This window comes from Aulostomus chinensis, chromosome 21, assembly GCF_037954235.1.
Source record: "Aulostomus chinensis isolate RoL2024-O1b breed Wild chromosome 21, RoL_Achi_v1.0, whole genome shotgun sequence".
NCBI lineage: Eukaryota > Metazoa > Chordata > Actinopteri > Syngnathiformes > Aulostomidae > Aulostomus > Aulostomus chinensis.
In genome coordinates this window covers 7,629,258-7,731,747 of record NC_141340.1, presented here as the reverse complement: position 1 = coordinate 7,731,747, position 102,490 = coordinate 7,629,258, and the positions used below count along the sequence as shown (strand labels likewise).

At 41.2% G+C, this 102,490-nt stretch overlaps 3 protein-coding genes and 2 long non-coding RNA genes across 9 annotated transcripts; 3 read left to right on the top strand and 2 right to left on the bottom strand.

The window, feature by feature from the left end:
• Window positions 1–23,538: 23,538 nt before the first annotated feature.
• On the top strand, window positions 23,539–35,264 carry insig1 (insulin induced gene 1). Its single transcript, XM_086191809.1, has 7 exons — window positions 23,539–23,635; window positions 24,600–24,932; window positions 25,058–25,402; window positions 26,685–26,809; window positions 26,978–27,144; window positions 27,545–27,644; window positions 32,656–35,264. The coding sequence occupies exons 3-7, from the start codon at window positions 25,072–25,074 to the stop codon at window positions 32,683–32,685; spliced, it is 753 nt and encodes a 250-aa protein (XP_086047935.1). The 5' UTR covers window positions 23,539–23,635; window positions 24,600–24,932; window positions 25,058–25,071; the 3' UTR covers window positions 32,686–35,264.
• A 3,839-nt stretch (window positions 35,265–39,103) lies between these two features.
• On the bottom strand, window positions 39,104–71,509 carry LOC147241531 (uncharacterized). Of its 4 annotated transcripts, none has more exons than XR_015110814.1 (5): window positions 71,080–71,509; window positions 70,471–70,553; window positions 68,420–68,489; window positions 53,677–54,303; window positions 39,104–42,109 (listed from the first exon to the last, which is right to left on the bottom strand). It is a non-coding gene; the product is annotated as an uncharacterized LOC147241531 (long non-coding RNA). The 4 variants fall into 4 exon arrangements; XR_015110815.1 differs by having other exon boundaries at window positions 54,099–54,303; XR_015110816.1 differs by lacking the exon at window positions 53,677–54,303.
• en2a (engrailed homeobox 2a) lies at window positions 45,639–50,461 on the top strand. The gene is made up of 2 exons (XM_086190782.1): window positions 45,639–46,496; window positions 47,986–50,461. Exons 1-2 carry the CDS (start codon window positions 46,007–46,009, stop codon window positions 48,300–48,302), a joined length of 807 nt encoding a protein of 268 aa, XP_086046908.1. The 5' UTR covers window positions 45,639–46,006; the 3' UTR covers window positions 48,303–50,461.
• Window positions 71,510–72,854: 1,345 nt separating the features above from the next.
• On the bottom strand, window positions 72,855–73,806 carry LOC147241530 (uncharacterized). Its single transcript, XR_015110865.1, has 3 exons — window positions 73,676–73,806; window positions 73,358–73,427; window positions 72,855–73,262 (listed from the first exon to the last, which is right to left on the bottom strand). It is a non-coding gene; the product is annotated as an uncharacterized LOC147241530 (long non-coding RNA).
• Window positions 73,807–75,781: 1,975 nt separating this feature from the next.
• Window positions 75,782–102,207, top strand: rbm33a (RNA binding motif protein 33a). Of its 2 annotated transcripts, none has more exons than XM_086191220.1 (19): window positions 75,782–75,986; window positions 79,164–79,242; window positions 79,864–79,912; window positions 80,314–80,387; window positions 80,471–80,789; window positions 85,277–85,432; window positions 85,760–85,928; window positions 86,034–86,233; window positions 88,376–88,697; window positions 90,018–90,079; window positions 92,952–93,081; window positions 93,494–93,855; window positions 94,449–94,715; window positions 94,818–95,123; window positions 95,537–96,301; window positions 97,964–98,140; window positions 98,843–99,025; window positions 99,382–99,470; window positions 99,599–102,207. In XM_086191220.1, the coding sequence occupies exons 1-19, from the start codon at window positions 75,968–75,970 to the stop codon at window positions 99,645–99,647; spliced, it is 3,777 nt and encodes a 1,258-aa protein (XP_086047346.1). In that variant the 5' UTR covers window positions 75,782–75,967; the 3' UTR covers window positions 99,648–102,207. The 2 variants fall into 2 exon arrangements, with proteins under 2 accessions (XP_086047346.1, XP_086047345.1); XM_086191219.1 differs by having other exon boundaries at window positions 93,494–93,867.
• The last annotated feature ends 283 nt before the right edge of the window (window positions 102,208–102,490 follow it).

The window sequence follows — 102,490 nt, the reverse complement described above, 5'->3', positions numbered from 1 at the left end:
ATGTCAAGACTGAGCTCAATCTATCCATCACTTTCTCCACATGAAAAAAAAAAAAAAAAGCCACTTCACTCACTCTCACTCCAAAGCCAAGGTGGCGAGACATCTGGGTGCCACATGATTGACGGGTCTCTCATCAGTAAAACCCCTACTGATGGTCCTGAATGTGGTGTCACGTCTGGTTATCAGTCATCCCTGTGACCCTGGTTGGCATCCCATGACTGCCTGAGTAAAATTCAACTCACTCGTGGGCATTCACAGCAGATTTTTGCTTCTACATCCGTCTACCCTAACATTCTTCATTCATGCTCCTTGTTGGCATTCACATCCATACGCAGTACAAATCTCAAAAAGCGTATCGACCTACCCAATGTCATTTCATCTTCCTCTTGAAGAATCTCTTGAAAACCCAACTCTACTAAGAACACCTCCTCTGCTAACCCGTCTAACTCAGTGTCTGATCTTCTCCCGCTTCACCTTACAGACTACATTCAGAACAAGGTGTTTACTCTAAGGTCTCCGACTGTATTGTAGCTTGAGTTTTGTTCTTCACTTCTAAATTGCTTTGGATAAAAATGCCTGAAAATATGGTAAATGTATCGCACTAAGTTAAAGATAATTGGTGACTGATGGGGCAACACAGTGGTGCAGTGGTCAGCACTGTCGCCTCACAGCAAGATGGTTCCAGGTTCTAGTCCCAGCTCCAGCACAGGATCTTTCTGTGTGGAGTCTGCATGTTCTCCCTGTTCCTGTGTGGGTTCTCTCTGGTACTCCAGCTTCCTCCACAGTCCAAAGACATCAAGAGGGGACGAGGCTGATTGATACTCTAAATTGACCGTAGGTGTGACTGTGATTGTGAATGGTTGTCTGTCTCTATGTGTTGGCCCTGTGATGGACTGGTGACCTGTCCTGGGTGAACCCCGCCTCTCGCCCGAAGGCTGCTGGAATAGGCTACCCCCCGCGACCCTTAACAGGATAAGCGGTAGAAAATGGATAGACAGATGGTGACTGACAGATGTTGACTCCAAGCATCACCAGGATGGACTCTGCATTACATTTGCTGAACCAAGGATTTTGTGTCTCTAACACAAACGCAAATTATGAAAACTGCGCAAAAATCATGATTGTATAAAGAGAACTGGAAACGGTGATGGAGGTGGGGCTCCATTCATTCTTATAAAAGTAGCTGAAAAGGTTCAGCTTCTGGGTATGAATGAAACATTATGCTCTGCTCTGGGCTGCACCGGGGAATTGAAAAAGCGCACTAAAGCCGGCCAAGCCCTCTAACTTCCAGTTTAACCCTCCGTTTACTTGAAATGATTAATCTTAGGGCTCTTTAGACTTTCCAAATGTCATGCGATCGAACTATGATAGCAAGAGTCGCTCTGCAGGGGTTATGAAGCTCATAAACCTTGAACTTGGGGGGGGGGGGGGTATTTCTGGGCCACAGTCCATCATGGACAATATGCATGAAATCTGTTGCAGGGGAAAGAAACGTGGTTGATTACCCTGCCTGATGATCAGAACAACTGCAAGAACTGTGTGACCCTGAGCTCCAGTGGCTTTCATGTGCCCACTCAAGATTTTATAGTGAAAATGCCCCCAGTTGTGTCCTCTAAGAAGGATTCTGAGTTGCCTTAGAAACCATGATGGCCCAACCTCTGCAGCTGGAACCACAGACTCATTTACAGCCCATATGTTAGCACTATAACAAGTCCCGGAGAAAGAGAAAAAAAAAAAACAGGTTTGTTTTGCATTCCTTTGTTGGAGTAAATTCATATCTATAAAGGCGCGTACGGAATATTGCAGAACAATAAGCAGAGCACATTTCTTCGTCGCCTTATTTCTTCATTTTCAGACACAGAAGACATTTCTTGTTTGGTATTTTCCCAGGATGAGTATTCAACCTTTAGTCCGGCTTGTTGCTATGGTATTTTGTTGAATGTTTAACTGGAGCCTTCTCTGTTATGCAAATTGCATCAACACAAATAAATCCCCATTTCAGACAAAAACTAAATATGATGCTTCGTTTGTCAAGCTACAGGCTTTCCTCATTAGATACTTCTGTCTCCAATTAAATCATTTACCAGTTTTGTCAGACCACGATATCCACAAGAAATCATCTCCATAAACTTGGTCATTGTCTTTAGTGTCTTGGACAAATTGCGCATCTTTGAAATGTCTGTTATCAGAATGACAAAACTGCAGAAGGAGGTTTTGCATAACATCAGTATCTAGTAAGAAGTACATTTTGAATTTGGATAATAGATAAAGAAAATGTTGCATCAGACGAAGAAGCATGACAAGCTTGGTTGACTGAAGATCAGATTTGTAACGAATCTCAAGATACTGTGCTTATTAGCAATCTTAGCATTTTATTGAATATTGGAAATTCTGTGCACACAAATAGTTTTTAATGCATCGATTTCTCAATATAACAAAATAAGCTAACAAATTATCCCAAGAAAAGGAGTTTTACATCTCATGTTCAATAGATAACTGAGTCATGATCTAGATAACAGCTTAAAGTAGCAATGAAATGACAGCCTTTTTAGATTTTTAGATTTTAATGCATTTCATAGGTTGTTTTTTTTTATATAAACTTGAATTGAGCCATTGTTACCGAATTGTTTCAAATACTTTTTCATTTAAATTGCTTTTATTTAAAAACTCCTCTTTTTTGCAGATGAACTCTTTGAATTAATAAGCCAGCCCCTGTGTCACAAAGATGATACGGACACATAAACATGCTCAGCAAAAGAAATTCAGTTTTTGACAGCTGGCTGCTGCCAAACTACAAGGCAGTTTGTATATAGCACCATTGCCTACCCTCGTCTTTTTATAGGCACAGCTGATCCATGCCAGCTCCACTGCACAAGGAGCCCTTCTCACTTAAAATGTCCTCTTGGGCGAGAACACTTCGCAACATGTTCCCAGCAAGCCAAGGAACTTCACTACCGCCTCAGTCACCGAGGAAAGATCAAATGAATGCAATTGTGTGTTATGGAATGGGAACCTTAACTCCGCCCCATCCGTTTGTCTAATTAGCTCCTAGCCTGTCTCATTTATTCTGTTGCATCTTAATTCTCCAGTTCAACTTCATTAGATCCTCACTCAAGTTTGTTCTCCCGACTTTTGCTAAAATTCCAGTAATGGAAAAGTAACCGAATGACACCCAAAGGAGCAATAAAGACATAAATATGATGATATTACAACAGTGTTGCATTTACACAGATTGCTAAACTTCCTGCAGTGTTAACTTAGTTATTGATTATTCAATTAGGTGGATGGCAATGTGCTGAGTGAGCAGATAACAGAGAAGTGAGTTGTCCTAATAGGTAGCTCACGGTAGAAGTGCTGCGTGGGTGTTCAGTGGAAATAGTCTCAAAATAGAGTAGGATGTGTTTCTAAAGGAGGGTGTTAAGGTGAAAATATTCAGGAGAGAATATGTGTTGGAAAACAAACATGTATGTGATGCTCCACTAACAAGTAGAAGGGCACTCTAGGATCTAGAAATCCACTGGGGTTTCTTTTCTCTCTGTTAAAAAGACTTTTTAATGGCCTCTTCCTTGGCCCATGCTATACCCCTCCAGCAAGTTTCCTGAAAATCAGCTTGGTAGTTTTGTACTTCATCCCGTGAAAACAGAGTAACTGACAGAATAGACCACCCAGGAAAGGGGAATAAAACGCTTTTCATCCCTATGTTTAAGGGATCTGCGCCAGAATTTATTGCCATCCTTCTTTGGCCCATGCTACATTTGGTATGCAAGGGAGCCAGTTTTGCCAAATCGCAGGATCACGCAAGAAACCACCTTGTCAGGCCTCAGGTTAAAACGATACAAGCATGGAGAGGCAACTGCTCATTCACAACAAGTTCAGGAAAGGTGAGCTGTTGCTTATAATGAGTGGGAATTAATTACTTTAAACCACTTTCAAGGGCACAAACTTAAGAGTGGTTTGGAAAGAGTATTTTCAATTGAGGTTTGTGTCCCCAGTGGGTAGAATGCTAATCAAAATGGTGTAAGTAAAAGAGAGAAGTAAAAGCATAGCTGCTAGTGTGAAGTAAAATGCCACTACTTCAGGCTACAGTCATTTAAGAGCAAACCATCACATGTCTGCCTTGGTAAAAGTTTCAGTAAACTTAGTAGCAGTAAGGGTCTTGGAAATGTCACCGATGGGCTCCAATAGAACACAAAAAACCTGAATAATAAACTGACATAGTTGATTACAACACAGCAGGTAAGAGTTACTGATGAGTGAGAACCTTCTCTAATGGAATACGTTAGCATTTTAGCATTGCTTCTAGCAGGCTGTCACTGGCTAACAATTTTTTAATTTCAAAGCTGTAAAGTATCAGACTGTTGCTAACAAGTACATAACTTTAACAGAGGCTGTTGTGGCCATCATAATACCCCCCCCCCCCCCCCCCCCAATAAAGTGCAAAACTAAATACGGTGGTGTTGAAACCATGTGTCTCTGGTGTGGTTGGTCATGTTAGCTCAGTTTCCATTAGCTTGGTACTTCTCATGTAAAATCAACAGTGAGGACATGATCTTCTCCAAAGCCGCGTCTTCATCACCATTCTGCTTGCATATCGTGTGCAGCAATGGATACTTTTTGAAACTAAGTTAAGAGAATATGGGATTGAGAGATATACTGCACCTACCAGCGTGCTTTATCACTACAGCTCAGTATCAGCCTCTGGTACTCATGAATGTTAGCGGACGTTAAATTTTCTGCAGCAAATCCACTCCCGTTCCAGGCACTTCACATAACTCATATACTGAGCCAACTTAAATGATGACAAATGAATGAACGCTCTGTGCAACATCACAACCTTAATGACCTTTAAAGCTTCTGCACATCCGCAGAATTTCCTGCTGTGAATTTTCATTTGGGAAGCCTATTTGATGGCAGTTTCCACTACTACTGACAGTGGTGAAAATATTCACTGAAGAAACCTCCCCCAGGGATTTCTTCCCTTCTTTAAATCAGCTTGTTAGCATGTGGAACGTTTGAAAGGAATTCTCAGATGTCTTTACTTCATATGTGGTCATTATAATGCAGCAATCCTCATGAGAACATTAAGAATATATCTTCCTATCGTGCTCCCTGCCTGTTTTATGTACCCCTGAGTTCGTCTAAAAGGCTTTCTCATGCAGCTGCCAGTCCCAAGCTACTCCCCGCAAAAATTTAAAGAACGCCTTGAGCCACTGGACAAGAAAACCCCAGCTGTGTAGCTTAATTGAGATTTACAATTTAATTTTAGAGATGTGGGTCCATGTGTTTGTGTCTCCAGGATGTGCAGCATTATCTGTCACAATCATGTCATGGTTACTCCCATCAATATTCATCAGTATTGATTTAGAGCTTTTGTTTATTTGAGCATAAATTTGATTCCCCGCTGAGTGCTCTTTATAAAAATATGATGAGAAGATACACAGACAGACGGAGACATTGTGGACAAGGTGAATTGGGGTGCCACTGACACTATTCTATTAAGGGCTGGCTCTGTCTCACTTCCTCACAGATAATGATTCCCACATTGCTGCTTTCTCTGTTGCCAGCAATCTTAATTAGTATCCTAGAGCTCTATGTTCTGGCCAATAAATTCCACTTAAATCCAGTACTCTATCTCATTTATTACAGTCTTTCATTTGAACATGATTCGACTGTGTTAGCCATGAGGACTGCGAAGGAGAACATTGTCAAAACAAATTGAATATATTATTCAGCCTCAAAAGGCCTTTTTGTCATTGTAAGCTCTGCAACGAGTCTTTGCGAATAAAAAAATGCAACAACAAAAAAAGAAATACAAAAAAAAAAAAAACACAGGACATTCGATGTCAAAGAATAAGTTGATAAAGACAAGAGAAGACTAGGTTGGGTCCCAAATCACATACTTTTACACAGAACACTTAACATGTTGGGTCCACAAGTGCACAAAGTGTATTAATTCATGCAAAAATGCACTGTACTCCTGGCATCCTCAAAACCACCAAAGAATGAAGTATGGAGCGATGGACATTATCCACCCTCAACCAATGCCCTATTGATGAGGTGGCAGAAGCTAGCTCACAGTCTTCTCATCTTCCTCAATGGCCGCAGTGGACAGTAGCGACTTAGCTACGGTAAATGTCTCTTTGTTGTCCAGATGTAAGTTAAACATGTTTTTGCTATGAGCACCCATGACCGTTGTCATACAGCCACCGTCAGTAATGTTTGTTGGGTCTGTAATGACTTTGTACGGTTAACGTGCCAGCTAGCATTGGCATCCGCTAGTTAGCAAACGTGCTTCTAGCTGCAGCGTAACATTTTAACTTAACTACAACATTTCAGCGATAGTCGACCAATGTCTGTTTGCAACACTGCTGGAAAAGAGATAAAAGAAAAAGGTGTGTGGAAAAAAAAATGTTGCCACATTTGGGAAGTGTAAAATAGTGTGGGGGTTTGGGACAGTGCTGCCCTGGACAAGATTTATGCACCACACATGAAGTCTACTGCATAGACATGTAATCTGTTTAATTATACAAACAGAAGTATATGCCCTGGGACATAGTCATAGTTTGATGATATCTAACACTGTAGTATTCAATATTTGTGGTGCAGGAAGAATTTCCTCTTGTCTCTGCAGGCATTCTCACCTCAGCTGGACATCTTAACATCTCATTGATTTGTTTTTTCTTTACTACTCTGGCTCCGTATCTCCGTTTTCATCTGCTTTTTGTTTCCAGTCACAGCAGACAAGTTTTCTAATAGACCACTTTACACAAACTGCCCAGAATCAAACAAAACAGACACAGTTTGTAACAAGCTGGTGAACATACTGGGGAAGGTTAAAACAAATATTTCCTTCGAGATGTGCTTCAGGCAAAAATAGAACAATGACGAAAGTGAATATTGGATTGTTAGCGCTTGGTCATGTTTCTTTGTCTGTTGAATGTGGAAATAGAGCTTTTTGCTGACTTGTTTTCTGGTCTGTAACAACATCTCCTGCACGTCTGTCCGTCCTGGGTGAGGGATCCCTACTCTGTTGCTCACCCTGAGGTTTCTCAGATTTTTCCCTGTTAAAAGGGTTTTCTATGGAGTTTTTCCTCAGTCGATGTGAGGGTCTAAGGGCAGAGGATGTTGTTATGATGCCATGTGAAGCCCTTTGAGACAAACTGTTTGTGAAAACGGGCTATACAAATAAAATTGCCTTGCCTTGCCTTGCCTTGCTCCCAATAATAACTTTATAAATTGACAATATTTTGAAAAGCTTTGATGCCCCAAAGCGATACAAATAAAATTGCCTTGCCTTGTTCCCAATAATAACTTTATAAATTGACAATATTTTGAAAAGCTTCGATGCCCCAAAGCGATACTGTGTTTGATGTACTCACAAATGTAAGGCTTGAGCTCCCAAAGATATCGTTCCTCAGCTGCATCACTTCTTTGTGACTCCAGAATGCAGAGAGAGTCGCATGGATTCAGTATTACATGAATTTAGCTTGGAAGCTAATGCTACAAGCAAGAGCAAAATTGTTCTCCATGTCCATTAACAATCTCGCTGGACATTGTTCAGAATAACCCATGTCTTCTTATTTCAGCAATGTGTTCAGTAATCCACAAACATTTTGATTTGAAAAAAAACAAACAAAAAATGACTTTTTTGTTTGCGTGCAAACGTGACTGAGCACAAGCAAGTTCGTTCAACTGAATGAGCTTCTGTGTTGCGCTAGGTGCCACCTTGGATTAGTGTCCACAAGTTATAATTGGTTTGTTTTTAGCTCATATCAAAGTATTTGTGAAATGTATTGAGCAATGCACTTGAGAGTTTGTAAGCAACTTCGCACTGTTAGCATAAACATTAGCCTCAAGCTAATATGTGGCTGTTTTTTTTTCTGCCCCAAATAAATGAGGCAGTTCTGAAAATGTCTTTATGAACTCATACATGTATTTTTGAGTATTTTAAAGGCAATATGTGGATGAGGAATTTCATTTTTTTTAATTTATGAAACCATATATTTTCAAGTAAATATTTAACCTCATATGCTTGCTACACTTTTGACACGGTTCACAGTCAGTCTTTAAACTAATATAATCTGTAAATACTTGTATTACAGAGAGTGGCAAAAAAGGACAAAAATGTATTTTAATTAATCACAGTGTGGCAAAGCCACAAAATATTTCTCTCTCTGACTTCTACCAGACTCCATATTGTACTTGAGGATTGCAAATTGTTTTTTTCCACCTCAATTAAAGTACCAAATGTTTCTGCATCCCCCATGGATAGCTAAATTGTAAAGTAGTTTCTCAAGTAATTGGAATGAGGAGTGAAATAGAGACTTTGCTGACAATGAAAATGAAATAAATTGATTACATGGATTGATGAAAGATTTGATTCTGTAAAGCACAGAAATAAATTTATTTTGAATAGTTGGAATATACTTCCTTTGCACAAAGTCAAAGGCACAAACCATGAGGAGGAAGAATTTCCCTTTCCTTTATCAATTATACATACAAAAAAGAATAAAAATGAATGTTTGATGACTCAATCTGAAATACTATCACGGTGCTCTTGTTAGCAACCGGCATTTTTTTTACCATTTCATATTGGAAACTGTTCAAAGGAAAAAGTAAAGTATTCATAGAACCTGTATGCTGTTGAAATTGTTTGCTCTACATATATAGTATCAAAAATAAATAGAGAAAAGATCGATTTTGTGCTTTCCACCTCAGTTCACACACAGGCAGCCTTTCAATGGGCCTGTCAGAAAAGGCTTTTTTGTTCTGTTGCAAGTGGTCTGTCGTGAACACAGGAATATATGAAAGGATGTAATTTGAAAGACCTGATATTTCTGAAGACCCAGACTGGTTAAAAATTCACAGACTCACCGTTAATTTCACAACTCACAGATCAGAAAGCACCAAAGATGATCTCTCGCCCTCATTTATTATGCCATTTTTTGCAGGTCTATGCACACGAACAAAAGTGTGTGTGTATGTGTGTGTGTGCAAAATTTGAATAAAAATCTATCCTGCTTTTATGAACATTTACGATTGAGAGACTGAAGATCCAAAGAGGTTCGCTCCAGAGCAAAGTCAATATCCATGTCAACTCTAATGAGGTCGTTTCACGTGATTAACTGCAGGACATTTATTGATCTTTACTAGAGGCTGTAAACACTAATAATACAGGTAAGAGTCATATCTATCATCAGGTGCTGGCTATTTGTATTCTGACCTATGATCGGCTCACAAATGCTTAATTTTATTGATGATACAATGTATACAAATTGCTGGCTTTACACTTTGTTTCAGAATGAGGTGAGCACTGACGTGTTTAGCATGCAGCATGGCTGTTTGTCTGCTTAAATTAAACACAGCTGGATTCACCACTGATCTTTGCAACTTACCGAAGAACCAGCGGTCCATGGACATTGGCATGTGGCCTGGAATCATGTTTCCTGACATTTGAGTATCTGATGTCAGTGCCAGGGAAATATACCAACCGAAGCCTGAACTTGAAATCATCCGTGTATGGCTGGCTAACGCTCAAAAATGATCCTTCGCTTAGCAAATACTCAGCCTCAATATCTTGAATTCACAGAGTCTCCACATAACTTCTTGATGGATCAAGAAAAAGCAAGCATGTTGCTGGAGGCTAATAGAGACAAAAACTAACACAAGCAGAACATAATTTTACATCTCTCAGATGCATCACCTGGTAGAATGGAAGTCTTCTTAAGTAAAAACTACTAACTGTTCTGGTTCTACATTCTATGGCGTGGGCACAGCGAAGTCACTAAGTTAACTGGATAGAACTACGCTGCTGGATAGATAATCTTCGGTCTCTATTGGTTTATATATAGGTCACCCATGTAGTGCAGCAGTTTGTTTCCCTGTGTTGTCTATCATTTAATCAGGTATAGACACAGTTTTCCAGTCTTATCCACTCTGAACCACTGTCCTATAAACGCTTGTTAGACATATGTAGGCTTCTTGAGGGCCAATGATTTCATTATTTTGACAGATAGATGAGGCAAACATATCTTCAGCCCTTCCCCAGCTTATAAATGGCTAAGCTGAAGAACCCAGACTCTTCAGAGTTGCAAGAACTGGACAGAAAGTGTTCAATATAACCTCTGTTATAACGCCCATTACAGCTATTTCACATGTCAGACGTTTTTTTAGTTTTTGCGGCTGTCAAGCTGCATGCTAACATGATCACTCATGTAACCACAGCGATTTAGTCCTGCCTCAGAACTGCCAAAATCTGTCAAACCTTATTCAGCACACATAGATAATGATGGTGGTACATTGAGGAGGATGAGCAGAAGGAAAGAGATGAGGGTGAGGGGGAAACATGCACCAAACAGAAGCTAACAATGCCCATAAAACTGTGGTGAAATAACTAACTGGTGTTTGCTATGTTCTTTGTACACTTTGTTTCACTTATAAACTGAGTCGTTGACACGGTCAGTGAGAGCTATTGAGGATGCTGGTCTTAATCAGGGGCAGCACAGAGGAGGGATAGGCTCCAGCCACCCCCCCCCCCCCCCCGCATGACATGCAGTTCCTAAAATGATTGTTATTTACATCCAAGTGTAATGCTACAGCTCTCTGTTTTCTTCACAAAACACACACACACACACTGAAAAGCAAAGACCTGTGCCTCCTCCACAACCACCCATCCATCCATTTTCTATCCTACTTTTCCGTTAGGGGTAACATTGGGGCTGCAGCCTATCCCAGTGGACGTTCGGCGAGAGGCAGGGTTCACCCTGGACGGGTCGCCAGTCCGTGGCAGGGCCCTCCTCCACATTTTTGGCTTTATTCCGATGCTTGTTCCCCAAACATCAACCATCCAAATGTTTCTTTGCCACTAAAAAGGACACAATTTGAAATTTTACTACTCAGTTCACTGCAAAGCCATTCCTGTTTTCTGATTTTAACAATGAATCTACTTTTACTCACAAGTTCTTAAATGGTTCAGTTGGAAAATCTTAAAAGTCTCAATGATGGTTTGCCAAAGAATATATTTTAACAGCTGTTGAATTTATTCTACATATATGTGGTGCAGTTAGGGTAGCACATCCTGCATTGCTGAGTGCCTCAGTCCCTTGTAAATGAAGCCATTGTTGTTTCATGTCGCATAAAATGGGGTTATCCCCCCCCCCCTCCAAAAAAAGCTATTTTTGGAAAGTTCAATGACCGAACATCTACCTACTAAAACGCAGCACCGATCACATGCTCCAACATGGATTAAATTTCCTGCGATAGATTTCTTTGTATGAAGTGAGAGTAGGTGGTTGGTTTTTTTTAACACTGGCATGCTGTGCCTGTTTGCTCTCCAACACAGTGATTGTAAAAAGAAAAGCCAACGAATAGATGGACTAAAATAGAGAGATTCCACAATGAATCAAAGGCACTGAGCTTGAGATAATCATAGAAAGGCACTCTATGGAGAGATCAAAAGTAGAAAAAGTACATTTCTGCACCTGCCAGTGCGTGTGTACGTGGTTTTTCACCAAGTGAAACAGGACTAATACCCCCCCCCCCCATCCTGAAGGGACCTTAACACAAACACTCCATGCACACATCAGAACTGAGTGATCACATCTCATTTCTTTTTTGTCATTACTTAGGGCGATGTTGTGAGGTGCCAAGGGCAACATATGGGAGTGAGAACTCTTTATTTGTTGAGGTGATGTGATGAAATGTGTCAAACAAGGAGTGTGAAGTCTTACATCTTGAACACACAATTACGCAAGAGCAAACAGCAGAATGGAAAATGACCTCTCGGGGGAACTCTGACATCTTCACCTGGTTTTGCTGTGTGGGATTCCCACGCACGAAAGCTAAATCTATGAAGCTCATTGCTTTTGTATGAGGGAATATTGACACATCTGAAAATTATTCTTTTCTTTTTTTTTTGCCTTTTCTGGTTTCAGCTCTATTGCTTTTGGACCCAGACCTTTGAATCTGCCAACAAAAAGTCAATTTCTCAGTTGAAAACAAATTTTTTCAAAGAGCTCTAAGGGGAGACTAACATTTGGCAAATCAGAGCAATGGCAAAATTCACACTATTCTTAGAACAGTATCAAACTGTATAGCATATCCCTGCTTTCATTGTTCTCCATTCTTTAAAAAAAAACACCAATTAACCCATTTTGTAAGTAAATGTCGACTTGGCAAATATGCTTGTCTCTGGTTATGTACGATTCAATACCTCATGGAAATCAGCTGGACTTGGAATGCAACTAGCTATAGCTGCTCGTCTCTCCCTCCAAAAAAAGATAAATCAAAAGTGAATTTTTCGCTCAAAGTTGAAAGCAGTTGGTTAATTTTACTTCATGTAGATATTGATTGCTTAGGTAGGTCAATTATTCACATCGGAATTTCCCGTCATTGTCAGTATATAAATAAAATAAACACTGAACACAAACGCTGGTCGTGTTGCTCATCGAAGGAGACGCTCAATAAAAAAGGATAGTTTTTTGTTCGATTTTAAAGAGAAGCCTTTTTGGAGAAAGTCCAAGATCAGCAGTGAAACTGTTCATGCTTTAGGATGGTACATAGATGCCGAATGCCATCTCACCAGACTTAGAAATAGCTCTAGGCACATGGGGGAGATCTGCAGGCATTGCAAATTGACAGCATCCCTGAAAAGTCCTGTGGAGCCGGACCAGCTTGTGCTTTCTGTAACAAGAGGAGGATTCTGAATTGTATTCTGAAAGCAGCGCTAGTGAAAGGTTTCAGAGGACAGGAGTTATGTGGTCTGTTTTGTTTGTTTGTTTGGTTATTTGTTTTTTTGTGCTGGTTAGAATTCAAGTGTCTGAGTTCTGAATAGTAAAGGAGTATCGCTGTTGTCCAGCCAGCTCATCACAAACCCGTGCATGAGTTTCTCTGAGTCAGAACAGGAGATGAAGCCTCTGATTTTGGATAGGTTTCTGAGTTGATAGGAGGGAACCGCTGGTGAAACTCTAGGAACAGAGTCGTTCATTCCTGGCTACTCCTGTGTTTTTAATCAAATCCCAATTTTTGTAACCTTCTATTCTAGGTACTCACGATGATCAGTCTTTTGCACCCACAGCCACAATCTCTGTTTTCCTCAGCTTCAGCTGTTTCAAAGTTTCCCATCTAACTTCGAAAGAGGAGTTTGTAAGTGGGAGGTCATCAGAGAATAATGAAGTAAGAAGCTGCATATCATCATCATCACCATATACTTGCTGATAATTTATCTATGGACAAGCATATATAAATCAAAGACAAGAGGACCCAGGATGAAGCCCTGTGGGACCCCACAGACCAATTAGTGTGTGTTGGACCGAAAGTCAGCTAGAGTCAGAGACTGTGATCATGCAGGTAAGACTGAAGGACAGACCCAGCCTGGCTTTCCAAAAGTCACATTCCTTAATGTTTTTTTCATCATATAATCAAATGTATTGAATTTTGGTAACTTTAGCAGCTTTATGTGCTTTACAAAGTGTGGCAACCAAAGGGTTTTTGAAACTGCACAACATGGAATTTTGCATAAAACCTATAACATTCAGAAAGCAACATATTCACAAGCACTAAATTCCGCAGTGTTAAAATTGCAGTGTTAAGGTTTGAGTAGGAATTCAGTCCCTTAGAAGATTCAAAGCTTTGGGTTCTAATTGGCTTCCTTAATGCATTCACTTTTTGAGCCAATGTGACACATCATGAAAAGGTAAACACAGGTATCATTCATAATATCAGCTATGGCTCTGATCCAATGAGACTGGCCAGGCCCTTGGTTCTATTCATGCTGGTTGACGCACTTTGCTACTCGTGCTGTCAACCAATGAACCAAAACTAACGGTGTAAATGACCTAATAAGGCAGCATCCATGGAAGCACCTGTGTGCGTGGATGATGCCTGTCTAAACTAAGGTCATTTGGATATTGTAACTGCACATTTAGGTTCTCCTTAACATACCTATCTCATGTCAGTCATCGCAGAAAAAAGCACCCGTGATAGCGTAACTAATGGCTTTGTACAGGGCTGCTATTGTACGCTGCCTCACTAGTCATGGCTTAATGAACCACCTAAATGGAACAGAGATTTTGTTAATGTTATTAGTTCCACCTGCACAGCCACTAAAACTGTTGGTTCGCGTGATCAGTTCAGCAAAAATCTGTCGAATGTTACAAGTAGGAAAGATTTCATCAAGTCAAAAATGAATTTTTCATGAGTATTTTTGACGATCTACATGCAAACGTTAAAGTAGACGCCAAGATAACCATCTGCACGTCAACACTGAACAGATTTCCTGTGCTGAGTACAAAACCTTGTCTCATTTCAATATAAATCACATATTCTCTGAAAAACAGAGCTATGAAATACAAGCATACGTTCACACAGGATATGTGTTTACATCCTGCTAGAGCTGACCTGCTCGGCACTGCATGATACTCCACTCTAACAGCACCAGGCTTGCTGCGAGGCAACTTAGTTGAAATGCGAAAAAGAAATGCATCACACCTAAGTATTATCGTCAAAAGTCTGACAGAAAAAAGGCTTCTTTTTTAATTAAACGGCACGTGCCAATTCCAGACAGATTTAATTTTTCTGTTTTCCAATGCTGTTTTGTTTTTGTTTTTTTAAGACTTTTAACTTCGAATCACTTGAAATTGATTAAAGGGAATAATCATCATTCTTAGTTTCAAATCTGTTAAAGCAGCATTATTCAAACTTTCATCTCAAGGATTTTGATGTTTCTATACGAGGCACTGATGATATTTTTGTGCTCATTTTTCTGTCTGTTTACTCGGTGACTAATGACAGACAGTGCACATGCATATACCGCCCCACTTGTACATCCAGATGCCTGAAATGGATGTGAAATGTTGCACAACTCAGTCTCTTTTTGACTTCAGGGCTTTACAACCTGAAAGAGATTCTCCTAGGATTGACTCACAAGTACTTGATGAAAGCTGTGCCCCTTTCAGAAACTCACTGCAGTGTGTCACTGTGTTGCTGAACTGACTTGTAAATGTGGTTTCAGATGAAACGCTCCCCCATTACTACCAAACGTGAAACTTTTTTTTGTCGCATGAAAATTAAGGTTATATTTAATGAAAAAAAGTGTAACATACCTATAATTTTTCACCAGTGATTCAAAATATCCATTTATGGTAAGAGGGATATTTTCCTACTCAATGTGGTGACGTCAAGCGTGCCCACTTGACAGTCAAAGTAGGGTTTTTGATATGTATATTCACTGAAATTATCATCCACTATCTCATGATTTCATTATGTGCAATTACATGACAAGAGAACTTTTGTAGTAATTGTCTGTAATTACTGGGTAGCCGGCACCCATTAGCATTTTGCTTGTTTCATGATTAAAAGTGCCCCGTAAACCTCAAACTAATAGATCTACGAGGAACAATTATCAATAAAGGGATGATAATGACAGACTAAGTAGAAAACAATTCGCCTGCCTCTGCAGCACAACAGCGCAATTATGAGGCCACGTAACTTCAAGAACAAAAAAGGACACTTCCTAATTCCCTAAAACAAAAACATGCAACTGAATATAAGCTTGGATTGTGAAGTTGACAGGCAAAATTTAACTCAAACAACAAGCCAAGGTGTAAGAGACGTCATTCACAGGTAATAAATACTCTGGAGCCAGCTTTTATTTGAAAAGAGACACTTTTCTGTGACCCCTTTAGCCACTGGACAATTTCTTATCCATAAATACATCTTTTGTCGGTTTGCCCTACAGGGATTGTTAAAATCAGCAGTGGCAGAAAACAACTTTTGGACAACGGTTGTCCTTTCGTGACTTTTATTTACAATGCATTTTAACATTCAATTAGATTACGTTTCTTTATAAGAATCTGCAGTGAGGTCCCAGCTGGCTCCCATTCAAATAAAATGACATTCAAATGCAAAGCAAAATAATAAATCTTATTTATAAATGTCAAATCAAAGGTAAAAGAGACATGCTATGTGCTCGGGTGCCATAGCAACAGTCATCTAATGTGGGAAAAAAAAGAAGAGGAAGTAGGTCACGTGACTTGGTTTTCTAATGGGACCCTTAAATAAAGTGGTGTAATCTTGCAGCTGTCTTAAATGGGTGTAGCAGTCAATAAGTTGTTTACATAAACACTGTAAAAATAAATGCAGAAAGGGTGGGAAACAGTTACAAGTCAAGATTGACTGTTATGTGTGCGCCATCTGCTGGTTGCTCTTATGCAAAGACACAACACTGCTGTTCTCAAATTTGACAATAGGAGGCAGACACTTCACTTTTACAAGCAAGGGGTCAAGTCAGAGCAGATTTTAATATTTCTGCATCAGATCCTGCTTGATAAAACCATTTCCATACATGAGCATATCCTACAGTTAACAGATAATGTGTGTGTGCTTCATGCATGTCACTGATAAAGTCACACGTGCTCCACCACAATCACGAGTCTGATTTATTAGAGATAAGGCTGCCACCTTCTGACCAAAAGTGACCCAGCAATAACTGCCACCCTTTACAACCACAATCACAACATCCAAGCGTAGATAACAAAATTGCTTACAATAGAAGGTGTAAAAAAAGTGCCTCTCACCCATAGTGGAATGCATTCATAATTAAGCAAATAAAATGCAATATGTTCAGATGAATGCGTGATAATCATGAATCATGAAGTAACTCTATTATGCAGCGTGTTTCTGCACTTAAGCAAATGATTGTGCATCTCAAAATACTATTGGAAAAATGTGTCCCTGTTTTATACATAAAACCATAAATTTGGATTCACACGAAAAGAATAGTTCTGCTGCAAAGCCTTTGTAGACTAAAGATCAAGCTTATAATGCAGTTGATCTGTGACAAGTCCAGCTCAGGCCAGCAAGGCCTATATTAGGACAGATGCACAGGACACACTGTTCAAGTCTTCAGGCTTTCACCATCGTCACATGATGCTATGATGTCACCATTTATGTGTGTAAACAATAAAAACACTGCTTTAGACTGGGAAACAGCAAGATGCTGCGTGCACTGAACTTCCTCATGAAAATAAATTGTATTATCAAAGAATGATTAGTAATAAATTAATAAATGTCCAGCTTGTTTGTCCTTCTTTAAATGGTGTTCAGGTGGTGATGAGGTGCTTTAACAATGGAAATATTAAAAAAAAAAAAAAAAAAACATGGCTCAGTTATGTCCCTCTCAAACGTGTACAGAGTACAGTATGTCACAGTTTGTCCGACGTCATCGGCTTTTCTATCAAAAACTGGGTCAAGTGGGAATTGGTTCAGAACAGTAAACAAGGAGGGTTCAACTTTTAACTTAAACAAACTTTTTTTTTCTCACAGTAATGCTCTTTGTCCACAGCACTTGATATGAGACCACGATGTTAAACATTAAGCTATAGCCAGTGAGGGCTGGAGGAGAGTTTACCTCAGGTAAAGGTGGTCCGATGTTCAGTAGGATAGTGTGATAGTCCAGTGACCTTCAAAGTAGCAATACCCTTAATCATAAAAGGGACAGATTACACAAGATGGCACAAAATAGGTACAACAGCATCTCAGCTGACTTCCCCTCAGATAAGCATATCATTTTGGCTTTCCAGCCCAAAACTTTTATTGTCTGTGAATCTTAAGCTAAAGAATCACTTATTTCTCTGAAGAAATGATACACTTAAGACAAATGAGAGTGCACACCTCCGCTAAGGCGACCTGAACCAAACCCAATGAAAAAAAACACTGCTACTTTATGTTTTGGTAAATGGATCTGTCCCGAAATGAACTAAAATTCCAATGCATGATAAAAGAAACATATTTTTAAAATGTGAAAAAAATAGATCAACTTAAACTCACACTGTGCCCTCTCTCTTTCTCTCTCTCTCACACAATCACACACACACTCACACACACACACACACACACACACACGCACGCACGCACACACACAGAGGAAGTACCTACTGAGAGAGCTGTGATTGGTTGAGATTGAAACCTGAGCAGACAGCCGGTGATCATCCAGGATGCTCATTGGCTGCTGGACATGTGCTGTTCATGGGCACTTCCAGTGCAGCTGACTTTGAATAGAGCTTTTGTGGAGGTGGGGGCATTATATCACAAACACCTGCACTACAGTCTGGTGCAGTTCAATACTGTAGCCCTGCAACCAAACAAAGAATACTGATTTGGGCCTATCTTGCAGTTGTTGTAGTTGTTATTGTTGTTGCGGTCTTAGGGAGTTGCATTTCTCAAGAGAGTTTGAAGTGATGTTGACTCAGAATGTATTATCTGTTTACCAGACCGCACAACAAGCGTAAAGTAATAAAAAGCCATCCTCACTGCAGACAGAACTTATCAGCTTGGTGCAATTTCCTTGAAAATGAGATAACAAAGTGTTTTCCCTTTAAGTGAAATATTAAAAGGTCAATAGCAGCAACAGGCTTTACAGCAAAAAGTTAAACACTGATAAATGCAGAGGAAGTTTATCATAAGAGACCCACAGTGAAGGCAATATGTTAACCTGAAGGAGTTGCTTGGTATTTCTTGACAGAAATAAGATCTGCTTCCTCCTGTCACACCACAGATGTGGGCGTTAATCGAGCTGTAGTTTATCTTGAATATACCACTAAAATTGAGACAAAATTGTTTTTCTTCAAGGCAAATCAACCAATATAATCTTGAACCAATATGGACTCTTTCACCCCCACCCCCCATATACTGAATTATAAGTATAATTTCTGTCAATAAGCTGACAATAGCCAAAGATTACTGCTCTGAGATCTTTTACGACTTCAATTTTTAATCCAGCTGACCACTGGGTTGAGTTTTATTCCATCTTTCAAAAAAGAAATTCTACAACAACAACAAAAAATCCTGCTCCCGTTCACACTGTGGAATGCCTCAGGGCTCAGTCCTCGGCCCTATGTTATTCTCCATTCTGTTACCTCTGGATCAAAAGTTCTCATAGTCTACATTTCTATGCAGAGGACTCCCAAATTTGTTTTATTTTTTCTAGTTTACAGGTCAAAATACAATCCTGTCTCACAGAGGTCAAAAACTGGCTCTTTCAAAACTTTCTAACAGTTAAACTCAGATAAACTGTGTTGGGTTCATTACTGAAAAAAGGTTCGACCAAATTGATATTGTGGTAATATTCCTTCCGAAATTAAGTACTTAATCCAGCACCATGAATAAGCAACAGGATAGCAATTCCAAGCCTGCTCTGTGACATGTCAAACTCAGTAATAAACTTAATTTGTACAAAAAAGAAGAGTGAAAGCGAGGCATGCCGTTTCCCTGTGCTTATGATAAGATAACCAGCTGCTGGCTCCTGCAACATGTTTAGCCTTTAGATATGAGCAATGACATTCTACTAATCCTCTAAATTTAAAAAAAAACAAAAAACCTTTTAAACAACCACATTGAATGCAGCTGAATTAATTTTATACAGAGAATTTCAAAGTTTGTCTCCTAACTCTGACTCTGTTTATCGTACCTTACTATCCAACATATTCTTTATGTTAAGACATAATACACTCAGAAAATAAGCATGTGCTGTACAAGAAAGGGGGTAGGATCTGGATATGAAGAAAAAGCGTGAGCTGCTCTGAAACGATTTTGGCGCTGAGCGCTAAAGAACAAAGGGGCTGGGAGATTGCATCCTGGTGCCACACCCTCGGGCTGTAGAGTTAGGGCCTTTATGGCACCCTTTGTTAAGCTGCTCTATGCCCCAGAATCCCTTTTCATCTTTCATGGTGCAGTGAAAGACAGAAAGTGTATCCAGGGTACCCAGAATGCACTGAAGCAGAGGTATTGGATGAAAAAGGGGTATAAGTTTGAGACTTCTGTGCAAACTGTGAATTAATAATAAATAAATAAAAGGGGTGGATGCCAGAACTGTGGATTATTGCATTTATAAGAAAATAACTGTAAATATACAGTAACTTAGTAGAATGAAAACAAGAGAGATAAGGCACCTGAATTAGCAGAAATGAAGCTGTTTTCATTTAATCAACCGTTGAAGCTCATGGATTAAGATGCATCCCTTCATAATTTCACACAGGATGGAGGTAAAACTTGTCAAGCTGGAGTTTGACAGATCAATTTACCAGCTGCTCCAGTAGGCTTTTCCTTTAGCGATAATTCAATCCCTCCCAGTGTAATAGCATAATCTATGACACGCTTGATCTGCTATTCATTTGTGTTGTAGCATCCTGCTTTATATGACTGAGACCTCCTCGACGCCAGTGCCAGCACCGCCGGTTGCTAGGAGCTATTTGCTATATGCCGAATCATTTTCATGGCTATTATAGCGCCGCATTAGCTTGTGATTCCGACCTCCAAATTGATGCATATGACAGTGGAAGCACTGACTGCAATCTGAAATCTGACAACATCTTAATTTTTCCCTTTGATTTTGTTTTATTTTCCTGTGTCATCTCGGGTCACCTTGCAATCTGAGCAAAAGCAGAGATTTACACACACACACACACACACACACACACACACACACACACACACACACACACACACACACACACACACACACACTCTCTCACTGCTGTAGGCTTTTCTCCTCAGGCACCCGGATTGCCAAGAATTACATAGAGAGAAACTTATTCATTTGGGGAACATACACACACCTTTTCCCACACACAAGCCTTCAAGATACTCCCTGTTTTTTCTTTTTTTTGTGTCCTAAGGCAGAAAAGAATTTGGATTACTGCGATAGTGTAGTAGTTCGGGAACTCTCCATAGGTGCATCTTTCTCTTTTTTTTTGACCTCCTTAGTGAAGCGGATGATTTATCAGTGTTAACCACATGGTCCTTTGAATTTAGGATAGAGGGAATATGACTGATTATTTATGGATTAGAGCAAAGTTGATATGTCTCTGAATGTTGGTTCAGGACCATAACAGTGTGTTTGTAAATGGGTCATAAGTGAGGATGTATGCCTTTACATCTAAGACTCCTTTACAAAAGCTATAAATGAGTAAGAAATGGCTCTCTTCTTCTCTGGCAGTCTCCTTATCCTGTAAGACACGCTGTATGTGTTCAGGTCTTCTGCACAAACCAACACAACTCAAAGAACTCAGAGATGAAATGAGAAGAGCCGCAAACTTTTCAACCTTCAATATACTTTCATGCTTGACTTATTTGGTACAAAATAGTGAAAGCGCTTCAGTGAAGAGGTTCCAGCTGTGACATTTATATTTAAGCGTTCGGTTATCACCGCCATTCTGTTTGACCGGAAGAAATTTAAACCCAGACAATTTAAACATTCTGTCTGTAAACAGCAAAGGCTCTGTATCCATAATACTAACATTCAAAGTCTTGTTCAGAAACTGCTCCAGCGGGACTAAAAAAAAAAAAAATAGAAGCTGGTTTATCTTTTAAATTGAGTGATGACATGGTTGGTAACACAGTATGGAAGTCAACAGACTAAAGTGGCTTCTCCTCATACATTTGCCATTACTTACAGGTACAACAGGGCTCAGAGGTTGCCGCTGTGAGACGTGATACAGCGGTGCTTTGAGTTAAATATGCTTTCTCAGTCAGTACTACTAAAAATACTGTAATATCACAGCCAGTGGAAATGGAACCTATTAAAAAAAAACAAAAACAAGAGTGCGCACAACTCCACCACAGTGATAGGATCTTAACTTTTGGAGTTATCTGGTAAGACAACCCAACACCGATTGGTCGGTCACCTCCGCCACCTAGTGTGGGGAAAACACAAAGAAAAAGCTGATTTGCTACGTCAAAAGCATCTGCCCCGAAACTGAAACTGAGCAACCATGTTACTTCACCAAGTTAAATGAAAATCAGTCCAGTCGGGTTATTTTTGTTTGTTTTTTTTAGCTCTGGCTGTCCAAAGGCCTTTTAATCAGTAGGATTATGCTAAAACGAACAGGCCAATATTCACAAATCTTGCTAGAGGGGTGTAGTATAGGTCAAAGACAAACCCATTAATATTGGATGCAGAGCCACTCAACGTCTAGAAAAACTAGATTTTTCTTACATTTGATTTGGTGTGAGGATTCCCTCGAGAGAGCTCTGTACATTATGACCCTGGATCTCGTAGAGCTGTTTGCCTCATGGTTCTTTATTTCTGCAGCAGAATAAAGCGTTAAATTGCCAGTCCCAAAGAGCTGGGCTTCTACCTGCACCACAACTTCTCATCAGCATGCAGCTTCTTTTGAATTTGATCAACACGAGTAGCCTTTCAAACAAAAGAGCCTCCATAACTGAACCAAGTCCGTGCTCTCCAGAGCCTCTGTTCTCGTACTCCTCCGTTCCCTGTTTGTGTGAGGGATTTGGATTAGAACCGCAAAGTAGAATCGGATTGTTCGTAAACGTGACATCACTTCTGCAAATTTCAAAAGGCATCTTAAGGAGACATTTTAGTCAAAAGCACACATATCAGCCCGATGGTGGCCATACAAGAAAGGAAAGGTGATCAACAACATTATTTAAAACTAGAAATTGGGCCTTTTGTGCTGATAGGAAAAAGTGAAAGTCTCCCCAAAGTCAATATGATGCGTTGGTCCAGGTTAGTAAATGTCTGCGCAGAATCTCATGACAATTAGTTTGATAGCTGCTAGGATGTTTAAGCAAACCTTCCAACCAGACTGACGTCCCCTGAGTCCAGCAAAAAAAAAAACTTGGCAAAAACACAAACAGTTGAGTACTGAAAGTGTTTCTGTTTGTCTGTTTTCATAAATATAGACATTGTTCTTTTATCTTTAACTTTAGTTTTTTTAATAACCCAGTTTCGGAACATTGTTTTCCACCGAATCGAATCAGCCCGAACAAAGAAATCATAAATTAAGCAGTCGGGTTAAAGCTTTGAAGCTCAACGCCGCTGTGACAACTACCAGAAATTAGTACAGAGCTCACGTTTAGTTCATCATTCTAAAACCGGTTAATTGCCAAAATAGGGGGGAAAAAACAATGACTATAATACCCTGAGGCAAAGATAATTATGCCAAAAAAAGGATTTTAATTACATTTCATTGAAAAGCAATACTATCTGATTGATATGTTCTGTTTTTGTTTACCAAATTTGCTGTGGGTTATGAAGCATCACTCAATTTTGCAAGTCAATTTGCATGAAAAAAGATGATTCATGCATGGTATTACTTTCTACAAAGTGCCAGAAGCTGAAATGAAGTAAATCTTCCTCAGTGTGGTACAAATTAAGCTCTTGCATCTCGTAAAAAACTTTGCACCGATCGTCAATCTAAATATGGCAAATAAGGTTTGGTTAAATGAGGTACGATGACCACCGCCTACGTCCTCCAGCGGGGAGAAAAGAAAAACACGGATGTATGTTTTTTCCAGTCGGAGGTTTGTTATCACACTTCCATGCTGGGTCACACAGAATCTTGCAAAACATGATTCCATGTTGTTGTGATGCGTACACTGTCTGCGCACTCCTCCTGCAGGCACTCCTCCTCTAAACTGACCTAAAGTTCAACGACTTCACCAGCTGTAAACAGGAAAAAAGGAAGAAAAAAAAAAACGCAACGTTGTGCCACACTAACCTCATTTCTCAAGAGCCGGCTATATAAAGGTGCATGTGCAGGACGTTGGAGTTGGATGGTGGAGGAATTGGAAGACTGGACAAGATAGTTTGACTATTCCATGCTCTGCTTTTAAACTGGTAAATATAGATTTCTTGAAGATATATGTAGCTTTAGCCTCATAGTTTTCCATCATGGAACCATGTTCATCATGACTGGTTAGGCCATGTATGATGTTCTCTTTACAACATCCATGTATTTGCTTTTATTATATTTTCACTTTCGGTGTGTCGGACCGTCAGCAGGATAGCACAAGAACGACCGGGCCGATTTTCTCTAAGCTTACCAGTGGGCTGGGCAACAAAAGTACCATTAAATTATGAGGGACATCTGGTAAACATAATGAAAAATACATACATTTTGACACTGAGTTTGGTGGGGATCCGGTTCTGCGATCGCACATTTAAGCTAGAACTACAATTGCCAGAGGGGTGTAGCACGGGCCAAGGAAGAACCCGTTCAATATTGGAGAAGCATTGCTAAAAAAAAACCTGTATGTTTTAAATTGAACTCGGCAGAGCTCTGGCTCTGTGATCGACCTTTTATCAGTCGGATCACAGCCAAACTAATACGCCAATATTTACAAAAATTGCTAGGGGGCAAGTAGTATGGGATAAGGAAGATTCCATTACATTTTGGAGAGAATCTATGTAACATCCTTAAAAAAAACAAACCTGAAAAACAGTCGTAGAAAATCAATAAAATATATCAAATCTGTTTTATTAACGAACGTGGCTTATATTTGTCCCTCTATTACTCTTAAACTAACCAGCCGATTTTCCCAAAACTTGCAGGAGCGGTGTCGAATGAGCCAAAGAAGGACCCATTCAAATTTGGTGCAATTCCAATAAGCGTGTATAAAAAGTGTTGTTGTTTGGGTTTTTTTTTTACATCGGATTTGGCTTGAGTGTTCCAGAGTGCCCTCTTTAATTATCCATACGTTGTGTCCCTGCAGTACCTAACATGATTCTTTAATGACCTAGCAGTTACTTAATATCTTGCACGCCATCTCAACTAGTTCACTTTCACTTCTCTGTTCTCCAGCAGCAGCAGCAACAGCAGCAGTCTCAACAAGGGGGCGGTGGAGTGGCGTCACGTCATATCAGCCGCCACGCTCTGATTGGCTGCTGATTCTCACCCGACACAGCTGTGATTGTCTTCTGCAGGGGGGGAAGCTCTTGTGTCTGGTATGAGAGCCTCTGTGCTGTGGAATGGAAGCGGCTCCTGTTTTTTTTTTCTCTCTCTCTCGCTGTTAATGATGATTTGAACTAACAACGTGACTGCAGTCGTTGTAAAAAGAGCAGGGGGACCACGGAGAGGAGTTCAATCATTCCCTGAGTGGAGGTTTTCTCTTTCGACTAGACGGTGGAGATCAAGGTAAGGACCAGCTGTTGGAGGGGAATGTGATGTTTGAGATCAATCTGAAACGGTCTATATCTCCGCTGTATCGCCATCATAAAGATTTATCACATTTATTGGACTACATTTCTCTGCTCTTTCAGCTTAAAGGTGCCAAATGCCCAGACTAGAAGACCACTGCTGGAGCTGCTCCTGTGCATCGGAAACTAAGCATTCGTCCTCTGGTGCAAACTGGTTGGCATCTAAAGCTGAAGAAATGATGACCATCATCACATCGGTGCTCAGTAATGCTTACGGTTCCCTGCACGACGTCCGGACGGTCAACCTGATCCGCCGGGGTCTCGTCCTCTTCACCGTAGGAGCGTTCTTAGCCCTGGTGCTCAACTTGCTGCAGATACAAAGAAACGTTACCTTGTTTCCAGAGGAGGTGATGACAACTTTGTTTTCATCCGCCTGGTGGATCCCACCGTGCTGCGGTACCGGTGCCGGTAAGTGGACACACCATGATGCATGAAACGGTTTTAAAAACAGTTTTGAGACGAAGGTTTAGCTACTAAGTTTGGGACAAAGGAATGTCGAGAGGGGAGGAGCTGTTAACCTCCAGAGAATAATATAGGGACTCATACATGATTTAAGATTTAGTCTTTGAACCTCAACATTACGTTCGTATAATTTGAATAACATACGAGTAGTGAATGCATAGTTTGACCATTCAAGGGAGGAAAAAAAACACCGCTCTTGTAGCCGCCATGTTAGCCATAACAACACGGTGTTGTTCATCACCTCTCGTCTTTGTTTGTGTTAGTCATTATATAACACTTCCTCTCTCAGGCTTTGCTAGTCTTTATGGTTTTATCTGGCGGTCATTTAAGGGAAAAAAAACTAATTTAGTACAGATGGGAGAGATCCTCAAATCTGATTGGTTGCGACAGCCGGACACGAGGTGAGCTTCGCGCTGATTGGGTTGTGTCATAACGGGTGAGCTGAAGGGGGAGGTACTTTTAGGCCAGGAACCCGGAAGTAAGGGAGAGGGGGTGGGGATAAAACAATCCATCATGTGTTGGAAGGCATAAAATACAAGTAGGACGAGATATGTAGCGTTCTATTTTTACTCCTTCAGTTTTAGTCCGCGTGGTGTTGAGGCATAGTTAAGGAATTGTTTTTTAGTTAGGCAGTTATTATATTAGAGTTACGTTTTAGTGTATTTTTATGCTTTCATTTATGCTCTGTCGTGGCTGCTGTTTAATGTTGCTTGTTTGGTTAATGAAATTTGGAAAATGACCCGTCAGGTTAAAAGATGGAGCCAGTAGCCTTGTGACATTTGTTAAAATAGGCTTTTCATAGTATGTGAATCTTGTCAGGATTTAATTTTTATAATTTAGTGTGCATGCGTTCATTAAATGTAGTTACAGAAGATGCACCAATAATTAATTGCATGCTACTTTTGCAAACGTGTGTAGAGTTTGTTACTGTTATTTCACCTAACCTGAATTCACATTAAGAATAAAGAGAAATCACATTTATATTGCACATTTCAAGAGACCAAAGGAGGCTTTACATAGACAGGGTGGGCAGGATTGAAAGTAGTAGCAATAATGTGCTTCTCGCTTTTTTGCTTATTAAAGATGATTATTGCTCCAGTGGTGAATAAATGAGTCTCTGATTATGGAAGTGCATACTCTGTAAATATGCTGATCCAGCAGTTCCACGGCTGTTTTCTGCTTATCTTGTGTAACTGGGGGGGGTGTCTATTTGTTCCTTCTTCCTCAGCTGTTGTAGGCCTGCTGTATCCCTGCCTGGACAGCCACTTGGGTGAACCACACAAGTTCAAGAGGGAGTGGGCCAGCGTCATGCGGTGCATCGCTGTGTTTGTGGGCATCAACCACGCCAGTGTTGTATCCTTTCAAACCTGCTAAGCATTTGACGGGGAAGCCGGTTCACGGTTTGAGTCAGTTTTACTGTAGCAACAAGTAGGTCATCGCGGGTCAGCTAAATATATGAGGGAGCGCTAAACCCATGTGTGCGTCATACTCCACTGTTTGTCTTAACCACCTAAACCCCAGAAACTGGACTTCGACAACAATGTGCAGCTCTCGCTAACCCTGGCAGCCTTGTCTTTGGGTCTGTGGTGGACGTTTGACCGGTCCAGAAGTGGCTTCGGTTTGGGAATCACTACCGCCTTCCTAGCCACGGCTTTCACACAGCTGCTGGTCTACAACGGAGTCTACCAGTACGTCTGTTTATCCAAGTGTAGCGCTGTGAAAGTAAACCCTGTCTCGCTGTGTATACAAGTTCTACGATGTGAGGCAGATTTTGGGGACTCTTTGTTGACTCTCCTGCCTGCTTCAGGCTGCAAATCCTGAAGAAGAAAAAAAAACAACTGAGGAAAGAAACAGTTAATTTCAACAGCACCTGACTTAACAAGGAGGGGACAAGTGGCAGGAGTTGATTCGATGTTCCTGCTTGTCAAGTTCTGTTTGTTTTTTCCACTCAGATCTTTCCTTTCAATGGTAATTTCATGATAGGTGTGTGTGTGTGTGTGTGTGTGTGTGTGTGTGTGTGTGTGTTAGATTCCAAAACTTAAAAGGGAACTGTTTTTGTTTTAGGATGTGTGTTTTCTTGTGTTTCAGGTACACAGCTCCGGACTTCCTGTACGTACGCTCCTGGCTGCCGTGCATATTCTTCTCAGGTGGTGTTACTGTTGGAAACATAGGACGCCAACTCGCCATGGTAAGTTAACAACCATTTATAATCAGCTGTTAACAGGAAATGAATAGAAATATGTTGGTTTGTTTTTGTACATGACTTTGATATTCAAAGTTGGTTGTTCTTTTTTCTTGTATCTCATTACATTGAAAATGAAGGACTTGTACCTTCTACTTAACTTTTTGTGCCTCGAAGCTGTCAGACACAAATTATTATTCCTAAACAGATAAATCACCCATCAGTATGTTTTTATATTCCAAAGAAGGATTGTTATTTAAAATTAAGACTCAGAGTTTAAAAGATGTGGATATTATAAGATAACGCAATACCGTGTTATCCTCTCAACTATGAATTCAATATAATTTTGAAGTTATTTTTTACTCAAACATCTGAGAGGTCCAAGTTGTGTCCTAATACTTTAACATAGGTAGAGAAGTCAAGTAGTTTGTCCTCCTTTGTTCTTTGATTATGTACCTTTTTTAAGAGTCAAACATCTACAGACGGATGTATGATAGAAGGAAAAGCTTGATAGAAAATGAGTGTACAAACATGGCAAAGCGGCAGAGCAGCGGATCCCTGAGAGGTTGAGCGAGTACTAAGCTGGTGTGGTCGTACGAGGCTCGTGCGCTACAGCCTCCACAGTTGCTACATCTCAACCCAGTTAAACGTCCATGAGAGAACTTAGAACTCATTTTTGGTCTCCGCCATTATCGAAACAAAGAATGAGTGAATATCTTCTGGTTTAAATGCCGTTCGATCCCTCCAGCAGGACTCCAGAGAATCGATACTGATTCGCTCTGAAGCTGTTTGGGCTTCTTATGTTGCCTTACGACGACATTTAGAATTCTGCTTTCCCTTTTAATTATCATTCATCTGTACATTTCAGCTCTGCGCTCAGATTCCCTCCTTTTCAAATAAAGACAAAACCAGAAGCAGAGCAGATTTGCTTCATTTCTCTTCACCACATAGCTACAAAATATCCCATGTAATGAATATTTCTTGGTTATATTTCTTCATGTATTTTTTTGGGGTGATCAAACACGTTTAAGGAGACTCAGGGGTCCTAAGCTAGCTGTAACCAACCTGTTGGGCCATTTTAAGTAGATTTTTGACTTTTGAAGTGAATAATGAACCCCCCCAAATCCCTGTTTCTTACCATCGTAAACCTTGATCCTGTAATAAAGCTGAAAACCTTCACGTCAGGGTCAGGAACATTCACCCTGAGGATGTCTCCAGGAACTCTGCTGCTTGCAACTTAGTTCCTGCTGTGTTTTTAATTTCAAAAAAAGTGATGAAAGCAGCGCTTAAGTAACCATGCAATGATGTCAATTTGTACAAAATTTCGAATGAATGACTTCACATCCGTCAACGAGACGACAAATAACTTAAAAAATGCTCGTTTTCTGAATGGAGTTTGGCTCCACTTTAAGGAGAAGTGGCTTGGCTCTTAAGTTTCATTGTTTATTGCTATCCAGAGTTGATATAATCCCACATGTGTGAAGACTCTAATGGGAACCAAATCCTGAACATTACAAAAAAACCCTCAAGTCCACGTCGTACCTCCAGCGTGTCCCACCCTTTGTGACCTTGAAGGACACCTGTATCGCAGCTTTTTGCCTCCTCAGCCAGCATATCTTTCAAAGATAATAGTCTGCGCTACGACCTTGGTTGCTATGGCAACTTTCATTTTTGAATGAGCCAGTGTGGCCCTGAGTCTTTCCTGAATCATTTTGTTTGCATTCTTATGATTTAAAATAGTGAAAATAAGTTAAACCTGCTGGTCTACTATGCTTTCGAGATCTGTCCAGATTTGAATATCATCTAGTTTGCAGCAGTTCTAAATGTTTGCATCTTTAAAGCATTGAAAATTAGTTTTAGGTCCAACAGTGGGCACAAATTCTACGATGCTCATGTAACCTATTTCACTAAATGTGAATATTTTGGTTTGGGGTCTCAATGGTCAGCAGATATCTTTCCATTTATCCATCTTACTTGTTCTGCTCACCCTAAAGTAGTTTAAAACGATAAATATAATATTTAATACAATTATTCAGACCCTCCAAATCCCAGATTGATTGACAAGTGCTTAGAGGTACAAAAGTATGTTGTCCAACACAAGGAGAACATGGAGAAAAACATTTACTGTTCCGTTTTTTGAAGCTTTGGGTCATCAGAGACATGTCTGTGGCCTGACGCGGTCTCCTGATGGCATCTTGAACTTCAGCTTCCAAACCTGTTTCAGGGCTTGAGTTGAATGTTTTATAATCACACGAAATGTTTGTTCTTGATCCAGAACAACCTCTCCAAGGATGCCAGCAGAGCCAGGCTACATGTTCCTACTCAAATGGTCATGCTTACATTCAGGCACAAACATAAAGTGTTTCATAACAAAAGAGTTCAACCATGTTGAGCTTCCTGTCACTGATCCAAACTCCATTGAGAAAACAAGCGTTTTAACAGTTGTTTGCCGATCCTCTTGTTGAATGATGTGAAAATGCATGAAGTCATACTTTGTACAAATCAACATCATGATGTAGCTAATTTGGCTTAATTTTGATCTGTTACATCACAGTGAAATCTGTACAAGGACGTCAGTCTTGTTTTGATCAAATTAGAAAAGATTGATGGAAACGTACGAATTTGTAAAATCAATTTCAAAGTTTTTATGCTTGCATCAGGCATTCCTTTTCCGGCTTTTCTGAAGGTAAAAAGTACAGTACATCCGCGCATGTGACACGGAAAGCACTTATCCAGCTAAGCTCTGATGCGGCGACTCTCATGACTGACCGCTTGTTTTTGCTGCTGTCTTCTCAAATATTCCCAGACTTTGTCCTTGGCTCAAAGAGCACGCAACACAGTCAATACCAGCTTTCTTGAAAGAAAAAGAATTCCTCAAGACATCCTTGTCATCTGTTACCACTGTGGCAAATGTGAAGCACCAAGATATGGCGGTGTTTAGTTTTCTATGACTAATAGAGACAGTGACCATGGCCTAAAGATCCCAAAACGTGTCCTTAAATATAATCAAGGGGGGCAAACAGGACTCTGTGTGGAAGCTTCTTGCCTCGCCGTGGTTCCAGAAGATGAGCGACAAACGTCACTCTAGATTTATCAGCGTCATCCTTCAAACTGTTTGAAAAGATGAGGAGAAAAATTATGTCCTCAAAGAACAGCTGTCAACAAGCGCAATTGTCAGATGGTTGGGAGTAGTGCAAAGTGCAGCGGACGCCCCCCCCCCCCCCCCCCCCCGCACGCCACCTCCACCCCCGTTCCTTCATAATTATCCCATCAAGAGGGCTTTGATGTCTTCATTAAGCTTCTGCCCAGAAGCTTCACCTCATTCTGTCTGTAAAGTAAGAATCCCGTCACTCCCTCAGTTTGACTCAGTGAAAGCGTGAAAGCAGATTAAGGGCTGTTGTTTTTCACAGTGGCGGCGAGACACCGAGCCAGTCAGGACTCGGCTGACCAGGGTCATTTGCTACTTGTTGTTTTTGTTTGTGATGAGGCCTGGAATGTTGGCACAAGTCGGCGCTTGTGTTGTTGTTGTTGTTCCGCGCTTTCCTCCTTTTGGCCCCAGCGGTTCGTTCATGAAACGGATCAGGAGGAACACGAGATTCTTTTGTGTTTATTTCCTTCAGTGGCATTTCATTTTTGGTTGTTAGCCAGTTACCAGTGAAACGATCCGCTTTGGCAGCTTTGATCACGCCATGTTCTCTCCAGTTCTTTCACTCATTAGATCCGATTTTAAAAGTAGATTTTTGTTGTTGTTGTTGTTGTTTTCCCCAGCCAAATGTGTTATAATGCAACAATCTAGTGCACCATCTATGATGAATATATTCAACTTGTGAGTCCTTTTTCTTGTCCAACAAGCAGTCTGTACTTCCCTCTGTACAAAATGTTCTCTTTCCTTTTTGGGGAAAAAACAAAACCCAAAACAAAATAAGTTGTACAGAAATTGTTTAAACTGAATGTGACACTTGCATAGGATGAAAATGGGATTCAAGTTTACCTCCTCAACCAACAGCTAAGTGAGACAAAGTTCAGACTAAAATGCGTGTCCGTCTGTGTGGCGTGAAGTGACTCACCTGCAGCCGTTTCCCTGCAGTCAAATGAACGCGGTGTTTTCCCAAAGCATCACGTGTTCATGTTCTGGTGTTAATCTGGCGGTTTATTGCTTGTGTGGTTAATTTATTCTTAGTCCTGTGTCGAACGTCTGGTTGACATCATCCTCAGTCACCCTGTTTATCATTTAGTTAAGTTTTAGTCGATCCAGGCAGCATTTTAGTCCACTGTTGGTCAAAAAGAGAAATAATTAAAAAAAAAACTTTAAGTCAATAAAAACATTTATTCTGGAGTCCTAAATATCTTTGTGGGGTCTTCATGTGTCTCTCCACAGTTTTTTTTTCGCAGCTGATTTCAAAATTTTTTTTAAACCTTCGGCTAAAATTCAAAATCTCTAGGAGGTTTTTTTGTCATTTTGATTATGGTAAGGGTTGGTGTAGTTTTAGGCAACGGCTCTACAACGGTTGTCGTGAGTTGCTGATCACAGGAGATGGGGAAAAAAGTAGAGGGAAGTGTTTGACATACGCCATACGGCTATCGTATAACATTTTCCTGCTTTTTTTTTTTTTTTAGGGGTTTACAATAAAAAAAATGTGTTCTATTCAGCGTTGTGTCCAAAGGCAGACAAAAGATGTCTGTCGACTCAGCTGTTGGTGACTAAAGCTAAGAATCCAATGAGTAAACTGACTTAAACAAATACGCACTTGTAGCCAATGAACCAAGATTTAAAAACTAAGTGAACAAAGGGCGGCTTAAAAACCCTGAGAAGACGCTTAAAAACTCAACGCAAAGAAATCAAGGGTCAGTTTTCATGCACTAAAGAGAAGATTCACATCGTTCGGCTTGCTTAGCCTGAGATATGATGATGCAGACAAACAAGGGCATGACTAAGACAAAGATGGCTGCCAATGTTAAGCACCAGCTGTTGTGTCACAGGATGACTGACGTGTTCTTCTCTGCCCCCACACTTCAGGGTTGCGTAGAGAAACCGCACAATGACTGAACTTGCAGAAACCAGGTGGAGAACCAACATGAGCAAGGAGGAAAAAGAAAAGACTCATCTCTTGTTCTCTCAACAAAGTGCTGGACAGAAACCCCTACACCCCCCAACCCCCACCCCACACCCATCTAATGTGCCATGTCTTCTGCACCTCATTGTGGCCAAACCCTTCCCACCTCTGTAATCCATTTATGGCTTCCAAGGACAGTATTTGCCTTTTTTGTCAAGTTTTTTTTTTCTCTTTTTAACAGGTTTTATTTTTACATTCAAAGGTCTGGTTGCTCATCTTCCAGCAGTTTATGGTGTGTGTGTGTGTGTGTGCGTGCGTGCGTGCGTGCGTGTGCGTGTGTGCACATTTGTGTAAATGATCTGAGCGGGTGCTATGTCTGTTATTTTTTAATTAGCCTGAATATAATATGATCTTAAAAGGGAAATGTTATATGGACTAAGCGAAACAAATGTCGTCACTCTCACATAGACATGTATCCAGAGGCCTCGGGGAGGGGGGATGTACTGAATGTCCCGAACAAACCAAATTAAGTATTTATTTAGTAAAGTTTAGAGTGGCCCAAAACCAAATGTACCATAGATGTGATTATGAACGATTAACGTATCCCAACACATTCTATAGGAATGAAGAAATACGTGCAGGGATGCCCTTTACTACCAGTTTATTCTGACATTCACGTGTATATATGAGGACTTGAGAGATGTACTGCAAATGGTGATATATTTGGAGAGAATGGTAACTAGGAGAGCGTATACCTCTACCAAGATGACCTCTACCAAACTCAATGCAAGAAAAACACAAATTCTAAATGGTGTCTAACAGATCTGCCCCAAAATTTAGTTGGACTTTCCTCGGTCCATAACACACCCCTCTAGTTCATTTGATGAAAATGGGCTTGATGGTTTTTGTAATCCTGCTGACATACAAATCCGAGGTGATCAGCATCACGTTATGTTCCAGGACTGCATCCGATTTCTGAGAAAAATGTACTGAAGCCCGTTTTGTCAGTTTCTAGGTAGTTTCAGAGAAACAAACCTCAGCCGAAGGATTGTTCCAGAGCAGAAAATGGCGCATTAGAACAAGAAATGCTGCCGATTTGGGTCGTGTTTTGAAAGAATGTAAAAGGAGAATAGTAGAATTTTGCTGTGATGCCAGTTTAAAACACTTTTCAATGCATATTTTACCTTTTTGTGTGTGTGTGTTTTTAAGTCTTGTAGAATGGACCTGCCATTTCCCATCAAGACAAAGATTTACTTTATTCCCTCTTTGAATTTAAACTAGCGATACTAGTTGGATACAGGCTGGTACTAAAGTATTACCGCAGCCTTGAAGATTTGCAATCTGTGATTGCCTGTGTATCATAGAATGTAGTGCTTTTGTCACTATAACAGTTGAGTTTGATCATTTGTATAAAACTATTGACACTATTGCTCATATGTATGATGGCTTGCCTATGTAATCGGACAGGTATTATTTTAACAGACCTACAGTATGGTAGTTATTGTTAGGGGGTCTAGAGGATTAAGTGCAATCAAAAGTATACATGAGCCGATTATTCTTATTTATTCTTATTTCTGTCAATGGCTTAAAAAAAATAGAATTTGTACGTAAATGCAGTGTGGATACCTAAAGGAACAACTTATTGGTAAATGTGCAACTCCCCTGAGCGGAACAAGAAAATGGATTGCTAATGACTAGCTATTTAGCTTAGCGCAATGAATGGTAGCGGATGGGAAGTGTTAGCATACCTCAGTCAAATGCCACCAGAGGGATAAAGTTCAGGATCTTGGTTTGTCTGGGAGTAATTAATCCTCTTTTGCAAAGTCGGCCATGATTAGTAGCAACAGTCATTTGTTGGCCAAAGTTTTGAGGTGATGCGTCAAATCACTGCGCACAGTTAAGTAGTTTCAGCTGTGTATCTGATCAGAAAATGACGGTGTCTTGTAATTTAACATTTTTTTATTTTATAACAAATGGTATTCTAGTTAGATCAATGCAAGCGAAGACCGTTTTGGAGGAAAGTGTTTGCAGAGTCATGCTAACACTTCCCATCCACTGCCATTCATTTTGGTAAGCTAACTAGCAGTTAGCAGTGAGTGTCTACTACACACACAGGATAGAAGGAATCCATCTACTTGTCCGGCTGCAAGGAGGCCGACAAATACACTCATTTCCCAAAAAGTTGCTGTGTTCCTTTTAAAATAAAGAAGCAATAACATCTGTTTTTTGACTCTTACATGCCTTTAGAGTCAACACCATGACTCTTAACAGAGAGAACATTAAACATACCTATTGTGTCAAACTTGTTAAATAAAAACAAACTATCAGATTTAGTAGCATTCTCAAAGGAAACCTCATTTATTTTTTTAAATGTTTTTTTTGTGGCAGTTTTGAATCTGCTCACATTCAGGTGTACTTAACTGAAGAGGAAGCTTTATTATGTTTGAGGTGGTGACGCACCTTTTTGTTCCATTGTTGTGTTTTCTTGTGTGTCTGATATTTCAGCTGTGTATCTCCTTTACTTTCTTTTTTTTGCTACCTTGGTTTTAAGTGACAAATAAAAACCACCTGATAAGGACATCTCTGCATGGTTTTATGTGATTTATTACAGGATGGGATCTTTAAACCCAGAACTGAGACATGCTAGCTTTATTTTGGGTTTAATCCAGAGACACCGGCCTAATTACATGTCTCAGCAGCTTCAGGAAAACAAAGGCGTTTGATTTGGGTGTCACATGCAGCAGCAGCGGCGGCTCAATCGGACCGGAGCTTTCTGGGGTCCTGATGATTGTTGTATCTGCTGTCAGGACGGACCGAGCTGAATAGACCAGGGCCCTCTTTTGTCTGGGCTCTCTGTCAGTCTCCAGAGCCATCATAATGTCTTTGCCTGTATCCACCCGAAAAACAACCCCACCCCTGTGTGTCAGGAACTGCCCCCCCCCCTTCCACTGCCCCCCTCCTATGTCTTCCACGCCTTTCTGGAGGGCAGACTTCTATTTATACCTTGCGGGGGACTGACAGTTAACCTTTTGCACTGGGGGAAATTTCTGGGAGTGGGGCCAATGTCTGTGGGCTATTCTGAATCAGCCCCCCCCCCCCCCCCCCCTCTGGAAAGCTCTCTATCCATCCATCTATCTATCCATCCGGCCAGCCAGCGCCACACGCCACTTCTTCTTCTCTCCTTCCTCTTTTCTCAGGCAGGATAATTGGCCAGGTTTCAACCTCCTTTCATTTCCAGACACAGCAAAACTGAAAGACTCCATTAGAGCCCCCCACCCCCCACCCCCCCACCCCTTCCTCCATATCTGGGTCTACCTCATCTATTGATCCATACGTTCAACTGTTCCAGCTGCACCACCTCAAGCCTGTGACTCTGATTCTGGCATTTCCGTTGGTAAACATGAAGGTGTTCTGCACTCAGTGAGACTTTCATTGAGCTGCTTTTCATGAAATAAATTGGGAAATGGTGTGCGTGCGTGCGTGCGTGCCTGTCTGGTGGGAATCGTCTGTGTGGCTTGTTTATTCAAGTCATTGTTCAAATCTAATGTCAATATTAGCATTACAGTAGCAATCGAGACTACATAGTGAGATATGGCTAATATTTACAGAAAACACACACACACACAAAAACCAGACCATAGATGTATGGAAGCCCAGTTTTGCTGGTTAAAAAAATCCATATAAATATATTTTCAAAAAAATTAGTACTGATAATATATTTTTCTAATAATTAAGACTTTAAACTCATAACCTCATAAACCTTATTTTTCAACTCCAGCAATTATGACCTCATGACCTCATTATTTGGACCTGTTCTCATTTAGTTTTTTCTGATCACATGATTCTCTCCAACTCATCATTTTGACTTTTTAATCTAAAGATTACACTTTTATCTCATAGTCTGAGGTTATTATTAAAAAACTATGACTTTATCCCACGATATTGATTTTTCTCTCTCAAAATTCAACCCGTTCATCTCCTGATTTTGACTTTTGATCTCGTAATTATGACTTCTTTATGATTTTTTTTTTTTTTTTACCATTATCTGATTTTAATTGTCCCCTCAAAACTTGACTTCATTATTTTATAGTTATGAATAATCTCATCTCATAATTTGGACATTTAATAAACAGATTCTCATAATTGATTTACAAAGGGAATATTTATTACTGAGGAGTATAATGTGAAGACAATATAATTATTCTTCTTATACAGGATGTTCACACAGTTCCATATATGAATACAAACAGAATATATATTGCCGCGGGGAATTAAAGAAGCTATTTCTAAGAATCAAAACCAAGTCCAGCTGTCTTGCGCTGACGTAGCTCTACTTTTGTTCAGTTACTTTTTCAACACTGGCTCACTGGAGCTTCATCTCAGGAGTCACTCATTCTTGATTCCCCTCAGTAGTGAGGCAGTAATGCACGACTCCTGCAGACTGTGGCTGTGCGTCGGGTCCGGGCCCCTCTGCTCATCCTGTCAGTGTCCTGGTTGGATCCAGCTGCTCCCCCCCTCCGTCTTCCCCTCTCATCCCAGATCTCTGCTGTAAACTTCCTGACTCAGAGGAGCTTCTGCTGCCTCCTCACTCTGCCTGTCGCGCACACTCAAAGTCTCTCAGGTGCTGTTAGGCAGACATCTTGACAAGTGTTTGCTTTGATTCGACCGGTTCTAAACGGATGCTGGTGGGCTGGAGTGAGTGGAAGCTGAACAACTTGTTTTTGATGTGGGAAAGTTCGACACACCAGAGAGTGGAGGTGTGAGAGGAGGTACAGGAGGAGTGAATGATGCAGCAGAGTGAAGGCTTACCTCACCCATTTACCACCAGATGACAGTATTTATCCTCTCAGCTTGTCTGGCCGTTCTTATCATGGCATCTATGGACCCCTAGAGGTGAAAAGAGGAATAGCCTGCTTTCTCTTCATCCAGCTACTTTTAAAAACTCAGATTAAAACACAAAAAAAACATCAATCTAAGATAACAAAAACATACAAAAAAATGCTTAATGTACATAAGAAGTGGAAAACTCCATATGAATGATTAAAAAAACCCCGCTTCTTTTTTTTTTTAAATGAAAAATCAAATCCATCTTTTAATAAACAGATATTATTCTTGGAATATTTATGCCAGTGAGCATCAGAGTCACATGCATGATAGAAAAGGTCAATGAAATGGATTTGATGCAGCGAACAAAAAAAAAAAAAATCATTGCACTCTCCTCTATTTTTCTGCCAAAAGGTCTTGAGTAGCATTAATGTCCTGCTCTCTGCATGTGAAATATAATGAAAGATTTGGTGTGTGCGAGCGCGCGTGCATGTGTGTGTGTGTCGTTTAGGTCCACTGAGCCTTCATTACTCCAGAGCTGGGTCCACTCCTGTCGTCTGGCCAGGAATAATGAATTATAGTAGATGCCATTATGGGGTGGGGGTGGGGGTGAGGGGAGGTTAGTGGACTCCATTTTACTTCAAATTACCTCTCAGATCCTATTCAACTTCAGTCTACTATGCACTGCTCTGAGAGGCTGAACTGATCTGTTCACACCCTTTCTGGCTTTTTTTTTTTTAAAGTATTATTTTTTAGGGTGAGGGGTGATCATCCCACGCTCCAAGCTATCAAACACCAAACTGATAATCAAAAGAATAAAATCTACATACAAACACACAGGATCATCTTTAACGGTGTAAACAACGGTTCAGTGCAGGGATTTATCAGTTCAGTCAGCAATGTTCAGGTTTTTTGTGCTTGTGTGTATACGCACGTGCGTGTGTGTGCGTGCGTGCGTGTGTGTGTGTGAGACACTTTGTTTTCCTCCGCAGGACAATAAACACAATGACAGTATAAAACCTCAGGTGATGTGAATATTATTCATGCCATCCAAACAAATCCTTCTCAGTGTAAATTAAACACCAAAGCCTGGATCAGACGGTGTAAATCTAAGCAAGGTAATAATAACTGAATAAAAGCTAATAATGGAATAAATCAAGATTCATAATCTATCCTGGAGAGTTGGAGACGATAGAAAAATGGGCGTAGGTTGCATGCGTGCAGTTAAATATTCAAATAAGTTGTTAGTTTTGGGCTTTTTCTTTCTATTTGCAGAAGGATCAAACATTTTTCAGCGACACGTTTCCATGACTTTCAGAAAAAAACAAATGACATGATCCCACACGCTCCTGACCGTCTGTTTACATATGACCAACATAACACACAAAACCAGCGTGTATAATCACCCATCACACCCAAAGCAGCAGGAGGAGAACTTGATGGTGACTGATCTCACTTTCAAAACTTGTCCTCATTTTTTTCTGCCTTTATTTTCTTTATTCAAAAACTTTTCCACGCCTTCAAATTGCTTTTCTTCTTTTTTTGGTTCTTTCTTTTGGAATGCCAGGACATTTTAAGGTCCCCCCCCCCCCAAAAAAAAAAAACACCACTAAAAAACAACATATGAACGCTGAATATGAATTTAAACTCTAAAAATAAATAAATAAGAAATCCCAGACTTTAAGATGATTTATGACCACATTTAATCCTTTCAAAAAATAATCCCTGACACCTGTTGAGTGTGTTTGTGTGTGTGTGTGTGTGAGAGAGAGAGAGAGAGAGAGAGAGAGAGAGAGAGAGAGAGAGCAGTTGCAGGATCAGTTTTATGGACTCACATATATCACCTCTTAACGTCAAATATCTCAGATTTACATAATCCACGTCATACTTACGGCCTTATTTACGATGCTCTGTATTTACTTTGATTTAATTAGCCAGGAGAGATTAAGGGAGCTTCATTTGTGGAGGAGCAACAGGCACCTGCAACTCTGACGCTCCTCCTCCTCCCCCCCTGATAAAGTGACAAATTCACAACATATCCGCTGCTGGGGGGTAAAAACAACTCAGGTGCACAGAGGTGAAAGGGAGTACGAGGCACATGGTGAGTTCAGGGGAGGCCCGGCACTATTTTAGAGAGTAAAACGACTCAGGACAGCGATGCCACACAGGGAGAGGGGTCATGTACCCCCACCCCACCCCCCTCCCCACCCCACTATAATTAAAGTTGCAAGCTGGACTCGAAGACATTACAGGAATTGTTTGTCTAATTTAGAATGTAGAATCTGAGGAAAGGGAGCTGCAGCGCTGGTGACGCCTTCTAACTCCTCAGTAGAACCAATAATATATTCTGGTTCAACCGAAATATAATTGAGGAAAATAAAACTGTAATTCAGCAGGAGAAACTTCCCTTTCCGTGCTGAGGATTCTTCAAAAAAGATTTAACTTAACTTACTGCGTGAATGTTGTGGAAAATATAGATTTTTCCTGCAACCACCTGCTCCCCTTGAAGCAAGTGCTCTCTCGCTCTCTCTCTCTCCCACTTGTTCCCCCCTCCTCGTAAATGAGTTCAGGGGCTCGGGACAGGTGCACCAGGCATGTGCACGATCCAAACCCCGCAAACCATCCCGCAATGGCCCGCACATGAAGAAGTCCACCGAGCTGAGCTGGTTCTTGAGTATCAGGTAGACCGCGGGTACACTCATCCTTCTGTCAGGCACGTTTTCATTCATGAAGACCCCCATCTCTCTCTCTCTCTCGTTGTTGTTGTTGTTCTGGAGGTCTGGGGCACTAAACCCGTTAACCGGACCCCCAAATAGCCGCCACGTGCACAGCAGGTCATTCTTCGCTGCTATCACAAGTAAGACGTCCTGAGAAGCCCTTAGAACAGCTGGAGAACCTGCATATGGAACCCAGGAGGCTCTGAACCAACCTAGAACAATCCCAGCATGTCCTCAAACACAGAACCTTCTAGTTATGCCACTTCATTCTTTTGATATGTAATGTTATTTTCATCATGTCAATTTATATATATATATATATATATATATATATATATATATATATATATATACACACACACACACATATGTGTGTTTCCATTATTCCATTATTGATGGAATTGTCCTCGTCTTGTTTTGCACGTGTGTTAAGTTGAATATCACCGCTTCGTTTAGTCCCTGGCTCTATTATTTCTCTCAGTTTGTAGTCTAAACTGGTTCGCTGATTAGTTTTTAACCCGGAAATCTGCTATTTGTGAACGTTTACGTCACAGCGCTCTCGCCTTCCGTGTAAGAAACCTGTTACCCTTTAAACCAACTTCTATAATTGTGGGAGGAAACGTCACATCAAACTCTCCAAAACTTTCGCTACAGTGGAGATCAAAACAAAGGCGCTGCTGCTTCCTAAAGCTGCACTGTAACGTAGGAGTTGCACCTTAAAAACCTGCAGACGTCACAGGAACTCTGCGTGTTTTAGCTCTATTTTCTCTCTCTCCTCACATTAGTGACGCGCTCAACTGCATTCAATTAGCCGTCATCCAATTGAGCCGAGGCCTTAATTGCGCACAGGGTGGTGCAGTTGTTTTTGCGCTAAGCTGTTTGAGGTTTCTATGGAGAAAACCGAGCTGCTCCTTAAGAACAATCCCAATTCAAATGAGACTTATCTACGCCAGACCGATCAGACGGATTAAGAGTTATTAAAACCTATAAAAGGAGGCTGAGACGGAATACTCAGCAGTCCTTCAACAACAACAACAAAAACCCCAAAAGTCCACTGAGGGGTTTGTCTGTAAACACATGACGGAAAATTGACGTCATCTGCGTGTAGTGATGAATAAATAGTTGAAATCAGCTCTGTAGACCAGCACACGCGTGTTTCTCTTAAAACACACGGACTTTTGTTTCATATGGGGTCATCTCTCACGTGCTGTAGGGTTACAACTTATCTTCACACTTGACTTGAGGCCAGAGGCCAAAAACAATGCCACTCCCCCCCCCCCCCCCCCCTGCATCAAATCCAGTCTCAAATCATAATTTTTTGATTTTTCTTTTATTTCCAAATTGATTTTTGCAGTGTATATTGAATGTTTCTCGTTTAAATGACAGGCCCTTAACTGACCCTGGGTGAAAACCTGGAGCCAGCCAGCTTCCAGCCAGCTTCCAGCCTCACAAAGGCTCCACAACAAAAAAAATCATACAGGGTCATCAAATAGCAGAGACGTGCTTTCAGATTTTGAAAGGCACAGGAAGCTGGAGGATTTTGCTACGACCCTTGCATGGTGACAGAGCTGATATCTTAGAGACCCCATTCATCTGGAGGGAGGGAGGGAGAGAGGGGAGGGGAGGGGTGTGTATACTGCATGGGTGAGGGTGGGAGTTGTGGGGGTGGTAGCGGTGGTAGTAGGGGTAGTGTGTGTGTGTGTGTGTGTGTGTGGGGGGGGGGGGGGGCCTAAGGGTGCATCTGCAGAGGTCCCAGCGCCTTCTGATCTGTGAGCTGGCACACATCACGGCGTCCATTCACAAATCCTCCTTCTGCATGCGCGTCACCTTTTGTAGTACTCCATAGTGTTGAGCTCTGCTGACGTGTAAGACAATCCTACCAAGGAAAATACAGAGGAGAAAAATAGGTTATAGGAACTCAAGGACAGGGCACATGCGCACAATACATCTACTATAGCAGAAGGTGTGTGTGTGTGTGTGTGTGTGTGTCTGTGGGCAGGATTTGTGTGTGTGTGTGCAAGAATATGAAATGATTTCTGTGTTGATGTGCATAAACAAAATCAGACCTGTTTTTCATTTAAAAAAACCACATATTAACCCTTTACTCACGGTTTTTTGTTTGCTTTTTTTGGATTTTTTTTTTTTTTTTTTTTGGAACCAAAACAAGAGAAGAAAGGTGAAGCATCCACTATTTAGCAGGAGCTGACAGACATGACACGTGGACTGATCAATATTTCCTGCTTCTGTGAGCAAGAACTGAATAAATTCATGGCAAAATAGCCCGCGTGCATGCTGGGGCTTTCACCCCGAGACACTGAAAGACATTTTGTCAAATTGTTGTAAATCAAGATTGCACTTCAAACTTTTGAATATTCGGGATTTTTTTTTTTTTTTTTTAATGTGGAACGAGTCGAGTTCACGCCTGGATGTCAGAGATTCGCACGTAAAGATGAGAAGGAGCGGCGGAAGTCGGAATCTTTCTGGACGAACCTGCTCGGAAATGGTCAGAAACTGTTGTCTCCTGACTGCAGTTCCACTCATGCACGAGTTAAAACTACAAAAAAAAAAAAAAACTAAACAAAAATATGTTTCAAGCAAGTGTGACCTGCTTTAAAGCACAATTCAAAACAATATTAGGATTTTTTTTCATATATATTTGGTTAATTTTTGATGGTCCAAACAGGGGAAATAGAAACAGCGCCTTTGGGACAGAAGATTCTTAGAGAAAACGCTTTTTTATTTTTTAAGGAATAAGTTCCTTTTAAAGAATTAATTCTTTTTTTTTAATGGAAAATCTGGTCAAGAAAGGTGATATTAAAGAGGCAAAATGTGAGGGGAAAAAAAAAACTGTACCATTGATTGCATCGCGAGTTTATGGTGTCAAATGTCACTGAAAATATCCACAAACAAAAAAAGATATTAACTGAAAGATTCACAATCGTCCAAACCACCAGGACGACCAGCTGAGGAGAGAATATCCATCTACAAACAGAAACACTGGAATTATTAGCAGGACGCTCCAAGTAAAGAAAAATGAATCCAAGCGGGATTAAAAGCGTCACTGGAAAAGAAAATACATGAAAATCCATCAGTTTGAAGTCTTAAACTGGAGATTTCCTGCTTAGAAATGAGCAGCAGGCTGAGATGCGTAAAATCACGATTTGAGTTAGAAAAGCTGTAAAACAAGTCAGTTTCTTCACACCCAAAAAAAGAAGCTCTGGGACAGACTGATTTGAAATGTATATGTATTTTTTTCCTTTTCCTTTTTGGTTCTTTTTTTTTCTTGGAAGTGTTCTCTTATGATTATTCAGAGGCTGAACCGGTGTCATTTCCTCCAGACGTGCCCTGTTTTTGCAGCGAGGTTAGAGGCCAAGCCCAGGCGGTAGCGGCCTGTCTGTGCCTCCATTGTCTGCTGCTTATTTAGCGCTCAACATTAATCTGAGGCCCTCCACCCCCCAACCAGCACCACCACCACCACCACCCTCCTCCTCACAAGCGAGAAAACAATCGCAGCATGAGGAGAGTGGCCTGTCTAATTACATGTTTCACTCCCCCCAAAAAACAACACAACTTTCTCACCCAACGTGAGCAACTTTAAACATGTGAATGTACTTTTTAATTTATGATTATTAGTTTTAAAGTCAGTTTAAAAGGTGTGTATTCAACACACACACACACACACACACACACACACACACACACACACACACACACACACACACAGGATTCACTTAATTGATTTCCAGAAGGCTTGCAAACAAGTGTTTAAAAGTCAAAGATGGTTGTCGGACTGTAGTTTGACTCAAATAAATCAAAACGGTAGTTTCTGAATGACAGGGAGCTGCTCCACAAACACACTTTAACAGCTCTGGAAGCACAACTGTAGAAGTAAGAGGCAGGGGAAAAAAAGAGGGGAAATTAAATAACACATCCCAGTAAAGTATCAAAGCTCCACAGAACGCAATTTGCACTAATAATTTGTAGGGAAAAAAAATTGCAGGAGTCTAAATTGCGCAAAGCTCCTCACTCACTCTCGCTCCTGTGATCCCTCCTCGATGCGCGCTTCTACCCGGGAAACTCGCATCCACACTGCCGTGGAGGACGAGCCGAGCCCTCCCCGCTGCCCCGGGACGACAGACGCAAACTTCCAGTGCTGGTCAGCAAAGTTACTCGAAGTTTTGTCTTTGGCGCGACTCGGTATCCCGAGCACCGGCGCACAAAACAGTTTGTTTGCATCACTGATTTTCTTTTTAAAGGGATACGGACCCAGTTCTTCCTCGACCGCAGCGTCACCACAGGCCAACGTGAGATTACACACGCGCGCGCGCACACACACACACACACATACACATCTGTGCGTGTTTGAGAACAGACAAGACAAACTCACCGATTTTCATATTTTAGGTTTTTTTGTGGTTGTTGCTAATTATTATAAAGGTGGCACGTGAGAGGATGCTCCTGCTGCAACAACAACAAACAAAACGGAAATAAACCAAAGCCTTTTGCTAAGAGTGATCGATTTTGTTGTTGTTTATTTTTTCTCTTTTCGGTAGAAATTCCACGAGTTAAAATGAAAATCTGCCCATTTAAACGCGTGGAAACGCCGCGTTTTCCCCTCTTCCTTCAGTTAACCTTCACCAGCACGAGCAGACCTTGAATCCGTTGACCTCACGAGCGTTCCGATGACCTCTACCACAGATATCCGGGAGATATCGCCCACAAACCACCATGCTTTCAGGAGTAGCACTGCGCTAGTTACTCCGCGCACTGACTCCGAGACTTTAATCTAGAAAATAGACCCCAATTAGCTAATTGAATTCCGTTTTTTAAGGAATTTCTCTTTTCTTTTTTTTTTTTTTTTGCAGCCACACGCGAGGGCTGAAACTGCTCTAATTTTGAGAGTTAAACGTGTTACTTCTGTCAGCTCTTATAGTGCAGTAAAATGTAAGGACAAAATTTTTTTTTAAACCGGGAATCCCTGCATGCCTTGAAAGCGCAGGAACCCCGGGGGTCCCCGCTGAGACAAGCGATGCTTTAATTTTGTTTTAATCATCTCAAACACTGTGTGCGCGCGTGTGTGTATGTGTATGTACGTGTGTGTGTTTCCAAATTGAAAAAAATAGGCCTAAGTGTCAGGTTCATAAACACAAATAAATTATATCTTGAAGCATGCGGTGGGTTTAAATGAGGTTTCTTCTTTCTCCGTGAGTCCGGGACTCTTTCCCTTTACTGGGGCGAGGATGGGCGTTCGCGGATCGCTCTTGGAGTCAGTGTCACGTGGCCTAGTTCCTCCCATCCGATTGGTCCAAGGCACGTGTCTGGGAGGACGGTGGGAAAACGTCACTCAAGGGGCTCGTATTGAAAATAAGAACAAAACTCCAGAGTGAGAGTATTAGAGCATCAGTTTAGGAGCCTCTTTATTTACCCTTAGTTTAGTTTAGTTGTAGGCATCGCTGCGCGCACGCAAACCGGATAAATTGGACGGGTGCGCAAATGGCTCGTGTTTTCGCGGTCGCAAGGCGAGATTGAGGGAATATTATGTCAGAAAAGTATGTTTTTCTCAGAGGACACTACCGCAAGGGTTTGCATGGTGTCCAAGGCACTTACTAGTATTTGAGGGGGGGGTTATTTTTTTATTTTTATTCCTGCAATTTTTTTTTATTTGGTTACATTTTTTTTATTTATTTCCCCGAACTTCTTTACGAATTTTCCTGCCGCGGAGAGAGCGATAAAGGGGTTAAAAGAGCGTTCAGCGGGGGGAAAGTGAATCAGTATGGAAGAAAATGATCGCGGTAACAGAGACGCGGTGGAGCGGCAGGAGTCGGCGGATGAATCCAACAGAGCCATCCTTCCTCTCCTACAAGCGCCGGGGAACCTGCAGATCCCTCACCGGGTCACCAATTTCTTCATCGATAACATCCTGCGGCCGGATTTTGGACGGAGAAAAGACGCGGGGGCCATCCACGATGAGAGCAGCCTGGCGGCGCAGGAGAGGCACAACAGCCCCGCTGCGCCTCAGACCGAGCCGGTGGAGAGCACGGTGCCGACGGAGGGGACCTCCACTCCACATACGGTTACAGGCGCCAAGAAGCCAGCCATAGCCGCAGAGGAGCCCCTGAAATCCCACGGGGAGAGCGGAGACCAGTGCCTAAGCTCAGACTCAGACAGTTCCCAAGCCAGCTCGAACCCAGCCCCGTCCCAGCAGCCCATGCTGTGGCCCGCCTGGGTTTACTGCACCAGATACTCGGACAGGCCTTCTTCAGGTTGGTGGCAGCGTGTATTTGACTAGATAGTATTCCCGGTAACCTGAAATACCCCGTAACACTGACCCGGATGCTTTGACCGACTTCTCCCGAGTGGAGCAGAGCAGAGCCGAGCCGCGCACAACCCGGGGAAAGGCCGGAATCCGCTGAGATGTTTTTAGAGATACTTCGTATATGCAATAAAATACACAATGTTACCACATTTACCAAAAATATACATTTGAAAACGTAAGCGAGACTCGTGCTAGCAACAAAAAAATCACATTTAATCCTAAATATCTGTCCCATTAAAGCGCAAATGAAAGATAACGCACATTTTCCTTATTAGACACATAAATGTCCTTTTTCGTTGCACATTTCCTTGTTATGAATACAAACGGATATATATATGTAAAACGCCATTATGTTGATATGGCCGCATGGTTGTTTTTTTTTTTTTGCACTAAATCTGCACGCAAAGTAATATTTGGCGCAGTTGTCATTGCAGTTTTGCTCTATTTTTTCCTGTCTCCTTCAAGAGCGAAGCAGTCGAGGTGGATTCATTATGCATCCATTCAGCTCACGTAGCTCTCCCTTCATTCCTGCTGTTAAATACCAAACTCGGAAGTTACAACTTATCAGTTATCAGCGACGCTTTTATAACTGTGCGTGAACGTGGAGGGGGAAAAAAAAACAACAAAAACATTAAAAAAAAGAGGAAAAAGTGGAGTACAAGTTGTTCTCATGCATTATGGAGCTGACGCTGTATAGAGTGGAGTACTACGAGTTGTAGTTCCACAGGATTTATGTGGGCTGGAAATACAAGACGCACCAAAGCTGATTCATCATTTTTGACTTATTTAAAAAAAAAAAAAAAAAAAAACTGTTCCGGCCCTGCGTGATTTTGTTTCATGAGTGTTTTTTTTTTTTTTTTGGGGGGGGGGGGGGGGGTTAGAGGAAATGTGTCAGGCCTGCTGAGTGTTTTCAACCTGAAATTCAGTTCACGTTTAGTCACCGTGGTGCTCCTGAAGATGCTGGAGAGGAAAAGAAAATGAGGAAGAAAAAGTAGCAGCGTAGAAAAGTATCACCCTCACCTGCACAGCACTGGCTGTCAGAGGGGTGTGTGTGTGTGTGTGTGTGTGTGTGTGAGTGAGTGAGAGAGCGAGCGAGCTTCAGAGGGGAGGGAGGGAGGGGAGGTTGGCTTCTTTTCTTCTTCGTGCCTTCCTTCCTCTTTTTTTCTACTTATTTCTCCATCCAGGAAGCTTCGTTTTGCTGTTCATCTTCATCTAAGATACTAACGTCTTGTTTGCGGCTGTAAAAATAAAAGTAACCAACAAAAAAACAGTTTAGAAATCGTTCATGTTCCTAAATTCTAGATTTTGAAGCGAAATAGTTGCCACTTCAAAAAGCGAATATTCACGCGGTTTAAGTTGTGTGAGAAAAAGTTTGTTTGACCCACATTCATGGTCATGTTATGAATCACGTATGCATCCATTGCCCCCCCCTGCAGGGCCCAGATCCCGCAAACCAAAGAAGAAAACGACCAGCAAAGAGGACAAGCGACCACGGACGGCCTTCACAGCAGAGCAGCTGCAAAGACTGAAATCAGAGTTTCAGACCAACCGGTACCTGACCGAGCAGAGGCGGCAGAACCTGGCCCAGGAGCTGGGCTTGAACGAGTCCCAGATTAAGATCTGGTTTCAGAACAAGAGGGCCAAAATCAAGAAAGCCAGCGGCACTAAAAACTCTCTGGCCTTGCACCTGATGGCACAGGGACTTTACAATCACGCCACCGTCACGAAAGACGAGAAATCAGACAGCGATTGATTCCCAGAGAAGCATCTTCCTCCTCCTGACGAGAGAAAAAAAACAAAAACAAAAAAACAACAACAAACCGACCTATAGTGATCCTATGATTACGACTGTCACAGATATATCACAGTAAAAATACAGGAATATTTAATAATAATTAAAAAAAAACGCCAGAAATACTTCTATCACTACTCAACATGGGTCCTATCACCAGAAATACTACTACAAATTCATATTAAAAAGAAGGTCACTGGGCTAATTGAGTCCCATCAGGAATATTTAATGATATCATAGGTCTCTATAGGAATATTCTAGTGATTTTCGTTCTATGAGGTTTAATCAAGCCTACAATGCAATAATCCCATCGAATAAAGGGCCAGTGTATAGAGTATACCAGCATAAATTGTTTTAAAAAATATTACAGATATTTCTGCAATATCACGTCTAGAAAAGATGTTGTATAAAGTTTTCATTGTTTGTTGTTCTTGCCCCCCCTCCCTCCTCCCCTCCAAACCCCCACCACCCACCAGGAGGTACAAATGCTTACATTTTCTATACTGCTACTATCCATGATTGTCGTCATTTGAAAAATCTTGCCAGTAAACCAACTTAAGTCCAAAGAATATTTTTCTGCTGCATCAAGGCTACTGTGAATTTTAAATAAATGCTAACAGGAGTTTTTATTTCCATGCTTGTTTTTTTTTGTTTTGTTTTGTTTTGTTTTGTTTTGGATGTAAAAATGGACAATTTTTTTCTTTTCTCTCTCTCTCTCTCTCTCTCTTTTGAGTGGCAGATATAATTGGCCCAATATTGAATTTTGATACTTTTTTTTTAAAAAGGTGATTGAAGGAGGTAGCGATTCTTTTCTAACATCTAAAAAACAAAACAATACAAAGCTATAGGCCCTGCTCCAATGTATGTGCTCGTCTTATAGCCTCTCAAATTGCTATTTCTGCGTGTTCCCTTCATTCTACCAATGCATCAGTGCAGCTCTTATAGTTTTTAAATAGCAATATCAATCTTTTTTTTGTAACTAAATGATTTGGAGGCTGTAAAGCTGCCTATATAAAAGTCACAGAAACAACTCTGTAGCATAAAGACAATGAGAACAATTCTGAGTATAAATGCAGGTTATTGGATGTTTTCTTGTTCAAAATCGTCCTCTATATACATCTTTTTATTACATATCCATTTATCATTAAAGAAGGCAAAACCGTCAGTGACTGTATTACAAATGTTGGAAATCTCTTATAGTTGTTGAAAGGACTTCATATGTGTATTTATATAGATTATATTGAGAAAAAAAAAAAGAAATCTATCCAATGACCAGTGTTGCTTTAGAGTAGATATCTGAGGTGTTTACACTGCTTGTTTATCTTGCAATAACTTTTTTTTGTTTTTCTTTTTGGTTTACGTGAATGAAAAATAGTCTATGGGGCCTTTGCATGAAAGCTGCAATTTGTTGTACTTGGGCAAACTGTGTTTAGAAACTTTGGTCTTTATCAGCGGAAAAAGTATGACCGAGCTAAGTTTTAGACTGTATCCATACCAAATTGTGGACTTTTTTGCCTTTCAAAGTGTTTTTGTTGTGTATCTGCAAAAAGTGTGTGTGAATTAAAAAAAAAAAAAAAAAAAATCCACCAAACAAGAAAAACACACTTTGCCTTAAAAGTTCAAGTGGTGAACTTTTTATGAAACAGAACTGTGCCGAATAATCAGAGAAGCAGTATTACTTCAAATGCAGACTATTCAAGTTTAATGCCTTTATGATGAACACTGCTGGTACGACATTATGAATTTACTCATCAGCGTATATCTATCTATATATGAACATGTTTAAATAAAATTACAGCACAGAGTTGTAGAATACAATGCTATTTTTTATTTTATGTTGGGAAGTATTCTTTGGTATAAATGTACATAATTTGTATCATGTATTAATTGTGTAATTAACTGCCTCCTGAAAATTGCAAAAGAAGAGTAAATAAACCTTGAAGATTATACAAAAAAAAAGCCCCTGATTTTTTTATATGTATATATAAATAAAGGGAAAAAAAATGTTCCAATATGACCACATTCACATAAATGCTGAGCTTTACAATTTAGAATACAAAAGTAGCTCAAATTCTAAAAGAAGAGAGAAATGCATACAATACATTTTTCTTATATAAATGTTGCCAGATGTTGAAATCACAAACATTGAATAGCATGTTAATCCTTCCCCTGATAGGAAGACACCCACTCGTCCAGGGTGGCTCCAGGAGGATCACATTCATGGGATTGAAGATTAAAAACATGTCAAGGAAAAGCCTTGAACAATCTCCAGCCATGTTTCCTCCACATATCTGCATTTTCATACTTGTGCCACTAGTCTTTGTACACTATGGCAGAGAGGCAGAGAGAGGGAGAGAGAGAGAGAGGGAGAGAGAGAGAGAGAGGCTGCTCCCAGTACAGTCTTCACCACGGCCACCAGTCTTCCTTGCTGCTGCTGCTGAAAAGAGGCTGCGCTTCTCCCCAGCAATGGGAGTCGAAAAGGAGAGGGAGGAAGGGGGTGAAAGAAAGAAAAAGAGAGAGAGAGAGAGAGAGAGACGAAGGTCAAAGCCTGTCATGGCTGCAGGTGGCTGGTTTCCCCCTCCCACTGCCCCCCCAACCCACCCCAGTAACCCATTCTCCACACACAGCTTTTTCACTACTCTTCCCCTTCTCTCTCTCTCTCTCTCTCTCTCACTCACACATCTTACTATCACTTGGGTTTATTTTATTCCTGCCCTGCATGCACACACACACACACACACACACACACATACCCCTCTAGCCCTCCCTCCCTCCACAACCCCCCCCCCCCTTTCCTCTGCACATTCATTTCTGTTCTTCCTCGCATGCACTTATCCGCCGGTACACTCGAGCAAGCCTGTTGTTTTGGTTTCTCATTCAGCGCGTCAATAGGATCCCTTCATCAAAATATTCACAGACACAGAAGCGTTCCTCAAGTTCAGCTCGGGACACCAAAACATGAACAATGGCGAAAAAGCTGCATATTCTCTTGGATAAAAAAGGAGAGAAGTGATGTGTGTGTGTGTGTGTGTGTGTGTGTGTGTTATCTGTGTCTAGAAGTGAGCTTCAGGTGGTCAAGTGACCTCAAGTGGCATTAAAATCATCAGCACAAACGGAAATGTGCTGTTTTCTGCAGTCCTCCTAACAATCGGCAGTGAAACACAAGGCTACGACGAGAAACTAGCGATGTCCACCACCACCACAAAAAAAAGACGAAGAAGAAGAAGAAAAAAAAGGCCCCATCCGGCTATGACCTCTCCTACCATCCTCCTCGTCCCCTACTGTGTCATTTACCCACAGTTTCTAAACGCTTCCTACAGCCAAGAGAGGAATCTGCTCAGAGGTGCCTGCGCTTTGTGGCGGAAACATAATTAAAGTGGTGAAAGATGTAAAAGGTGAAGAATGGGGATGACATCAGGCCAATTTCACACTTGGCACTCGAATGGTTAGGCCCAAGCCAGGACTCTTGCCTCGCAACACAGATCAAAGCCCACTGTCACCGCACCAGTGCAGGAAAAAAAAGAGGTAAAAGGACACCTAACTATGCTAATCCCCAGGACGAATATATTTTAATCTTGTTAGAATACAAGTTAATGCCGTGGCTCAGTGGCTGAACTTTTTGGCACGAATGAGAGGTGGACAGAACTACTTTTTTACCTTTCTACATGAGAGGTGCCTCTGTCTGGCACCGGATAAACAGCCAGAGACTGAAGAAACTTTTCTTTTGGAGTAAAAAAAAAAAAAAAAAAAAAAAAAAAATCAAAGCAGATACTGTACAAGCAGCATAAAAGGCAAAGCAAAAAGTTTTCATTAAGAACAACGATGGAGTGAGGAAAAAAAAAAAAAGGAAAAGAAAAAGCCCTTCAACCCCAGGGGCAGTGTGAGTGACCCCCGTCTGAAGCCTCACCAGGGCACCTAACATGCAAAGGAAATTAGTATTTTGTGGCCTGGTTTGTCCCCGCTCACATTGAGCCCTCCTTTCTCCGAAGCACCTTGGTAACCCTTGATCTCTCATGTATGGAAGTCGGGGCACTGGTGCCTGCAGAGGTTGACTGGGCAGACAATAGCGAGCGGATGCTTTCTGGAAAAGTCACACCCAGGCAACTCTCATTTCACACACCGTGTTTGAGTGACCCCTTGAAGATTCAACACTTTTTTTCCAATAAAGATTCTTTTTGTTCACTTAACGGACTTTCTTAGAGGAGAGAACCATGTACTGCGCCCCCCCCCCCCCCATCCATGTAGCTACCATGTCTGGGATGGTTCCTTGAATTCAAACATGCGTTTAATCGAGTGGTTTGACCAACTTCACTCAAAGTTGCAGTAATGAAGAAAATACAAAGCTAGATTAGGTTCAGCTCAGTTAATTTCAGTTGAACCTCCATTCCACGACGAGCTCGTGACAGCGTGATTGGGCTCAGCTCAAAACAGCTTCCTGTTACACCGAACAAAGACATGCGCGTCACACCAACACACCAGAGGAAGAATTTTCAGCTCATATTTGTACTGTCCGGCAAGTGGGATACTACAATAAAACAAAAACACGACAAAGTTTTGTTCCATTATAAATTTAATGTTCATGCTTTGCCCTAATTATCGTCACTGTCAAATTTGGTGGTAACATCACATGATACAGAAAATACTTGACTCAGATACTGACCTGTTCGCCTTCACGCGTATCGTCAATGTAAACATTATACATCATAACCTAGTTTGTCTGTTGGCGGATGAGGAGTTGAGGTTGTTCAAAAAAATACAACTGATGTGCTTATGACTAAATCATAGGAACCATTTATTAAATGCTAACTACCATTTCCATGGGGGGGGGGGGAGCAGCAAACGCTCCGTTTAGAAGCTGAAACATGAAAAGTTGAGCTTTATTGCTTATAAAATGACAAAAAAAATATTGGAACCATGATTCCTTCATGTTGATGCAGTGATGAATCAACCACCTGTTTTAACATGATGGAACCCACTTGGGCAGCAAATCTTCATGTCTCATTTCCCCAAGAATGTTTAAGTTGCACAAAATCTTCCAATAATTTTCTTATTTGGCGTCAAGTGAAAGTTTGGACATACTATACAAACGCAGATGTGAAGTTTCTGATCTTTTTATTTTCCACTACCTGCAAACTTCAACCACCCTCAAGTGGTCCTGTGTGGCTACATACAGTATAGTAGAATGAATATTAATAAAGTGTTTCTCTGAGTAATTAATTTTAGAATCATTGTAGTTCTTTACTTCTCCTGCTCTAAAAGCTTTGCATTTTAAAATGTGAGCAAAAAATTTCAGCTCAATTTAAAAAAAAGCAAACACATTCACAAGCTCACTTACTTTGTGTTGACAGATTCTTTCAAAGTCCAAACCTCAGATTAGGCATTTTATTTTGTTCTTGACTTTAGGGTTAAGTTCAGCGCATTACATGGTCCGAAAAGGCTCTTAAAACTCACAAATCCTCGAATAAAACATTCAGTAGGACAGACGTAAGCAAAGACATCCAGTTGTAATGTGATGTGCTGCGCTACGACTTCAGAATCAATACGTTGAGGGAGTCTATTCAATGAAAAGAACTGAAGAAAAAAAAAATCCCTCCGACAAAATATGTCTGCATGTTCTCGGAAATAATTGACAAATTCTTCTACGGACTAAATTAAAATGTACAACACACAGTCATGCTATGTTCTGGTCTTTCTTTGCAGAGTTTGTGTTGTTTGCTGACACACAGCTAGACAGGGTCATGGATACATCTGACTCACCTCAGACCCCCTGGTCTCCCCGGGGGGGACCGGCCTGTCACTCACTTTGCAGTTACGCATCATAGCTGACAGAGGCACAAAGTGAGAGCTCCATGCTGCAGCAACAGCAGCAACATCATCACCAAAAACCCATCCTTAGCATGACATCTTCCTCCTAGGCCGCCGCCGCCGCTGCTGCTGCCACCACCACCACCACCCTGCTGCACTGTGGAGGGGAAACAAACATATTCACACCCAGAGCCAATAACTACATGTCATCTAGTGAGAGTAGGTAGGCCCTAAGAATAGATTTGGACAGTTTCCTTCAAATTCTCCAAACTGAAAGTGCAATGCCCTACAATAGAGTTGTTCTGAAGTCACACCTGCAATTAAACGACTGTGAGTGTAATTCCTATGGAGAGTTAACACACACATCTCTTCTCTGTGGGTTATTTAATTGGGTCATTGAAACAGCACTGGGCTGGTGTAGTGTACAGCTTCTAATTGGTTCTCTTTAGATGACATAATAAGCGCACACATGGAGCTTCTCACCAAGAACAAAGGCTTCCAATCATCACTGATCACAGCACTTTCTTCTTTCTACATTAAAAATGAATACAGTCACTGAAATGTATTGTACTGCACCACTTCAGAATAAAAATATTACAAAGGCAAATACTGCCGACCTGGACCAGACCAATAATATCACTGAGGAACATATACAGCATGATGGGGATCGTTTTTACATCACTAAGATAAACTCCCATCATGCTAAATTGAAAACGATTATTTGGAGGGGGGAAAAAAATGGCAGTTCACCAAACACATGGGTGAAGAGTTCAGAAACGTTAGCACGTTTAATTATATCGCAGAAAAGGTCACATGGAGTCCCAAAAGAGAAGACTTTAGCATAAATGTTCTCAATCTGACTGTATTTTGAACTACAAAAATGGCAGAGCAGGAATTTGGCTGATGCTGTTTGAGCGGACATTCAAAAACACTGCAGAAACCAGTGTCCAGTCGGGTATATTTATCCAATTTCTAGTCGAATAAACCTAATTGCACTTAATATACGACATAATCACCTCACAAGTTAAATCTCTGTAAGATTGTCATAAAAACGGGCCCCTTAATCTGTTTTCTCAAGTAGGTTTTGCTCGCTGCTGGTAGATTATTGTTCTTTTCCCAAGGAAAGCGATCCTGTCAATGCACTAAGGCTAATTTAATTGTGAAGTCCTCTTGAATTAAACTAGAACAATCGTTAAAAACCAGTTGTTATCTTACTGCGGTGCCTCTTGTTGAGTGATTCCATCTTAAATTAAGTGGAAGGAGATATTCAGGAAGAATATTTGACAAATATGCTTGTGAGACTAGTTTTTTTTTTGCAGCGTAAAACAAATTCAGGATCTACATTTGGGCGAATTTTGGTTTGAAAGTGTTATTCATGTATTACAAATACATAGCCCATGAAAAAAGAGCAAATCTTAAACTGATGCTAGAACCTTCTACCTGTCCGGACTTCATTTCCAGACGTCTGTACACACACAAAAAATAATAATAATCATCTCAGTTTGAGTTGGCATACAAGGCGAGCTATGGCGCAGTCAACCGTGCCCTAGCTCGCAGTGGTGGGCGTCTCTCTCCCTCTTTCTCCCTCTCACTCATTTTCTTTTTCTTTTTTTTTTGTACTGCATGCTGCCATTTTAACTGTTCCTGAGTGGCAGGCGAGAGGGCGGGGTCGGTAGCGACGGCCATGATGGCGGTATCGCTGTACTCACTCCTGAGGAATAGCCTCAGCATCAAAGCACATTAGGCTAAATTGTGTTTGAGGCCAAAACTGTCAAGAATATAGTTAACGGAAGAAGTATGATGATGATATGGAGTGTAACGATACCACTGTGAGTACAATGTGACACGTCATTACACAATAAACATACAACTTAGGCTAATTTAACAATTTCAACAGGAAAAAAAGAAAACCCTTTGCTATTTCATTTGCAAAAAACATCTCAAATTAGCAGTTTATACCCAAAATATCCAAAAATCCCCAATATCATTATATTATAATTAAAACTATGGCACATTATTAGTGTAGTGTATAATGTTAACTTTTCTGGAGAACCACTCACATTTTTATCCTCTTTTAAGTTAATTCTATCTGTACATGCTGTGTTTAAATACGGTTCAACAGAAAAGTAGTGCTATATGAATTTAATTAAAATTAAGATGAAATACAATGGAACTTATTGGCGAGATGCACAACTGTCAACATAGAGTAGCTTCCCACTGTGAAACATCCTGACTCAAACACAGACATATGCATTCGTCGTAGGTAAATTTACTTAAAACAAAACTGAAAAATTACTTACTTTTCACGAGGAAAATGTCCACCCAAAAAAGGAAATTAAAATCTTAAATTATGAAATTTAAAAATAGCATAACTTCCTGAGACTGTGACAGAAACAAAAAAAATAAATACATTTAAAAAAAATTAAATTTCCCTCCAGGAATGAACAGCATCAGTCAGCAGGGTGTTTCTGGATCCTCCACAACCGTCTCATTGACCTGTAATCTAACTAAGTGTCAAATCAAAGGAGGACATGTTGCTTGTGTTGCCTGAAAGCAGGTTGTGTATTATGTGGGTCACATCCATACCCCCACTTCATATCCCCACACCCCCCCACAAACTCTGAACATTAAAAAAGATGACCAAAGTGGATCCTAACCAACTACGTTTGAGGTCAAAGTTCATTAGGTCCCCTTGGCAACACCAGGGCAACAAGCAGCGGTGTCTAGACAGGTCATCGCACCCCAAAACCCCCCTCATGCCCAAACCTACAACCCCCTGGTTCCTTCCGGAAGGAGGGGTCAACAGTAGCCAAGTGCACAGTAAACAGGGTAGGGTGGGGGTGGCCTTTGGCCCTCGTGAGGTCGGATCAGCACCTCCACCCTCCACTGATCAAAGATGAGGATCTTCCATGCCGGGGGGGAGATGGAGGGTGTTGCAGGGCAGGAAGATGAACTCTGCGATTCTGTAATCTAGACGTGTCCATACCCGATTGTCTTCTTTCACAGCCCAAAATGGACCCTTCCGGTGGCACTGATTACATTAGGGAGGACAGACCCTTTTCACAGGGGCGCCTGGACAAAAGAGGCGCTTCCGTGCCCCTCACCATCTGGTCCCAATATAACAGAAAAGGTCCCAGGAAGAAGACGAAGACGAAGAAGAAGAAGAAGAAGGGGAGGAAAGGGGGGGGGGGGGGGGAAGCAGCCCAGCCAGCACACAGGCTGAATGAAAGGAGCGCTGTTTGAATAGATGGGATGGCTGGACAGATAAGCAAACATACAGTAAAGCTTCACACATTTACACAGAGATTGGAAGCCAATTTACATCAGCAAATAAAGCCATGTACACGGGCTCTGATGAGGGCTGCACATCATTGACAGATTTCAGCTCATAAAAAAAGAAAAAAAAATTCTGCGGTTCACCAAAAAGAAAAAAAGAAAACGATGAATACACCTCCAACATCATTATTATTGCAAACTATTAATGCCCACAGGCTCCTCAGTCAGTATTCAACTACACATGACTAGATTTATAATGGAAATCATTAGGAAAATACTAAAATATGCGATAGCTTTTTAGTATTTAATAAAAAAAAAAAAAAAAACAGATTCGGTGCTAATCACACATTAGGCACAAATACAACTAGAGCCAATACAAAGATTAACTTTGAAGAAAGTAAAATCAACAAAGCTGCAACCCAGACATCACATCATCAGTTGCTGCCTTGCATGCATGTTATTTATCTTTTAACATTTGCCCAGGCTTTGGTGAAGCTGTGAGCCAGACACTGAAGTTAGTCGACATAATCATCAGACGGGAGTAAAAAAAATGGGTGTGCAACAATTCCTGCACTCAGGAAAACACCAATTCTTTACATTTGTGATGCTGGTGAATATTTTTTTAAATTTTATTTTGCAAATACAAAACATTTCAGGTAAGCTGCCTGTAAGAAAAATGTATAACTTTTCAAGATGTGTTTTTTTTTTTTTTTTTGCTAATGCTGATGATATGCTCCGCTATGCATGGCTTGTTTTTCTCTCTCGGTCTCTCTCTCTCTGTCTCTCAGTCTGAGCCCACAAGGAAATGTGGTAAATAAACAACCTCATTAGTGGCAAAGGTGATGTTGCCCTTGATCTTGAATGGTTTTGTCAGGAGAAAGGTGAATGTGCCGCATCAAGTCAAGTTGAGTAACTAGCCCATGTGGGGATTAGCAGCTTTGTTATGATTTCATAATAAAGCTAAAAAATTTAATTCCTCTTCCTGACTGGCACCATGGAAGCAACTGAGTACTGCCAAAGATACTTCCATTGGCTAGCCAAGTATTTCTACACAGGCTAGCATTGTGTTTAAACCTCACACTGATACTTAAGTTCTCTTGAAATATTGAACCTCACACAGGAAAAAAGGAAAACTGTTAGTATTAACACAAAGTTTTTCTTACTAATTGGGAACTTCAAGGAAATTAGGTCAAAGAGTTTTAAGTTCTGATAAAATTTCGGAGGAATTTCAACATTTTTTTTTCTTTTTAGTGCAAAAAAAAAAAAAGTATTCCAGGTCTGTTGCCTAACATGGTAAAGTTCGTCAAGACGTTAACAGGTGAGTGTTTACTTTCCATCAGTTTATGAACGATACATCCCTCTTCTCCGCATTCCTTTTGTCTCTAATTTTCTCTTAATTTCTAACTCAATATAAATCAGATCATGGTTCAAAATATAATTATTTGAAGTATTTATTCAACTATTTTAAAACTTGTTTATTTTTCTAATGCCTGCACATTACATTAATAACAATAAAATATAACTGAATAAACATTTTTTTCTGGTTCCAGATAATTTAATGCAAGAATGACAGCCTTCCCTTAAATTACATCAACTCCTCCCCTACTGATATGTCAATCGTGGTCTGCAGGGAAATTAAAATGAACGTTTCCATAATTTTCTAACAATCTAAAGTTGGCTATTCAGTTGCAAAACAAAAAGCGTGCAAAATGATCATGAAAATGTTGAATTTCAACTCTAAAATTCTGTTTCATATCCCTGTGTTGATGAGTATAAACAGAAGTCAAACCCATGGATAGAAGAAGTTAAAGCAGAACAGAAAAATTATGCATATTTATGTACCCAGTAACGGTCAGATGGCACAAATAAAAAAATAACTATTCTTCAGTATGAGACGAATGAAAATGACAGTCCGCTGCTATGATTTTTGACAGCTATTTCCTGAGAGGAGTGGCAATAACTGTGTAGTTCCTCAGTATCTTAAAAGAGCTACTTCAAACATGACAACAAGCTCTTGTCCCTGCTGTGATGCAGCAACATCCTGCAAGTGCTTTACATCTGATTGTTTTCATCTGTGTCATTTCTAGAAGTACTAGTTGATATGGAGAGGGAGAGAGAGGGAGTGAGGGAGAGGGAGGGAGAGAGAGAGAGAGAGAGGGAGCGAGAGAGAGAGAGAGAGAGAGTGAGAGAGTAAAACAAAGGAGGAATGCTATGATCTGTCTGATGTTCTGGCAATGAAGCTTTTGTGGAAAGACGAGGAAATAGAGTCCAAAACATCAAAGACGAGCCAGTGACATATTTTACCGCTCTATAATACTGAAGAACTGTTTCACCGGCTTGCACTCAGATCAGGATCTGACATGCATGTCCCGCGTCTGTGTAATGATACTGCACACCTGAACTTAGCCTGAGATGGTAAAACCTCCAGCACAGACCAACTGATGAGGTTGATGTGTTTATTCTTCACTCTTTGTTCCGTTTCCTGCTTTTTGAACAGCGGTTATTGAGCTCAAGAGTAAATACTAGGGATGCAGGTTAAAACCAGCATTTCGTGGGTATCTGCGGATATCAGTCTTTTTCTTTCTTTTTAAATAGTATGGCCAAAGTCTGTTCCTAACAGATGATCAGAAATAAACAAAAACCCTTTTTAAAGTCACAATATTTACTCATTTTTTTTCCAGTATGTATTAAATGGGACTATCACGTGAACTTGCTCCTGAACACATAATATCGTCCTATCAGCCAGAACATGTTGGAATATTAAATATCGGCAAAAACAATCCATTTTTGTGCACGCCTAATAAATACATCAGAAAACAGGCCAGGGTAGCAAAAGACAATTTTAAAAAGTGCAGCTAAAGCTAGACTGACTTTAGTTAATGAGAGTCCAATTCAAGATGATAGCACTGACTAAGTACTGATGGGCTATCAGATCCAGAATATCAGAACTTGGTTCCGATACTGACACGATTCATGTATCGGCAGACTTCCTGCACAGACGGTATATCGTAAAGATCCAGATGTCACTCCTTAGCTTTGCTCTGGATCATGAAATGTAAAAACGAGACACGTGACGGATCCAACACGTACAGTTCAAATAAAACCACTGTTAACGCATCTGTGAGTATAAGTCTTCCTGTCTCCAATACAAAGAAGAAAGGTGTGGTCATATAGAGCATCACGATGTTCACTTGAACATAACTCAAATAAATACAATAAAAACGATAATTCTAAAGAAAAAAGGAAAGCTGTAGTTTTGGAGTCAGTAACAGCAAATATGTGCCAAAACTGGAACAGAAAAATCGGTGCAGAATGTTCTGTTGTAGGCTGTGGGCTGACACCCAAACACAGCACAACCAATCTCTTCACTCATTTCAATAAGCTGTACCAGTGGAATGAACATGCAAAACGAACATTTCGGAACTCTTGATCAAAAAGTTAGCATGATGGCCTCATGTCCTCCTTTATTGCTAGTTTCTTAGTTTAGAGAAAAGAAAGACGAGAGAGTAGAATCATTATAACAAGACATCATCACACAACTTCCTGACCCTACATACTTTCATGCATTCTTTTTCCAATACACTGATTTTTTTTACATTTTTGGGCCGATATCAGTATCTATATTCTGGGCCAATATCATTTATGATATTTAAATGATAATTTGGCCAATAGAATTGTTGTTGATGACTTTTTGTTGATCTTAATTACTGCTTCTGTCCAAGGGGAAACAACAACAACAACAACAACAAAAATCCTCATAAAAAATTCCTCAAATACACAAAACCCTTTTATCATCCCATCACTGAGGACAAATTAAATCCTACACATTTCTGAAACAATGGGTTGAATAAAGCATTCAAAATCAGCAGATAAACACTGGCCACTACCATCTGTTCATGCCAGCTTATTTAGCGATGGTCATCAACAATACAAATAATCGGCCAACGCCGATATATCAATGCATACCTGACAGTTTAGAAAACTGTTTCAGACAAGATGGAGACCCAGTTCTAACAGGACAAGACTTCACTACTACTGGCCTGTAGAAACAAATCCTTCCAGAATGTTCCCTCCAATATTCTCAACTTCTCTACTCTGAATCCTTCTGTCACCACATCCTCTGTGTGTGTGTGTGTGTGTGTGTGTGTGTGTGTGTGTGTGTGTGTGTGTGTGTCTGTGTCTGTGTGTGCATTCCACTAATTATTTCTGGGCAAAGAAAATGTAAACAACGGCGGAATTGTGCAGTCCAACCCATCAGTGTTTCCTGCGTCTGCTGGGGATTACGCATAACTGACAGACGCCAGCTCGCTTTTTACAACTGCTGCATAAGTGACGTGACGTATAGAGGGCAGGTGGTGCCAGTCAAGTGAAGTACACCAGTGCAGTCCCAATCTGTAGTTTCATAGCTCTATAATTAGTTATTTTTTCCACAGCAGCCTCCAAATTATGTCATCAGGCCTTACAGAGCACTCATTATTCAGTGTAACAAACAAGCTGGAAATAACATTCAATCCTATGGAGACCAGAGCGCTGCGTTCCAGGGAGGTACATTAGTAGCCGTGTGAAATCAACAAGAACCAACACGACACCTGGCACTTTACAGCTAAAGTGGACTGTTGTACACTTCAGAGCACAAAGGCAAGATGCATCCAAATGGTGCTGGTTTGAGTGTACTGAGAATTAAAAAAACAAAACAAAACAAACAACAAATCAAACCATATGATTGTTATAAACAGAATTTTAAAAAACCTGTGAGTTTAGACATAAACATATAGTTTGGAGAAAATAATGGTGACTGATGTATAGGCGACACCAATAAAGCAGGAACATCTACCAAAACCTCATGTAGCCGAGCGCCATCATGCCACTGCATAGCAGCTACACGTCAGTGTTGGTCAACATAATTACTGGTGCTCAAGTCCTGCCGGCCCAGCATCAAAGTCTAAAATCAGAAAACATTTTACACACAGGTATCACATTTGAAGAATGAGAGGAACCCACTGAAAAATGTACATTTCAAAAAGGGGCTCAGAGTAAATACACACTCTTAATGACAGGTTTCTAAAACACTTCAAGGTTACTTTATTTTTCCTGTATGCTGTGCCTTAAAAACAAGCAATTTCATCTTTTAAGTAAACAATTAATGTATTTATACAAGGTAATCATGCTGTTAAGTTCAGGAATCTCAGGCATTTGGGTTGCAAGGTATCCACTGGGATTTGCAGGTGAATAAATGCAAGAATGTGTTAATGTCAGACCTTCCATGACTCACACGACTAAGATCTATTTCCTGGATGGGTTGATTCCTTTTGAGCCTTTCAGGACATGTGAAAATAAATAAACTTAGCCCAAGTGCATATTAGGATCAAGTTACAATATATCTAGGACCTCACTGTGTTAATTGAACATTTTTTTTAAATAAATATATTAAGGTCATTGTTCGTTTCTAAGAATTAGTGGATCTACATCAGCAATTGTGAGACAATTTTAAAGCGATGTAATTTGTTAAGACACAAAGACTTTAAAAATCATTGGTTGCCTACATTTGAGCCACTCAGTCTGAGCAAAGATGAAATTACATACAAACAGTGTTTTAAAAGAGCAATGTCCAACAATGACTACATCCAAAATGTTAATCCAAACAATAACCTCACAAAATCAGAGAAAAATTGAGTAGTTTTTGATGAGAGGGAAAAAGTTCCTATCAGGTTCACTCAAGTGGATCAACATGTGTTGTTGCCACCAAACAGAAAAGCCAGTAAAGTGTCCAACTAGGAAAAGGCTTAATAAATCTATAGACAGTCGTTGCTGACGAGAAACAACCACTGACTGTTAATAGTGACAGTTAAACTCATTTGAAGGGTTTCAACTACAAAGAATCAAGGCAATATTTTTCAAGTCAGAGCTGCTGAGCCCTTGTGAGTCCTGCAGTGTGAACACTTTGACGAAAGCGACACAGGCGCTGGCTTGAAGTCAACACAAACACTTAGAGGGTAATTAGTCAACAGTAGAAGGCAATAATCACCTGGCGATGGAGATAGAAGCTCTCAAAGGAAAACAAAGTGGAAATGGGCTGCTACCTTTCACGTCACAGTCGCATTCTAGGGGTCAGGTGCTAAGTCCTGCTAATAGCCTCAAAAGGGCAAAACGCTGAACACTGAGCACTTGTGAGTTATTTAGAAGCGCCCGCAGATTTTAAAGCACACAAACATGAAAAATATCAATTTCACATTTGGTTAAACGCTTTCACACTTTGAGTCACTGACACCCAGAGAGGAGGGCTGTGGAAGACAAAACACAGCTCCTGGATAAGGATCATGTTAATGCCTATCAATTAGGATCAAATGGGGATTAACCGGCATGGTTGCAGTGGTGGGATGGGGCCCCATGAAAAGTCACTGAATACTAGGGGTCACACCCCCGACTTCATTAGGCCTGACCTTTCCACGCCATTGTGCGGCAGGAAAGAGATCCTGCAGTCTGTGTTTTCCCTTTCCCCATCTCAGATGGCTTATGGAGAGTCAAAGATGATGCATGCAGAAAAGGTGTTAGAAGTCAGTGAAATATGAAATATTCACTTTCAAAGTCCAGGGAGACTTAATAGGTTACTGCAACCTGGTGCAGGTGGTTATTACTCAAGACCCCCCACCCTCCCTGCAAAAGGAAATCATTTTTTTCCACCTTAGAGAGATTTACTAATTAGTCATGGTGCAACCTCCCCTTGCTATCATGTACCGCGGGGTCAACTGGCTCAAACACCGCCTTGCCATCTTAATTCACTAAAGGTCAAATGGCAAAGCAGGTATTCCAGGTGTGTTAGAATAAGCCCCAATTAGGGGAAAAATGCAAGCACCCCCTCTAGTCTGAAATACAGCAGGACTTAGAGTGAAACTTTTAGTAAAGCCCATGAATTGGGGGAATTTAAATCATGCAACATGTTGGGAGTGCTTATTTAAACACACATTCAATAAAAAGAACTGTGAATTATAAATCGAGAGGGAACTTTTACACACAGAGGCCTTGTATTGAATATGATATCTGCAACAAGTATTGATCACATTAACACTGATATCCCACTGTAGGTCTTTACCTGTCAGCGCCCAACTGGGTGGTTGCATCATTTAAAAATAAGCAGCTGAAATATTCACTCGGGGAGAATTTTGATGAAGCTAAATTTATTGAGTCCTTGTATTAAGTTCATGCAACAAGTTGCTGCTACTTTATCCCGTTTACACCAGATGCAACATATGGGTGGTTTTGCCTTTCAGACGTGAGACAATAGATTCACCATTTATGACATTCTGGGTCATTTCGATGCTTATTAAAATAATAACGTGGCATATTTTTTTGTTTTTGCTAGTGCTTTTTTGTTTGAGGTACTTCTATGAGGATTTGTTATTCCCTTGGCACAAAAGAGGGAATCAAGCACAAAAAAAGTGGGTTTATTTTTTTGTCTTATCACAAAATTTCTAGGGACATATTCGATCCTACATATTCCTAAAATAACGCTCAATATAACCTTTCACATTAACAGAAATACATGGTCCACGGCCATTTGCGAATGCCATCTTGATTGTCAATGGTAGGTAAATATCGGTCGATCCCTCTGTATGGTCGATATAACCGCTACAAGGAAACGTTTGCATGCCTTAAGGACATGAGGTTTTTCGATGATTTCTTAAAACAAAAATATCTAATGAACAGGGGAGCAAAGGCCTGCAATTTTACATAGAAGCCAAAGGTCTGTGCTGATGTTGTTTTTATTTCATGTTTCTATCTGCAACAGAGGCTGAGAAATAAAAGGTTTTAGTGGATGTGGCAATTTAAAAAAAAAAAAAAAAAAAAGGCCACAGGTTTTAATAGCCGTTTTTTTAGAATACAGATTTTGTTAAGCGCGTTGAATGCTTATGTGCCCATTTTGCTGGAAAAAGATAACTCAGACTAGAGGGAGGGCGCCTCCATTCTCTCTCTGCTAGGGCTAAATCCAGTGCTACTCTTCACTTCAGATGTCTTGAAAAAGTCTGTGAAAGTTAACACACAAGTAAAAAACAGCCGAAGTTCATCTCAGGCCAAAGTTTCTTTGCCGGAAAGTAAAGCACTTGTTCAGGCTGCAGTTTAGCTTAAGCAGGCATGCAGCCTTGCACTGCAGTCAAGCAGTGGTCACCCAGGCCTACAGGCTTCTTTGTACCGTTTATGAGAGTGTTATAGATGAGCACACTCCATTTAAAAGGCAGCAGTGGATTTGCAGACAAATGAAAACAGGAAGTTCTGCTGAAGCTGTCAATGCTGCAGCTGACTGGGAACTGACATGCTCCATGTGTACAGATGATCACAAACAGCAGAGACCAACTTTAGACTGCAGTCAGGGAAAGCAAACTGTTTACTCACCCTTCACAGAGCACAAAAATAATGATGTTTCAATGCTGTAATTGCTGATTAAAATATAGTTGCTGTGCAATTTCATCTTTAAATGAGTATCTGATGCTCAAGTGTTGACTCTGATGTTATGGCTGCACCTCAAATTTCACCTCCCAGCTTGTAACATGGCAACTGTGGTTGGTTTAGTGATAACCGAAGCTCTGCTATCTCCAGGCTAAGAGCTTACTGGTGACCCAAGATCAATTTCATTCCCCAGAAATAGTGTTTCGGCATCAGGCCAGATAGTTGGCAAAATCCACCGCATAAACAATTAAGGCACTGTTGAAAGCACTTGAGGTCAATTCAAGTCTTGAAAACAGTTTAATAATTCAATCAGTATTTTAGATATCAACAGATGAAATGTTCATGCTTGACACTGATGACAAAATACTGGCACATGATAAACTTCACTTCCCATCACTAAAGGTCAACAGGTTTGTGTTTGTGAAAAAAAAAATTAATTAATTAATCTGAGCTTTCTCGGTTACACATGAATGTTTAGGGTTGCAAATTCTGTTTTGCTTCTCTTATGAGACCCAACACATGCACAGAGCCTCAGTGCCTGAATCCCGGCTTAATATGTTACTGACAGCCACTGTTGTGTTACGTGGCATCAGGACAGTCTGGCTTTCACACGAGGTCTTAACAGCGGACGAAAACACTCATTCAAAGGGGTAAAGGGTCTCCTCAAGCTTTCAGGGCATTAGCATGTTAGCAGTTGTTCATCACAATGTACATTTAAATGTTGCAATGGGCTGACTTTTAATTAAAATGCATTTTACATATTTGTTTTCAATTAACGCAATATAAAACAATGCTGTTTTATTATGTGCTGGACAAGCTTTGATTTCAGTGAGTAGAATTCACAATTCACAAGATTTACATTTAATATAGACAAATTTCGTCAGATTTATATGATAAAAATGGTGTTGTGTACAATTTAACAGTAATAGCATTATTCAAAAGATTTGATTTTATAAATCCCACACGCTACAGCTACTGAATATTTTAAGATCATTTATGAATGTGAAAATTATTCCTCTTAAAATAATGTTTAATGCGTCGATGCACGACTCACTAAAATAAAACAGCAGGTTTGTATTCTTTTAACGGGATTTTTTTCATAAACATCGTAAACACACTGAAATAATTGATCCAATATTCAAAGAAAAATTTTAATTTCGAACAAAACCACCAAATGCAAGACAGTGTAATTTTTCTTAAAAAGTATTTGTGTTTTCAGTGCTTTAGAAAATAGTTTTCCACTCACAGTGAAGACTTACCATCCATCATATTTTTGATAACCTACAGCTCATTTAAAATACTAAATAATCAAAATTACTAAATAAAGCAGCAAAAACTTTATCGCACTCAGTATTTCATAGAAAATAAATTCTCTTTATACAGTAAATATGCTACGTTCACATTGTATATTGGTGGAATTTAATTGCTGCTTTATTATTTTGCCGTGTTGGTGTGCATTTTGAGGTAAATTGTATTAAATATTCCTTCAAAACCATTTGTATGATATTCTAAAAATTGTGTGTGAAAAGAAAACAAATTTAATAAATGTACGATAAAATCAAAATGCTCTTATCACTTGTAATTTTTTGTGCAGCGCTGCAAAAACAATACATTTCTAAACCATAACCCACAATTAGGCAGTAAATTATCACAAAGGCGCGAGTATTTCTCTTCAAATCTAGGAAAGTTTGTTCATTCCACAAAAGTAGCACCGCTACCGACTGAATTTCCATTCAAAATCTCTCTTTCTTCAAGCTACACAGGCCATTTCTTTCGCCACTGCCTGAAACCTAAAATGGACGCTGCTGGCTTTAGCGTTATCGATGGATTGGACCAGGCTACGTGGTCACAGCTGTGCAGTTGTGATCTTAGAGGGAAGAGGAAAATGGACCCATGTTTGGCAGACTGCCAGGAGACTCCTTAAAATACAGAGAAGGCCTTGATTTAATATACGTTACACCAGTGTCAAGCGTCATTACGTAGCAGGGGCTGGCGCGATAAACAATCCAGCGGTTACAACAGACAATGGCAGGTGCTGCTGTTGCACTGAGAAATGCTTTGAAACATGCTCAGATTTTACTCCCAGAAAACCAGCCAGGATATCGTTCTGTTGTAGCTCGGCCAGCATTCGAGCGTATAGATGAAAGCTTGTTTTCTGCAGACATCATCATGATGTCGGACCCCGTGACTGCAATGTGGGTGGAGACAATGAGCCAATAGAGAAACAGGATAAAGATTCAGCATTTTCCGCCTGAGCTTCAAGAGATCCATATCCATGATTATCTTATGAAGAGATCAAAAATCTGTGTTGATAAAAAATGATTGATGCTGATGAGTGAATGGCGCTATGATTAACCACTTCTCAGCATCCTATCAGCTCAAACTGGTATTGCAAGTAGAGCTCAGGCTGTGTAAACACTGTTCTGTGCAGCCTCCTTTCCTCAGGCCATCACATTCACTCACATCAGCAACCTTTAAGCATTCCTAGAATTACTCCTCTCAACATTAAACGTGCCCAAATGTGCTCTAAGGAACAGGGTCAAGAGAGACCTTACCAGGTGGGCGGACACTCTCGAAGCGTCGAAGGCATCTAGACATGACAGGCTGCATGGAAGCATGGATCTCCTGTGAGAAAGTCAGAAAAACAGACAGGATCTAGTTCATGTTGTTACAGGAAATAAACGGGAAGCAACAGATATTTGTCTATCATGGTGAAATAAATTTAAGAAAAATCTGCAGCCAAAAACATGCAATATATAGATGAACAGATTGTCACACTGCCTGCATGTAATGCGACCTATCTCTCGCAATACTTAATCAAAATATACAAGTTTCTGGTTGTTGCGCTGTGAAATTATATCAAATGCACTTAAGGAGGATTTTGTTGTTCTGGCGTAAAAGGCAATGCACCACTAGCATGATCGCCATTTTGTTTTGTGTGAAAAGAAACACAAGCAGGGTAGCACGTTCAACAAGGCGGCTTCCCAATTCAAAATCTGGATTTCAACAAGTTACTGCAACACACACAAACCCTGTTTGCCACATCTGATTACCTCCCTACTTGGAATTTAAATCATTTCTCTTAGCTCATGTTTGGGACAGGCCTGCGTGTTTCTGTATGCTTCATTTATTAAAAAAAAAAAAAGATATATATATATATGTATATATATATAAATAATCCACAAGCCATCAAAAACCATTAAGGATTATGACAAGAGCAGACTAAGAGGAGCTGTCTGATAGCAGACAAGTATGCACTAAGTAGGCGGTAATGAAGAGATCTGTCCAGGCTGGTCACTGATATGGCGAACAGATAAACATCACACACTCACTGAGGGGAAAGTAACTTGTACTGTCAGAGTGTCGCTTGGAGCACTTTTACAAGCCAAATTATTGACGGTGAAAAGATTACTGCAGCTGCGGAAAACACCGAACAGAGCCAGATAAGGAGCGCTTTACCAGATCCTGAGATTTGCAGGTTGCTGTTGGTAATGAATCCAATCGCAGCCACTATACACTCGCAATACTCTTGACTATAAAAAAAAATGGCTTTAACGTTAACTGGCAACGATTACAGCGTTTTGTCAAGTCAAGAGCGATGAAAACAATAAAAGCAAATAATACATAAAAAAAATGCTAAATAAAAACTTTGCCTGATACATGACAAGAACAGCTGTTTAAATAGATTTCTTGGAGTAGAATTAGTCCACTCTGAATGCAATAAATTAAATACAAAATGTTCATGACAACATTCAAACATTTCAAAATGCTGCATCCATACATGTTTCTTCTATGTTCTATAATTCCTCAGCATTATAGGAGATATTAATTACATATGGCTATTTATCATCGTTTCCTTCACAATTCTTTTAGGATTTGTAAGAGCCTGTTATTTTATTATCCACTTTAAATTGTTGACAACATTCTATATAATTTAACACCAACACAAAACCAAGCTGCAGTCAAGCACACAGGGAAATACAGTGGAATCCTTTTGGCGGTCATGAATTCAGACAAAATGGCTACCATGCGTCTCTATAAAACAATGTTTTTCTCCTCATCACATTAATTCCTTCTACGTCAAAGGTAACCACCACAGTTGCTGTAGCAGCCATCTTGCCCCAAAAGAGCAGACACACTGGGAGGAGGGAGGAAGTCATATGACTGCACCGTCTGCAGACAACTGCAGTGACAGAGCAAAACCGTCTAGACAGTGTGAGGCAGCAGCAGCAGCAGCAGCAGCAGGTCAGGTGCAATGGAGGTAGCACATCTGACTTAGACAGAGACTTTCGTTTGATTTATTGCACTGTGACATGAAAAACCTATGAACTGCACTGTCTGAACTTATGTCAGATGGCTTTTCAGGGACTGAGTGCTCTCCATTAGCTGTAAAAGAATCAAATTCCAATTTGTTTTAAGTGTGGCTTTACACATAAGAATATATAAAACAAATACTGATGTATATGGTGTGTTTATCTCACTTTTAAGTGATTTATCAGTTTGGTTCCATAAAAAAAAGCACAAAAAAGTGATAAAATAGATTAATCTTATCTAGCACACCCCCAACCATCCCCACAAGCTTCTGACACACAAAGAAGCAACTCACCTCTCTCTACTGGTTCAGATTTCATCCTGGACGCTGGTGGACTCTCCTTGAACTCTGAAGGCTGCATGGCCCCCTGCAGCAGGCTTCAACACCCCCGGCATCAACAAGACAGAGAGAGAGAAAGAGAGAAAAAAAATACTTTTAAGATTTATATTCATCCGCCACACATGGTTTAGTTTGCCTGAGAGGATACCGTTCGTATCGTGGTTTTGACAAAACATTTTCTTTATATTAATATAGGCAAAAAAAAAACCAAGGGGAAATATAGAACAGGAACCCACGAGACAGGTAGCTAAAGCGCGCGCGGGGTTAATCAACAACATCACGTCAGCAAAGGTGCGTCACCTGCACATCCGCCTGAAGTAGTGTGAATGAGGTCGAGCCAAAACAAGATAGCTAACGTGTGCTAAGGTTGTTGTTTTTTTTTTAGAAAAAAATAAATAAATACACAACCTACGCACCGTTTTACGATTGTCACGCTTTGATAGTGAATTACTTTCCTAAATTACAGGCTAGCTACATTATACAGACAAACAACCTTTAGTAGCACTACAGTGTGTTTGTGTGTGTATTTGTGTTAGCCAACTTGCAATGTGGCGCCCGTCTTACCTGCCTGAGCATAAAGAGCTGTCTGCTGACACACTGCAGATGGGGGGAGAGGAAAAAAAAACTTTCACAGCATTTTCTCTTTAAAAAAAAAAAAAAAATTTATGGCCGATGCAGCGACTCATGAATGGAGGCGTTTCAGGAGCAGAAAAGAAATCCTCATTTTTCACCGGGCGTCCTTCTTGTTCACGAGGAAGGAGATGTTAAAGAAAAAAAAAAAAACTCCATCACCAATTTGATCAATTTCAGACACACTCCAGACAGTCTCCAAGCGGGTACGTGCTTTCTTGTCTTGCGCGTGCACGTCGAATGGCGCGGGAAGCGGCGATAGCATATCCGGGAGTGTCAGCGCGAGCAGCCAACGAGGCAGAACGAGGTTGAGGCGACCGTCCAATCACAATAGCCGATACATCCACAGGTCCCGCCCCCCTCCTCCTCAGCCCGACTGTTGACAGTGCACTGAATAAAACAACAGTCTGAGTTAAGCAGTTCATTGCTCTGAGATGTGGGTCACCGACTGCAGCCTATTCACTCTGGGAAAATGGCTGAAATACATGACTTCATGCAGTGCTATGATTACCCTACATTTATTTATGTATATAAAACTCGATAAAAACATCACCAAGACTCAATTAACTGCATTGATCTCTGCATTTCATTAGCATTTAAATATATTGTGCATAGTATATCATTAATTTATTGAGATATACTCTAAACGATGAGATAAAATGGATAAATTGCCAGCGACAAATGCATGCAGTACTTCGTTAGTGATAACAACACAAATGTGTCATCCAGTACTGATCTATGAAACATAAAGCTGCACCTTACAGTTGATATTATTCTTGATTTGTGATCGATTAAAGGAATAATTATCAACAATGGTATTTATAACCGATTAAACATTTAAATCTTTAATAAGCACAAGTTCCTTTTTCTCAATACAAACATTGCTTCATCCATCAGGCCTCATACAGTACGTACCTATCTTAATATCACTTCATTTTAGACTTAAGTTATTCAAATAACTGTACTTGAAGTGACACCTCAGTCTCTGGGATCACGGAATGTGATTAAGGTTTATTTTTTTTAATCTTCTCTCTCTCGTTATTGTTGCACATTTGTTTTTGAGTTACTTTCTGGCACCTCTGATCAATCCGTTGTTTGCTGAAGCTCAACTGTGAATATGACACAGGTCTCTATTTGTTGAGGTGAATAATAAACACATATAACTGGATGCTTAATATACTAGGAGCAGACGCTTAAATCCACTGGTGTCCGGTGAGAGAAATTCAAACCCCAGTCACTCATGTGGGATTGAATCAGACATCTAGGAACATGCCAAAAGCAAATCTTCCAGCTGAAGACCATAATAGTTACTGGCCACATCGCAACACATTCGTTTTACTTCCCCTGGCTGAGAAAACTCCTCCAACTTGGACAAGTAGGACCAGACAGTTTGTAGCTCCACATAATGTACTGAAAATGTCCTGATTATATTCTTGTCAGTCACAAAACCTATCGCTGGTATAAACTCACCCCCTCGCCACAGCTCCAGTCCCACTTTCTCAATATAGTTGCTGATGAATTGACAGCAAAACAGATTGTCTCGCACAAAACAACTTCCAAGATGGTATTGAAATTCTGTCAAAGACTACACAAGGCACACAGACAAGTTTGTTGTAAAAGAATCTCCGTCCTTTGGATTGAAAATAACAAGTCTTGTCTCCTTCAGCTCTGCACCCTTTAATTTGCATTGTTATGGAAAACCACTGGATTTGGATAGGGCAGAGAATCATTGAGGTCACCATAATAGAGTGTGACAGCTCCCCTTTTCACATCTATTTGGAAGTAAAATCAAAATTCCTGGGAAAGTGAATCCAGCAAGCATATGAAAATCTCATATAGCTTTAGAAACAGCTGTTGAAAGTGAATATTTAATAGAGTGTGACATACATATTGATATGAATTGCACCAGCATGCATAAAAAAAAAAAGATGTGGAAATGCATGCACGCACAACAAAAAAATATCTAAGTTTGGGAGGCTGAAATGAGAGGCATTTGGAAGTTTTGAGAGAATTCTTCAACGTCAAAACATTTTTTTTTCTTGTAGTCGAGCGGTTAGCACTGAGAGCGATGCTTTTGTTTTTCTTGAGAGTTATCATTCCTAACGATTGCTGTCAAGCTGCGGAGGAAAAAGCAGATGCATTATATAAGTTATTGATGCATGTTGTAGATCATCGGATGGATGGAGTGAATTCTAAAGATGACACTATCAACCTTTGTTGTTGCACAGATGGAGCCCGTGACATACCAGGAAGTGTCAGGAAACTTGGAATTGAATTTCATACTGTAAAAAGTGAAAACATTTGCCAAGTCAACCTCTTGTCTGTTTAATCCTGATAGTCCATAACAATACACAGATGGTCTTTCACAGGGAAAGTCCCTTTACGCTTTCTCAAATTAAAAATCTCACGGCTGATCCCCTCCATCGCCCTGGCTTTCAGATATTGACCTTGTGGTGCTACAAAATAGCTTCTTCCTCACTGTGGGACCCCATAATGAGCCAATACAATGAGGTTTCAGTTCACTGCTCACCTCTCTTTGGTGTCTCTCGGGGTCTTTGTTGACATTTGTCAGCCCAGGAGGAATTTGGCGGTTAGAATTCCACTGTAGTTGAGCAGCAGACAACAAGTTTGACTCCCAGACTTAAGAGGGGGGGGGGGGGGGGGGGGGAGTGTGGTCAGAGATAAACCTTACAGGGAAGAAAAATCAAAGGAGTGGCTTGAATGAAGATTAACCACTGTTTTGAATTTTTTACACATATGCCAAGAATAGTCAATTTTGACCAATTAATGAAGGTCTGGTGGATGCAGATTTTATCTGTTGTGCTATTAAAGCGACACATTGCCTAAAAAAAAAAAAAAGTATTTTGTTTTTCAAGTACTCACAAACAGGTGCTTTGTGGAGCTCCCAAAGATGTTATCCCCCTCTGCATCACTTCTTCATGGCTTCAGAGTGTAGAAAGTACATATACTTAGCTTGAAGCTAAATGACACGCCATTGCCACCAACTTAAAACACTGGCATAACATGTCCAACGATGTTCATTTACAAGTGCTTCATTTGATATAATCCATGTCTTCTGAGTCCAGCTATAGGATCGGTAATCCACTGACACCCTGATCTGAAACAAAACCAAACTCTGACACTTCCAGTGCTGAGGTTTGCTAACTTTGGTGCTGAGCTTGACGAACTGGCGTATTCACTTTGAACAAAGGCTGTGACAGAAGCACCATAAGAGTAGTTTTGTACACACACACACACACACACACACACACACACACACACACACACACACACACACACACACACACACACACATATATATGATCAATCTGGACCATGTACTTGAAAGCTTTTGATCTGACATTTGAACAGCTTTGCTGTGAGTAGTGGGGCGCCATTAGCCTCAAACTAAATATATGTGGCTGGCTCTTTCTGCATTCTGGAATCACAAAGAAGTAATGCAGGAGGTAAAATATGTTATTTGTGAGCTCAGTGCACCAATTTGTGAGAACTGGAAAAGTAAGATTTACTTTCTAGGGAAGTATCACTTTAAACCTTCCTCAAATGGTGAAGAGATGTAGTTCTGGCAAAAGTATAATCTTTCCTAACCGTTGTGTCTCGCTCGTCACCTCCCGATGTCTGGCTGGTGCCAGTCAATTTTGCATAAAACTTATGAACTCCTGACTAATACAGTGCAGCTGAATGTTAAGACACATTTTCATGAAAGATTTTAGTTTTCAATTTTAATGAAAAAAAAATGCGCACGTCTTTTCATGCCAACTCATCTGAGAGGAGGAAGTGGTACCGTGGTATGAAAATTAACCAGGGTGGACGGCAAGGCCACATCAGTTATTTTTTGCACTTGTATTTGTATAAAAGTGTATTGAAGTACCGTATGAGTTTCGCCTCCTTGTTTACCATAGCCAGTCGCTCCCTGCCAAGACTCAGACAAGGGTTCATGACACTTGGATTATGATGCGCTTGAGAATTTATGTACAAAAACGTCAAATGTATGGAAGATAATTGCAATATTTTTGTTGTTGTAAAACTCCAGGAATGTTTTGAACACTAAAACACCTTACACTGGGAGAGCAGATCATTTTTTATTTTTGGGTGGCCTACTGTATTCCTTTAATTTCAATAAACAAAAACAAACACCCAATTGTAGTTGATGTGTTCATGTATTATAAATTGGTTTATGCCTGTACTGTTACTGCATGTTTTTGAGCATCACCATTAATTGGGTTTTTTTTGTTCGTTTGTTTATCTACTTTCACCTTAATTACTCTCTGACCTCTCCTGCTCCTCTATGCTTATCGATTTTGTTGCGCTTCTACTTATTTAGTGCCAAATACGTTAAAAGAAAGAAGAAAAATAGGCCTGCAGTTTATCGGCCATGATAATGTGGCAACATTCACCTCCTTGTTTGAAATCGCCAACATTACGAATGGCATCATACAGCGGGATATTCTCAGGCTTCCATATTTCTCACTTATTAAAATGAACAACCATGTATGTGTATCACCTGAACGTCTCACAGCAGTACATCCTTGAACAATCCGCCGGGCTGTTTACCAGCTCGTTATGTTCCAGCGAACCGACCTGAGGGGAGCTGCTGTTTCCCACCCACAATGCATCATCGCTGACAAACACAGGTCTGCCATGTTTTTTTTTTGCAGCCTGTGAATGAGGAACGTTGTCGCACACAAACTCTTACTTGTCTAGTCTCAATGTTTTCACCCGATTAAATTACGGAATTCTAAGGATTAAATGCAGTCTCCAGTTATTTAGTTGGATTCGTAGCGGCACGCGTCTTTGTACCATGTCGGCCAACACGCAAGGTAAGCCAAGTCAGCAGCCTCTCCTCGACAATGCCAAGTTAGCCGTGTAGCTAAGTTAGCTAACATGCAGTTAAACACGGCCGTGGTGATGCTAGGCCACAGGCCAGATATCATCTGTTTTGTTTTTAAATAGTCGCCGTTTTCGCATTACACATTAATTTAAGCTATCTGTGCACTTAGCCTCCCAGTTAGCATCAAATTTAAACACAGTATAGCATAGGTAATCAATCGTATCATGAAAAGTATGCCTGAATCGTATATTATCCAATACAGAACTTAGTTAAACTGTGATCGGTCTATCTTTTTTAAAATTTTTCTCCCCATATTTCTGGCTTGAGGTTGTTGGCACTTACGGTTGAAAAGATCATTAGCAGCTTAGCTAGCCACGTTAGCCATCGGGGACCTAGCTAACGTTAGCTGGTTTGACAACTTAAACATTTAAATGATAGCAAATTTTTGAATGTGGTTAAATGGTTTTACAAAACGAATATTTGCTACTCTACGTCGGGTGTTTGGGCTTTTAAATAGGTATAAAAATAGCCACAACGTAGCGGCTAGAAGCTAATCAGGGTGTACGAAGGCCCGCGGCTCTGTTGAAAAAACAGTTATCTGGTTTCCGTTTGCTGGTGTTTTTGACAGCTACTTGAGCCCAGTTGCTTCCACTGTTTTGGTTTTTGTTGTGTTGCAGTGGTTGAAACACAGAACTTTCACTGCTGAATTTATATAATTGTTTAGTGTATGACGCAGTTTTCATGTAATATTGCTCGCGTTGCAATGGACATGTGTTCAGTTATTCGTATATTATAAATTGCGATAGTGAGCATGTGTCAAGTCGTCATAGTAATCGACTTGCCAAAGATGGGACATTTTGGGCAGAGGTTTCATCACGTCCATGATTACTTTACATCGTAAATGCAGGCTAAACGGCAACATTACCTTGAAATGTCAGTGATGGAAAACCTAAAGTGATGAAACACAAAGAATTGGCAAATTCCTTAAGACCTGAAGTGGAATACCCCCAGCCTTTTCAGCCTTGGCACCATTACCTGGTTTACATTTGAGATTATCATTTCCCTTCATCTACTTTCTATGACTTCATACATCAGTGACTGATCAACATCTGCATTTCTAAGTTGATGACTATTACCTGTCCAGCCCAGTTAAGGTATTTTTGTGAAACAGAAGCTGGTCGGTTATGTTATCCACAAGTCCCTTTTTCCCTTCAGTTGCATTTATTGTGGTCCTGTCTATCAGTAGGGATATTATTGGAATGAAGTGATGGAAGATTTTCAGATGTTATTGAATTTGCACATTCCATGATGTCCTGTAGTGTTGGAAATAGTGTGGGACACAAGCAAACACAGGCACAACTCAACCTGTTTGGAGCACAAGCCTTTGTTGTTCAAAAGATGACAAATTTTCTTGTCCTATCTGGTCGTCGTCCGCTTGTCGGGGTTGCTCAGCATTCCACCAATGAGGATGGGTTTCTGCGGAAAAATGGATTTTATTCACCAAACAAACATTTACCTTTAAGAAAAAAAAAAATCTGTGGCTGTTTATATGTCAGTTATACTAGTAACATTTTTGCCTCTTATCTTTAGCTGTCATGCATTTCATTCTATCAGCAGTTGCTAACCATTGAACTCCCTTGTATTTCTACGCATCATACACATCATCAATCCCCAGCAGCGCTCATGCATTCAGACAGCTGATATGAGGTGCTGCGTAGTAGGACAGTGCACGACGAGCATAGAACTACAAGGGAAGGCTATACTTCAAAACTGTAGAGAAAGGACTGTTTGATTGCAAAGTAATATACAGATTAAATATACAGACTAAATATAAACAGATGTCCAGTTTTCGGAGGTGGGTGAATGAAGTAAGTTTTCTTGCAGCACCCCATCCTCAGCAGTGGAATGCTGCACGTTAGGGGTGCCACTGGTCCCAGCGTAAAAGATGTGTTGACCCACATCCTGAAGGTGTCAGATGTACTCTGGATGATTACCTTACACAACCTTTTCTTTGATAGATCCAAAATATCTGTTTAAGGAGTCTTCCTTGCCTTTTTGTTTAACAGTGGAGCTATCCCACATTTCCAAAATTGAACATGTGCTGCACGTCAGCGGCACACTGTGCCTTCTTAAGCATGTGCACTGCCTGTATGTGTTCTGGCCATCGTGATGTGCCTGTCTGATTCCGGCCGCCCTGCAGCATAAACAGCTGTTTCCGTGGAGATTCCATCATTTTAAGTGCCTTAAGAGAAATACACTTAACCCTGAAAAACTAGATTTGCTGTGCGGTGATGTTTGTGTCTTGTGCAAAGGACGTGGTCAGTGTGGCTGCTCCAACTAACTCAGACGCAAAATCTTTGTGCCCCCAGTGTTATTTTTTTGTGCCTGGAACATCAGGGCACTCTTATTTTCAAGTCCTGACAGAGAGTAGACAGCTACACACCTGATTGAAATGATAGAAAATGTGATGCAACTTTTTTTACCAAATTTTCGAAGAAATGAGGAGCCCTTGCAGGGGAATCCTTTGTGCTCTCTGATTTGTTTGTTTGTTTTTTTCTTTAATAATTTTGAATATTGTTAAAATTGGCTTAAAACTGATCAAAGATGAAAGCTCTCAGATGCAGGATACAACAGCGCATACTCATCGGCCTTAGCAGTTCTCTTATCTGGTCTTCCATCTTTTCACTGTGACTGTGCTCCTTTTTGCACTTATGCCGCACCATTTTCACAGTTACACTGTTTGGTGCATGTTTTCATTCTACATGCCACAGATGGCCAGTTATTTCACAATTTTGACAAAGCAACAACATAATTAAGATAAAATATTTCTTATGGTGCAATTATTCACCGCATTGCTGTATCTGCTTTACAGAATTGGACGACTGAGATGAAAGTGAACATGAAAGGGAAACTTCTCTGCTTAGTGCCTCTTTAACACAAACACACGCATGTAATAAACAATTAGTCAAATAATGGAGAGAGTCTGTCTATAACTTCAGCTGTTGAATAACCCTGTTCTGGCCCGTCCACTCAGTTTGGCATGAGGCGAATTACCTGTTTAAAATTTACTAGCCAGTAGAAAGGATTTATGTCTGCCTCTTTTTTTTTTCTTCTTTTTTTTTTTCTCATGATAATGTTGATTAGAGAAAACCTTTTTCTGTTCTAGGTTATGACTTTGATGAATACGACAAACCAGGTACCGAGCGGTCACGCAGGAGGAGGGGTGAAGATGATGATCTGGAGAGGTAAATGCTCTTAGCGTGAGCTTGTGTCTCTGCTGGGAGGCAACTGAAATTAAGTCAGCATAAAATCTGCTCCAGTACACTATAACCCCCCATTTTGATCATGCGAGTGTAAAGTTAGGATCTCACTGAAAGTTTTGTCTAGACATTGTTGAAAAATATGAACATAATAAACTGTGCAAGGAATTTTTATTTTTTTTAGAGGATACGGAGAGTGCAGATGTAAATGTAGAGGAGGAGGAAGCATCCTAGCCAGTCATGATGAGGGAGATGTTATTCATTTGTTTTTGTTTGTCTGGAGGTTCCAAATAAAAGATAGAAAGTAATCAAGTGATATTCTAATGAGGAAGAATGCTGTGGTCATTGTAAACCATCCTAAGATTTTGGTCATATTGCATTTGTATTGTCTAGTTACCGCCTCTGAAGCTAGACTTAAATGTTATCATTCATCACAAATAATCCCATTTTTTGTGTGCATTAATTTTTATATTTTCAACTAAATTAATTTTGATGCTGTAGTCCCCCCCCCCCCCCCAAATAAAAGCAGTTAACTTTCCGAACTGCCTTCATGAAATCTTTCTGAATTGTCTGACTCTGCCAACCTTCTGTTTTTCTCCTTGAAAGCGATTTGGAAGAGGAATTGTTAGAGGACGACTGGCTGTCCGGTAAAAAGGTGAGATAAATCAAGCCGACTTTGTTGTTTACTGTAATTCCATTCTTGGCCTGTCTGTAAAGTTTCTGGCCTAAGAGTACAAAATGCTAAATAATATTTAAAGCACTGGCCTGAAGTGTAGGTGTAACATTCGGGGACTAGAAGTGTGCTGTGGTAGCAGGTGGCTCCTCCACAGGGGGAACTGTTGATGTGAACTAAGAGGAAGTAAGGTGGACAAAAAAGAACTGTGCTGACCTGCCCAGATTGCCTTCACCACATGGGAATTAAGCATCCTTTGGGGTTGGAGGTTGTCCCCTGCCCCCACACCTTACACACACAACACACATACACACACAACTGAGAGAGTAGAATACTTTTTTTTTAATCGAGCCAAATTTTTATACATATATGAATTGTTTCAGAATCCCTCTGAAGTGTCAGATGAAGAGCTGAATGATGACCTTCTGCAAAGTGATGATGAAGAGCATAATATGAGGTGAGCTGATTCCTCAGGACCAAAAATGAGCACGTTGTAATCGTAAAGCTGACATTCTCACCACACTGCTTTTGTCCCCCCAGTGCTCAGGATGTGAGCCTCAATGCCACGTACAGCTTGGGCGCATCCTATGACCAGCAGGACAACTTGCAGGATGCAGACTACACAGATGACGTTGTGAACCTGGGCCCAGAGGGATGTGAGGAAGGGGATGGGGAGGGGGAGGAGGGGTACCAACAAGATGGGGGCGAGGAGTACACAGAGGAATACAGCCAGGACGACAACACGGGAATGCCTGAGGAGCAGATGGATTATTCTGGAGATGGAGGCGAGGGTGACGATGGCTACCAGGATGAAGTGCTAGACATCCAAATTAATGAGCCCATAGATGGTGAATTTCAAGTGAGTTGTGATCTATTTACTCACGTGTGTTTAAAAAAAAAAAAAAAAAAAAAAAGCCTGTTGATGCACACACCACACTCCCCTAGCTGTCTGCATCTTTTGTATCCCAGAGATAATGTCAGTTTTCTTGTCTCTGGAAGGAGACAGTGAGGACTGGAAATCTATTCAGGAGAAGGAGATGTAGGTAGGCGTTGTGGGGAAGGAGAGGATCAGATTCATTATCGTGTCTGCCAGTTAATTTCTCCATCTTGCTGACAAAGTTTGCATTGACAGCTTGTTTGGCGTGAGGTAATGCTCTGCTGTCGCCTCCAAATCCAAGTGCCATTGTGACCTTGGGGCCTGTATCTTTGGGGGAGTTAGGAGCTGCTTTGTGTAGGGGAGATGTGCTGCCAATCGGTAGAGGTTAATGTGGGGGGCTTTTATCTCGTGCTTTAGACTGGATCTGATAAAGTCTCATGCAGGTGAAAAGATTATTGACCTTCCTGAGGACACCCTATACAGTTTTCTAATGATTGATGGTGAGTTCCTCTTTTATTTGTTTCCTTTCTGCCTTTAGTCCAGGCTAAGAGGATCAAAGATAAGCAGTGATCCATGTGCAAATGTCCGTTATGGTCTATTTACCAAGGTGTGACGTGTTTGGCACCTATCAGAGATATATTAGCCTTCCTTCTTTTTTCCAAACAATTGTCTGCAGATATGGATGTGTATTCTTACTATGTGTAATAACAGTTTACAAGGTCACTTAACTAGCTGGCCTTGACATTTGGCAGGCTGTGCTTTTCATTCACTACTATATTGAACAGTTTAAAGGATTAAGCTGCTGTGGTTCACCCGGGGCTTCCCGTCCATCCATCTTGTTTGGCGAGAGTGTGTTTTCCTTTTCTGCATTAATATGTGCTTGTGTTTGGCAGGCTAATGGAGCGCAACACCAAACACCATTGTGTGACCTATAGTCTGACCTTATTTAGCTGTGAATATTTGTTAGAGGGTTCTTATGCAGATAGAATGATTGAATTGCTGCCAACTCTACTGCAAATATTTTAATTAAGTAAGCAACTTTGTGGCAAATAACGGAAGAGCGTACACAGCTCCATAGCTTCAGGTCACTCACAGTTTATCTCGTCCAGTTAGTCATTGTGCTTCCTTCTCTAAGCAAACCCTTAACTACTCAACTAGGAAGTCTGCATCACCGTTTTAAGAATGTATATTAATAGTGATGCACAATATGAAAAATTTCAACCGATAACTGATAATGTCCTTCTTCTCATGGCTGATACCGATAACCGATAAATTCTTATTTTTATATTTATTATAATCTCCATATAATCTGCAGTTTGTGCAGGATGCAGCGGTTGAAAACTGATATTTTTGTTTCTCTGGCCTATCTAGAACCAAAAACAAAAGTTTTGGCTCTTCAAATGTTTATTTTTTCATGTCATCGTGTACTTGGTCTTTTGTAATTCTCCACTGTGCGAGCATTGTTTCAAAAGCTTGGCATATCATTGTCGCTGTATGAGACCCAGGGAACTCCTGTGCATGTAGCATTGCTTTTTGCATGTTAAAGTCTTGATCTAACCACTGAGCCATTAGGCTTATCATGCTGACTGGACTAACATCTGACGTCCAAATGTCTGTGGTAAAACTCACGTGCAGTCCGTTCTTGTCAATCAGGTTGTGGATGTATGTGGCGACAATATCATAAGAGTGCAGGGAGGGACACATCTGAGAAGAAGCGGCGGCTTGGGAGAGTGTAACGTGGCTCCAAGTATGCTAATAACTTAGGAAAACGAGTACTAAAAATTTGATCACTTTGTCATTAATGGCTTTAGCCTGTTTGCTGTCTCTTGAAAAGCTTTTGCAGTTTTCAAACGCCTGCTGAATGGGGACATCGACCCTCTGTGGTGTTGTTGTTTTGGCTTTAGCACCGCTAGCGGCTGCCTCGTATTCTTTCAATACCGTTTCACTGCGATGATGACTTTTCAGATTCGTTGTGTTAAAACTTGACGTCTTCTTTCCTCCTCTCGGAATCCTCGCTGAACAGGTTTTGCAAATAGCAATTCTGTTGTCATCTTCTGCCACTGAGAAAAACGACCACGCTGTTGAAGACATGTTATTATCAGTCAGGCAGTGATGGGGACAGGCTTGGGTCCTGCGAGTAAGGCGCGATAGATGACGTGACCAGCACGTCCTGGATGGGCGGCAACTCCGCCTGCAAACGTTACCCGTAATTTCATTAGTGTATCAGATCTTTATATCGGAAAAATGTACCCATCGGATCAATAAAAAATGACACAATTTCCCCCCAAATTGCCCGATATTTTATCGGTCCGATAAATATCGTGCATCCCTAATTATTAACATTATCCACCTTTCAAGATGCTAACCTCAGTAGTTCCCAGTTATTCAGGTTTGTATTTCGATGCAGGCATTACTTTTCACAGCAATTTGCTGCTCATGTGGTTGTTTGTCAGGGAGGACTGATGATGATGATGGAAGTGTGATGTGTGTGAACTGGTGGATTCTACAGGCGCAACAGATCAGCAAGCCCCTCGCCTTGGTTTGTATTTTTTTTCTGGTTTGAGCTGCTGTGCAGTGAGCCGAAGTTGAGGAGTAACAACAATGAATGTGGGATGCAAAACCAAACAGTAACCTGTCAATATGCATGTGAACTGCAATTTTTTTGGTTCCACAGGGAAACAAAAGTGGTTAAATGTTGTTTATCTATAGAGTGGGTAGCACAGACACACACACACACACACACATCTTTGTACTTACATTCTTAAGAGGACCTTTATTGCCATTATGAATTCCCTAGCCCCTTACCCTGACCTTAACCATCACAGCTGAATGCCTGACCCTAACACTGACTCTAAACCAAGCCATAACCCAAACCTGACCCCTTAACCAAGTCTTCACCTTGTAACAGCCCTTGAAGATGTAATGACCAGCCAAAATGTCCTCACATTGCAAAAATGTCCTATTCTTTTCCTCACAATGTAGCAAGCACAAGAACACGCACACAGATGGCTCATTAGGTCTGCCTGTGCTGAGCAAATACAGAGAAGAGTACAGCAAAGCACAGTAGCAACCATGTTGATTTATTCATTTCAGCTCAGTATGTGAGTCTCTGCATTTTGCAGTTGTTTGCTAGGACGGAGGTCTTCTTTTCCTTCATGTACAAATCAAAATGAAGCGACTGGTAAACAGTGACACAAACCGCACCGAGGGCTTGCTGGACTGTTGCTGCTGCAGTTATCCACTACTTCAAACATGGATTCATCATTATAAGTAAAACAGATGACACTACTCCACAAGTTATTGACGATTAACCTAAACAGTAAATAGACACCACTGAGTTCTGCTGTCATTTATGGCCCTCGGTACCTTTGCTCTTCCCATTGCAGGTCATGTGTAAAGTGAACATTATGTTTTTAACAATCTAGTTAAATTGTTTAGTTGAAATAAATTAATAAAGTCCAGTCACAACATTTGTTCAATGGGCTGGACAATGTTGTATCCACTAAATGTCTTGGTGTCTCAGATGTAGCCAGGAAAGTTCCAGGTTTTGTGTGTGTGTGTGTGTGTGTGTGTGTTTTTGTTTGCTCGCATACAGTGGTGGAGGATAGGAAGCAAGTTCTTTTCTCGTTGTGTGGAGTGTATTATATTTTGGCATCATTTTAATTGAATTAGACTGTTTTGCGGTGATTAATGGGGAAACACTGGTAGCAGCTGCTCGGTTGCCGCTGCTGGGACTTTCTGACGTGCATTTATACACGTTTGAATCGTGATTGCATCACAATTTCAGCTACAATCTAGTTCTAAGTAGTAAAAACTGATTTGTCATCTCCCACAATGTTTGTCTGTGTGATGTTTTTTTGGCATGAAATCACGGGCTCGCCGTGCAGCCAATAAAGGAGTGATTTGCAAAGAGTCAGTCAATGATATTTTCACCATCATTGAACCGCGGAGGAGTGTTTTTATCTGTGCCTGCATTTCTGTATTTATCATGTCTAACATTTACATCTCATTGAATTTCAAATGCTGTCAGGAATAGTAATGAAGCCTTGCTCCCACTGTTATGGTAATTTGCAATTGGAAAGGGTGTGTGTGTGTGTGTGGGGGGGGGGGGGGGGGGGTCATGGTGCCTCTGCCTCCCCAAAATCCTTTCTATAACATTTTAATGTTTTTCTCTTGGCTCTTTTAAAATGTGTTTTTCCCCTATTTTCATAATTAAGTCCAAATTTCTGTTATTCTCAATTTTAGATTGAAAAAAAAAGAAAAGGTAATCGTTATGCTTGTTTATATCATTTAACCTTCCAAATAAGATAAAAATGTTTTCAAATCTACATTTAGATTTTATGCTCGAGGTGAGTTGAAGCTAGTGTTTTTGTTTTCAAAAGATGGCAGGAGATTCTCGGGCATCGCTTACGCCATTCAGAGCGCCGTTGCAACTTCAAAAGAACATATTACTTCTGTGATATTTCCAGGATGATGAATACCAAATCTCTTATGATGACGAGCCGCTGGATGAACATGGAGTCCAACAGGAGGAGGCCCCGGAGGTGGAGGGTATGGGGTCAGAGGAGCAGCAGGGAGAAGACGAAGACTCAGCCATGGGCTCTCAGGTCTTTGACACAGATGTGGTATGTGAAGGCACTACACACACGCAACATACACACGCACACATGCACACACACGCTATTCATTTCACAATCTACCATTCAAACTTTACATGCAGGCTCAAAACCTCTTCCTCCCATCATGGTGCCGTGAAGGCAATCGAGTCAAATTCTTTAAAGTGAATTTGTGTAAAGCACATACAAGGATTTAAAGATTGATTCTTTTTCTATGGTAGCTTGACGGCAGCCTTTTAGGAAATTTCATGTTGCAGTCTCACGAAGTTTTTAAAAAAAATTGTGTGAGATTGAATTGCTATGAATAAAGTAATATTAAAAAATGGATGTCCTCAGATTGAGAATGATGCTGCACCCAATGAGGAAACAAAAGAAGAGTCAGATGAAGAGGATGAGGAAGATGAAGAGTCCGGTCGGATGCGGTTCAAATCGGAGAGAAAAGATGGCGTCGTTGTGCGGTTGGCTGATGCAGGCAATAAAAGGAGGAACATCCCAGAGACACTAGGTTTGCACCCCCAAGGATTTTCTTTTTAGACCTCTCAAGTTTATTCGAATGTTCAATCTCATCATGCTTTTTGTTCTTTTTTTTTTCTCTTGCTCTTGGTTTCAGAGCTATCAGAGAAGGCCAAACAAGATCTGATGGAGTTTGAGGAACAAGAGCGGCAAAAGAGGCAGAACCGTTATGGAGGCCGGGGGCGAGGAGGACGAGGAAGAGGAAGCTTCTCTGGGTTTGGAAGGCCTGATTTTCGAGGAAGCAGAGGAAGAATGAATGACCAGAGGCTCCCGCTAATGGGACACATCCGCATGCAGGTAAACCATTGTGCACAGCCATACACCATTGTTAGGCAAGTAGCTCTTGTGTAACGAGGGAGGTTGTGTCCTGGTGTGAAAGCTTCCCTACCGTAAGTTCTCTCAATGTTAACAATCAGATGTATCCATCAAGCCTAAGGCCTTAAACAAAGTAATTTCATTGCAAATGTGTTTGTGCATCAACCACAATTGTCCTTTTTTTGATGAAGACTCTGGAAATCAGAGCAGAGAGAACGTGCAGAATGACCCAACTTACACTTCCAGTCCTCTTTTGAACATGATTTTACAGGCCCAACTCTAATTGAAAACTTTGAGCCCTTATTAAGCTCAAGATTTACATTCAGGGAAGACAACACATGTCCTTGAAGAGGATTTGGCCGGCTCTGGTTTCTGCTTCCGAGAAAGTTGATAGTGAAGAGAGACAGACTTCATGGTCGGAGGGCTCATGGCGGTAACTGAAAATAAAGCCAAAAATGTTATTTAGTCGCCATTTTCTTTTCTCATATGTTGCTTATTTGATGTGCGGCCGTTCTAGGAAAGCTATAACCTACTTCGTTAACATTTTGGATTGACAAATCTTTGCTGTTGGTCAGCAACAAAATGGCTAGTAACTTTGCATGCCGTGTGCAAGAGTTATTTACAGAAGCATGCAGGCAAAGAGGATTTGAAATGTCTTGAATCTACCTTCCAGGATTTGTGATAGTTGCATAAGGCCTGATGAAGCTGCGCACAGTTGTGTTCGCTCTCCACGATCCAAACTTTCCAAAGTAGATGTCATCTGCACACGCAAAGTCGGAACACTCTTACTCTCCTCTTATCAGTGCGCAAATACAGATTACAGCAAATCACTTGGCAGTAGTCCATTTACAGAGTATTACACTAAATTAAATGCATTCTTTGCGGAGGATTTAGATTCTTGTGGACTATTAGATTCCACTCCAAGCATGTAATCCTTTCACTGACATCACACACTCATTTTAAATGTGTAACTTGAATTAAAAAAAAAAAAAAAGGTTTCTTTGTATTTGAATGTTGAATTAAAGACTCTCACAGCCCGATGGGTAAAGGTACTCTTTGGTCCCCTGAGCAGGGGTGTTGCGATGGAGGTGTTGTCTGCAAAGATTGACACAACCGCTTCGGATCACCTGTTACTGAGCCAGTGAGAGAGTTACTCGAACATATACTTCTATCCTTTGCAACCCTCGCTCCGCAACATTTTGGTCAAGCTAGAGATGCACCCAGTCCAACCCCGGCACCTCTCTCCTCTCCATGCAAGTTCCATACATATATGATAAAAGAGCAAACTAAAACAAAAATGTGGCGGAGTTTTAGGAAATACCGACCGCTGCGCCTGTATTCACTCCTGTTAATTAAGCAGGGAGTAGGGTCGTCACACACTTGCAGCCACAACATAAGTGTTCTTCAGGATTAGACCAGCCAGTGAACATTATATCAGGAATTACACGCAGGTGTCTAACACACCTGTGTGTAATTCCTGATATAATACGATTATTTTGCGTCTGCTGCAGATGTTAGAAATCTTCTCTATTCAATACAGGTCTCCACAAAAACTACACCAGTATCATTGCAATGGGTTTTTCAGTGAAAACTAGAACAGTGATGTAAAAACTTCTCTTGTATTACAAATCAAGTCGCAATCAGAATCTTTTTTTTTGTTGTTAACGCTTGTGCTTTATGACTTATTTTTGTTTGTTGACATATATCCAAAACCTCAGATCAAGTCTTATACGACTGGCGCTGATGTCCGTGGGCGCATTGCTCTAAGTAGCAGTTAAGGTTAGAAAGTTGGCTGTGAAATAGTGAATCATAAAAATAAAGCTCTTATATTTTATTTGTAAAAACACAACTTTTGTCTTTTAGCTTCGGGCAGTATTTTTAAGATAAAAATCCCTCCAAACCTTTGACTCAAGCTTGTCAACAAAATAATCAAAATGTATATAAAAACTGAAATGTGGTTTAATGTAAGAAATCCATTAGGAAATTTTCGATTAGTTATCTATTTTTTTCCTGTTAGTTGGTTTGTCAACACAAGGCTGCGAGCAATGATGCCTGCATGTTCTCTGGTAGAAATGTGTTTTGACAGGTTGTTTTGGTTTTCCCTCCCCGTCTCTCACCAATTAGCCTCAATCCTCCCGGATGCCTCTTCCTCATCTGTCTCATCACCAACAACTGGAGCCCCAGCAGCACCACCCTTCCCGGCCGAGAGGGCCTCCTCCTTTCCAAGAGCACGGCCGCCCGCTACCCCAGCAGCCCCTCCAGCCCCTCATTCCCCCGCACATGACTCACCGCTCACCACCGATGCGGCCCCAGATGGAGCCGCCACCACGGATGATGAGCTCGCCACCACCCAACTTCCCCCAGCAGCATCAGCAGCAGCCACCACAACCCAAAAACATCCACATTAACCCCCATTTCCGAGGCCCCACATCTTCCTCTGTACAAGGTTAGTTAATCCAACTCAAGTGCCTCTTATGAGATCGTGAGATTCCCCTTGCTTCCACTGCTTCTGGTTCACCATCGTGCCGCACTCGTGACAACATGACAACAATTCTGCCACGTATAAAACCCAGCTCTCCTAATTAAACCCACCAGCTGCCTCCATCTGAATTTTTAGGATTCAAAATTGTGTCCAAGCACTTAAAAGCAGTGCGCTAATGATTGTTAGCTTAAATTGGTGCTGTATGTCCATGTGATAATTAAGAGGATAATGAAAAAGGAGTGGAATTAAATATGCTTTGACCATTTCAGTCGAGCAGTTGGTTATATGATGCCTTACTTTGCTCTTTTCATCAGTATAAAGGTGCTTCGGGTGTCAATCTCACATGTTCAAGACAAAAGAGAGCATTTTATTCATCCAAAATCATGCAGCTGTTCTTCAACCAGCAATAGGATGTGGTCCATGTTGATGGTTGTTTTTTTTTGTTTTTTGGGGGGGCTGGCAGTTGTCCTTAACACTGTCCTAAAAGGTGTCTGAATTAGAATGTCATTTTGTTGTTTGCTTGAATGACAAGTGAATAGCTCTCTCAGCCAGTAATGGGTTTATCCTCCTCCTTTTTGTCTGGCGAACATCACCATTTCATTCCCCAGGATGGGTTTATCTGGCCTGTCTGTCCAGGCCAAGATTGAAATTTTGTCTGCAAAGCATGTCAGTGTATGTGTGCGTCACTGTGTGCACGCGTGTGTGTATGTGGGGGGGTTCATTCCTGAGAGGAAGACATGGTCTGCGGGATCAGGAATTGCCTCTGGTTATGAATGTTTTTTCACATGTGTGTGTATGTTTTGTTTTCTTTACGGGTCAGAATGTTTATGTATTTACATGTTTATTCAAGAAAAAGCAGTTTCCCATTTGTAAAAGCTGGCATAGAATATTACCTCATATGTTCAAGCGATATAGCCATCAATTTTAAGGCAAATGTGGTCAAAAAGCAGACGTCTTCATTCTTCTCAGTAGAATTTAATGATTCGTCTTCATGTATGTCACTCCCTGGTCAGTGCCAAGCTGTGTGGAAATGTGAGGACCAACTCTGAGATCAAATTTAACTTGTTTGCCTGTGTAAAAGCATTTAGAATTGAGGTGTCTAATGGTCCGCTCCTTCTCTGCTATCACCACCTTCTCTCTGCCTACTGGCCCTCATTTTCATTTTTTTTCCTCCCCATCCCCCCTTCCCTCTCTCTCTCTCTCTCTCTCTCTCTCTCTCTCTCTCTCTCACATACACACACACACGCACCCTTTCTTTTGCGCGCTCTTCCCCTCTCATTGCAGTGCCCTTGATGCCTCCTGCTCAGAGCCAGCCCAGACCTGCTGTGGGTCCTCAGAGGTTCCCTGTGAGTAGCAGCTGCTCCTCTCCCTCCCATTTTACCTCACTTTCACTCCCTCTACACATGGTTAGCGCCCTTTTTTGTGTGAAAGCAATATCATTATGGCAATTAGACTGCCTGCCCTGGCCAAATACTGTTAAAGCAAATCTGTAAACACTGATACGAGTCTGCCTGCACAACTGGAAATGCGTGATAGGGGCTTTAGGCAGCAGACTTTTGGAGGTCAGAGCTACGGTGACGGGACTTAGTTAGCAACTCTTCATGGATGGGCTGGGGCTCAGACTAGCCAGCGCGGCACATAATGGAATTGTGAAACCAGGATATACTGCCAGTTAAAATTCACTTTCCACAAGTTAGTGTCCCAGAGGCACAGAGACCTTTTTTCGAACAGTATTTGAGTTAATGAAACATGGTGGTAGTTTCATGGGATTGTGGGGGGAGTGGGGGTCCTCTTGCCCTTTTTGTACCTCATATTCCAAAGTTGAATTTCACGTCAGAGAAAAGGGATCCAAATCAGTGATTTCCTGTAAGAAAAGGTCCTTTATTTCACTCTCAAAGAACCCATCCTAGAGCTGACAGAAATGCCTTTAAAGTAATTATTGTATGGAGGGAAGGGGCTCACCAGCAAGTCAGCCAAAGTGCCCTTAAGCCAGTCCGTCCTTTAGTTAATGATGCCCAGGCGTCAGGTGGCTCTGCTACTGACTGACATCTTTCTGGAAAATGCATTTTATATGGATTTATGCAAATGAGTTGTTGGAAAATGGCTACATCCAATTGCATTCATGTGGATTCACAACCCCGCTGCCAAATGATCCAGACTTTGACACAAGACCCCCATCCTGGTGCAGGAATACAGTATTTTTATTTACTCCCTGTCTCATTATTTTGGCTGTTACCTGTGGTCTGTGATTGTGCGTGGTATTGATAGCGTGGCAGCAGGGAGCTGTTTTGCCTCTTATCAGACAGTAGAGTGAGGTTAGGTGGGTATGCAGACAACTGGGTTGATGAACAGCATAGTTTTGGATTCCACAGCTGTCAATCACATTTAGCTCGCTGTTGCCAAGGACACCATTTGAAATGCAGGTGACACACCACCAGCCGGCAACATCCCATTTACCAGTGGGCATCTGATTACTCATGATTATCATACATTATCATCCCATCAGATGTAATTGTTAGAATAGTGTGTGTGTGTGTGTGTGTGTGGGGGGGGGGGGGCTGCTTTTATTTAACAGAATTTTTTGCTATTGGAGACTGGTTAAAAAATAGGAATCTCAGAACCGATCATAGGTGGGATATTCTGTTTAAACTATGGATAGACTGATGGATACAGTTTTGGTCAGGCAGCTGCCAAACCCTCAAATATATTCATTTAGCTACTACTAGTGATGCACCCATCCATATTGTTCCGGTTTGAATGATGTCACATTACATCAGGGTCATGATCCAGCACGAACCAGGGGATGGAATATGGATCTTCACCATTGTGCTGATCTCACATCAGTGAATAAACACAAAACGGAATTCTGTCACACCCGATCCAATATCCCGCCTCGAGCCGTTACAGAAGATTACAAAACCACAACAGATCTGAAAGGCTGGAATGAGCCGTTTTTGCATACATCAAATGATTTGCACATTGAACAACACTCCTGCCGTTCAAGTTTGTATTGATCAATCATTTACCCTTTCCTGTGGTTAGTACGAGCTGTACAAGTTGAATTTATCTTTTTTGAATTTGCCTCTCTTTAAAACAAACCGCTTCTCTGACAACACTTCAGTTAATCAAAGCTCCTTAACTGTTATCTCCTGTCAACCAAGCTGTGAATATGATGAAATGACAAGTCTTTATGAACAGAAACAAAACATCTCCTTAAAGTAGAATTTCCATTCTTTATTAAATATGTTGACATTTGACCTCTCGCTATTATATTAGTCTTGGTTATCCCTTCACTGGCGAGGGCTCAGCATCAGTTGCATATTGAACAGCCCAGCCCGTAGCCTGTTTATCAAGGATTAGAAGGGAGAGGATGAGCTGTGCTATTTGAGAGGTATTATATGGACGCCGGGGTCCTCATTGTGAAAACCTGCCTGTCTGACCTTTTGGAACAGTATGATAGTGCCTACATTGTGATCCGCTGTCTCTGTAAGCCCCTTTGATTAACTTTCTGTTAAGCAAGTTTTTGGGACTCTGGCCTTCTAGCTTTCTAACACCTCTGCTCTAAATACCGCCACACAGCAGTGGAATAAAGATGGATTAAGCCTTGATAGCATCTTAAGTAATTTACAATAGGCTTGGAGGAGGCAAGCAGCCCTATTTGTGGAAGTGCCACGTGTTGAATAGCAGGTTAATTTTTCAACAGAGTTGGATGTTTAAAAGAATAATGGAGACCGTTATGAGGGATATTTGAATTCCAAGGAGGGATTAAAGGGTTGTTATCTAGTTTTCCTTGGAAGATGGATGGGAGTAGCGCGCATGCAATGAGTGGAAATCTGTTGATCATACTAAGTGTTTGAAACAATGATGAGGTCACTGATCCCCTCCTGAAATACTTGACAGGCTTTTAGAAGGTTTACCAACAAAGCCCCAGCATTAATGCAGGTTCGCTCACACATTCACGCTGAAGGGTTTCTTTAATATTGTCATGCATATTGATGTTTACAAGCGAAGATTCTGTGTCTGTTAAATGATTGTAGCTCTTCAATTAGAACCCCCCCCACACACACACGCGCACACACACACACACACACACACACACACACACACAAATGCACAGACTGCAAAACTCCACAACTAATTCCCAGTTTCATTAGTTTAATTTGTTTGATATTAAGTTCCCTGTATGGCCCAGAATTCATGAGTTCTTGTGTTCTCCAGGGACCCGGAGACTTCCATCCGCACATGCCAGGTAGTTTTGGTCAGCCCCAGCGGCCCCCTCATCACATCGAACCCTTTAGGAACCCACCTCATCAAGGCCCCATGGACAGAGAGCCACTCTTTATGGGAGGTGAGTTCCCTACCCAGCCTTGACAAAGGTTACAATAGCATGTTAGCATATTTAACATTATTTGACATCACCTCTGGCAGTATACCTACAGGGTATGCTGCTAGCTTTCTGGAGCTGCTCTATTAGCAGCACTCATGTTAAATGCATGTTTGTATATATACATACATCTGAATGAGCTGTGGGAAACCTGCATTAAACATATATATTATTTATGTGTCATTCCTAATATTAATACAGGATTAAATACGGCCAGCTCGGTTGTTTACCCTTTCACCTTAATAGAGTTGTCTCTTTTCATTTCCCCTGTGCTCTGCTGTACATCTGGAGAGGGATTTACTGATGTATCAGGATTGGCTCACAAGGTGAAAAACCTGACATCTCTGTGTTATTTGGACTTTTCATGTGGACGCAGACCACGCAGACTCAACACGATTTCCAGGGCAGCACATGTTTGATCACCAGGGCCCCGGCCCTCTGATGAACAGCAGCAACAACCTCCACCACCAGCAGCAGCAGCAGCTTCCCGGCCAGGGCCACATGGGTTTTGGCCCACCAGGACCAGCTTTCAGCCAGCCGAGCCAGGGCCCGCTAGGATTGTTTCCAAGAGAACCACCTAGACCCAACCCCCCTCACCACCAAGGTCACCAGGGGATAGTCGGCTTGAATCAACAGAGCGGCCCCCCTAACCAACCCAGGCCCTTCTTGAGCCCTCGTCAGCCTTTTGGCCAGCAGGGGGGCCTTTTCCCCCCACCACAAGTACCATTTGGGATGCAGGTACGACTAAGAGTAAGTGATTTTTATAAGTAGTCCGTGTTTATATCCATCAGCCACACAGTCGTGTTTACTTTGCTTGCTTAATTTGACATGTTCATAATAATGTTGAGCTGTATTATTGCAGTCTACATTACAGTTCTTACTAAGCAGTCTGGTGATAATTTGACACGCTTTTTCTGCTCTGGATTTATGAATTTCATTGGCTTGGCCTTTGATTATTAAAATGTTGGGGCATGAGCAATTGCTGTATGAGAGTACTATACACATGAATAAACAAGACCAGTAATCATATTCGCTGCCAATGAAGCCTGTAGGAAATTGGCATCTCTGTGTTTTGTTTGGAGACATAGACAAGAGCTCCCTCTAGTGGTCAAATCCCTATTGTAGTACTACTCTGTATGAGCACATGGACACTCATTCAAACTTATCTTATGTATGCTGTTTGCATTTGACCCACTGTAAAGAAAACCATTCAGAAAACAAATGCTGTTGCAGGATTTTCTAACAGATAAAAATGTGTTTGTATGCAGCATCTGTTTTTACTGCTTCCCTCGCCATGTCCTGATCATAATTTTTTTTTGTATTTGTGTCAGGGCTTGATGCACGGCCCACCCATCTCCCAGCTTCCTCATCAAGACCCCTTACCACCCCATCAACCCATGCACCAGCAGCAGCACCATCATAGGCAAGAGTTGCCCCATCATCCTCAGCAGCAACAGCTAAATCTTGGTGAACCTCGCCCCATGATGCACCACGGGCAGAATCCCTTCCATCAACAGCAGGGGCACGGTAGCCCCAGGCAGGCGACTCCCCGCCCTCAAAACCACCAACAGCGCAGCATGTCCAACAGGCAAAGGATGGTAAGAGCTCAATAAATTAGATTGTCTGTGGAGAGAAAATGGATAGATTTTGGAATATGTTAATATAAAGCCTTAAATGTTCATGTTTGACCCTGTCTCCAGAACACACCTGTTTCCAAGCAAATGCAGATCCTTCCTCAGCGCAACAGCAACCTACGGGAGCTCCCAGTAGCACCTGGCAACACAAACATGAACAGTTCCCGCCCCACCGCCTCCCCTGCCACTAACGTCAGGCCTGTTGCCAAGGCAACACAGGGGGTGCGTCCTGTGCAGAACACTCAACCAGTAGCTGGCAGTGGCAGAGGAAGAGGCCAAGTTGTTGCCAAGACTGCCTCACAGCCTGGGGGAGTGGGCAGGACAGTGGTTCGCAAGGAAATCCCAAGCACACCAGCCAACACAGCACCACAGGTCAGCCTTTTAACACTCTTGGAAAAAAGACAAAGGAATGAGAAGATATCCAAATGATGCAGGAATTATAGCAGATATATTTGGAGAATGGGTCTGAAAGTGTACTAGAAACTGTGAGCATTTTTCCTGCTACATTTGATGATCCAGAAATTGTAAGCTCTTGCAAGCTGATTAGTGTGCCGATAGGGACTCCTGTTTATTAAAATCCCAATCCTAAGCTAGTTAATGACAGCAGCCTCATTCAGTTGGAAGGAAACAGATCAATACTGTTGCATTATTCTCTTGGGTTTGTGACTCTGATTACATTTGAGTGTTCGGCCACGTAATTTGATTCAAATAGAAAGCACAAGGCTTCCCGTCCAGTCAGTGGAGACAGGCGGTAATATTAGCGATTTGTGTGTTTTGTGCCGTAGGACCCTGACGAGGACGAGGAGACGAGGCAGTATCGTCTGAAGATCGAGGAGCAGAAGCGTCTGAGAGAGGAGATCCTGAAGAGGAAGGAGATGAGACGGCAGATGCAGGCCGGCGTGAGGAAGAAGGAACTGCTAGAAAGGATCAGCGCACACTCAAACGCTCCAACCCAAGGCCCAGCTCCTCCACAGATCCAATCTGTACAACAAAACCAGCAAACACCCCACCCTGTACCGCAACAACCACCACCACAACAAGAGCAAAGGCAGCAGCAACCACTCCAGCCACAACCACAGAGACAATTTCCTCAGAGAACACAGCAATCGTTAAATCAATCATTGAGGAATCCTAATCAAGGCAATCCCATCCCTCCTAACAGTGCTGCTCAGATCCTAACACCACGTCCCAATGTCAAAGCACGCCTGCAAATGGTGAAAGGTAATAACCAGCAGCAACAGTCTCCCGGGCCTGTTCCGGGCCAGCAGTGGAAGCCGCCCCAACAAAATCAGCAGCAGCAGCAGCAGCAGCAGCAGCAGCAACAAATGAGAAGGAACAGCATAGACAAACCTGGCTCTCAGATCCAGTCTCTTCAGGCCCCCCAAAGGAACATACCAGTAACTCCCTCAGTGCGGCCGGGTCAGACCCCGACCCAGACACCGGGACCGAAACCTGGTGCTAAAAGAACTGTGATGCAGCGGGGAAGGAGTGCTTCCAACGAAGGCCAGCAGGTGCCGCAAAAAGTCAGAGTCGTCAAACTTTCAGGAGGGGTGAGCATGTGATTTCACTTCTTTCTGACCCCTTCTTTTATAGTTTGGTCCGACATTTATTTGATCCTCTACAACTGATTTTTACCCGCAAGGGAAATGATGGGGAATAGTTTTAAATGCCACTTTTTGTAATCTAAAAGATGTCTAACCTATGGGAATGACAAGATGATGTCATGATGGTGTCATTTTGGCAAAATTGATCTGTTAAGAGTTCCTTGCTTGAGCTTGGGGAACTGGTATTTAAGCCACAATGTCTTTACATTCTTTTTACCCGTATAACACAAAGGCTGAAAGCATTAAATAGAGCAGTGTGACATTTATCTGTAAAGTTAGGGACACCTCATCACTGCTCTTAAAGGTTGACATCCTCTTCTAAGGGCAGATTCCTGAAGAATGACGGTATCCCCAATAAAGTCCAGACTTGCCACTGTCAGCCAATTCCTACGCTCTTGATAAGTGACTGCTGTGGCCTTAATTACACATTAATCTTTATTGAAATAACACAAAGGCATGCATGTTAAACATTCATACTTTTCACTGGTGAGACGTGTTGGTGTGATGCAATTGTATTTGGAATAAGCCGCTTTCTGACTCCATCCCAGAGGATCAAGCCGTAGCGCTGAAATCGCAGGCTGGCTGCAGATGAAGATAAGTGGGTGTCAGTGCGTTAATGGAAACCTGCGCAGAGCTATCTGATGTACCGCATCTTTTGGGGGGGGGGGTTGGAGAAAGAGATGGAAGCAGAAAGAAACGGTGAAGGCCTATAACGGTGGTGAAAATAAGATTCCCTAGATGCTCTCGCTGCCACATTGTTCTGCTGTCATCAACAAGAGCTTGACAATGTTATCTCCTCCGTTCTCTTTTTTCCTGCTTGTGCTCTCTCTCTCTCTTTCTGTCATCCCTCAGTTGCTTTTTTCCATCAAGCCATCCCTCAGGTGTGAGGCAACAAAAGAATGCCAATCCAAGACCCTTGTAATTAATCTTTCCTGCTAGAAGGGGGGGGGGGGGGGCAACATAATACCTGTGTAAGAAAGTTGCCACTTTTGAGGATTTGGATTTGTATGGCTTAGGCAAACAGATAAGAGGGAAACTATATTTTCATCAGGGATAATACAAAGCAGCGCAAGACACAAAAGCCAGCAAGGAGGGGTGTGTGTGTGTGTGTGTGTGTGTGTGTGTGTGTGTGTGTGTGTAAGGGGGATGGGGGTACACATCCAGCTGCCGTCGTTCCAGTGTAATGCAGCTTAGCATTTGATGGGTGCAATCGTGAGCTGTGATTTCTATAGGAGGGATTAATCCATTTACTCTCAACTGGGGACAGGTCAGAGATATCGCCTCTTTTCTTTGCCAGTATTGATCTGTCACATCTCTCCGCCGAGTCGGAGAAGAGACGACCTTCAATTCCTCCCCACATGTCAACAGAGTTGAGCTGTGACTTTATTTGATAATGAGACCATCACCTTGTTGGGGTGATCTTTATTCTACTCAGCCTCTCTGATAGGGATCCAGTGCTTTTTCTTGTCTCCCCCCCCCCCCCCCCCTCTTGCATCGTTGTCCATAAACTTAGTCCAAATGCTCAGCAGTTTGTGATACCTGCAAACAGAGATAAAGGCTGGATGCTTTTTGAGTTGCTAAATTGTCCTCAATCGTTCCCCCATCCAGGCTGGAAAGGGGCCTGAACCCACGAGCGGGCCCGTGCAGCAACAAGATACCTGGTCTGCAGCCCAGCTCAAGCAAGGCGTCCAAAGGAAGGTTACCATGACAGGACAGCAGCAACAAGGACCAGGGGGAACACCACAGGCTAACCGAGGAGGCATGGGCAACCCACAGCAGAACAGGGTATGTCCGACACCAGCGTTTACTTCTCTGCTGTGAACCTCAAAAACCTCAATGTCTCTCTATTAATAGAGCAGACTAGAATAGAAATAAAAGAAGCTGAAACGTAAAGTTGTCCCGTGCCACCGGCGCTACTTTGGCATTCAGTAGATATGCCAATCGAGCGGTAGCGGCAATAAGACAGGACAGTGTGCCAGGTGCAGGAGTATTGACAAGCTGAAAGCAGTGTTACACGGGGGGCTACACAAGGTCCCCTGGCCTCTCTGCATGCCTGTCACCACCAGGCTGCTGTCACAGTTACCATACTCACTGATGCTGACAGAGTGAGGCAGCCACCATAACGCTTGCATGGCTCCTCTCCCTTTATGTTTCCCCACCCCCAGCACACACACACACACACTCCTCCTCTGCTGAACGCTCACTCACAAACTCCTATGAAGATGTGCCGTGGCACATGCATCATGTTCTGACTTTAATGTTTTATGTAGAAATATGATAAGTCAATCACGTGAAAGCTTGGCATCTCTGAGAGGTGCAACAGGAAAGACATCTTTTTTTTATTTTCAAAAGGTTTTCCTCTGTGCCGGGGAGGAGGAGTAGCGCTCCTCCACACACAGCTGGATTAAAATATCAAGCTGCTTGAGGAGGAGAAGTTTCAGTCTAATTATTTCTCCTTGTGGGGGAATTTTTCTGGCGCTGGTATAGGTTGTCGTGTCGGGCCGGGGCCGAGGTAGAGGGGGTGGTCAGATGGGTCGAGGACGTCCGATGTCCACCAGACAGAGCCAAAGGGGTACCGAGAGTGGACGCACTGTGTCCATAGAAGGCCTCTCTTCTTCCACGACTGCTGTTCAGCTCCAGAATCTTCTCAGATCCATCGGCCCAATAGAGGTGGGTAAAGATTCTTACGATTTCTGCTGATTTAGTGGCTTATGAGTAATTAGTAAAGCAACCAAGTCAGCCCCTCAGAAGTCAAGGTTTTAAGCTCTCCCGTGTGTTCCCTTCATGTCCTTTTTGTACGTTTAATGTATAATTTTTTACCAACAAGCTAAAGATAAGTATTTTTTTGCACCCACACGTGTGGCAGTAATGAAAAATGTGATCTTGCAGCGCCCCCTGTCGTAGTGACCGCTAGATAAATCAAATGAATGAATCGGTTTCTCTTCACCTCCCTCACTTGCTCTTGGAAGGTGAAAGGAGCATGTAATTAAAACTGAATTTTCCACGTCTGTTTCTGCGTATTGCAGATGTTCAAAATGATGCCCCAGCAGAGGAAGGCAGTGGCCACCTTTTCAACTGCCCAACACGCCGCTAATTTCCAACTGAGCTTCCACAGGTAATCAACACACCTATTGAATCTTTGACATTCCATTAACATGCCACCATGATGATGGTAATGTTTGGTTTGTATCTGAACAACCCCAGCCAGAGATTGAAACTTCTTCCATTAAAATTACCTCACAGGCACATGATTGATTTGTCCCACATTGATGTGTCGCTGATCGACGGATGAGGAGCACAATTAAACAAGGGAGTCCCATTACAAGACGCCACTATCTCCTGATGAGGCCCCGCCTCTCATGCACAGCTCCGACCTGCAGTAGGAATATAGTTCCTCAACCTTTTGTGGGGGTCAGTCACGTCATCATTTCAGCACAGAAGCTTTGTCGACTGGGAACAATGAACACGATGACGTTAACTCTGGGCATGTTTGACTTCCACGCTGTGGTAAAAAACGCACCGGAGAGACGTTGGACAACATAAATCTACATTAATGTAGCTTGTGAAGAATGTTTTTATGCATTATACATGGACACTAAGTAGAACGTATCGTGGTAATGGTTGCTCCCCTCCACACGTACAACAACCACTTGATAATTCAGACGACACGTCTTCTAAAATCATCTGAGTGTTTGGTTGGTATGCAGGGAACGGTTGAGGCGAACTCTAGATGGCAGCATTTCATCACTAGTGGAGCTTTCGGTTTTCTGACCCAACAACACTTTCAGGTAGAAAATCTCCAAGCTGTTTGTGAGTAAATGGCACCTCCTAGTGGAGAGCATGCATAAAAGCACAGAGGCAGCCTGGGCGTACAGGATGACAGCAGGGACTTCAGTCATAGTGGCGTAGGAGGCAGCAGGGCTTTCCTGGTTTTCCAAGAGTTTTTGGTAAATGTTATTAAAGACAGTTGTGTACATTTGGTCGTCACTTTCATTGTTGCCCCTCAGTAAGATTGTTCAGAATCTGTTAGTTCACTTGGAATAGACGGTCTATTTTTAGTTAGGTCTTTTAACAAATACTTTGATTGCATATTTTTGGGAATACGCCTCAAAAACTTTGTGTGTATTTTAGTTGTATATCAAATTGTGGAGTAGTCGCGGATTTTAAGTCTGTGGCGAGTGTGCTTTGAGGTCGTGTACATTTTTTGTTTTGTTTTTTAGGGGTTTCCTCATTTTGTTTTGGGTTTTTTTTTGAGAGAGAGTTTTTATAATTACAAGTTTAATGTATATTGGTGGGAATATAAAATTTGTCTATGTTGGCTTATCAGAGAGACAAATTGCTGGAAAGTTTTACCTAAGCGTATATCCGGCGTCCTCGTTTGACAAATCGCTCCATGCAAATATCAGTCGCTAATTTGGCATTTTATCACTCAGCAGCGTCGCGTACCCGCAATAGCACGTGGAACTACTTTCTGTCACGCTGAGCTACTTATTCAGTCGGAAACAGAAAACTTTGCTTTCCCCTGGTATCGAACCCGCCCTCATTGCAATCACGATGTTTTCAGTTAACGTTATGGCTCTCGAGGTCGCAAAAGGTCACATTTGACAAACTCCGTGGAAAGTGAGGCGCTTGAGCGAACTCCTATCAATTGTATTTGCCTTTTCCCTGAGAGTAAATGGAGGAATTCAGCGCAATGTAAAAACTGAATACAGCCAGAGAGGCATGACTAACATTTGGAGTTTATCACTCAACATTTTGGTTTATAAATTGTCAACAGCATCATTTATTTGTGTTGCCTATCTGCAAATGTCACGAGGGAATTTGGCGTGTAATTATTGATATAAAGGGGGAGGGGGCAACCATTATCAGTGTAGTCATCATCAACTTTCTCTCACTAGTAACCCTGTTTTCATTTATTTGTCCCTTCCTCATGTTGTACCCTGTTAAGAAAACACCTTTTTTTTAATGTAAGAATATGCTGATGAGTGTCCAGACAAATCATTTTACAAGTATTTTGTGTCTAATATGACAAGACAAGCAACTGGACCACATTTCTGTTTACAATACAAAAAAAAACAACAACAACAGCAACCGAGTTTAAGGGGGGGAAAAAAGAAAATAAAAACATGGCCAATATACCGTGAACAAGCAGGTATGTGAAGCCGGTTCAACTTTAGCCCAAAGGCGTGTGCTTGTGTTTGATGTCCACGTGTCTGGTGTGTTTAACAGAGAAGTGCCCTTATTATCTGAGCCACACTTGATTCGTTTGTACTTCATACGCTTGCAGTACATACGTTATACACTCGTTGGTATCCTGTGGGTAACTATCACGTGAATGTTTACTGACACTATTGATTATTTGGCAGGAAGTACTACCTCATATAATTCTAAATGGAGTTCCAGTTCCTTATTTTTTTTCTTTTTTTCTTTTTTTTGGTGGCATTGAATTTATTTGTTTAATTTCAACATTTTTACCCGAAATATTTCACGGTGATGTCATACCAATGTACAGCTCCTTATAGCGCAGGATCGACACAGGTTTTTACCAGGGTCTCTGTCTCTCTCTCTGGGTGACAATTAAATATCACATCAACATAATTCGGAGGGTTTCAACAACTTCCTAAGAAAGATTTATATTTAATGTCATAAATTAATTCCTGGCTGTGCATCCGAATGACATCACAGGTTCTTACTTCACTGGATTTTATACTCACTGATTGGCTTCTGATTGCTCGCCTGTGTAAATTTAAACTTGGTGGTTATTTCGTTTCAATACCTTTTTAAAAAAAAAAAAAAGAAAAGAAAAGAAAGAAAAGTCATAATCCATCAAATTTTAGCAGCAGGATTCTTGCCAGACAAGCTTTTAAACTGTGAAGCGCCATGAGTAGCAGCGTAAAGGTCCATGTCAACCAGGAGCTTGTGTGGTTCCCAGTCTTTTTTTGTATGTTGTTGTTCTAAGCTGACTTCTTTGTGTTTGATTCCTTTTTTATTTTAAGTTGAACAGATGTAGAGCCGTTTGTTCTCTAACCACGTGTATCTGCTGTCTTCAATGTTGTGTGTCACATTCGATATTTAGTGCTAAATCCTGTGGATTTGAACAAGTACTGACAATGCCAGTCGTCATAGCGATACTGT

Coding starts and splice junctions, on each gene's coding strand:
- insig1 (XM_086191809.1), top strand. CDS start 25,072: ATGCCCAGACTAGAAGACCACTGCTGGAGCTGCTCCTGTGCATCGGAA. Junction 25,403..26,684: donor GTGCTGCGGTACCGGTGCCG/GTAAGTGGACAC, acceptor CTTCTTCCTCAG/CTGTTGTAGGCCTGCTGTAT. Junction 27,645..32,655: donor TAGGACGCCAACTCGCCATG/GTAAGTTAACAA, acceptor CCCACACTTCAG/GGTTGCGTAGAGAAACCGCA.
- en2a (XM_086190782.1), top strand. CDS start 46,007: ATGGAAGAAAATGATCGCGGTAACAGAGACGCGGTGGAGCGGCAGGAG. Junction 46,497..47,985: donor CTCGGACAGGCCTTCTTCAG/GTTGGTGGCAGC, acceptor CCCCCCCTGCAG/GGCCCAGATCCCGCAAACCA.
- rbm33a (XM_086191219.1), top strand. Junction 85,929..86,033: donor GAACATCCCAGAGACACTAG/GTTTGCACCCCC, acceptor TCTTGGTTTCAG/AGCTATCAGAGAAGGCCAAA. Junction 93,082..93,493: donor AGAGCCACTCTTTATGGGAG/GTGAGTTCCCTA, acceptor ATGTGGACGCAG/ACCACGCAGACTCAACACGA.